This window comes from Lolium perenne, chromosome 2 (genome assembly GCF_019359855.2).
Source record: "Lolium perenne isolate Kyuss_39 chromosome 2, Kyuss_2.0, whole genome shotgun sequence".
NCBI classification, from domain to species: domain Eukaryota; kingdom Viridiplantae; phylum Streptophyta; class Magnoliopsida; order Poales; family Poaceae; genus Lolium; species Lolium perenne.
In genome coordinates, this window is record NC_067245.2 from 5,715,723 (window position 1) to 5,859,901 (window position 144,179).

The following is a 144,179-nucleotide window of genomic DNA, read 5'->3' on the forward strand; positions in this document are numbered from 1 at the left end:
CTTCCTGGGCTTCAGTGGCATTCATGCGGTAGTAACGACCGTTGCGGTTGTTCGGGTTCCTTCCCGTGGAGACACGGCATTGCTGCTGAGCAGGTGCAGTGGTATTGGGGGCAGTCTTGGCGAGCTTCTTGGGGCACTCATTGGAGTAGTGACTGATACGTCCCCGACGTATCCATAATTTCTGTCGTTCCATGCTTGTTTTATGACAATACTTACATGTTTTGCTTGCACTTTATAATGTTTTTATGCGTTTTCCGGAACTAACCTATTAACAAGATGCCACAGTGCCAGTTCCTGTTTTCTGCTGTTTTTGGTTCCAGAAAGGCTGTTCGGGCAATATTCTCGGAATTGGACGAAATCAACGCCAAACCTCCTATTTTTCCCGGAAGGCTCCAGAACACCGAAGAAGAGTCGGAGAGGGGCCAGAGGGCCACCAGACCATAAGGCGGCGCGGCCTGGCCTGGGCCCGTGCCACCCTATGGTGTGGAGCCCCCAGGCACCCCCCTGCGCCGCCTCTTCGCCTATAAAATCCCTTTCGACCTAAAAACGCAGTACCGATTGACGAAACTCCAGAAAGACTCCAGGGGCGCCGCCGCCATCGCGAAACTCCAATTCGGGGGACAGAAGTCTCTGTTCCGGCATCCTGCCGGGACGGGGAAGTGCCCCCGGAAGCCATCTCCATCAACGCCACCGCCTCCACCATGCTCCGTGAGTAGTTCCCCCATGGACTACGGGTTCTAGCAGTAGCTATGTCGGTATACTCTCCCCCATGTACTTCAATACAATGGTCTCATGAGCTGCCTTACATGATTGAGATTCATCTGATGTAATCGGTGTTGTGCTTGTTGGGATCCGATGGATGATACATTATGATTAGTCTATCTATAAAGTTTGTGAAGTTATTGTTGCTGCAATCTTGTTATGCTTAATGCTTGTCACTAGGGCCCGAGTGGCATGATCTTAGATTTGAGCTCTATAATTATTGCTTAGATTGTATCTACAAGTTGTATGCACATGTCACTGTCCGGAACCAAAGGCCCCGAAGTGACAAGAATCGGGACAACCGGAGGGGATGGTAGTGATGTGAGGATCACATGTTTTCACGGTGTGTTAATGCTTTGCTCCGGTGCTCTATTAAAAGGAGTACCTTAATATCCAGTAGTTTCCCTTGAGGCCCGGCTGCCACCGGCTGGTATGACAAAAGATGTTGTGCAAGTTTCTCATTGCGAGCACGTACGACTATATACGGAAAACATGCCTACATAATTAATAATCTTGATGTTCTATCTTAATGCTTTGATTCCTATCAATTGCCCAACTGTAATTTGTTCACCCAACACTTGTCACTTATTGGAGAGTTACCACTAGTGTAGATCGGTGGGAACCCCGGTCCATCTCTCATCATAATATACTTGTTCTCTATGTCATTGGAAGTAGTATCAACTATTTTCCGGTGCCATTGCTCTCATATTGCTATTACTGCTGCTGTGTTACTGTTACTACTGCTCTCATATTACTGTTACTTTCACATCACCCCTGTTGCTAGTGCTTTTCCAGGTGCAGCTGAATTGACAACTCAGTTGTTAAGGCTTATAAGTATTCTTTATCTCCCCTTGTGTCGAATCAATAAATTTGGGTTTTACTTCCCTCGAAGACTGTTGCGATCCCCTATACTTGTGGGTCATCAAGACTATTTTCTGGCGCCGTTGCCGGGGAGGCATAGCTCTACTCATAAGTTCACCTGGGGAGTACACTCTACCTCTCTCTCTGTTTTATTTTATTTTGTTTTGCTTAGTTTACTTTTGTCTAGTTTATTTATGCTTAGTTTATTTCTGTCTAGTATTAGTTTGCGTAGTTTACTTTTGCTTAGTTTATTTTTGTCTTGTTTTACTTTTCCTATATACCCAAAAATCCATAAAAATTTGAAAAACCGAAAAATTAAAGCTTCTGTTATGGGAGAACCAACAACCTACTTGGAGCTTATGGAATGTTATAATTGTTATAGAGAATCAAGAACTGGTAAAATAATGAGTGCTATGATAGAAAAATTGAATACAATTGCTAGAATCTTGCTTAGACGCCATGATATAAACTGTTGCTCTCAACAGGATACTAAACATCTTAAATTTCAATGTGGCTTTAGTGAGGAATATTTTATTAAGAGCTATAATCGGAATTGCTATATTCATTATGGGTTCGAAGAGGTAGAGCAATTTGTCTTATTTATGGGAGCCTCTGAGATAGAATCCTTCATGGTTGAGAATTATGAAACTTGTGCTATTTGTAAGGACCTTAAAGATTATGTCTCTACTATCCTTAATTCTTGCATAGAATGTTACGGTAGGAATCCTTATATCCTTGATTATAAAGAGAGACACATTAATGCACAAGAATGCACTCACAATTTGCAGGAACCGGTGGAAGAAGAAATTGATGAACCTGAAAGCTCATTGGATGAAAAAGAGGAGGAAATTGATGAACCTGAAAGCTCATTGGATGAAAAAGAAGAGGAGAGCGACGAACAAAAGGGGGAAGAATGGATTAGCTACCCATGCCAACCTTCTAATGAGAGTAACTCTTTATCTCTTACACTATTTGATTGTCCTCCATGCTTACCGAAAGAGGTTGAATGTTATGTTCCTGTGGATTCTCTTGAAATATTCCCTATGAGTAAAACTTGTGAGAATAATTATGCTACTGTTATTTATGATAATCCATGCTACTTTGATAAATCTTATGATAATGCTTTGTTTGTGCCTGATGTCGAAATGCATGGTACTAAAGAATTTTGCTTGGCAAATGTTTATGATAAAGCTCTAGATGATGGTCCTATGTTACTTGATAATATTAATTGTACTACTAATGAAAATGGGATTGGAGAGTTCTTGACTTATTCTATGAGTCCCATATCTCTTGAGATTGATCAACTACCTTGTTATATTATTAATAAAAGTAAGTTTGAAAGTTTTAATTCCACTATTCTTGAACTTGATAAAAATTATGTGTTTGGAAATCATGAAAAGTATGCTGCATGTGATAGTTATATTGTTGAGTTTGTTCATGAAGCTACTGAAAATTATTATGAGAGAGGAAAATATGGTTGTAGAAATTTGCATGGTACTAAAACACCTCTCTATATGCTTAAAATCTCGAAGTTATTCCTGTTTTATCTTCTTATGCTTGTCACTTTGTTCTTCATGAATTTATTTGTGTACAAGATTCCTATGCATAGGAAGCATGTTAGGCTTAAATGTGTTTTGGATTTGCCTCTTGATGCTCTCTTTTGCTTCAAATACTATTTCTTGCGAGTGCATCATTAAAACTGCTGAGCCCATCTTAATGGCTACAAAGAAAGAACTTCTTGGGAGATAACCCATGTGTTATTTTGCTACAGTAATTTGTTTTATATTTGTGTCTTGGAAGTTGTTTACTACTATAGCAACCTCTCCTTATCTTAGTTTTGTGTTTTGTTGTGCCAAGTGAAGCCTCTAATCGAAGGTTGATACTAGATTTGGATTTCTGCGCAGAAACAGATTTCTATCTGTCACGAATCTGGGTCTAATTCTCTGTAGGAAACTCAGAAAAGTATGCCAATTTATGTGCGTGTTCCTCAGATATGTACGCAACTTTCATTAGTTTTGAGTTTTCTGATTTGAGCAACGGAAGTATTTTATTAAAATTCGTCTTTACTGGCTGTTCTGTTTTGGCAGATTCTGTCTCTGTTTTTTGCATTGTCTCTTGTGGACTTTAAGCGAGGTTTTCTAGACGTAGAGGGCTGTAGCTAATGTTTTATTAAGTTCTTGCAATGTGCCACTACAGGACCAAGGTGGATTCAAATTTTTTTGAGTACTAACCCCTCTAATGAAGTTTATGAGAAGTTTGGTGTGAAGGAAGTTTTCAAGGGTCAAGAGAGGAGGATGATATATGATCAAGAAGAGTGAAAAGTCTAAGCTTGGGGATGCCCCCGTGGTTCATCCCTGCATATTTCAAGAAGACTCAAGCGTCTAAGCTTGGGGATGCCTTGGGCATCCCCTTCTTCATCAACTTATCAGGTTCCTCCCCTGAAACTATATTTTTATTCGGTCACACCATATGTGCTTTACTTGGAGCGTCTGTGTGTTTATTTTCTTTTTTTTTTGTTTGAATAAGATCGGATCCTAGCTATCCTTGTTTGGGAGAGAGACACGCTCCGCTTTTTCATATGAACACTTGTTCTTCGTTTTACTTTTAATGTTCAATGATAAAAGTTGGAAGCTACAATACTTATTGGTTATTTGGTTAGAAAAGGAAAATGCCTCATATGTCTTGGATAATTTGACACTTGGCAATTGTTTTGAGCTCTCAAGTAGATCATAAGTTTTTGCATGTAGTTTAAACCTATTAGTGGAGAACTACCGTAAAGCTTGTTAAAATTGGTTTGCATAATTGATCTCTCTTAAGGTCTAGATATTTTCTGGTAAAAGTGTTTGAGCAACAAGGCAGACAGTGTAGAGTATTATAATGCTTGCAATATGTTTTTATGTAAGTTTTGTTGTACCGGTTCATACTTGTGTTTGCTTCAAACAACCTTGCTAGCCTAAGCCTTGTATCGAGAGGGAATACTTCTCATGCATCCAAAATCCTTGAGCCAACCACTATGCCATTTGTGTCCACCATACCTACCTACTATGTGGTATTTCCTGCCATTCCAAAGTAAATTGCTTGAGTGCTACCTTTAAACAATTCAAAATTTATTACCTCTGATTTGTGTCAATGTTTTATAGCTCATGAGGAAGTATGTGGTGTTTATCTTTCAATCTTGTTGGGCAACTTTCACCAATGGACTAGTGGCTTCATCCGCTTATCCAATAATTTTGCAAAAAGAGCTGGCAATGGGATTCCCAGTCCCAAATTAATTAACAAAAATAGACACTCCTCCATGGTATGTGATTGTTGGACGGCACCCGAAGGATTCGGTTAGCCATGGCTTGTGTAAGCAAAGGTTGGGGGGAGTGTCATCATAATAAAACTAAAATAAAAAGGCACTCCTTCATGGTATGAGATTGTTGGCAGGCACCCGAGGATTCGGTTAGCCATGGTTTGTGAAAGAAAGGTTGGAAGGAGTGCCACCCAAAAATAAAATAAAATGGGAGCCGCTCTTTGAAGGTTTGTCTGGCAAGGGGGTTAGTGACAAGGTATCAACTTGTCAATGCCTATGGATTGTAGGCAGGGTTTAGTTGGAAGTAGAGGGTAAGTAGATCTCGAAGGTTTCAGCCGAAAAGTACTCGACGATTATGAAAACTAGGGTTTACAGACAATGATTCGATTGATCCGTCGTCCCTCGACTCCCCCTTTATATAGGAGGTGGAGCCGAGGGATTCGTGCTATACAAGTTTACAGAGTCCGGAACGGTTTATAACTCATCCCGCCAGATTACAAATAACACTTCCTATTACAACTCTATCTTTCCTTAATAGATCTTGGTCTCCCGAATCTTCTTATTCTTCGGGTATTGGGCCTCCAGTAAACCCCGGGTATTATATTCGGCAGGCCCATTTGGGATGCCTATGTCAGTAGCCCCCGAGATTTTGCTTGAATCGTAGAGTCAGGGAAAATCTCCACTGTTTATTTTTACTCGAAAGCTTTAACTTTTTTATATTTCTTCACATAAAATTCTATATTGTACAGGGATACTGGTAGTTGGGGCTAGTTCATCTGACGGATCAGGTACTAGTTAACTGCTCTAGTGGTAATCCGCAAAAACCTACTTCAAAATCACGTCCCTGGACATGATCTCGGGATACTGGTGTAAACTTCGACAGGTGCCGCTTAAGGTCTTACCATTCTGTCGAGTCCCAGTCAAATTTATCGGGTACCTAACGCGTCCGTTAGGATTTTTCTTCGTATCTGTTGATACGGATAAAAGTAGCAGAGCGCAGTCTTTGGCGATGCCACGCCCAGCAGAACGGATCTGGGGTCTTATCTTCGCAAATTTGCGGCATTCAGAAATTGATCGCAACTTCGGCGTTCTGAGAATATATTGTCGAGTGCTTTTCCGGCTGTTGGAATGGCACATTTTATCGAGTCAAATATGACTTATATTGCTCTCCCGATGGGAGTATATGTAGAGTTAATTATAACTCGAAATATACTCTCTTACTTTTCTATTTTTCATTTGATAATTTCATCGGGCACGCGAACAGCGTTCCCGATGGGAGTAGCCCCCGAGGCTACAACCAAGAACTTGTGCTTGGTTGTAGGCTCAACGTTGTAGTCCATCTTGTCGCTATATTGTCAATATTTCCCAATATGATCTCTTTCTTTCTTCTCTTCTCTTCTTTTTTTTTATCTCTCGGGTGCGCGAACAGCGCTCCCGATGGGAGTAGCCCCCGAGGCTACAGCCAAGGACTTGTGCTTGGTTGTAGGCTCCCGCAATTTCTATATTGCCATACTCGAAATTTTACTTTCTATCAAAGTAGCCCCCGAGCATTTGGGCAAAAACTTGTTTTTGATCAAAGGCTCCCGAAGTATTGAATAATTCTTCCTGTCGCCAATCTTCTTTTATTTTTCTTGTCGACATGCTTCCCTTAATCAAATTTACTTCATCCTTCTCGAATAGTCGTGATTTTTCTGCCCTGTGGGTCCATTGCTTCCACCACGTTGACACTTCGTGCAAGTGGGGGACACACGTCCTCCGCTTTTTACGCTCGTACGGTAACGCCTATCGCGATAAAAATACCTTTTTGCCCTTGTATCTAGAAGATCTATTCTCACCACACGATTTCTTCATCCAACGGCACACTGCTTCACCCGATTCTTATATAAACCTTTCTTCAACCTCCGTTCATCCCCTCGCTTGCGCCGCTCACCTGTTCCTCTTCGCAAAACTTCCCCTGCGCCCAACTTTCTCTGATCTTCCGCACGCTCATACATTGCTTTGCCCATTGCCGTTGATGCCACCGCGCGCGCGTCTGACTCGCCACAGCACTCCGGAATCCAAGATGGCCGCCGAGGATCTTGAGTGGGAGAGATCCAAAATCTCCAACCAAGACACCAACATGCTGAAGAGGCTTGGCCTCATGAAGAAGGAGGACGCCATCCGCTTTCCCAGCGAAGAAAGCTACCCCAAGCCTCCAATGGAGTACCGGGTTAGTTTTGTTGATCACCTAATCCGCGGCCTTTCGACCCCAATTCACGATTTCCTCCGTGGCCTTCTTTTCGTTTATGGGATTCAACTGCACCAGTTGACCCCCAATTCCATCCTTCACATTTCTATTTTCATCACACTTTGCGAATGCTTCCTCGGAATCCCTCCCAATTGGGCTCGTGGAAGCGCATTTTCTGCCTCCGCCGCAATGGCTCCCACAACGTCTCTTATAACATAGGTGGCGTTGTTATACGTGTTCGCACCGATGTCGACTATTTCGACGTCAAATTTCACGATTCTGTCCAAGGATGGCGCAAAAAGTGGCTCTACATTCACGAAGAAAGCGCCAACTCCGTTGAGCACAACATAATTCCTTTCGACGGAAGTGCCGGAATTCAGCGCCGCCGCTCTGGGATGCCGAAGCTTCCGAGGAAGAAAAAGGCGACAGAGGCACGATGTCTCGTATTCACCGACTTCAAAACACTCGAGGCAAAGAGGCTGTCTGGTGTTCAAATCACTGCCTACTTCCTTAGGATTAGAGTGCAGCCTCTTCAGGCTCGCAAAAATCCCCTTTGGACGTATTCTGGTAAAAATGACGCCAACAGAATCTCCGGTGATCTTTCCACCAAGGACTTGGAGAAGTTGGTTCGAAGACTTTCTCGCACGGGCAAGGACCCGATTCCTTCCTCTTGTCGCGTGGAACCGTACAGCTCCGCCAATCCACTCCCGAGGTATTTTGTCTTCCGAGTTTTTATCTTGTTCCGCACTTTCTCTGCATCTCATTGTATTGTCATCTCTTTAATTTTCCTTTGGTCACTATTTTTTACAGAACCATCCTACTATGACTTCCCTTCCTCCTCTTAGGAGGGTGGAGAAGTCGAAGAACAGGCCATCGTCGCCGAAGATACTCAAGGTTCTTCTATTCCTGAAAGTGAAGTCGCGGGTTCTCACAAATCTGCGGCTTCTCATGAAAAAGAAGTTGAGTCTGAAGCCAGTGAGTCGACGCAATCCCTTCCTCCTGCTGTTTCTCCAAAGAACAAAAGGAAAAGGACTGATGCCGAGGATTCTGTCGCCTCTAAGGCTGAAGAAGTTGTTCCTTCTCATCCGAAGGCAGCTTACGATCCTTATGTTGAATCCCTCGTCAGCTCGTAAGTCGTCTTTATTTCTCCCTATTTTTGTACTCGAAATATTTATCTGTCTTGCTTTTTATGCTGCCGATTTTTTACCAACGGTGATGACGAGGAAGAAGTACCAGTGCGACGTGGCTCCTCGGACAAGCACGTCACGTCATCGTACTTGCCTCAGACACGCTAGTTGAGGGAGAAGAAACCTCGCCTCCTCAACAAAACGTCGTCACCACTACTCCACCATCAAGCCCCCTTGCTCCTTCACCAAAAAGGACAAGGGTTGAAAAGATTGTTGAACCTGCCCCTCAGTTGGGCAGTTCGTCGACTCTGCTCTTAGATGATGTAAGCTTGTCGACATCTATATTTTCCTTATTTTGTTTTTTCACACCTTTTCTCTTTTTCATGCCGATGTTTCTCTTGTTGTGTTCACCTTGAACAGCCTATGATCAAAGATCTTCTCCGCATTGGTTCCCAATTTATTGGGTACCGTGAATATGCTAATAGAGCCGAAGGTAACGACTTTTACACTTGCTGTTTTTCCTTGATTTTTTACTCCTGTTGCTTGTCGCGATTTTTGATCTTTCTTCTCTCTCTTTTCCATATCTCGACAGAGAAACTTGCAGAGGCCAACGAACGCACCGACGCACTTGCTCGAAAACTTGAGCAAAGTGAGGCGGCTCGCAAGAAAGCCGAACTCGCTGCTAGCAAAGCCAAGGCCGAAGCTGATGAAGCCAAGGCGAAAGCTGCTGGTGTCGAGGAACTGCAGAAAAAACTTGAGGATGCTACAGCTGCCTTAGATGAGCACAAAGCTGCGCAAGCTTCTCGTGAAGAAGGAATCCTCAAGCGCCTGAAAACTCAAAGTCGCCGCACTTTCGGTAATGTTGCTGATCCCTTCTATCTTTATGAGAATCGTTGTTTCTTGTCTTTTCACTAATGCTTTGTTTCCTTGACAGTCCAAACAAACCAGGAGTTTGATCTGACGAATCCTGTCGATGACCCGCTCCTTGACGCGCTTTCCTATCTGGAGCTTCATGGGTCCGAGATTCGTGAAGGTGTGTCGAATGCTAACGCAGTATTGTCGGCGTTGTTCCCCTACTTCTTCCCGAAGAAAGAGGAGCCCGCGACTTTTCTCAACCTTGCCAAGATGTTCAATACGCCGGAAGACCTGACATAGGCATCCCAAATGGGCCTGCCGAATATAGTACCCGGGGTTTACTGGAGGCCCAATACCCGAAGAATAAGAAGATTCGGGAGACCAAGATCTATTAAGGAAAGATAGAGTTGTAATAGGAAGTGTTATTTGTAATCTGGCGGGATGAGTTATAAACCGTTCCGGACTCTGTAAACTTGTATAGCACGAATCCCTCGGCTCCACCTCCTATATAAAGGGGGAGTCGAGGGACGATGGATCAATCGAATCATTGTCTGTAAACCCTAGTTTTCATAATCGTCGAGTACTTTTCGGCTGAAACCTTCGAGATCTACTTACCCTCTACTTCCAACTAAACCCTAGCCTACAATCCATAGGCATTGACAAGTTGATACCTTGTCAATTGGCGCCGACCGTGGGGATTAGAGGCGTAAGGATCTGATCTCGATGGCACGCTCAAAATCTTCGACATCGTCAACCGCAAGCAACACAATGGATCGAGGTAAACAGATCGCCGCTGGTCTTGTCGATTTTGTTCCTCACCCACCCTCCCGTTTGGATGCATATGCGTATCTGGCGGAGCCCATGGAGATGACGTTCGGAAGGTTTCACTTTCGCGTCGAGAAGGAAGGATCGTATCGTGTCGAGATTCCGATTTCGTCGGGATCGTCGGTGGTCGATTCCGATTTTTCAAGCTATGCATCGTCTATCGAGTCAGGAGAAGAAGAAACCTCGGCGACACGCTACGTCAGCACCAGAGCAAGAGAGAAACTCGCCAAGATCTTCAACGACATGTCGTTTGAGTCATCTGCGGACTCATATATAAGCGATGGCTCAAGCGATGTCGACAGTTACGACTTCATCGACAAATCTCTCACAGTGGGCAAGGTCTTCATCAATCTCAATGATGATGTCACCAAACCCAACGTAGATCTGAGTACAAAGTATCATCAGATTTACGCCATTGAAGATCAAGAGGAGACATCTGAGGCTTTCGACAGTTTGGGAAATCCATACGTCGATCCCTCCAATCTGCGCCAAGGCCTGGGCAACAAATACGTCGGGCCAGAGCCGCGAGATAGAGTTCAACTTTCACAAGCAGCGTGGGACAGAGCCGCGAGAGCTATGAACGGCACAGAACCAATGGCTACCACAGCCACACCAGAGGAATTGCAAGCATATCAATATAGGCTCGCACGAGCTGCCGGGGAATTGGAAAAACAGAGACTGAGTTGAACGGGAGAAAGGAGGCAGCACGCATCCAGCGGGAGAAGGGCAGATCTAAGTCGACAATCTAGAACTACGGGTGATAGCCACGGGGAGGCGCGGAACAGAGCAAGATCAAGGCTGCAACACATACCGAAGCGAGAAAGAGAGCACTTGGTCCAAAACCTCGACATGTCTTTTATGTCGATAGATACAAGAGGAAACATCATCCCTAAGACACCGGAGGCTGGGTATATGGCGACACATGCTTTTATCCTTGCATCTAAACCACCTCCGAGGTGATCCAAGGGAAACAACTGTACAATATGGCGGTAGCAGGAGTTGGAGCTATGGGGACGGCGTTTGTATCAACGCCTCCCGAAGGAGCGGCAAGGCAAAATAGTCCACGACTGCGGCAGCAACGGCGGCAGCACCTGAAGGGCCAAGTGGAGCAAGAGACACGACAGCACAAGCAAGAGTCGACGGAGCGCGGCGAGCAGAAGGGATCATCGGCAATCTCCGGAGCTGACCGACGAAGATATGTGTGGCTTGCCATGCTTTACAAGGAGAGTCCGGAAAACTCGAGTCCCCTCAGGATTCAAGTTACCCGATAATTTCAAGAAGTTCGACGGCCTTCAAGATCCGGAGGATTGGCTAGTCGACTATCCGGAGACGGTGAAGGCGACGGGAGGAACTAGGGCAACAGCCATGCAAAGCATCCAGGTGCATTTGAGTGGAGCTGCACGATCTTGGATAAAGAAACTCGCTCCAGGATCCATCGACAGCTGGGAAAGTTTCGAGGATGTGTTCGTCAAGAACTTCAGATCCACGTGCAAAAAACTCGCGTCGTTAGAGGAGTTGAGAGCGTGTCGACAAAAGCCAGATGAGCCAATGAGAAAGTACATCCAGAGGTGGAATATCATCAAAAACTCGGCAGAAAATATATCTGACGAGAGAGCAATAGATGCGTTTGTTGCAGGAGTCAGGCGTGGAGATTTTGTCGAGGACTTGGGACGGACCAATCCAAAGACAGTATCCGCGTTAATGGAGATAGCAAATAAATGGGCAGATGGAGAAGACGCCGTCCATAACAAACGGCACAGGTCGCCAGAGGAGGACCGTGGTCGAAACTATCAACCGAGGCGACGATTTCCTCGGTCGTATTTCGTAACTATGATGCTCCAGGACAAATTTCGGCAGGTTTTCGGACAAATACAGGAGGAAGCAACAGAGATGATTACCAGAGAGGCAATGAACAGCGAGGTGATAACAGGGATGATTCACGCAACAGGCAAAGTAGCGGGCCTAGGTTCTCAAAACCTTTCGTGTCCCCTGAAGAGATGATGAATGGACCGTGCCAGATGCATTTTTTCCTCGACAGCAACGGTAAAAGACAGTCAGGGCACCTGCAGAAAGACTGTCGAAATTTTCAGGCAATGTTGCGGTATGCAGAGAACACTAATGCGCGGGCAGCACAGAGAAATCCCCGAGAACCCAGAAGCGAGATTCACTTGCCGCCTCCTCCCGCGATTACAGAAGACAATCGGCATCAGCTCAGAATAGCGGCAGCACCTGCACCACCACCTTATGTTGAGCCTAACTCCAATGGAGCAGTGTCGATGATTCAGAAGGGAAGGCCGTCCAATAGAGCTCAGAAAGTAATCTCACGACAGGTGTTTATGTCAGAGAAAATGCCTCCACCAACAGTTGAGTATCTTAATTGGTCAGGACAAGATATCGGCTTCACAATAGCAGATCATCCGCAGCAAGTTCCTCGACCAGGGCAGTCAGCACTTATTTTGCCAGCAGTTATAGCGGGATTTGATGTCTCTCGAGTGTTCATAGACGGCGGCAGCAGCTTAAACCTTATGTATGCAGATACATTAAGGAAGATGAACATATCCTTAGCAAACTTGAAACCAACAGACACAAGGTTCCACGGCATCACACCAGAGAAACCAAGTTATCCATTGGGAAAGATCAATCTCGACGTTCAGTTTGGGACCCGAGAAAATTATAGAATCGAGAGGCTCGAGTTTGAAGTCGTGGATTTTCTGTCGCAATATCACGCTCTGTTGGGACGACCAGCATATGCTAGATTTATGGCGGTACCACACTATACATACCTGTTGTGGAGGATGCCTGGACCAAAGGGACCAATCACAGTCAAAGGAAGCTTTGCCTTAGCCGATAAGTGCGACAAGGATTTCCACCGGTTGTCAGAAACTTTCGGGATGCAAGCTGAGTACTTGGCATCAAAAAGCATGACTGACTACGACGTACTGCCAGACGTTGGAAGGCCAAACAAAGAATCAACTTTCAGTACCGAGAAAAACTCAAAAGAGGTGCAGATTCACCCGACAGACCCAAAAAAGAAGACATCTATCGCAAACGACATGGATATCGCATAGGAAAGCGCGCTCGTCGAGTTCCTCCGTGAGCACTGGAAAATCTTCGCATGGTGTCCAGCTGACATGCCAGGAGTACCCAGGGAACTTGCCGAGCACCACCTAAACTTGGATCCACTAGCGAGACCAATCAAACAACCTTTGCGGCGTTTTTCGGAACCAAACCGCAAAGCCATGCTATCAGAAATCAATCGACTACAAGAAGCTGGATTTATCAAAGAGATATTCACAGAAGCCACATGGGTAGCAAATCTGTCGGTGCCGAAGAAAAACACTAAGGTCCTTCGCATGTGCGTCGACTTTACGTGTCTCAATAAACATTGTCCAAAGGATCACTTTCCCCTCCCAAGGATCGATCAAATTATCGACTCCACGGCTGGATGTGAACGTCTTTCCTTCCTGGATGCATACTCTGGTTACAACCAGATCAGATTGAAAGAAGAAGATGAAGTAAAGACTGCGTTTATTACACCTTACGGCGTGTGTTGCTACAGAACAATGCCCTTTGGTCTAAAAAATGCGGGAGCAACATATCAGAGGATGATGCAGAAGTGTTTGGCGACACAGATTGGGAAGAACGTGCAAGTATACATTGATGATGTCGTCATAACATCAAAAAAGGGGGCAACGCTGATCGAGGATCTCAAGGAAACCTTCGACAACCTTGATAAGTTCTGCCTCAAACTGAACCCGACGAAGTGTTCTTTCGGCGTCCCAGCAGGAGAACTTCTGGGGTTCCTAGTCTCAGCAAGAGGGATTGAAGCAAATCCCGATAAAATACAAGCTATCGTAACAATGAGGAAGCCAACAAAGTTGAAAGAAATACAACAGCTAACTGGGCGAGTTGCTGCTTTGAGCAGATTCGTCGCGAGGTTGGGAGAAAAAGCGCTGCCGTTCTACGCTTTGATAAAACAAGGAGATAAATTCCAGTGGAACGAAGAAGCCGACAGAGCTTTCGAAGATTTGAAGCGTACAATCTCGACACCACCAATCTTGGTGGCGCCAAAAGAAAGGGAACCTCTCCTGCTGTATATCGCAGCCACGCCCCAAGTGGTGAGCACGGTGCTAGTTGTCGAAAGGGAAGAAGAAGGAAAGCTCCACAGCGTGCAGAGGCCAGTATACTTCGTTAGCGAAGTTTTATCGCCCTCAAAACAAAGGTATCCGCAGTACCAAAAGATAGCATATGGAGTGTTCACGACAGCACGAAAATTGCGCCACTATTTTTTGGCACATCCGATCATAGTGGTCAATGAAGCTCCTTTGTCAAATATATTGAACAACCCAGAAGCTACGGGTCGTGTCTCCCTTTGGGGAATAGAACTTTCCCCTCGGGACATCACGTATGAAAAAAGAAAAGCAATAAAGTCGCAAGTTCTGCCGGACTTCATCGCAGAGTGGATGGAATTGCAAAACACAGGACCCCCAGACTTATCGAGAACCTGGACCATGAACATTGATGGGTCCAAGAGACTAGAAGGGGCTGGCGCAGGAGTAGTACTCATATCACCTGAAGGCGACAAATTGAAGTACATCCTTCGGATGACGTTCCCTAACGCATCTAACAATGAAGCAGAATATGAGGCTCTCATACACGTGATGAAGATGGCGAAAGCCTGCGGTGCAACTCGACTAAAAATCTTTGACGACTCACAGTTGGTGGCACAGCAAGTTATGAACCAATGTGACGCAGTCAATGATAGCATGATGGCATACAAGGAGGTGTACAACGAGCTCGAGAAGTTGTTCGATGGATGCGAAGTAAATCATATTAGCAGATTGAGCAACGACGAAGCCGACGTTCTTGCAAACATCGGGTCGCAATGCCTTGCAGTCCCGCCAGGTGTATTTTGGGAAGAGATAACAGAGAGATCCACTAAGTCTACAAAACCAAAAAAGAAGGAGAAGAAACCCTCGGGGGCTACCAAGGAAAAGCAAGAGGACGAAGAAGAAGATCAGGACCTGGTCATGGTGATACAGATACCGTGGATGCAGCCGTACATATCATACATCCTAAGGAAAGAAATACCCGACGATCCAGTTGACGCAAGGCGAGTAATTCGACGCTCCAAAGCTTTCACGGTGGTCAAGGGAGAATTGTATAAGCGAAGTATTTCAGGCGTCTTGCAAAGGTGCGTCACACCCGAAGAAGGAAGAATAATTCTGAAGGATGTACACGAAGGAATATGTGGCCACCACGCAAGTAGTCGAGCTATCGCAGCCAAGGTTTTTCGGGCAGGATTCTACTGGTTGACAGCAATCGAGGACGCCAAGGACATAGTAAGAACTTGCGACGCGTGTCAAAGGTTTGCCGCAAAACCTCACTCTCCAGCAGCAGAGCTAGCACCAATACCATTGTCATGGCCCTTTGCTCAATGGGGACTTGATATGGTGGGTAAGTTACACAAATCCTGGCCAGGAGGAAAGGAGTACATGCTAGTAGCTGTCGATAAGTTTACAAAGTGGATAGAAGCGAAGCCGATAAATTCACCAGATGGAGCATCCGCAGTAAAATTCGTAAAAGGCCTCGTCTTCAGATTTGGAGTGCCCCACAGCATCGTCACAGACAACGGCAGTAACTTCACATCCCATGAATTCAAAGATTATTGCGAAGAGGTGGGTATCAAGCTGAACTTTGCGTCAGTTGCACATCCTCAAACCAATGGGCAAGTCGAGAAAGCCAATGGCATCATCTGCAATGGCATCAAGAAGCGCTTGTTAGGACCACTGGAAAAAGCTCGACATACCTGGCCAGAAGAACTACCAAGCGTGTTGTGGAGCATCCGAACAACACCAAACACAGCAACGCAGGAAACTCCGTTTTTCCTGGTTCACGGAGCAGAGGCAGTACTACCAATCGAGATAGAGCACAACTCTCCACGTGTCGCTGAATATGATGAAGAAACGTCGAGAAGAGCGCTAGAAGATGACGTCGACGCACTTGATGAAGCTCGAGATGAAGTATTATCTCGGGTAACCAAATATCAACAGGACTTGAAGAATTACCACAGTCGACGTTTGCGGCCAAGATCTTTTCAGGTGGGAGACCTAGTTCTTCGGCTCACGCAAAAAAGTCATGAAAAACTCGAGTCACCATGGCTTGGCCCTTACATTGTTACGGAAGTAATCGGAGGAGGAGCATACAGGATAAAGGACAAGAAGACAGGGGTGGAGGAGCCAAACCCCTGGAACGTGGCGCAACTTAGGCGATTCTACGCCTAGAGTCGAAATATAGTCCTTGTAAAACTTCAATGTACTGAAACGCCCGCGAGTTTTCAGACGCACTCTTTTCCTTTTTCGGGGCACCGAGTGGGGCCGGAGAAGGTTTTTAATGAGGCGGGCTCGCGGTGCTGCAATATAATAAAGATAATGACAATATAACTTTCCTTCTTTATCGACATGATCAAAGTCTTTGCTCCGACGAATTTCAAAGCCTTGCCTTGGTATTCAAATACCTTGTGAGTCAATAAAAATACAAAATAGTACTCAATAAAAAGCTCGGGGGCTCGTATTCGCCATAAATATATAAATGCCTTGGTTCAAAACCTCGCAAATATACAAATACAGTAAAGAGTCACCGAAACACTCGGGGGCTAGACAAACAGAAAAATATAATGATTGCTTTACAATATAGTCATGGATTACAAAGAAGAAATATCTACAAGAAGAAAATAACTAGTCTTGATTCAATATGTCATCAAGAGTAACTCTGTTTTCTTCAGGAGCAGCACCAAGAAAATCGGCATAATGACCATCGGCAAAAAAGTCGGCGTCCATCCGAAGAAGGTCCTCAATCATTTCTTTGGCTATAGGCGTAACCTTCGTGTTAATCCTGTCAACACCAACTCTCCGACGTTTTACCTTTTGGTGAACCTTCGCGACAACTTGGGTAAGGTCAAGATTCGAGTGGCAGATCTGGAGCATGATAAGAGCAAATCTGGCGCCAGCTACTAGTTGAGCTTTGACAAAATCATGGATACTGCGAGCATCCTTGAACCTTTCCATCAATTCAGGAAGAGTTTTTGGTTGGACGTTCCGAGGAAACATGGAGTTGTAAACCATGGACAAGGTCTTGGTACAGAAGTCAAGGAAGTCGCGAGTTTGAGAGGTGCGATCTTGAAATCTGACAATTTGGCGGGTCCTCTCTGGGGTAGCCCAAAACAAAGAACCATGGTCCAGGGAAAGATTAACAAGGAGGTTTGTCCTAGCATTTACCCTCTCTTCCTCGGCAGCAGCATCAGTAAAGGCACCTATCAAAACAAAGAAGTGGAAACCTTTAAGAGACAATAGCATGAAGATGAAAGATATCAGAGGATGAAACAGGCATACCCGACATATCTGCACTGGCTTCATTCATTAATTCGAGCATGAAATTTTCTCGAGTAGTCGCCTTTTCAGCCTCGGAAGCAGCAATTTCCTTAGCAGCCACGGCCTCGCGAGCTTGCTGGAGAGCAACTTTTTCGGCTTCAGATGACTTACGAGATTGCTCCATCATCACAAGTGTTTGCTTCTTCGTATACTGAAGTTGTTGTCGAAGTTCGTCCAGTTCTTGCGACAAGGTATCGTCGACAGGTGCAGTATCAGCAAAAGCTCTCCTCGCGCGAGAAGAAGAAGGCGAAGCATTGGAAGGAGCGGAAGTTGGAGTATAGTTATCAAATATCAACTGAAATTTAAACAGGACAACATCAAACGACAAGCAAAGATAGAGTTTTTCATTAATCTCTCGGAATAATTACAAGGGCATTACAGTGGAGCTAAGGAAATACGTGTCGCCAAATGATTACTTTGGCGACAAGAGCAAAAGAAACAGAAAGAAAAACAGAGGCATGCAACTAGACCTCCGGCCTTGACGAGCTAGGAGTCGACGCTGGCTTAATCCCGAGATAGGCCAAGATCTTCTTCGTGTCGGGCTTGGCTGCCTTGATCAGCGACTTCCACCTTGATTGCTCTATTTGCTCGGTGTCGCCAACTTTCATCCAGTCAATAGTCTGTCGACTTTCAGCAACCAAAGCGACAGTGTTTTCAACGGCAACCTTCATATTCTCTTGGCGCATCTTCAGTCCAAGGTCTTCCGGCGTATTGAACATCTTGGCAAGGTTGAGAAAAGTCGCGGGCTCCTCTTTCTTCGGGAAGAAGTAGGGGAACAACGCCGACAATACTGCGTTAGCATTCGACACACCTTCACGAATCTCGGACCCATGAAGCTCCAGATAGGAAAGCGCGTCAAGGAGCGGGTCATCGACAGGATTCGTCAGATCAAACTCCTGGTTTGTTTGGACTGTCAAGGAAACAAAGCATTAGTGAAAAGACAAGAAACAACGATTCTCATAAAGATAGAAGGGATCAGCAACATTACCGAAAGTGCGGCGACTTTGAGTTTTCAGGCGCTTGAGGATTCCTTCTTCACGAGAAGCTTGCGCAGCTTTGTGCTCATCTAAGGCAGCTGTAGCATCCTCAAGTTTTTTCTGCAGTTCCTCGACACCAGCAGCTTTCGCCTTGGCTTCATCAGCTTCGGCCTTGGCTTTGCTAGCAGCGAGTTCGGCTTTCTTGCGAGCCGCCTCACTTTGCTCAAGTTTTCGAGCAAGTGCGTCGGCGCGTTCGTTGGCCTCTGCAAGTTTCTCTGTCGAGATATGGAAAAGAGAGAGAAGAAAGATCAAAAATCGCGACAAGCAACAGGAGTAAAAAATCAAGGAAAAACAGCAAGTGTAAAAGTCGTTACCTTCGGCTCTATTAGCATATTCACGGTACCCAATAAATTGGGAACCAATGCGGAGAAGATCTTTGATCATAGGCTGTTCAAGGTGAACACAACAAGAGAAACATCGGCATGAAAAAGAGAAAAGGTGTGAAAAAACAAAATAAGGAAAATATAGATGTCGACAAGCTTACATCATCTAAGAGCAGAGTCGACGAACTGCCCAACTGAGGGGCAGGTTCAACAATCTTTTCAACCCTTGTCCTTTTTGGTGAAGGAGCAAGGGGGCTTGATGGTGGAGTAGTGGTGACGACGTTTTGTTGAGGAGGCGAGGTTTCTTCTCCCTCAACTAGCGTGTCTGAGGCAAGTACAGTACGTGACGTGCTTGTCCGAGGAGCCACGTCAGTAATTGGTAAGTCTTCCTCGTCATCACTGTTGGTAAAAAAAATCGGCAGCATAAAAAGCAAGACAGGATAAATATTTCGAGTACAAAAATAGGGAGAAATAAAGACGACTTACGAGCTGACGAGGGATTCAACATAAGGATCGTAAGCTGCCTTCGGATGAGAAGGAACAACTTCTTCAGCCTTAGAGGCGACAGAATCCTCGGCATCAGTCCTTTTCCTTTTGTTCTTTGGAGAAACAGCAGGAGGAAGGGATTGCGTCGACTCACTAGCTTCAGACTCAACTTCTTTTTCATGAGAAGCCGCAGATTTGTGAGAACCCGCGACTTCACTTTCAGGAATAGAAGAACCTTGAGTATCTTCGGCGACGATGGCCTGTTCTTCGACTTCTCCACCCTCCGGAAGAGGAGGAAGGGAAGTCATAGTAGGATGGTTCTGTAAAAAATAGTGACCAAAGGAAAATTAAAGAGATGACAATACAATGAGATGCAGAGAAAGTGCGGAACAAGATAAAAACTCGGGAAGACAAAATACCTCGGGGAGTGGATTAGCGGAGCTGTACGGTTCCACGCGACAAGAGGAAGGAACTGGGTCCTTGCCCAGGCGAAAGTCTTCGAACCAACTTCTCCAAGTCCTTGGTGGAAAGATCACCGGAGATTCTGTTGGCGTCATTTTTACCAGAATACGTCCAAAGGGGATTTTTGCGAGCCTGAAGAGGCTGCACTCTAATCCTAAGGAAGTAGGCAGTGATTTGAACACCAGACAGCTCTTTGCCTCGAGTGTTTTGAAGCTGGTGAATACGAGACATCAGTGCCTCTGTCGCCTTTTTCTCTTCCTCGGAAGCTTCGGCATCCCAGGAGCGGCGGCGCTGAATTCTGGCACTTCCGTCGAAAGAAATTATGTTGTGCTCAACGGAGTTGGCGCTTTCTTCGTGAATGTAGAGCCACTTTTTGCGCCATCCTTGGACAGAATCAGGAAATTTGACGTCGAAATAGTCGACATCAGTGCGAACACAGATAACAACGCCACCTATGTTATAAGAGACGTTGTGGGAGCCATTGCGGCGGAGGCAGAAAATGCGCTTCCACAGAGCCCAATTGGGAGGGATTCCGAGGAAGCATTCGCAAAGTGTGATGAAAATAGAAATGTGAAGGATGGAATTGGGGGTCAACTGGTGCAGTTGAATCCCATAAACGAAAAGAAGGCCACGGAGGAAATCGTGAATTGGGGTCGAAAGGCCGCGGATTAGGTGATCAACAAAACTAACCCGGTACTCCATTGGAGGCTTGGGGTAGCTTTCTTCGCTGGGAAAGCGGATGGCGTCCTCCTTCTTCATGAGGCCAAGCCTCTTGACATGTTGGTGTCTTGGTTGGAGATTTTGGATCTCTCCCACTCAAGATCCTCGGCGGCCATCTTGGATTCCGGAGTCTTGTGGCGAGTCGGACGCGCGCGGTGGCATCAACGGCAATGGGCAAAGCAATGTATGAGCGTGCGGAAGATCAGAGAAAGTTGGGCGCAGGGGAAGTTTTGCGAAGAGGAACAGGTGAGCGGCGCAAGCGAGGGGATGAACGGAGGTTGAAGAAAGGTTTATATAAGAATCGGGTGAAGCAGTGTGCCGTTGGATGAAGAAATCGTGTGGTGAGAATAGATCTTCTAGATGCAAGGGCAAAAAGGTATTTTTACTGCGATAGGCGTTACCGTACGAGCGCCAGAAAAAGCGGAGGACGTGTGTCCCCCACTTGCACGAAGTGTCAACGTGGTGGAAGCAATGGACCCACAGGGCAGAAAAATCACGACTATTCGAGAAGGATGAAGTAAATTTGATTAAGGGAAGCATGTCGACAAGAAAAATAAAAGAAGATTGGCGACAGGAAGAATTATTCAATACTTCGGGAGCCTTTGATCAAAAACAAGTTTTTGCCCAAATGCTCGGGGGCTACTTCGATAGAAAGTAAAATTTCGAGTATGGCAATATAGAAATTGCGGGAGCCTACAACCAAGCACAAGTCCTTGGCTGTAGCCTCGGGGGCTACTCCCATCGGGAGCGCTGTTCGCGCACCCGAGAGATAAAAAAAAAGAAGAGAAGAGAAGAAAGAAAGAGATCATATTGGGAAATATTGACAATATAGCGACAAGATGGACTACAACGTTGAGCCTACAACCAAGCACAAGTTCTTGGTTGTAGCCTCGAAACTACTCCCATCGGAACGCTGTTCGCGTGCCCGATGAAATTATCAAATGAAAAATAGAAAAGTAAGAGAGTATATTTCGAGTTATAATTAACTCTACATATACTCCCATCGAGAGAAACAATATAAGTCATATTTGACTCGATAAAATGTGCCATTCCAACAGCCGGAAAAGCACTCGACAATATATTCTCAGAACGCCGAAGTTGCGATCAATTTCTGAATGCCGCAAATTTGCGAAGATAAGACCCCAGATCCGTTCTGTGGGCGTGGCATCGCCAAAGATGCGCTCTGCTACTTTTATCCGTATCAACAGATACGAAGAAAAATCCTAACGGACGCGTTAGGTACCCGATAAATTTGTAGGACTCGACGAGAATGGTAAGACCTTAAGCGGCACCTGTCGAAGTTTACACCAGTATCCCGAGATCATGTCTAGGGACGTGATTTTGAAGTAGGTTTTTGCGGATTGCCACTAGAGCAGTTAACTAGTACCTGATCCGTCAGATGAACTAGCCCCAACTACCAGTATCCCTGTACAATATAGAATTTTATGTGAAGAAATATAAAAAAGTTAAAGCTTTCGAGTAAAAATAAACAGTGGAGATTTTCCCTGACTCTACGATTCAAGCAAAATCTCGGGGGCTACTGACATAGGCATCCCAAATGGGCCTGCCGAATATAGTACCCGGGGTTTACTGGAGGCCCAATACCCGAAGAATAAGAAGATTCGGGAGACCAAGATCTATTAAGGAAAGATAGAGTTGTAATAGGAAGTGTTATTTGTAATCTGGCGGGATGAGTTATAAACCGTTCCGGACTCTGTAAACTTGTATAGCACGAATCCCTCGGCTCCACCTCCTATATAAAGGGGGAGTCGAGGGACGACGGATCAATCGAATCATTGTCTGTAAACCCTAGTTTTCATAATCGTCGAGTACTTTTCGGCTGAAACCTTCGAGATCTACTTACCCTCTACTTCCAACTAAACCCTAGCCTACAATCCATAGGCATTGACAAGTTGATACCTTGTCAGTTAGAGTGCCCACTACCATTCGTTGACAACAACAAGCACCTCTCAAAATTTTACTTTTTATGCTCTCTTTATGTTTTCAAAACCAAAGCTCTAGCACAAACATAGCAATCAATGCTTCCCTCTGCAAAGGGCCATTCTTTTACTTTTATGTTGAGTCAGTTTACCTACTTCCTTCCATCTTAGAAGCAAACACTTGTGTGAACCGTGCATTGATTCTTACATACTTGCATATTTGCATTCATCATATTACTTTGTGTTGACAATTATCTATGAGATATGCATGTTGAAAGTTGAAAGCAACCGCTGAAACTTATATCTTCCTTTGTGTTGCTTCGATGCCTTTACTTTGAATTTATTGCTTTATGAGTTAACTCTTGTGCAAGACTTTTGATGCTTGTCTTGAAAGTACTCTTTATGAAAAGTTTTGCTATATGTTATCTACTTGTTAGCAACTATAGATCATTGCCTTGAGTCACTTCATTCATTTCATATGCTTTGTAATAGTATGATCAAGGTTATGTAAGTAGCATGTCACTACAGAAATTATTCTTTTTATCGTTTACCTGCTCGGGACGAGCAGGAACTAAGCTTGGGGATGCTGATACGTCCCCGACGTATCCATAATTTCTGTCGTTCCATGCTTGTTTTATGACAATACTTACATGTTTTGCTTGCACTTTATAATGTTTTTATGCGTTTTCCGGAACTAACCTATTAACAAGATGCCACAGTGCCAGTTCCTGTTTTCTGCTGTTTTTGGTTCCAGAAAGGCTGTTCGGGCAATATTCTCGGAATTGGACGAAATCAACGCCAAACCTCCTATTTTTCCCGGAAGGCTCCAGAACACCGAAGAAGAGTCGGAGAGGGGCCAGAGGGCCACCAGACCATAAGGCGGCGCGGCCTAGCCTGGGCCCGCGCCACCCTATGGTGTGGAGCCCCCAGGCACCCCCCTGCGCCGCCTCTTCGCCTATAAAATCCCTTTCGACCTAAAAACGCAGTACCGATTGACGAAACTCCAGAAAGACTCCAGGGGCGCCGCCACCATCCCGAAACTCCAATTCGGGGGACAGAAGTCTCTGTTTCGGCATCCTGCCGGGACGGGGAAGTGCCCCCGGAAGCCATCTCCATCAACGCCACCGCCTCCACCATGCTCCGTGAGTAGTTCCCCCATGGACTACGGGTTCTAGCAGTAGCTATGTCGGTATACTCTCCCCCATGTACTTCAATACAATGGTCTCATGAGCTGCCTTACATGATTGAGATTCATCTGATGTAATCGGTGTTGTGTTTGTTGGGATCCGATGGATGATACATTATGATTAGTCTATCTATAAAGTTTGTGAAGTTATTGTTGCTGCAATCTTGTTATGCTTAATGCTTGTCACTAGGGCCCGAGTGGCATGATCTTAGATTTGAGCTCTATAATTATTGCTTAGATTGTATCTACAAGTTGTATGCACATGTCACTGTCCGGAACCAAAGGCCCCGAAGTGACAAGAATCGGGACAACCAGAGGGGATGCTAGTGATGTGAGGATCACATGTTTTCACGGTGTGTTAATGCTTTGCTCCGGTGCTCTATTAAAAGGAGTACCTTAATATCCAGTAGTTTCCCTTGAGGCCCGGCTGCCACCGGCTGGTAGGACAAAAGATGTTGTGCAAGTTTCTCATTGCGAGCACATACGACTATATACGGAAAACATGCCTACATAATTAATAATCTTGATGTTCTATCTTAATGCTTTGATTCCTATCAATTGCCCAACTGTAATTTGTTCACCCAACACTTGTCACTTATTGGAGAGTTACCACTAGTGTAGATCGCTGGGAACCCCGGTCCATCTCTCATCATAATATACTTGTTCTCTATGTCATTGGAAGTAGTATCAACTATTTTCCGGTGCCATTGCTCTCATATTGCTATTACTGCTGCTGTATTCTTTGTTACTACTGCTCTCATATTACTGTTACTTTCACATCACCCCTGTTGCTAGTGCTTTTCCAGGTGCAGCTGAATTGACAACTCAGTTGTTAAGGCTTATAAGTATTCTTTACCTCCCCTTGTGTCGAATCAATAAATTTGGGTTTTACTTCCCTCGAAGACTGTTGCGATCCCCTATACTTGTGGGTCATCAGTGACCCACAACTCCACATTCATAGCAGTTCACAGTTGACTTGTTTTTTGGGGCAATGGGTAGAGCATTGCTCCCAGTCCTTGGGGCAGTGTTGGTGTTGTTGTTGTTACCATTCTGGTTGTTGTTGTTGTTGTTGTTGCCTCCGGGCTTCGGGGGTCCTCCATTGTTGTTGGTGTAGTTTGGGCGGTACGTCTGAGCAGGTGGCTTGTTGTGTCTTGGGGCAAATCCTTGAGATGAATTGTTGCGGTACTTCTGTGCATTGCTGGGTCCATTCTGGTTCATCATTCTGCGCTTGCGGTTCTCGTTGGCTTGGTGCAGCTTTCCTTCCATCTGGATGGCTGAGTCCACAAGGGCTTCCAGGTCAGCAAACAGGATGTTCACTAACACCGTCTGCATCTCATCGTGCAGTCCATTCAGAAATATTTCCTTCCTCTTCTCGTTGGTGTCGGTCTCATCCGGGGCGTACCTAGACAGAGTGAGGAATCTGTCACGGTATTCCACCACGGACATCCTTCCTTGTTTGAGTTCTCGGAACTCGTCCCTCATCTTCTTAATCAAACCCTGGGGCACATGGTACTTGCTGAACTTGAGCTTGAAGTCTTCCCAGGTCATCATTTGTCATGCATTCATTGCACGGGCACTGGTCCACCAGGGTCTGGCAGGTCCTGACAGGTAGTGGGTGGCAAACAGTACTTTTTCTGCGGCTTCTACTGTAGGGATTCGTTGCATAGAAAACAAAAAATTTCCTACCGCGAGAACGCAATCCAAGCCAAGATGCAATCTAGAAGACGGTAGCAACGAGGGGATGGTCAAGACTCACCCTTGAAGATTTCCAAAGCCTACAAGATGAGGCTCTTGTTGCTGCGGTAGACATTCACTTGCCGCTTGCAAAAGCGCGTAGAAGATCTTGATCACGGCGCCACGAACGGGCAGCACCTCCGTACTCGGTCACACGTTCGGTTGTTGATGAAGACGACGTCCACCTCCCCGTTCCAGCGGGCAGCGGAAGTAGTAGCTCCTCTTGAATCCGACAGCACGACGGCGTGGTGTCGGTGGCGGTGGAGAATCCCGGCGGAGCTTCGCTAAGCGTGCGGGGAAGAAGGAGGAGTGGGGCGGCTAGGGTTTGGGGAGAGGGGGGCGCCGGCCATCTAGGTGGTGCGGCCACCTTGTTGTATTGGGGTGGCCGGCCCCCTCCCCTTGGCCCTCATTATATAGGTGGAACACCCAAGAGTTGGTCTACAAGTCTTCGAATAAGACCCCAAACCAAAACCTTCCATATGACATGAAACCTACCCAAGCTAGGACTCCCACTAGAGGTGGGATTCCCACCTTCCCTTGGGAGGGGGTGGCCGGCCACCTTAGGTGGAGTCCACCTGGGACTCCACCCCTTAGGGTTGGCCGGCCATGATGGTGGAGTCCCTTCGGGACTCCGCCTTCCAAAGTGACTTTCTTTCAGAATATTCTAGAACCTTCTAGAACCTTCCATAAATGCACCGGATCATTTTCAAACACATAAAATGACTTCCTATATATGAATCTTATTCTCCGGACCATTCCGGAACTCCTCGTGATGCCCGGGATCCAATCCGAGACTTCGAACAATACTTCGAACTCCATTCCATATTCAAGTTCTACTATTACAACATCAAACCTTAAGTGTGTCACCCTACGGTTCGCGAACTATGTAGACATGGTTGAGAACTCTCTCCGACCAATAACCAATAGCGGGATCTGGAGATCCATAATGGCTCCCACATATTCAACGATGAATTTAGTGATCGAATGAACCATTCACATACGATACCAATTCCCTTTGTCATGCGATATTTTACTTGTCCGAGGTTTGATCATCGGTATCACTCTATACCTTGTTCAACCTCGTCTCCTGACAAGTACTCTTTACTCGTACCGTGGTATGTGGTCTCTTATGAACTTATTCATATGCTTGCAAGACATTAGACGACATTCCACCGAGAGGGCCCAGAGTATATCTATCCGTCATCGGGATGGACAAATCCCACTGTTGATCCATATGCCTCAACTCATACTTTCCGGATACTTAATCCCACCTTTATAACCACCCATTTACGCAGTGGCGTTTGATGTAATCAAAGTACCTTTCCAGTATAAGTGATTTACATGATCTCATGGTCATAAGGACTAGGTAACTATGTATCGAAAAGCTTATAGCAAATAACTTAATGACGTGATCTTATGCTACGCTTAATTGGGTGTGTCCATTACATCATTCACATAATGACATAACCTTGTTATTAATAACATCCAATGTTCATGATCATGAAACTATGATCATCTATTAATCAACAAGCTAGTTATACAAGAGGCTTACTAGGGACTCCTTGTTGTTCACATAACACACATGTATCAATGTTTCAGTTAATACAATTATAGCATGGTATGTAAACATTATCATAAACACAAAGATATATTATAATAACCATTTTATTATTGCCTCTTGGGCATATATCCAACAGTCTCCCACTTGCACTAGAGTCAATAATCTAGTTTACATTTGTAAAGATATAACACCTTGGCCTTCCGGTGCTTTATCATGTTTTGCTCACGGGAGAGGTTTTAGTCAACGATTCTGACACACTCAGAAACGTATGTATTTTGCAATTCATTAGCGTCTTCACGCATCACTCATTTTCCAAATGAGTCGGCATTAAATATGTTTGGTCTTCTGGTGGAACCTTAATTCCGCGGTCTGAAATATGTCACTAATATTGTCATACACAATATAGCTTCAAAGTTCTGACACTATCGGAACTACACCAAGTTCTCAAAGAACCTCTTGACTTAACATCCTCAGTCATTGTCAAAACAATGACATATTCTGCATTCGTTTGTAGAATCCGTCACAATATTTTAGAACTCTTCTAAATCTAGCATTGTGCTACCTTTTAATCGACACTTAGCCTAATTGAGATTGAAATTTATATTTTTATATGTGACAAAACCAATATCGGTGCAACACCTTAAAACGATTTGTTTGTCATTTCTCCATACAAAAACATATATATATCCTTGGCTCTTCTAAAGTACTCAAGGATATTCTTACTGTCGTCCAATGATCATCACATGAATCATTCCGGTATATGCTCATAACACTTTAGAGCATAGGACATCTGATTGTGTACATATTAATTGTGATCTAAATCACTCATGTGTTTTTACTCATTGAGTGTCAGATACACTCAAGTTTTGTTAAAACTTCACATGACAAGAACATTTTCTTAATATTTCTATATTGAACTACTTCAATATCCTTTCTATGTACTTTGACTTAAACTTATTATGTGTTTCAATCTATCTTCATAGATCTTGACACTAAATATGTTTCAGTCCATATCCTTTCATTGAAGTTAATTCTCAATGAAACCTTTTATAATCAAGTATATAATTACATCATTTATAACCAACTATATGTATATACATAAAGTATTATAAATATGTCTCAGCGCTCCCACTTAATTTCTTGCAAATGCAAGCCTCTTCATCGTTTCTGATGAAATCAAAAACTTTTTGACTATTTCATCCGGTGAAGATTCCAACTCCGTGATACTCACTTCATCCAATTGAAGTTCGTTTACCTATCTAGTATTCCACGGACTAGCAAAACAATTGGTTGTATCTTGTATACACCTTTAATACACACTTCTGTTAAGTAATGTATTTTGCCATCCTACTATCATATCTCATGAAAGAAATATGTAGCGATTACTAGAATAATCCACATAGACTATAAGCATTGCTACGGAAGATCTAATCTTATCGCAGTCAACTCTTTGAACTTTGTCGTAAACAACTTTTCGACAAGTCGAGCTTATTCAAGGATATTCTATCCAAGTCCATCAATTTTATAGATCCGTTTACTTTCAAAAAGTATTCATCTATCTTGGATTTCATGACGTATAACCATTTTAACGGAGTCAGGGCCCATCATAACTTCTTTGTATGTAGTAGGTTTATCATTGTTCAAAAACAATCCTTTGTTTCACAAATCATTTATTTGATCACAAAGTAAACCATACCTACAAGGTTCAATAAGTACTTCGATCTCCATGACTATAACATTTTGTAGACATGGGAGCCATGATCGTCGTGGCCGCTTCCGGAACCAATTCCGATGCTGCGCTACTCTGATCATTATGCTCAGGTTCATAAACCTTATCAAGTTTTATTGTCCTCCCACTCAAATACTTCGCTAAAAACAATTTCTTGGAAATAAGTAAGAAACATCGACAAACACTTTTGTCTTTGTCTCCATAGTGGAAAGAATTCCCAATCAATTCTGTGGGATAACCATCAAAGACATTCATCCGATTTTGGTTGTAAACTTATTTACTTTATGCTATGCATTCCAAAATTTAAGAAAGGACTATTAGGGTTCATACCCATGCCATAACTCGTATGGTGTCATTTCAACGGATCATGATGATGCTCTATTTAGTGTAAAAGCGGTAGTCACTAAAGCATAATCCACAAAAATATAATAGCATCAATATTTTATCTCATCATTGACCCAACAAGGTTTGGATACATCTCTCGGATACTCCATCATCACTATGATACTCCAAGAAACGTGAGTTGTAGAACAATTTCATAACTCTCTTAGATGTTCGCTAAAACTCGTAATTCAAATATTTCCACTATGATCCAATCATAGATATTTGACTTTTCTATTACGATTATTTCCACCTCATGCTGAAATTTATTTGAATCCATTCAAATGTTTCAAACTTCTTCCTTATCGAATATATCCACATATATATACTCAATTCATTGTTGGAAGTTTTCATGAAGTAGAAGAATCTCCCGCACAACCTATGCCCAGTGAACCACATACATCATCATGTATTTTTCCACTAAGTTAGTTTCCCGTTCAACTCTTGGCCTATGAACGGTATTTCAGTCATTCTCTTTAGAAAAGATTTGCAAGCGTCAAATGATTCAAAAATCGAATGACTCCAAAAATCCATTTGCATGGAGTTCCTTCATGCGTTCCTTTCTAATATGACCTAAATTGCGGTTCCACAAATAAGTGGAATTCAAATCATTTGCCTTATGGCATTTTAGCGTCAGTATTATGTATGTGTGTTTCACCATTAAGATTTATAATAACTTATCCATCGTACATGGAGTAATGTCATAATTTGAACAACTCATTGTTTTCATTTGACCAGAGCAAAATAACAATTATTAAGTTCTTTATTATAAATTCTAAGGACTAGATAGGATGCCAACGACGAACATAATAACACTTTATTTTTGTTCCAGAAGTGCATTCCTATCATATTCCTTGTCAGTCACTTAGGCCATTGTATTCTTTTATTGCGTTGTTTTGTATGACATTTCATACCAACCAATATGGTACTAATACCCAAGAATTTCATTGTGTGACCAAACTAGGAATACAACCATAACATGTATATCATGTATATACACCTGAGCTAGACTTTCTAGTCTTCTCTTTTCTTTCTGCCAAAATATCTTTTGTAGTTTCTCTTTTAACTTTCCTCATTATTCAGAAAATACTTCACCTTCAATAACTTCTAGGTTTGTTGGTCAAATACCAATAACCTTGAGGTTCTTACTTTGAAGTTGATCATCATATGACAAGTGTTTCAGATTTCACTATTAGTAACTTTGTAATATTATGAACAATTTCACTCATAATTTTATCCATCATATCATGACGACTTTTACGAGACCATGTCTGTACATGCTAGGCTTGTAAAGTTTAACCTCAGTATTCGCATGTGCAAATCTGGCTTGCACCCGTTGTATGCACACGTAGAATCTATAACACCCGATCATCACGAGATGCTTCGAAACGACGAGTCTTAGCAACGGTGCATACTAAGGATGATCACTTCATGGATATGCGAATATCGTTAGTGCCCCAAAAGTTGGAGAATTGGGACGCCTGGCATCTTCAACCTTCATACATTCCCATAAAACTTATGAGTTTATGTAGTCTCACCAAATTATATTCTATCATCTTGCAATAAGGTCTTAGATATCACATATATCTCATACCTTGATTATTTCTGAAAATTAAATTTTCAGCTCCTTACTTTTCAAACAGATTTGAACTTCAAGTTTTACGGAGACAAGATGAATTTAGGTACTAATTGAAACCATAGTTCTTTGAATCAACAATGTGAGGTTTACTAAAAGTTTGCAATAGGACTTAATCATTTCTTGATTCTTTAACAATACGGTACCAGTCCGTAAAGTTTCTTGTCAGATTTTAACAGTATTTCTATCTCAATTACAAGACTAGCGCTTGGTAGAAAACGGATGCCAATACTACAAATTAATTCAAAATACTACTCAGACTATGTTTATGATAATTAGTTCATGTTTTAATCTAATTAATAATGAACTCCCACTTAATACAACATCCCTCATAGTTGTTAAGTGGTACACGATCCAAATCCACTACATCAAAACCGATCATCGCGTGAGATGATGTAGCTTCAATGGTGAACATCAACATGTTGATCATATCATCCATATGACTCGTGTTCAACCTTTCGGTTTCCGTTGTCCCGAGGCCATGTCTGTACATGCTAGGCTCGTCAAGCAAACCCAAGTATTCCGCATGTGCAACATGGCTTACACCCGTTGTATGTGAACGTTGAGTCTATCACATCCGATCATCACGAGATGCTTCGAAACGACGAACTCTAGCAACGGTGCATACGAGGGGAGAACACTTTATTATCTTGATATTAATGTGAGGGATCATCTTATAATGCTACCGTCGCGTTCTAAGCAAAATAAGATGCATAAAGGATTAACATCACATGCAATTCATATGTGATATGATATGGCCCTTTAGTCTTTGTGCCTTCGATCTTCATCTCCAAAGCACGGACATGATCTCCATCATCAACGGGCATGATCTCCATCATCGTCGGCGTAGCGTCAAGGTCCATGTCGCCGTCTTCATGGTTGTTCACCTCATGTAGCAACTATTACAACTACTTTGAAATACTACTCAACATGAAATTTAAAGACAACCATAAGGCTCCTGTCGGTTGCCACAATACAATAATGATCATCTCATACATATTCATCATCACATCATGGCCATATCACATCACCAAACCCTGCAAAAACAAGTTAGACGCCTCTAATTTGGTTTGCATATTTTACGTGGTTTAGGGTTTTCGAGTGAGATCTAATCTACCTACGAACATGAACCACAACGGTGATACTAGTGTTGTCAATAGAAGAGTAAATTGAATCTTCACTATAGTAGGAGAGACAAACACCCGCAAAGCCACTTATGCAATACAAGTTGCATGTCGAGCGTGGAGCAAATCTCATGAACGCGGTCATGTAAAGTTAGCCCGAGCCGCTTCATCCCACTATGCCACAAAGATGCAAAGTACTCAAACTAAAGACAACATAAGCATCAACGCCCACAAAACAATTGTGTTCTACTCGTGCAACCATCTATGCATAGACACGGCTCTGATACCACTGTAGGGATTCGTTGCATAGAAAACAAAAAATTTCCTACCGCGAGAACGCAATCCAAGCCAAGATGCAATCTAGAAGACGGTAGCAACGAGGGGATGGTCGAGACTCACCCTTGAAGATTTCCAAAGCCTACAAGATGAGGCTCTTGTTGCTGCGGTAGACGTTCACTTGCCGCTTGCAAAAGCGCGTAGAAGATCTTGGTCACGGCGCCACGAACGGGCAGCACCTCCGTACTCGGTCACACGTTCGGTTGTTGATGAAGACGACGTCCACCTCCCCGTTCCAGCGGGCAGCAGAAGTAGTAGCTCCTCTTGAATCTGACAGCACGACGGCGTGGTGTCGGTGGCGGTGGAGAATCCCGGCGGAGCTTCGCTAAGCGTGCGGGGAAGAAGGAGGAGTGGGGCGGCTAGGGTTTGGGGAGAGGGGGGCGCCGGCCATCTAGGTGGTGCGGCCACCTTGTTGTATTGGGGTGGCCGGCCCCCTCCCCTTGGCCCTCATTATATAGGTGGAACACCCAAGAGTTGGTCTACAAGTCTTCGAATAAGACCCCAAACCAAAACCTTCCATATGACATGAAACCTACCCAAGCTAGGACTCCCACTAGAGGTGGGATTCCCACCTTCCCTTGGGAGGGGGTGGCCGGCCACCTTAGGTGGAGTCCACCTGGGACTCCACCCCTTAGGGTTGGCCGGCCATGATGGTGGAGTCCCTTCGGGACTCCGCCTTCCAAAGTGACTTTCTTCCGGAATATTCTAGAACCTTCTAGAACCTTCCATAAATGCACCGTATCATTTTCAAACACATAAAATGACTTCCTATATATGAATCTTATTCTCCGGACCATTCCGGAACTCCTCGTGATGTTCGGGATCCCATCCGAGACTTCGAACAATACTTCGAACTCCATTCCATATTCAAGTTCTACTATTACAACATCAAACCTTAAGTGTGTCACCCTACGGTTCGCGAACTATGTAGACATGGTTGAGAACTCTCTCCGACCAATAACCAATAGCGGGATCTGGAGATCCATAATGGCTCCCACATATTCAACGATGACTTTAGTGATCAAATGAACCATTCACATACGATACCAATTCCCTTTGTCACGCGATATTTTACTTGTCCGAGGTTTGATCATCGGTATCACTCTATACCTTGTTCAACCTCGTCTCCTGACAAGTACTCTTTACTCGTACCGTGGTATGTGGTCTCTTATGAACTTATTCATATGCTTGCAAGACATTAGACGACATTCCACCGAGAGGGCCCAGAGTATATCTATCCGTCATCGGGATGGACAAATCCCACTGTTGATCCATATGCCTCAACTCATACTTTCCGGATACTTAATCCCACCTTTATAACCACCCATTTACGCAGTGGCATTTGATGTAATCAAAGTACCTTTCTAGTATAAGTGATTTACATGATCTCATGGTCATAAGGACTAGGTAACTATGTATCGAAAAGCTTATAGCAAATAACTTAATGACGTGATCTTATGCTACGCTTAATTGGGTGTGTCCATTACATCATTCACATAATGACATAATCTTGTTATTAATAACATCCAATGTTCATGATCATGAAACTATGATCATCTATTAATCAACAAGCTAGTTATACAAGAGGCTTACTAGGGACTCCTTGTTGTTCACATAACACACATGTATCAATGTTTCAGTTAATACAATTATAGCATGGTATGTAAACATTATCATAAACACAAAGATATATTATAATAACCATTTTATTATTGCCTCTTGGGCATATATCCAACATCTACTCCCGCAACTTCCAGGTTGTTCTCCATTGTTTGGAGCCAGTACGTCATCAGCATTTAGTGGCTCTTCAGTCTTGCTGAACATTGGAGGGTTGGTGTTCTGGAAATTCTTCAGTTTGGGTCCAGGATGATCCTGATCTCCATGTCCTTGGTTGTTCTGGGCTAGCTGTTGCAGTACGACAAGGTTGGCTTGTCGCTCAGCTCTTTCTACTTCTCTATCTGCCATCATCATCTGTATCATCTGCAGCATTGCATCTTGGTTGGTGCTGCGGGTTGGAGGGGCCATCTGAACATTGAGGTAGATCATAAGATAAGAGGGAAATTTCTATGGTTTGTTGGGTTAAAGTTCAAAAAGTTTCAAAACTTGAGTAGTGTTGAGGGGGTAAAAACCAACAACACTTTTTCATTCATACCAAACATCACACATTACAAAACTAACACATCAATGGTTTTAAGAACCATTTCTCCATGTTACGATACAAGGGACCCTGATACAAACTCACACCTACGCAAGTGCTCTAGTGATACTGCTCTTCATCCGGAATGGTGGTTTCTTCGTCTTCATGGGTAATGTGCTTGGCGAAAGGCGCGGGGGTTGTCCAACTCCTTGCGGGTCTTGTACAACATGAAGTCCAGGTATGCAACATAGTGGTTCATCTCTGGGTGTGATGGCATGGTTATTGGTCTTCCCATGGGGTCATGTCTTGGGTAGGAAACAAAGCGAGTGTTCTTGATCTTGTTCACATTCTGTCCACATAGACGGGCAATTGCTTCTTGCATGGCTTTGGCTATTCCTTCCTTCCAAGTGTTTCCCCTTACAGAAAACCATATGGTTTCCCGAATCGGGGCTCCCAGCTTTCCTCTCAGATCTGCAGTAACTTCCCATTGAGGTTGTCTTCCCGACTGATTATTGAGTGGTATTCCAAAGAACTCAGGATACGAGCATCCTAAATATTCAACTAGTTGCTCCAAATCCTTCTCGAACAATAGGTTTCCTCCGTGGCCAAGCTGATAGGACTCATAGTGGTACTCCATCTGTGAGCAATTAGGATGAGCAAGTTAGAGAAGTGATCATGTGTGCAAAATTTTATGTAGAATTACCAGGAAGAGTAGAGCATGGATTTCTCATTTTGAAAAAGATCTCAAGGATAAGAGTGAGAATAAGTTTTCATAAATATTCACTTCCTTTGTTTTGAAACTAGATTTTTCAGACGTCCATTCTAACTAGGGTCTCCTAAGGTCAAACAATGGCTCTGATACCAACTTGTCAACACCCGGATTTTTAAGTCCAGATGCCTATTATGCCATACATCGCAATCCCAGGAATATTATTTTTGCGAGACATAATAGATTGATATCACAGAACATCATTCATTACAACTCATAATGGTCTTACATCAAAGGATCACATGATCCAGCCTTAATACAACAATTGATCTAAGGATCAATTAAAAAACACACACAGCGGAAGAAACGTAGTAGCGGTCCATCTGTTCCACAGGCAACGCTTGACGTCAGGAGTAGTTCTAGTTATCATAGACGTCCTGCTGTCCATCCTCCTGGTACTGGTTCTCCTCTTCATAGTCTGGCCATTTGAATAGCCAGGGACAAAGCCATGAGTACTTTAAAGTACTCACAAACTAATACTAGTGTAAGCACTATCAACTATAGTAAGAAGGTTCTAAGCTCTAGGTTTATTTGCATGAAGCCAGTTTTATTTCATAACACTTAGTAATAAAAGACTCTTTATTTTCCTAACTAACTCAAGTGGGAACATTAGTGTCATTCCCACAACTCTGTTGTGATTCAAGTCAAATTCACCTTTCAAGTTCAAGTAATAAGTCACCAGTCACATGTAACATTTTTTAAAAGTTCTGATGACGGAACAGTATGGCATTTCCAACTGTCCATGACCGCGGACGCGGCTATTCGAGTAGTTTTACATTCTGCAGAGGTCGCACACTTTTGCCACAACAGTTGCAATAATCCATCAGGAGTAACTGGCCCTGATTTATCACACTCAGTGTGCGGACTACCAACCATAACCTTTCACTTTCATACCCTAGTATAGGCACCTCTCCCCATGAGCTTGGCCTCCCAGCCATGGCAACCCGCCATCCTGGGAACTGCACAGGGCTTGGGTAGGACATTCACCTCATTTCACGTCACTTCACTTTCAACGGAGGCAGCCTCGGCATAACCCCTATGACGCTTGTTCAGAGGGAACCCATACTAAAATACATAAGTTTTCAGTTAAGCCCTACCCAGATTCAGGTATTGTGGGGGTACTTCAAAATTGGAATGGAATCGCATTCGAACCCAACCATCAGTTTTTGTAAAGTTCACCATGTCATTCACAAGTCATATTCACCTTCAAAATCTTTCAATAGAATGACTCATCATTCCATGGTTTTCAAAGTCATTTGATTTCACATGTTCCCATCTAGAGTAGTCAATTTTAGTTTTAGCACTAGCACTAGTCATGAGGGGTGCTACCTAACTTGTAACTCTCTAGGCTAAATTTTATGCTCTTGTGGTACTCTATATTTAGACCAAAGTTAACTATAAAAGTAAGCTTTGATAAACAAAGTAAAAGGTTGCAAGGATAAAAACTTGGAATTGGATCATTAAACATAAAGGAATGGTGTAATGGTGCCTTGCTCTAGTAGAGCTTTGCATTAGGGTAGCTTGCAAGAATATAGCTTGCCTTGATTGGTACAGTGATCAAAGTTTTCTTCTTCCTCCTCGTAGAAGACCTCCTCCTCTTCGAAGCCTTCGGTACTAGCGTCTATAAATGGATACGAGGATACAATCACCAAGCAATACTTAAGTACCAGACTTAACACACAAATGGTTCACACAAGATAATTTAGCATCACATCATTATTAACATGGTGGTTGACTTTGTTTTCTTTGTAAGAAAAATAATTTCCTCTCATTGAAATATTTCTTAGGGTTTCTATTTATTTTCTTTGAGAAATAATTTCCTCTCATTGAATCTTGTTAAGATTTAATCTCCTCCAATAATAAAGTATGAACTCATGTTGACCAAGGTCAACACTTCATATTTATCATTTGGGAAAAATGGTTCAAATGAGGTATTACACCTCATGCAATTTAAACACTACTATGGAACAATTTAGTATCATCAAGTAATTAAATAGGAGGTTCTTTATACCAAAGTTATTTCCTCATATTAAATTACTTGAGACAATGATTTAAATGAGAGGAAACCTCTCATACTAATTCATAAATTAATTGAGGTCATTTAAATGGACTAGATATGGCCACATAGCCATTATTTTGCTCTAGCCCATGATCATTTAAACAACTATGCTATGTTTTTACATATTCATGTAGAGTATGTGAAATGTGAATTATGAGAGTTGGAATCAACTCAAAATCATTTATGGTTGATTTTTAATAATTGTTTGAATTTGAAAAAGGTACCGATTTGTTCTTTTTGCTACACAAATTCTACAACAGATCTAGGGTTGAGACCAGTGTAGTTGGTTAGATATTTTCACAAGCTTTCCAAAAATATCAAATTCATAAAATTTGGCTAAGTAGATTTTGTGCTATCTAATTTTGAAGAGGGCACCAGTATTGAATTCAAACTTAAACGAAATAAATCAAATTTGAATCGTGAGCTCGCGCGGGAAAACTAGTTGGGCCAGGGGAGAAAAAGAAATAGGCTGGCCCACTGCACGTCTCGCACGAGCAGGCCACCTGACAGTGGGCTCCACTAGTCAGTGAGTTATAAACGCCGAAGCGGTATGGATCAAAGAGGGACGCACTAATACGGTGAGTCCTAGCCAATCCACCTAAGTTGATGCCCGATCTTTCACAGCGAGAACCTGGGGTAGTAATTCCTCCCAACAACGCGATGAACGCAGCCTGGAGAAGAGGGAAGGCAGGCAGTGGACAAGTGCGTAGTTCCTATTAAGAAGGTTGCTCCACTACCAACAGTCACCGAGGACAAGGTGATATCTTCTGAGGAGAGGAAACCTGGCTCTGATACCAAGAGCACTACTGTGACTGTTGACGAAGATGTACCATTGAGCGGGCTGAATATGCAACTCAAGAGGGTACAAGGTGATGCTTGCAAGACAGTTGACAAGGGTCAGCGGTGGAGTTTGTTTCAGACTCGGTGCTTTATCAAGGGCAAGGCTTGCAAGTTGATGGTTGATGGTGGAAGTTGTACTAATGGCATTAGCAAGGCGATGGTGGCAGCGTTGGGGTTGTCTACATGGCGTCTTCCTGAACCTAAACGTCTTGAGTGGTTGAATAGTTGTGGTATGCTGAAGATTACTCACAAGGTGCGTGTGCCATTTACAGTTGATGATTATGTTGATGAGATCGATTGCGATGTGTTGCCATTGGAGGTGTGCGGATTGCTACTTGGGCGTCCTTGGCAGTATGATCGCAATGTGACACATGCTGGGCGAGCAAATACATATTCTTTTATGCATGGTGGCAAACAGCGGACTTTGAAGCCTATGGGTGATGATCATATCAAGTCCGATGTGGAGTTAGTGGTGCGTAAGGAGAAGTTGCACAAGCCTAATGTGCAGCATAAGGTGCATGATGTTCCGAGCATTGATGTTGGTGATGTTTCAGCCAAGCCTGTAGATGACAAGCCAGTTCTTGTTGGTGACAAGCCGGATGAAGCTACACTTGTTGTTGATGTGGATGTTGCAGCATGTGCTACAGTTCCAGTTTGTGTTGATGCTAGTATACAGACTGATGATGTTTGTGCTGATGATGTTCCAGTACATATGGCGCAGATGCGCGTGGGAGGAGTGGGAGGCAAGAAGGATAGCGAAGCCAGTGCTGATGGTGTTTCAGCCCGGCCACGGGGCCGGTCCAACCGGACCAGGCGTCGGGTGAGCCCGGTTCAGACCGGCTTATGCGCTGATGCCGACCGGAGCGTGTTTTGTGAGACGTCGCGACGTCCCGGTCAGGATCCGGTCCCAGATCTGGTCATAACCGGACCGACCGGTCGCATACCCGGTCAACCGGCGTCTAGACCGGCTGTGGCGGAGCGCGTCAGTGGAGATGGTGGGCAGCGGCACTACCGTGCTATGAGTACTGTCCAGTTTTCCGCGACACCGCAGATGCATCGAGGCAAGGATGGACGTGTGAGACATCTATGTGGCCCAGGAATTACACATCTTGTGCAGGGTCATGTGCAGCGACACAAGGGTCCATCAAAACCTCGCAAGAAGAAGGAATTGGCGTCGAAGTCCAAGCTCATGTGGAGAAGAAAGGAGGCGCCAAGTGTTGTATCAAGTCAAGAAGGCCGCGAGGGAGGATGTGTTGTGGAAGGCAAGCAAGACTTGAGGACGGCGAGGACGTGTCATGTTCATATCACGTCACCTTTTTCCAGAAGACCCTCACGCGTTGGGGACAACGCTTCTTGAAGAAGGGGAGAGATGATATGGATATCCGGGCCTGGTACTCTAGGACAGCCATTGATATGATATTTGGGTCTAAGGTTGTACCAGTAGTTTATTATAATCTTGTTATTAGGAGATAATAATGTAGCCAGGTAATGTTGTGGGCCATCTAGGGTTTTAATAGAGTCTGTTTGACTTGGGCCTGTCCAAGTCGAACTAGGTTAGGCCCAATAAGGGGGCCGGCCGGCCAGCTCTCCCTCTCATATAAGGAGATGGCACGGCTAGGGTTTAGGGTAGTTCAAGTTTAGTCTAAAAGATTAGGGTTTCCCTATTGCGTGTGATCACGTGTATCATCCCTCCGGGGGTACGGCGCTGCCGTTATCTATTATATCCGCTGCGAAGGTTCTTGTGTTCATCAAGGATTGTCTAGCTCTTGGTTTGAGGCGTATCGTTCATCGATCCGTTGCTTGCTGGATTCGTTCCCTCTTCTCCAGGCTGCGTTCATCGCGTTGTTGGGAGGAATTACTACCCCAGGTTCTCGCTGTGAAAGATCGGGCATCAACTTAGGTGGATTGGCTAGGACTCACCGTATCACGCACGATTAGAAACCGATCCAACGGTGCACATGCATCGTCGTCTCCGGCGAGAGGGGGTACTGGCCGCGGCGAGGGTAGGGGGTCGGCGACTCACCTGAGCTCCGGCGAGGGTCGGCGACGAAGCAGGGCAATGTTGCGGATGATGGGGAAGCTAACGGTGGTCGCGGCGGCTCCGGGGGTGGACGGAATCGTCGTCGTCGTCTTGCTACTGCCGCGGCGGTCTCCGGCAAAATTTTGGCGGCTGGGTGGGCAATGTGGAGTGGCGAGGGGTCGAGGAGCTTCTGTGAGGAGTGGGGAGGGCGATGGTGTGAAGAAAAAGCAAGGGGGATGCCCCTTTTATAGCGGGCGAGAGGGTGCTGCGGGGTAGGCTCGGGTCGTCCATGGCGACGACGTTCTGGGCAGCGAAGGGGCGAGGTAAGGACGGGGAACTGTGCACTAGGTCAGGGCGGGCACGACACGCGTGATGGCGTTGAAAATGATGGACGAGGGCGTGCAGGCGACGTCATCGTCTCCGCAGTACCATGGCGGAGGTTGGTGATGATGGCGATGGCATCGGAGCACGGGCGAGGGAATGGAGGTGTCTGGCGTCTTCCTGGTGTCGTGGCGAGTGCGCGTGCTGGAGGAGAGAGCGAGGGGAGGGCGGACGTGATGGCGCGAAGTCGTGCACTGGCGCGTCCAGAGCGTGTCCACGCGCGCTCTGGCGTGTTCTGGGCGTCCTAGACGCGTCTAGGCACGTCATGTTCTGGGTTGGGCAGAGCTTCTCTTGGCCAATGGCGGGTACAGGCGTGTTCTGGAGAGTGAGGGACGTCTCCCAGACATGGTGAGGGGGGATGGAGAGGAGTGGACATGATGATGGCATGGGAGTGGCATGGAGGGGTCGGCATGGACATGTCCTGATCAAAATCATCATGGTACTATGGTACCAATGCTTGGCATTATTTACTGGGTGCAAGAGGAATTCAATGATGACATAAGGCATGAGGGTTTAGTCTAAAACATGATGGATATTAGAGTGTAGGCTCAATGTCAATCTGTGCACATAAGGTGTTTGATAGAATGGACGAAAGAAACTTATTTTTGAATTTTGCCAAACTTTTTGGTGGAAGTGATTCAAATATTATTTGGCACATATTGGTGGTGGTGGTGTGAAAAATGGTGTTGATTTGGAAAAATCCAAATGGGACATGATCTTGAATCTGATTGGATGTTGCATCTTGGCTTGATTAAATTAAGCAATAGAAAAGGAACTAGTCAAAGTGGTCAACATCAAAAGTGTTCAACTTTATGAGGTATTGGATGAGGTGCAAAGAGTTGGGAGAGTTTGGTTTAGAAATCTCTTAGTACAGAGGCTCAAAGTGGGTACCCTGATGTAAATGTCAAAATTGACCATTATCATATGTGAGTGAATTTTGCTATTTCTTTTGATTTGATTTTGTTTCCTTCATCCAAAAGGTGTTATTATTGGTTTAGTAATGTTATCCAACCATTGGCACAAAGTAAAAAGGCCTAGGTTAAAGATTTACAAAAATGGCCATAGCCTCATATGTGAATTTCATGTATTTATTTTCTTTTCTTTTTCTTTGACCAAAGGTCACCAATTTGGGTTCATTGGGTGTTAGGTTAAGTTTAATAATAGTTTCAAACCATTTAGATAAACTAAATAGGCATAGTTCATTATTTGCAAAAATGGCTATTTGCTCTCATATGCCTTTTTCTTTTATTTTACTTTTCTTGGGCTTTGTTTCTTTTTGACTCAAAGCAGCAAGGTTTAGGGTTTAGGAGCATTGTTAATCAACTTCAAACAATCATCATAGCAGGATCACAACATACATGCATGAGCACTATGCACCTAACTTAATGTAATTAAAGTTTTTGTTGGCTCCAAAATTTGGAAAAAGGAAATTTGTATTTCTTCTTTGTTTTAAAATTTAGGATGTTACAAGCGCGGAGGAGCGGTACCACCCCGACAACTATGACGCCTGGAACGAGTCCTTACGTCTACGGCACGAACGAGAACTCGCAGCGTACGACGGTTTTCCCCTCCTCCACCGCGTAGCAACGCCGCTGGCCGCCGCCGCTGGTGGGGTGCGCCGGGCCGTACGCTCGCCAGTGTGCTCGCGCACATCCAGGCTGGCAACTCCCCCATCCTGGGGATGCCGCCGTCGGTGCTGGCGCCGTTTCGGCACGCCGTTTTTTAATTTTAGTTTATGTTTCCATCTGGCCGAATTCAAATATATGTACGAATTCGGCCTATATCTTTAAATTTTGCTTATGTTTGAACGAATTTCATCTTGTTTTGTCTGAATTCGCCGTTATTTGTCAAAAAAATTCATCCATCCTGGACTCGCCGCTGGGAAAATGGGCCTCCCGAGGCAAAAGAATTATATTCATCCGGCGCTAGCCTGGAGAGCCCCAACGGCTGGAGATGCTCTAAAGGGATCGGCTAGTTCTAAGGTTGTGGTTTGTGTTCAGTTAAGTCCTACAGTATATACCATTTAATCGCATCGTGATTTGTATATATTAATTGTCAGTTGGTTGCAACTAGAAGTTTTTCAGTTGCAAACGGAGTTGCAGCAAGTGAAGATGGAATTAAGAAAAAATATTCGAACTGTTAGATTTGCTTCGTGATTTATGCTGGTCATAAATTGCTAATTAAAATTTGATGACATCATCTAACTAAGAATGAAGTTATTTCTCAGCCGACTAAAAAATAATCACACCCAAAATGTATCTCAAATAAACCTTGAGAGCCTTCACATGCTCTGCTCTACACCGTCCGTTCCCATGCCTACTGAATTTTGAATCCTAGTTTTTGGATTGGTTTGACTATTTTTTCGATAGTACGACTCAAGGCGTACCTTATCTTTATAGAATGCAGAATTTTAAATACATGAAATCTACAACTTGCTGCAAACAACAAGCGCATTACGAAGTCCACTCGGGCTAGTCTGAAGACAGCCACCACCGAAATTACAACTCCGACACAAGAGAGCCTATCCTAAGAAGAACAACGAGCCACGTCTCGCTATACACTGGTCACCTCCGAAGACGAAACCTCCAACATAACTCTCCTTGTTAACGCACCATCAAAGAAGAAGATGGCAGGATTTGGTCGGTCCCGACAAAGGCGTCGTCTTGTACTCTCCAACGACATCGTGCATAGTGGCCCGAACGATCCATCTTGGAAAGCGACGAGCATCAGAAGATCGTGCATAGTGGCCCGAACGATCCATCTTGTACTCTCCACGACTCCTTGTTAACGCACCATCAAAGGAGAACGATCCGCAGTTGTCAATATTCCCAAGTCATGCAAGTTGTGGAGCTTACACAATTAATACCAGTTTTGACATGTCAGTTTCTCCAGATTTAGAAGAAATACTAGTTACTACAAGTTTAGTGCATCAATAGCAAAACGAATTAAAGCACTGGGATCGGTGCTTAATTTTGTTACAAGTGAAGATCAATCAGTCTGAATGAGAAGAGGATAACTAAGAAGGAACTGATCAGAACAATGCATGCATGTGACAGAGTATGTATGTACTGAGTCTGGACTGTGGACAGATCGAGCAAGTCTGAGATGAGAAGCGTCAATTCAGAGTTTTAAAACTCCAATCCGCGATCCATCACTTGCTCACACTGCCTTTCTGGCTCTCAAAAGCTGGCTAGCTTACCATATCTGATGAGCAACAACCTGTTAATTACAGATTCAGAGAGATTTTCAAGTTGATTAGTTAGGGGGACCGTATTATTGAATAGCATCGTAAAGTGGCCATGTAGCCCAAAGCGCATCATTTGATCAAAGTGTACTTTCTGAAGTTGATGCTGATCCATGATGAATCTTCCTAAGATCGACTGCCTGTCTGTCCTTGATGTGGTGTCATCATCATATTCATATATGTTTTCTATTTGTGATGTCCAGCCTCCACCGCGGTTCACCTTTTCTTTCAAATTTTGAATTAGTCCTGAAACTTACTCGAATCCTGGACTTCCTGATGCCGGCCGCACTAAAACTTCAGTAAAATTTCAGGGAACAATTTCTCTTTAACTTATTGTGTTTGTGTAGTCAACAATTCACCAGCACAGCATGCCTTTCATCTTGGAGGCCAAGAAAACCACGCGGAAGCCGACCAAAAGGCCGCAAATAACACATGGCAGATAACTACCATTCAAATTCTTGGATCCTCAGAAAAGCCCGGGAAACCATTCAAACCATGTCCTATTTTTGGCTTCCTCACTGTCCCCAGCTCGTTGATGTCCACCTAATTTTCCCAGTGCTCTACAAATAGCCCCTTCCTCCTCAGCAGTCGTAACCTCCAAACCATTCTTCCCCCCTTTCGCTGCCGAGGCACCAACGCACCGGTTGGTGCTGGCAGCGATTGACAGCCGGGGCAATTAATAATACGCAATGGGTGCATGTGCCAGTCGCCCAAAAGGTTTCCCTGAAGGGGAGAAACCTGTGGAAACTGACACGATGGTCGTCCCAAGGGTCACTGCACCCGTTGAATCCGATGCTCCGGTTGTCGTGGACAAGCACGAGGTCATCGAAGCGCCATTGGTTGACCTCTCGACACCGAAAGCTGGGGATGTTTGCAAGGTGAACGAAGAGCTTGCCCCTGGGATCAGCGAGCTGTTGCTGCCGATGGTTGAGGAGGCCGACAAGGATACCGATGTCGTCATTGTCGAGAAGATGATTGTGGCTGCAGAGAAGCAGAACTGACTGTCAGCTAGCTCAGTGCTTTGAGGCGCAGACTAACATTTTTCTTACAATTGTTGTAATGTATGTTCATGTATTAATATATGGGAATGGGGGGATGGCCAAAATACAACTGACCTGGCTTGGTAATCCATATTGCATTGCAAACTTCACGCCATAATTTTCAGAACAAGCACACGTTGCCAGTAATATCTGAGTCTGAACAATCCCCAAAATGTTTGATATCTATAATGGAGATGATGAACACATTCAGATACACAAATTAACTTCATCACATAATTATACACCATTAGCAGGTGAGCGTGCTGCATCATAATACAGTTAATTACATGTAAACAGAGCAAACGACCAAAGCAAGACACAGCAAGAAGGTACAACACGGCTAGCAGCCCGGAAAAAGGAACAGGACCAACACAAAGTACACCTGGAACCTAGGTCTCCTTCTGCTTCGGTTCAGGGATGGCCTTCCTGAACCAGGGGATCAAAACAGATGTCCTCTTCTGGTACAGCTTGTAGGCCTCTGCTCGGTGCTCCTGCTTCAGCATGCGCCGCTCAACGAGCACAGTGACGTAGCCAAGGCACATGCTGTTGACAAGTGCCCCAATAAACATCCACTGCTGCCCCAGGTTCCAGGCGAACAGGTACAGCCCCCACCACCACAGCTGCTCGCCGAAGTAGTTAGGGTGGCGCGAGTAACCCCACAGGCCATCTTCGAGGGTGGGGACCGTCGGTTCACCCACCTGCTTCAGTTTTTCATTGCTGGTGACAAACTCATGCAGCTGGGTATCAGCAAAGTAAGCGATGACAACTCCGGCGATGCAGGCAACTGTCGCCATAAGGTCCCAGATGCCCAATGGCTGGTCGCTGGAGTGAATGGCGTATATTGGCAAGCATATACCAATCAGAAATATCTGCATCCCACAATCCACTTTGTCGATCAGGAATTCAGGACTCAGGAATAGTAAAGCATATACAATCATTAATTTTACCAATGCTGATTATACAAAAAAAAAATTGCCGCAAGGCGTTCCTTCAAACACATTGCATTCAAATCAAAAGGTGTGAAAACAAGCAAAGCATTCTATTGATTGTCCGAATCGCCTGAATTACCTGCTGGGAGACGTAGACGGCGAAGAATGACATCCACCACCAAGTCTTGCCGTACTGTTTGCGCAAATCGGAGAACCTCCAGTCCTCCCGCTTGCCCAACACCCACCCTTCCCTCCTCAAGTAGTTGTGCGTCAGCCTGGCGCTCCAGACCCAAGTCAGCGCCACGACCATCGCCGATCTCACCACGTTCGCCACGGCAGCCGGGTGGTCACGGAAGTAGTGCAGCAGCATCACCGGGATGACGGTCCAGTACAGGTCGATGAGCTGCAGGCGACACAGGAACGGGATAGGCATTTCGTCAAACAGGTTCCGGGCAAGAACGGGTGACCCACCCCACAGGGCCAATCATTGGTTGGAGAGAGCATGTCGTATCTGAGATGGGATCGCGGGCTTACCCAGTTGTTGTTGAGGAGGAGCCCGATGAGCCAGAAGAGGACGTTGACGTTGAGGAGGAAGAGGAAGTTGGCGAGGAGGAGCGGGTGCGCGGCGCACCAGGAGGTCACCGGGCTTGGGCTGCCGCTCTGGTCGTCTTGCGAGCGGACGAAGGTGAGGTAGAAGAAGATGGACGGGAGCGGGACGAGGAAGGCGATGACCATGTTCTTCAGGTTGCCGCCGCGACCACCATCGCTGCCGGCGCCCATGGTGCTGATCGCGCAGCGAGTGTCTCGGTGGCGAGTGCGTGGGTGTTCGAAGTGTGGCTGAGTGCCAACTAACTTCGGCGCCGGTCTTTATAGCTCTGGATTCAATCGAACTTCAAATTTTTAATTCATCTCCTTATGCTGCTGTTGTTTGTAGCTTTTGGTGTTAAGAGTATCTCCAGGCGCGTCCCCAAACCGTTCTCCCAAAGCGCGCCGGATTGAGCGTTTGCGGGACGTATTTCGTTGGTGTCGCGTTTGGGGGACGTCGCTCCCCAGTCGCGTCCTCCAAACGCCGCCCCCAAACATTAAAAATAATTTAAATAGATAGAATAAAACTCTTTACTAATATTCAAATCGGTTCAACATAAACAAAATACATATAAAATTTCGAAAAAATATAATTAAATTACATATAAATTATTTTAAACTACTACTTCTTCTTCGATGATGGCCCCGCCTCGTCGTTGTCATCACGGTGGCGCTTCCTGCTCGTCACCTCTTCCGAAGAGGCGGTGTCGGTCGACGCGTCGGAGTCCTCCTCGTTGTCGCCGGTGCTCGCCGGCTCCGCCTTGGCCTTGGCCTTGGCCTTGGCGGTATTGGCCGTCGCGCCCGCCTCCGCCTTCGCACGGGCCACCGCCGCCTCCTCTGACCCTTCTTCCTCCGCGTCCTCCTCCGCGCTGTCAACTGGCGGGAGGGAATCGTCGCCGCTACTGGGCGTCCGAGCTTTCTCCCACCAATGGCGCCATCCTGCAGGCTTTCCCTCGCTGGAGGTGTCGGATGGGAGCTCGGAGATGTAGCTCATCGTCGCTGGAGGTGTCGGATGCGGCCGGTGAAAATCCAAAAGGGCCGATGTATGGGTCTTATTGAGCGCGGATGAACGGTGGCGCAGAAGTCGAAAAGAGCAGCGGTTGCTCTTCCGAGGAGTCCCGACTCCATTCCGGCGGTTGCCGCGTCGTCGACGCGGTTGCCAATGCGACGGTTCCGCTTCCCGGCAACTGCACCGTCGCTACGTAGGCGGCGGCTGAGCTTCCGAGCCGCTGACGCGTCGGGCCCGCGTGGTTCGCCTCGCTTTTCGTTGTGTCCGGCGTGCCTGAAGCGTCCCCTGTGGGACGGGGACGGGCTCGGGGCGCCGGACACCGTATCGGGCCGCGCCGGACAAAAACGGGCTTTGGGGGACGCGGCTGGAACGCATTTTTTGTCCGGCGTGCCACAAATTTCTTTGGGAGACGCTTTGGGGGACGCGGCTGGAGATGCTCTAAAATTCCTGCAAGTATCTTGTTCTCAACATGGCTAATGACAATAGACTATCTGTATTTTGTTCACAACATTTACACTATATATATTTGCATTGTCACGGATTTTTGACACTAAATTCGATCCACAAGTTGAAGAATTGAAAACATTAATATTATTATGAATAGTAAACGAGAACAACTACTGCAACAAGTTTGAGCCTCATTTGTACCATGGGGTCTCCTTTTGATGACGTGGAAACTAGTGGCTAAAAGACAAGATCTCCGATCTCTCGGCTTTGGAGATGGTGATTGGCAATATCCACTCTATTCATGTTGTCGTTAGGGATGAACCGGAGTAGCTCCATTTCATGCTACATGTTATTTGTTCTCGTTTTATGTTTGGCCTTTTCATGTACATGATAAATGCTACTTATCACTGTGTTGTGTGTGGTGTCGTTTGTAATAGTTGCTATCGTGTTATGCCGGTTTGCGGTCCTATTAATTTAAAGTTTGGCTTTTCTCGAGCCTGTCGTCTAAAAAAGTCCACCTGGTCGCCTTTTCATTTCTCAGTATGTGGATTGATTAGATTCTTTCGCCGTCATAACATATATATGGTGTCAATGTTATGAAAATTCTTATTTTTCATAATTATTAGCATGCTAATTAGGTTTCTAGTGCACTAGTGTATAATACATGTCCCTAGAGAAAACACACGTCAACAATGGTTTGTTGTTTTCTTAACATATAACATGATAATGGATCTACGTACGTGATATAAAAATAGGTCTTCTCGACAACACAATGTTAAGAGCTTGTAAAGACCATGAGGGTGAACATAGACGAATCATACCCAAAAAAGGATAGAAAACCAATTGGTTGTTTGCAACCAGAGCATTAACACTCAAAGTAGCGATCTTCAACTTGGTTCCCCACCTTTGGCAATGTTTGTACTACTAGATTAGTTTTCTAATTGTTAGAAGCGGACCGCGTTGCAACATAGCTCGTCGAGGATGAAGAAGAGGCATTGGTATTTCTTTTAGCAGCAAGATCCTTTTGTGATTCGATGATGGCATTTTCCACATATGTGCATGGCAAACGCCGTGGCACATTGCTACCATGTAGACAATACCACGAACCACTCTAGCACAAGCACAATCATTGTCTATATATATCTAGGATAGTTCATCAAGCAAATGATTCAAACTTGAGGCAATGAATAGAGGGATGGACGAAGAAAAAATATCACAAGAACATATCAGAGTGAAGTCAAGAAATTAAACTTTTTTTTTTGAACAAAGATGTGGATCATATATTAGCAAAGCACACGGCAGGTACATTTTCCATACAGGCCCTTTACGTCGCTCGTCCTAAAGAACCGAGAATTTGAAGATAAGGCATGTACTTTTGCAAGAAATACCCTAGCAAGAAAATTAAAAAAGCAATCAAGCCCATGGGATTCTCTACCATCAGCCGCCGGCGTCCTCAAGGCGTTGCCGCCGAGGAGCAGGGCGAGAGCACTCGAGCGCCCCTTTCCGGCGAGAGACCGTCGTCGCAGGCTACCTTGAAGCTTCCGGGGATGAACCACTTGGCAGCGCCTAGGCGTCGAGCTCCAGCAGATGACGGCGAGTAGCCTCCGATTGGAGGTTGTAGATTGGCCTCCATGGCCAAGGATAGCCGTGGCAAGATTGCCACCGGCTTGGAAGCATACGTCGATGAAGATCCACGAACTAAGATGCGGAGACGAAGAGCAGTTGCACCATCCACCTTGAATAGCACAAGGATCCTCATATCCTCCTAGAAGACGCCAATGTGCAGCATGCTGCTGCTCCCCTTCTCCCCCCGCCACCATGGCCGGTCAAAGAACGGCGAGGCTCGCAGAGGCATCTATCCTTCTCCTCCCGCCGCCACGGCCGACCAGAGAAGATCCAGATGCTTGCTCCAGCAAGCTGTGCACATCAGGAACGACTTTATTGACGGAGACGGTGGTTCCCGCCGATTGATTCACCTCCGACCGCCGGAGCTGAAGAAATCGAGCAGAGCACCCTAGACAATCACTGATCTGGCCGAACAGATCGGAGATCTTGCTCCAAACTACAGGCATACAACCCAGATCTAACCTAACTACTAAGCTATACAGGGGCCGGTCTCCATCCCTCCATCCCCTCCGGCCGGTGAGGCCGCCGGAGAAGGTGGAGGAAGGAGTCGGGGGCGATTTGGTGTCTCTCAAGGGGAGGAGAGGAGGAGAGCGGTGCGGGGTGGGGGAGGTGTTGTGCTACCTTCCTCGGAGGATGGACCTTTGCAATAGGATCCACGCGAGCAGTGGGCAGAGCTGTGCTGGGGCTGGCAGAAGAAGGCGGGGATCTGTACAAGAAATTAAACTAAATAGAATGAAATCCTAAGACTATCTTATTCGAGCAGAAATAGGTGCCATGGCACTGAATTCACACAAGCTGCGACCACCCGAGCGCAGAGAAGGATTTGTGTAGTAATTAAGCATCACCCCATCTCAGTTGTGAGTAAACGGAATCATTGGGTGTTCTTCTTCTCCAAATTCTGGGCGGTAGGAATTTGGACTCAACGACAAGATCGAGATAATTCCCACTTCGTGGTCGAGTTCCTTTTCTTTTCCGAATACATAGAGCTCGTATCCCTAATTAATGTACCGAGGGGAAGGAGTAATAAACAAGTTTCGCATGTGTTTTTCTTTTTTTCCTTTAGTTCTCCAATATGATTTTCTCTAATCTTTTCTTTAATTTTGGAGGCTATTTCACATAAGGTCGAGTTTTTTTCCATTTAGAAGTCCTCAATAATTATATTTTGCTCCACAACTTTGAACATGGTTTTACCCCATTTTAACGTCTTGCTTATTTTTGTTAGATAGCACCAGCATGTTACGACGATGTGGTGCGGAAAAATATGTAAATATTGGAAGATGTTATTGAAAATTATGTTTAGACTTCTCTTGTCCATTTGTTCCATTTCTCATCGTCATTCTTATATTTTTGAACCCCGGTCATCAACTCACCCCTTGCCATGTGGACAAACATAAAAAAAGAGGAGCCGAAGCCGATTAAAAGGGATAATTTAGATAAATTTACACTCAACTGGATAATTAGTGTCACTAATACATAACTAGGGGATAAAAGGTGGAATTCACTCTTTCATTTACTTATTTGTTTATTTCATATTTTTGGGAAGGAGAGGTGAATGGGCTGCCACCTGACACAATCCTACAATGCTTTCGCACCGTACTCTGCTCCACTTCTTTCTGAAAAGAAATTCTCCAACGGCCGCTGCCAGGCACAGGTGCCGTGTGATGATCAAGGTAGCTTAATTAAGCTAGGTTTCGGCGTGGATGTAATGATGGGTTAGCACCCTTTAGTTACCTAGGACCACATTGACAGGCTCATCGCTGCAGGTGTACGCCTAAGTACCTTCAGTTTGCTCTCCCAAAAGAAAAGGATCTTCAGCTTTTTTTTTAGATTGTATCTTCAGTTCTTCACTGTAGATTATATCTTCAGCAGTGCGCACCCACGCTACGCTCTAGCACGCCGCATGCATGCGGTCCCGGGATTGTTAGCATCAGATCGAGCTATGTAATTTTACTTTGAATTTTTTGCTTACTTTAACAAGATCATGTATGCATGTGTGAACAACTTTCAGGTTGATCCACCCATCCATTTCTCCCTTTCACATGTGTATACTTATACAGTGTGGTGCAAGCAATGATCAGGGTGAACTAGGAACCAATTAACAGACGATGATTGCTCTCGACGGCGCCGGCCGGGGATCCGAGTGGCCGAACTGATGGTGCAAACAATAGTCATCACCATGTTAGGTTTTTTTTCTGTTTATGTGGTCATGATTGTTTTTCTGGTATAAATTAGAGAGATTTAGGGATCAGCTAGTTAAAGGTGCAATCGATCGGCGCTGGCTTAGGCTAACATAATTATGCAAAGGGGGGCACCATTCAGATGGACCCTTTGTTTTGTACTAGTACAAATGCCCGTGCGTTGCCACGGGTCTTCAAATTTCATTTCTCGATGCACATATATAACTCACAATTCACTACAAAACTTCAAAACAAATCAGAAATTTCATAACGTACTGTAACGTGATAATAACGAACACAATAACAAGACATACCATGACTACTGCAATGACGAGGCTTAGATAACCCGGCCTGCTAATAGGTCCTTATATCCATCAAATATAATAGATCCTTATATCCAGCAAAAATGAGATGATGTTTGAGATTGAAGTACAACGAATGCGTGCACAAGGTCCTAGAATGTGTGGATAAAGAAATGAACTCTAGTTTGTTTATCACACAACTAAAATGATGTAATACTATCCAACTCAAATCTTGTACATACGTCGAGTAACAACAAATAAGAGGTGACTACATATTATGCCTGGTTGAGAAGATCTAAGAAACAACCCGGTCTATCAAAGCAATCGTAAAATAATCTTCAGAATAAATATGGAATGAAATAAAATAAAAACGTCCCATCGATTATAGGCATGTTGCATGCATCTTGCCTCAGCGCTGGCAGGTGTAGAAAAATCTAGTATTGAGCAGCCGGAGAAGTCAGAGAGAGATAAATAAAGGGTCGACGAGATTCACTGGCTCTCTTTGCCTCAACGCACACATGCCTATGGAGCGCCACCGGATCGCCATCTCCTACTGCCAATGACACCGAATGGCCTCCACCGCCGCCTAATTTCCCCTGCCTCCCGCTCCTCTCTTCCCAGCATCTCGCCCACACCCCAAGCCGCATGTCCTCGCCAACGACAAACTTGTCCCACTCCTCATGTCCCTCACATGAAGCCTCGCGACGCTCCTCTTCACCATCACTACGTGTATGACATGTGTCCGTCCCCTTCACCTCTCCCTGGCGATCATCCCTTTTACTCCATCAGGGCATCTTCAACGGCGCGACGCAAACGGACGCTGAGTGACCGTTTTCGTCCGCCTTGACCAGAAATGCGTCTGGGGCCTGTTCCAGCGGGGCGACGCAAAGTGACCGGGCCGTCCGCGGAGACGCAAACCTGGCCCAAATATGCGCCTCGGATGCGTCTCCGCGGACGTCCGAAAACGTCCGCTCGTGTCTGGCGGACGTTTCGGCTGGCCCGCCTGGCAGCGACCCTGCGTCGATGCGTCTTCTCAAACGCGCCACCGACTGCAAAGCTGCGTCGCTTCGGCACTCTGCGCCATGTTAATGGCGACGATGCCTCGGCTGCCGAGCGGCCGCCCACCTCCGCCAACCACGTTAATGGCGACGCCACGCGTCCCGCGGCCACCGCATGCCGCCGGCCTATATAAAGGGGGCGCGCCTTCTTCTTTCGCATCCAGACCTCCAAAGAAACCCTAGCCGCCACAAAGCTCGAGCGTAGCGCCGCCTAGGTGTTCCTGCGACGCAGCCAAGCCCGCGAGGAAGTCCATGGCCGGTCCTGGTGGCCGGCGAGGCGGTCGAGGCTGCGGCCCTGGGCGCCCCCGTGGCCGGGACAGGGGCCGCCGTGGTGGAGCAGCTACGGCCCCACGCTCGCCGTCGCCTGCGCCCTCCTCGTCCTCGCAGGAGGAGCGCTGCTTCGAGTTCCTCCTCCGCATCGACGACGACCCACTCGCCATCAAGCGGCTACCGGACAAGTTCGCCGAGTTCGTCGATGGCGTCGAGCCGGCGCACTTGCAGCTACGGGAGGCCAGCTACCAGCCGCATTTGGACCGTGGAGGTCCTGTTCGACGGGCAGGGCAAGATGTACCTGCACACGGGGTGGGACAAGTTCGCCCGCGACCTCACGCTCGAGCCCGGCTGCCAGCTCACCTTCCTCTACGAGGGGAACGGCGAGATGATCGTCAAGGTGTTCGACGACACAGCCTGTCGCAGGCACTACCACACCGACGACTCCGGCTCCAACACCGATAGTTAGAACGTCGAGTGTTCTTTCTTTGCAGCGAACATACAGAAATCAACACAACTGACTTCTATTTTTAAATTTTTTATATTTGTGTCGATCATGGTTCAAACTATGTGTTAGTTTGTGTAAACCATGTTCCTAACTATGTGTTAGTTTGTGTAAAATCATGTTTTAAAATGTAATGTAATATTTTGAAACTATGTTTAATTGAGAAAAGGGAAAAAAAAGAAGAAAAAATGCGTCGCCCCGCTAGAGCAGACCCCAGACGCAAACGGACGCGCAGACAAAAACGGTCATTTTAGCGTCCGCAGCGCGACGCAAACGGACGATCGCGGACATTAAAATGCGTCGCGCCGCTGGAGATGCCCTCAGTGAACTGTGCAGGAGTCAAAGACAAATGAAAGAGTCATAAAGCTAATGAGAGATAAATTCATGGCCACCATATGATGTAGAATCATATGCTAATACTATTCTGGTTGGTTCCAATTGTGCTATAACTCTTTATCGGATGGCAATCATAGCGTTGACACAAATTGCAGTCTACATAAGAAAATTTTATATCATACTAACATTGTATGTACAAGGAATGAAGGTGTTTTCTTTTTACAACTAACGAAGGTGTGTTTTCTCTTGCAAGTTGAATCCAGTACAGTTCAACTGCGAGCGGAATATAAGCTACTTAATAATTTGCATTATGGTCAGTCATTGTGTTAGGCATATGTTGATGCACATGTTTGAGATGTCACAGTAATCCCATCTTGCCAGCAAAAGGAAAACAAACATGTAATGGCTATATGTTTTAAATTGTAGGTGAGAAATCAAACTTGCAAAATATTTTGACATTGTGTCGAGCCAAAAGAAGCCCATTGTTGTCGTTATTTGTTGCCAAATTATGTGGAGCCAAAACATGTCCCTTTAGCTGATGTTTACCTCTTTTGTAATGATTCTACAATGTGCACACATATATTGCTTGCAAATATTTTGATACTTTTGTAACACTTATGAAAGTATTACGTTCTCAAATATTTGTAGAATTTACATCATATTGGAATATATTTGCAAATGTTTGAGCGATCAGAATTTACATCATATTGGAATTTTGTAACCCTTCTAGTATTTCTTTATAAACGCCCACCCGTAGGCAGTAGGATACCATTATGTAGCAATGTATCTCTATTTTTTCAACACAAGAGATTAAATCAATTGATATTTCAATGTAGTACCTGAACTGCAGCATGAAGTTTAAACAATGGTCCAGCTGAAAATAACATCAGTTATCACTCAATCTACTCTCAATAAAAATTGTGAGAACCTATCTTTCCAGGCTAAAAGCCTGACAATAGTTCATCAAATAGCTCTTTTGTACCAAAAAAAATGCATTGGATATTGATTTGATTAAAATTCTGCCTGCAAGTTTCTCATGGTCATATCGAGATGGCTGTCCAGAATTTTGTATATCCTAGATGATCCATCAGCTTTCTAAACAAATGACTCGCAAAGACAAGAAAACACTCACTTCCAAATGGGAATCAGACGGAAACATGTTGGTTGTGAGTGGACTCACCAGAGTGGCAGTGCAAGAACTCGACTCATTCTGAAAATCATTATGCAGTTCTCACATGGAAAAAGTACAAAAAAGGATAACCAATATTTGTTTCCATTCAAATCCTCTATGGTGTTGCAACGGACTGCTATTGAACTCGCCTGCAAATAGCCATATGATGTTGTGAACAGAATAGTGCGACTTTGGAGGGTTTCGGGATGCTTCAAAAGAATAAAAGCTAATGAGATATGCACATTTACCTATGATATTGCACAATTTGGCTTCTGGAAATTTTACTCCGCCGAGATGTGTGGCCTCTGAAATTAAGCTGGTTTGATGCACTTAGAGAGAAGAAACCCAAATAACAGGTGGTTCTCAACTACCTATACTTCGAGAGAAGCGCAGGTTTTAATTGTGCTGGCCCACGTGGACGACGAAGCACGACGACGATGCGACCAAAGGAAAGCCGAAAGGCTTGACGTAGTGTGAGAATAGGGAATAACGTGCTTGATGTACGTCAAGTTCCATGAAAATAAAAATAAAAATGAATAGGGGGAATACTACTGGTTTGCACATATAATAATACAAACTTACTTGAGTTACATGTATTTTATAAATGACAACGTTCATAGTATAGATACTTTATCTCATACCATAAATTCTAGACCATGCGCACGATAAGATATGTCATCCTCATAAAGTTCCAACACTCTATAGTCCCTGCAGAATGCAAGCCCCGGTAGATCAAGAATAACATGTTGAGATATCTAAACCAAAATCAAAATGATGAATATAACTCTGTTAAGTAGAATTGAATATTTCATTGGAGTCACAAAAAAGTGAAGGTATCCAAATCTGAAGGTTTACTTGTTCATCATGGCGATGGAAAAGAAAAGACAGAACTCTCCTCAGTAATGAAGGTAAATATATTATGGCTCTTGTCTACGACCTAAGTTTTGAGGGATAGTCCAGTTTAAGTAGAAGCAAATAAAATGGGAAAGTAACTAAATACCAATGCAATTTATGTTGGATGAAGTTCATTTTCTAAAAATAAATACATTGCCATCTAAAAATAAATATCAATTTCCAGGTAAGGTCAAGAATCAAGCTGGTAATGATGAATATACACCCATCAAGTTATCAACATTTCAATAGAATGTAATTAGGCATTGAGTTAGAAACAACAAAATACAACAAAAGACACATTGTGTAAATCAATGGTAAAGTTTTCTCTGGAAAACCCGTTTTCACTCCGCAGCAAAGTTTAGCTGCCCTGAACTGGTATAATTTTATTACAAATAAGATAATGAACTTTTGATGACCCCAAGTTGCTGTTTTTTTATCACTTGTTATTACTTGCCTGTGACAACTTTTCTTGGATATCATGTCTATAAAAATATTGCAGAGAAGAAAAGAAACGTAGCCAATCTTAATTACCAATAGCCCAAAATTACATAAATCCATCCAATCAAAGCCAATTGGAGATCTAGGCATAATACCAGGTGGCGCTTTTCTCTACTGCTTGTAGACCAACACACTGTTTATGCTTGTAGACCAACACATTGTTTATAGTACTAACTTTCCAACTCACCTTGTGGCACTGATCGGTCTGTGGACACTATTATTATAACCATGAGATCACACACTCTGATCCACTAATGGAAATCCCAGTAAACATAATTGTCAGCCTTTCTAAGTTCCTAGAAAATAAATTGGTCTGTAGTGGTATGGAGGAAATTTGTTTAAGAGGGAGTTCTAATTTCCAACAGTACCAAATGATTGGAAATGGGGTTATAACCACACAGCCTCAGCCAGAGATTTTGATGTCAACTGCATCAAAAATATTGGCAATGAAATTCTAACCATGTAGAATGGATAGTTCTAACTTCCAACAACTCCGCAAATGAAGTAGGTCGCAACACCTTCGATGAATTTTCACTAATAAGAACAAATCAACTATTTGGTCAACTCAATAATTGCCCGTGTTTTTCAAACTGACATCACAACGATTTCAAAATATACACCCGTACACGGCAAGATATCTTTCTCACCTTGTGGTCACTCTGGTTCTTTCCATCCATTTTATCCATATGCAACTCTTGCTCATCCCCGGATTGCAGGATCAGGTCTCTACTCCACCTAGCTGATGAAGTATCAGAGTGCTGCAAAATGCAGTGCAGCCTTGAAAGGAAGTATAGGTAAAATAAATAAAAAATCAGCAACAATGAGAAGTGACCACACGTATATGCGTGCAGATTGCACTACACATTCTCTCTGTCTCTTTCTCTCTCTTGTATGTTGACTTTCCCTTTCTTTCCTTGTTATAATGAATCACCTATTATCGCTAAGAGTTCTTCGATCCCCGAAATGCTAGCGGAAAAAATTAAATTGGACAATAAATCTGGTGCTACCAACATGCCTAAATGAACAAGAGCAAATCATATAGGTTGGTGTACCACTAAAACATCATCATATATAAATCCCTGAGGAAAATCTCCGGAGCACTATAAATTTTAAGACTAAAGAAAATCCGCAAATCTCCTGAGCAGTATAAATTTTAATACCAAAGAAAAGCCGCACCTTGAAATTGTCATGGCTATGGCTGTGGCCCGGCTAATTCTCCACCAACGATTCATCGAGCGGCAATGGCCTCGCCCTCTCCCCTTCCTCCCTTCCATCTGCGGCCGTGTCTGCCAATTGACGCTTGGCGTGCTCCGGCTCCCCTAGGCGCTGGGTTATCGATCAGTACGGGCAGTATCATCAAAGCAGCTCTATGTTGGCGCTGCAAAATAGAGATACAATGATATTATATAACAGCAGATATAGCTGCTAACTATTCTTTTGAAAAAAGTATTTATTAAAATTCAGTTTGGATATTTGTAATTGATATAACATGACAAAAGAATATTTTGCTGTTGCTGCATAGAAAATAGTCATAGCTGAATCAAAATTAAATACTCAAAAAGATGCATGTGGGGAATGGGATGGAATAGATGATCACAGACCTATTTAGACAACAGTGGCTAAGGTAGATGATGGATTCTCCAGATTCTTGATGCCCAGCTATCGGGTACATAGATACCAAAGTCTGCCAAAAATTAAAATACAGATAGATCTGACGTTTTAGTTGCAGATCAAATGAATCACTTTGTGAAGCATGAAAGAAATAGCACATGAACAAATAATGGGATCGAGAAGTACATATAATAATTCGAGAAATATGTAGCCAGTGAGATCGATGGAAGTCCGGTGCTAAAGAAAATACAAGAGGAAAACTTACCAAACCAACTTTGTCCACCCCTTCGGCAGTATGACTGCTGTGCGTGTGAGGACATAGAAAAATAGAAAGTCGTCTCTCCTCCTTGATCTCTTCTTAAATATATATCTTGGGTGCTGAGAAACAATGGAGGCCAACGATTCATTTGAATCAAGAAACAATGGAGGCCAACGATTACCGCCGAGGATTTGCTCACCGTCTTCCCTGACTTCCAGATCTCACTGGCTTGGTATGGGGCGGATGTGCTTGTACGGCATCGTGGTGGTGCGATTGCGAGGACCAGGGCTGGCGGCACGATTGGGAGAGGCATCTGGCTCCAACAGCTCATCTATGGGTGACGGTAGGGGAGAACTTGCGAGGTGGATGTTCTTGTAGAGAATGGCGGCGGCGGGATTGGGATGTTCTTGTAGAGAATGGCTGGCGGCGCGATTCGGGGAGGAAGAAACTGGAGATGAGATCCATCGATGGTCTGGTCTTGTTTTTTTTTTTTTTTTTTGCTGAGGCTTGGCCCATTTGGAGGCGTGAAGGGGCGAGTGCGGCCCAGGCGGGTCCGTGCGGGGCGTCGACGAAACCGTTGGTCGTAGTGAGAGGTAGACAGAATAGGGAACATGTTCCTCCTTTTTAAGTAGTATATAGAAGTAGTGTAGATTGAAATGAACCTTGGTTTATGCTTATCTGCCGCCAAATTTATGGAAATTCAAGTTTCTTCAATGTTTACTTGTACATATGTAAATCAAGGTTACCAAGTCTAGTTAGAACATATCATAACAAAAAAAAACATTTGTTTATGTTTTGTGTGTAATAGTATTGTCCGCAGATGGAGAACACAGAGGAAAAATAGGTTGAATAAAACCCAAAATGTATAGTGATTAACGAGACAAAATTAGATTGATGGACCTTAGCGTGAATGTGCATTGTTTTTCATCTTCTGATATGTTTGTGCCATGAAAATTGTGTGTAAACATTTTTTTGTAAATCTCAATGGTTTAACTTTCTTACATCATATTGTGAGGGCCCCTTTGCCCATAAATGGGTTTGTTGTTAATGACAAGAGATTTAGGGACTAATTGGTATACAAGTTTATGAACGGAAAGTCCCCAATGATGACATGAAAAAAGGTTGACGACCCATACACAAGAATGTTAACAGAATTCCCCGTTAAAAAAAGAATGTTAAAAGAATAAGTTGTTTTATATTCCATATTTATTTTTTTCCATCCTTGAGTCGTATGAAAGTCAGGCCACTAAGAGAGGTTCAATAGTTGACAAGGATTAGAAATCAGTGCCATAAACATAGGTTTGTGCTTGTTTCATTTCATTTTGCCCTCGAGGCTCTAGACCTTAGTCGGTGAGCTTGGGGATGGTCTATGAAGCTCCTAGACTGGTCAAGTATAGGATCTAGTTCCACAGCAGATTCTGACCCAATCCACAAGTTCATGGCCTATGCAGAATATTTTATAAGAGAGAAAAATTGTGAGGGTATGAATAGGGTGTCTTCTATCCCAAAAAGACCCACACTTCCGATCTGAGATTTTCTCATGGTGTTGACATTGAAAAGCTTAATTTTTTCATCTCCCTCTCACTAATCCTGCATCCGAGCGAGGGAAAAGAAAGAGAAGACCTAGATCTAGTATTCAACGGAGAAAAAAAATGATCGCACCTTCGAGTTTTTAGCTTGCAATTTCTTCTTAGTTTTGTCTGGAACCCTAGACTTTGGACTCCACTGGTTTTTTCATAGTTTTAAATTGTCTCCAATGAAGTTCGATGAGAATAGCTTCAAAATTTCCTCTTACTGGAGGAGCTTGTCCTTTGTTTGGCAAGCTCAAAGGAGAACAAGACTGGATCCACGTGATCATGTGGGCTTAATTTGTTTGTCGCTGCCTCTCCACCGGAGATAAGAAGGCCCAAGGACTTGAACTTCGAGATACAACACTCCATAGTTGGGCCACTTATATTATCTCTATTATTGTTATAATGTTTCTTAGTGTTGCTTCTATCTTGTTTACCTTGTGTATCTCTATAGGATTGTATCACATAGGTGTATTCTAGTGGTAATTTAACTCCAAGTTTCTCCAAAATCAATAAAAGATAAAGTTGTAGCCATCTATTCACCACCCCTCTAGTAGACATCGTTGATCCTTCATGTACCCGTTCACATAAATGTTTTGAATTTTCTATGTAAATTTAAAATTGTCATTAAAAAATACTTTTAAAATGGTACAAACTGTGACCAAGCATAGCAAATACCACGAAATAGTAGTGGTGATCTAAGTTGTCAGCCGCTAGACTGGAGACCACAAAAGAAGTGAGCCTAGCTCATTCGGTTAGGGAAGTGGATGTACAACCCAGCCACCCAGGTTCAAGTCCTCACAGACACAGAATTAGGTTCTTATTATTTAAAAAAAATCACTGTAGGGGCTTTCCTTACCGTATTCCTTTAAAAAAAAACTGCATACCACAATTTTTTATTCATCTTGTGATAAGTTTGCAAAAGTTTGAGTTGGACGTTTACTGAACTGGAACGAAAATCTCTAAATTTTGTTCTAAGTACCCCCCCAAAAAAAATAGGTGTAAATTCTCCAAACTCGGTTGAAAATTGTTTAATTTGAGTTGAAAGCTCTAAGCATATAACTAAAAGCTCTGCCTACTTTACATACAAACTCTAATTAATTAGCTAAAAGCAATGAATGTTTACGTGGAGGCCATTTTCTATCATTTGATTCAACTTTGTCTTCCAACTGCAGATCTGCAGCTAGTCGGTGAGGGCAAGCAGACCAAAACAAAGAGGTTGAATGAAGGTTAAGAAACAATGAAAAAAAAAGGAATGGATTGGAAGCCCTTGGTTTCGAGAGTTCATGTCAATATAAACTCATGTTGTCCTTCAACAGTAGATACAACCATCCATAAACAGACCATCTCCGTGGTTGACGCATTCGTAACTATTTGCTTTGCTCACTTTTGCCCCCAAAAACTTGTAGACTCACTTAACCCCCTAAACAATCATGTCATGAGCATTTTTCCCCACGTCGGTTTTTGTAATGGAAATTTTGCTTTAGGAAAGTTTTGATGTTATTAGGACATATCATGTACATGTATTGTGGTGTAAAGTTTGTCCAAGTAACTTTCGAATAAAATTATGACTAATTACAAACTTATTGAGTTTTATTTCTGCACTGATCATAATGGTTATAGTTTGTAACCAAAATTTATATGTGGATACTTCATCATGTAATTTATATGTACGAATCTTTTCAGTTTCTTATGAAGTTCTAGGCACGATTTTGCCCTTTCAGAAACTAGACACGTGGTTAAACTGCTCATAGATAAGTAAGTAGTGCAAGAAACATACGGAGAAAATAGTGAGACTGAAACACATTGCTTCCAGCACACTGCAGAATCCAAATGGAGCAGGAAGCAAAGTTACAATACAAATATGTTTGTATAGTATAGTATGACACTAGGACGTGTATATGAACGAAATTAAACCATAAACATGCTTATAGGCATGATCAAACGCTTACAATATAACTACTCCAAACGACGACAGAGCAGCGACAGATATGGACCAAATTGACTACAAGCAGGACGTACGTGCACACGAGCTCCTGTAACTCACCACCATCCTCCATCGATTCATAGTCACCTTGCACCTGCACCACTTCACTTCTCCACCTCCTCCCCGTCCTCGAAGATCTCGCAGTCGCGGATGTAGTCGACGTGCTCGACGATGACGACGTGCACGCCGGGGTCCCTGACGGCGCAGCTGCCGGCGACAAGCACCGAGTTGTTCACCGCCTGATAGTTGCTGTTGGTGTAGGCGCTCACCTCCACCTCCTCATCCTCACCGTCGTCGTCCCCGTCGTGGTCGCCACCGCCCGCCTCAACGACCACGAGGTCCTCCGCGTCCGCCTCCATTGCGGCGCCGTTGTTCTCCCCTGCCAGCGTGATGATGGTGTTGGTCTTCCCGCTGGCCTCGTCGCCGGAGAAGGCGGTGGCGAGGTGGTCGTTGAGGTTGGTGACGGCGCTGTTCACCTCGGAGGCCACGTTGTTGGAAGCCATGGAAGCTAGCTTGAGATGATTAAGCTCGGTGGAAAGAGCAATGGAGTAGCTGGCAATGGCGATGGATGGGTGAACTGATGGGAGTAGCATGTCCATGGTGGGAGTATATATAGGGGAGTTGCCATGGAAGAAGCGAAGGTAGCTTGCGTGCGTGAGGGGAGGAAGAATGGCATGACATGGGTGGCAATTGATTCGAGGCTTGAGGGTGCGGGCAAAGGATCGATCAGTTGAGTTCGAGCGGACAATTCTGAGGGGAAAGTGACTTCGTCTGAAAGCAAAGGATCGTTCTGTCTGCTTCTGCAACTGTTCCCAGGACTCACTTGAGCCCGGCCAACTTAATTGGTACGGACATTCGATCGACCTGTACAGGTGGGTAATCTCAGGACATTCGTTCGAACTTCGAACTGTACACGTGAGTCAAAAATACTGGCTCCGTTTCAAAACCAAGAAAATACAGGCAAATACAATACTTCAGGTGTGCAGAAATAATGTTCAGCAGAAAGTAAAAGATATGCTAAGCAGAACATTTTATTTACTATTTTCAGTACAACTGCAATTTACATTCTCCTGTCGCATTCAGAAATGCCGAACATACATTCTACTTATTGCCACATGATACTGAATAGTTCCTCCCATAATGTAAAATAAATTTTACAAAATTGGGCATGAAAACTTCCGGTCTTCTTTGCTCTACTAATATACAGCAAGGTCCAAACTCTCAACCTGAATAACTTCAAACGGTAGATAAGCTTCCAACTGCAAATGGTTCAACGGCAGGATTCTCAAAGCCACCAGTTTCGCTGTCAATCTTTTGCAGCTGACTAGATACCAGAGAATGAGGGGCCGCTGAGGTTCAATAGTTGGCAGGAAATATAATTAGTCAGCTCCACAATGAAATGTAAAGGAGAAATAAAAGTAGAGCAAGGTGGTAGAACAAACTGACCAGACCTCTACCAGCATCTTTTACTCACCAAACATACCCCAGGCAGATAATAACTGAGACAACAATAAGAAACAAACAGAAGGGTGAAATGTTAAAATCAATGATCCCAATGGTTAACTTGGTGTGGTTGAATAGAAGATCCGTGAGACTGAGGTTCGAGGAGGCTAGAGAACTAAAAAACCCTCACCAAATCAGCATATAGATCTTTGCTAAACCTGGATCACTTGCTTAAGCCCAGTATGTACAGAATGCGCTGAGATGGTGGGCAACTAGTAAACGTAAGTTTTAGTTGAGGCTTACTTAGCGCATACCCTATATGCATCTAATTTCAAGGACCTAATATTTCTGGTTTATTTTCAGCATTAAAATCATTTTTTGGTAACATTCTACAATGAAGAATTTTGACATGTTTTTAAAACAGAAGAGAAAAAACTAAGCCCAATTATTTCAGTATCAAAGCAGGGGGGATGATCAGTTTCAGTTCAGTATTTGGGCCATCATATCGGCCAGTCAAACCAATAGGGAAATTAATCTCATTCATCATCTCATCTCCATCAACTGAACTAAAAAAATAATCATCTATTGAATAAATGAAATTATTCTACAAAGAACAAGGCTGAAATAAGAATGACGGACAGGACAGGAGCACAAAACCATAGGTTTTATGGAAAAAAGAAGATAGCAGGTTCTTTACCCCAAAATACTATACAGAATAAAACACAGTATAAGAAAACAATGGCATCCTCATCTTCACAAACGAATCAAAAAAAAATGAAAGAAAGGAAGTAAGGAAAAAAAAATATTGTTGCAGATGCATCAGATCTCCAAGGTGATAAGAGTGTGACATCACAGAGATGCCTCAGATGCAAATTACCCATAAACTTGTGTCTCCTCATCTGCATCAACAATGTTCCTCCAAAAAAACAGCAACAAAAATGAGGAAGAATATAATTTGGTAAAGATGAGAAATCAAACATTTTGAGGAAATGAAAGGGATGATCAGTTTCGGTTCAGTATTTAGGCCATCATATCAGGATGCATCAGATCTCCAAGGTGAAAAGAGTGTGACATCACAGAGACGCCTCAGATGCAAATTACCCATAAACTTGTGTCTCCTCATCTGCATCAACAATGCTCCTCGAAAAAACAGCAACAAGAATGAGGAAGAATATAGTTTGGCAAAGACAAGACAAATCAAACATTTTGAGGAAATGAGAGGATGATCAGTTTCGGTTCAGTATTTAGGCCATCATATCAGCCAATCAAACCAATAGGGAAATTAATCTCATTCATCATCTCATCTCTCGCCCATTAAAATCCAAAACAAAAGATTTTAGAAAAGAAAGTCCTAAGAACACAACAGGCATCATCAAGGGTAAGGCCAAGGGGGGACGCATCAGATTTCCAAGGTGAAAAAGAGAGACAAAACAGAAAAGTCTCAGATGCAAATTACCCATAAATTTCTGCTTCCTCATCTCCATCAATAACACACCTTTCAACAAAGAAAGGAATCAGCAATTGGAGAAAAGAAGATTAATCATCAATTTTCCATCCAAAATATAAAATAAAACACAAGTAGGGATATGATCAGATAGAGCTAATACATGATTCATTGGACATCATAGCATCCATCAACAATATAATGTCATCCTCATTTCGCCCACAGGAATCAAAAGGAAAAAAAAAAAAGTAATAACTCAAACAAGCAGAAGAGAACATTATTGCAGATGCATCAGATCTCCAAGGTGAAAAGAGTGTGACATCACAGAGACGCCTCAGATGCAAATTACCCATAAAACTTGTGCCTCCTCATCTGCACCAACAATGTTCATAAAAAACAGCAACAAGGAAGAATATAGATTGGTGAAGACAAGACAGGAAGGCAAGCAAAAGAAAACATGTTTTTTCATGAAAACAAGAGAATGATCAGACTCGGTTCAGAATTTAGGCCATCATATCGGCCAATCAAACCAATAGGGAAATTAATCTCATTCATCATCTCATCTCTCATCAATTAACACAAAAAACAAAATAATTTTGTACGGTAAGTACTGAAAACGCAACAGCATCATCAAGGGGAATGAATCAGTTCTTCAAGGTGAAAAGAGTGACATCATTGAAATAAATCAGACGCAAAATAACCAAAAACTGGTGTCCCCTCATCTGCATCACAGCAGGCCCATTTCAACAAAGAAACAAACCAGCAAATTCAACACAAGATAAACCAACAGGTTTTTTCCTCAGAAATATAGCATAACAAGCACTGTGGGACATAATTAGATAGAGCTAATACATGATTCACTGGACAGCATACTAGTCCATCAACAAATATTGGCATCATCATCTCACGTAAACAAATAAAAAAAGAAGACAAAAGGGGAGAACATTATAACGGATGCATCAGATCTCCAAGGTGATAGAGTGTGACATCACAGAGATGCCTCAGACGCAAATTACCCATAAACTTCTGTCTCCTCATCTGCATCAATAACGCTCATCCAAGAAACAGCAAAAACAATGAAGAATAGAGATAGGCAAAGAACTATGAACTTTTGTAAATGGCTCTCTCTCACTAGTTGGCAAAGATGCAGGCCAACCTATTGTCGAGAGCTGTCGGGAGAAGAAACAGACAGCTAAACTCCAGATGAAGGTTCTACTAGACTCCCTCCAAACATAAATAATTTCAGCACATAGCTTGCTAATTGTCTATTGTCCGGGTAAAGTCCAGTTCATGCCATCATATGTACAGTACATATGATCTAGGGAACAATAAATGGATGACATATCAACATAATCCACAAAATAGCAGCTCAGAACAACAATTGGAGCACATCCTAGAAAGCATGCATTATTTTTTGAAATAAAATACGAGTACTAAATTGGTGTACAACAAAAAAAAAAACAGAACCAAGCGCAAATTAGGTACCAACTTTACTATGGCAAGACTACCAATGTTATTAGATAACAGGTACAATCAATCAAATCTTTGATAAATCTACAGAAATGCAAAATCAACATGACGTGTATATCACCATCAGCTAGTAAACAACAACAGGAGCAGCTCATATTTGCAGAACAACCACAGTAAAGCTAAACACTATGTCATCTACTCAACACTGAAACACATCGGCAATGAGATGCGCACGGTCATCAGATTTTCCGATCAAATGCTTAAAAGCTAAACACTATGTCATACAGTTGGCACAACCTATGGCCCGTTGGTGGCCGGGCAGAGCGCAGCGCCGCGTGGAGGTGGGTACGGGTGGTGCGGCAGAGCCGGTGGAGGAGGCGGCAAGGCTCCGGCGAGGGTTGGCGGCGGTGGTCTCTGCTCGGGTATGTCTGCTCGGTGGATGAGTAAGCGGTTGCGCTAGGGTTTGGACTATATAGACCCGGTACGGTGAGGTTTTTTCCCGCTGTGGGCTGTGGTGCTCCTATACATCGCTTTAAGCGATGCAAGGGACCGAATCGCTTAAGGACCCACGACCTGGGCCGGCCCATTTGGGTCCGCTGTCGCTAGATCTCTGGTCGTTCGGGATTCAAATCCGTGAACGCTATCGTTATGGTGTTCCGTGGTTTTTTTAATATTCAAAATTTAAATAAATGTTCAAATTTAGAAATAGTTCAGACTTTGAAAATGTTCAAACTAGAAAATTGTTCAGATTTGAAAATTGTTTAGATTTGAAAATTGTTTAGATTTGAAAATTGTTCAGACTTTGAAAATGTTCAAACTAGAAAATTGTTCAGATTTGAAAACTAAGAATTTTAAATTAAAGAAAATTCATATTTGAACAAATTTGAACAAATTTCGAATTTAAACAAAATTATAATATGAAAATTTTAAAATCAGAACAGAAAACAAATCTGAAAATTGTTCAAACGCAAAAAATGTTCATATCTAAAAGTGTTAAAAATAAAAATTGTTTAAACTTAAAAATTGTTCAAATTTTAAAAAGTTCAAATCTAAAAATATTCAAACTTAAAGAACGTTCAAATTCGAAAAAGTTCAAAATTTGGAAAGTTCACAAAAAACCAGTCAGCAAAACAAAAAACTGGAGGAAAAAAACCAGCAGAACCAAATGAAAAACAAGTAATAAAAAATGAGAAAACTGAAGAAAAAGGCGAAGGAAAACCAATTCCGTCGCTAATGGGCCGGCCCAACTTGATCCCGCTCTGAGCGGAGCGACTGCTCGCTCCCGCGTTGAGCGGAGAATAGGGATCCGCGCTGTGGGCTGCTTCGTCATAGGATTGTCCAGTGGCTTTTGGGCCGAATTATTTGGAGGAATGGTTAGAAAATTCAACTCACTCCGTTTCATAAATCTTTGGCGTGGTTTTAGTTTAGATTTAGAGTGATCAGAGACGATGGCAAGCAGTTGAAGTGATTGTTTTATACTACTATGGTGTGTCTCTCATCTAAAACAAAGAAAGTTTTCGAATGATTTTCGATCAAACTGGTTTCTGAACAAAATGCATTTTCAAACCTGAGTCCAGTTGTTAGGATATGATATTGCTAATATAATACGGTATAGGATAATCTGATTGTTCTAGCTGGATTATCTGACCATTCAAATATGGTTATCTAGTTTATTGATAACTTTGTAACTATTTACTTGCAATACTTTATTGAAAAAATTAACTTGTAATTCGGTGATTTACGTTTGTTACGAGATGGTGCATATGTGTGTTAATATTTCATTTTGTACTTTTACTATCTTGGGAGTGTTTTATGTGTGCTTGATGTGTATAAATATTAATATTTGCTCGTTCTCTGTGTATATTTCATTGGAATATTATCGTTTCTGATCCAAGTCTTCTCAATTATTGTAGCATGTCATAATATATCCAATATAATTCATTACTTGTATCTGCATTCTGCTGTGTATAGCTTCCGCTTTCGAATAAAAAAAGGATGCAATGTAAACGCTATATAGCCAATCTTCTCTGATTCACCTACTGTCGTCGTGGTAATTCAACAGATGCCATAGGGTGGCTTAAGTTGGGACCGATGTGTACCGAGAAAACCGAAGGAGGGGAGAATGGAGACGAGACTCACTCAAATACACACACAAACAAGGCGATGTACCTAGGTTCAGGACCCTCGTGAGGAGGTAAAGTCCCTACTTCTGCATGCTTCTACTATATGATCTCAACAAGGAGCTACATGGTGTTTCACTTAGCCTTCTGGTTGGAGGTAGAGGAAGAACTAGCGTACGGCTTAAAACTAGGAACTCGGTTCTCTGTACAAGGGAAGTGTCCATCTCCTTATATAGGGGAGAGGAGGCTTACAAGGGAAGGACCCCTCGGAATAAATGCCTACCTAAACTAACTTTATAGAGCTTCTATGGCTCAGGCCATGACGTTCCCTTCTGCACCCTTTGTCTGGTGACCTTCCTTGGTCGGCCTACGGATGCTTTGTTCGTCATCAAGCTGCTTTGGCTCCAAGGCTTCGTTAAAGCTTATCTTGCTTACCTCCTCGATGTCCTTTGGCTACAAGAGGAAATCTTTGACTAGGGTGCCGACATATAGCGGTTGAGGCTATGCTAGACCTACGACGGTTTAACAGGAGTAAACCGGACCCCTGTCTTTCTCTCCTTCCAGACCTTGATCTCTTGGAAGTGTTTCCGGCTTAGCTATCGCCGGTTCCTCTCGCTCCGGCATACCCTTTCCAGTATACCGGACCGTACCAGCCAGGTGACCTTTTAATCTGGTCTCTCCTATCCGGATTATCCTTTGATCCGGTTTATAAGTATCTTACTTTGGCATATTTTCCATACTCTTGACCTACCGGGGGTCATCCCCCCGACACCTACCCGCAATAAAAAAACTTCTCTAATTCACCCATGCTTCTATTTCTGTCACTGGGTCCCATGAAGAAATTATTTGCCAAATTATGCATATACATTTGTTTTGATATTATGCATCTGGAGTGACAATAAGAAGCAACAAAATTGTAGAAGATATGCTAAGCAAAACATTTTATTTACTAGTTTCATTCCCAACGAGATTAACAAGCTCTGTTCCAAAACAAGAACAGAGAACACAACGATGATTTTTCGATAAGGGACGCTTTATTACTCAAAAAAATTTAAGCATTACACCCAGCCTCTGCATAACCAGGATGCACACAGCCGTTTAGAAGTCTAGGATCCATCGACATGCGATACAATAAATGATAAAAAAGACCAACTACTATGACGCTCTGTTGGCTTCAATCCTCCGACTATGCAGCCACCCATGTTGGGAAATAAACTCTGTGGTCGTGTTCTCCAATCGTGTAGACACCTCCATAAAGAGATCGCGATCCTCCAAACGCTGAAGTGGCGACCATGAACGGAGCAAAGCCATACACCGGTAGATGACCTGCATAAGAGAAGAATTTTTGTCATTAAAAACCTTGTCGTTCCTACATAGCCAAAGCGACCATGCAACATCAATCTATCCCACTCTGATAATCTTTTTGTACCTAGAATTCACCCCATTTAGCCATTCCCAAAAATGTTTGCAATGCTACGGGGAGGGTATAAGGTAGAAACTATCTGAATGATTGACCATATAGATCTAGCAACTCGACAGTTGAAGAAAATGTGTTTAATTATCTCTTCCTCGTGACAGAACACACATTTCGTACAACCTTACCAGTTGCGCTTTACAAGGTTATCTTTAGTAAGAATCACACCTCGACGAAGATACCATGCAAAGACCTTTGTTTTGAGAGGTATCTTCATCTTCCAGATGGATTTATTATTTAGAACCGGTTGTGCAGATAGGCATAATGCTTTGTACATGGAGCTAACCAAAAATATGCCATTTTTGGTGAGACTCAAACGGAATTCATCCGTCCCCTGAACCAGCTGGATTGAACCTAACCGCTGAAGCAGTTCATTCCAAGAAGCTAGCCGATGACCGACAAGATCACGCCTGAACATCATAGAGGGGGGAGAAGATTCCATCACCTTCTGCAAAGTATCCCCTTTATGACGAACAATACTGTACAAGGCCGGATACTGTTCACGAAGAGTGGTTGTTCCCAACCAGCGATCCTCCCAGAACCTTATCTCCGCCCCATTCTTAATGGGGAAAGAACCAAATGGGAAAAAATGCTTCTTAGTTGCCATGATACTAGCCCAAAAATGTGAATCATCTGGTTTTTCAAGAACCTGAGAGATCGCCTTTGAGCAAACATACTTTTTTCGCAAAAGTTGTTGCCATACCACATCCTCCGTTAACAACCTGACTAGCCATTTACCAAGCAAAGCCCTGTTCTTAACTTCAAGATCATGAACACCAAGTCCACCTTGATCTTTCGTACGGCATACAACACTCCATTTAGTTAACCGGTATTTTTTCTTCTCACTACCCCCTTGCCAAAAGAATCTAGATTGGAAATAGCCCAATCTATGCAAGACTCCTTTTTGGTAACTGGAAGAAAGAATTCATATAGAGTACCATATTTGTGAGTACCGAATTAATGAGAACTAATCTTCCACAAAGGGATAGTAATTTTCCTTTCCAACTAGTAAGACGTTTTTGAAGTCTTTCTTCAATAATTTTCCATTCAGCCAAAGTGAGTCTCCGATAGTGTATCGGAATACCCAGGTAGCTAATTGGAAAATAACCAATCCCACAGCTAAATAATTCAGCATATGAGAAACACAACTATGATGCCTGCAGAAATGCCTTGACATACTTTGTACACCATGACATATGGTACTGAATCTGCTACATAGTTCCTCACATGCTGCCAAAATGAAAGAAAAAAAACAGAAAACTCAAAATGAGATTTTGCATGCTGGCCAATGAAAACTTCCAGACCTCTTTGCCCTACTATTATACAGTAACCTCCCAAACCCTCAACTCTCAACTAACTACAAACATTACATAAAGCTTAGAGATGCAAATGGTTTATTCTTGAGGGACGACGGGATTCTCGACGTCACTGCTAGCAGCATTACGCTGCCCCTCCTGAGCGGCTGATGGCTGGCCTGTAGGTTGACTAGATGCCGGAGTTTGCTGCTGCTGTTGTGCCACGCGTGGCCTGCGAGCACGGCGTTGTTGAGCCGGAGCGATTGCCCTCCACCTCAGTATTTCGACGATGATGGAGTTGCCAATCATTCCCACACCGAAACCAGCAAAGGTGGCCAGGATGATGGATATCACAGCTTGCAAATGGAGCTGCAACAGTTCTCAAACATCAATATTTGCACAACGAATTGCTTAATTAACCCCAAGTGGATGTAAGTGAGGCAGGAGCTGTGCTTACATATCTGTAGAACAGATGAGTGAAAAATACAACGAAGAGGAACTGGATAGCACCGTAGATCCAAACGTACCTTCTTGCCACTGCAGAGTTTCAGGCACACAGGTTAAAAAATATGTCTAGTTGCCATGCTGTGTGCTAATTGCTGTGTAAGATGATTAGTGTCATACCCATGCTGCTTGTTGTCAATGATGAGAATAGACCTAGGATACATGAGAAGGGCAGTGATATCGCCAAGGCAGCAAAACCATTATGGCCAACCTATCAGATGAAATAAAAAAAATATGATCAATATATCAATGTAACCGAGTGCAAGGAATTTGTAATAAGAAGATAACAAGAGAGAGATGGTTACCAGCAACTGCTCCAAGAAGCAGAAGTAGGCAAGAATGCTTACGATCACAAGGATTGGTGTTCCATGCCACAATCTGTGTAACCAGATGTCAAAAGGAATCACACGTCAGGTTGTATAAACCTAAGACCGTAGTAGTAGGTATGACTAGTATACAATTAGCACACATCATTCTATTTCTAGAGGAAATTTGTATGGTGATCTGGCATTACAAAAACAATCACCCTTCAGGTTGTATAAATCTATGACAGTAGCAGGTAGGTATGACTATTATACTATTAGCACACATCATTCTATTTCTAGAAGAAATTTGCATCTTGATCTGTCACGACAATGCATCAGATTGGCCTTCTCAAAGTAGGTAGTCAAGCTATCCACATAATATTACCAGGTGGTGGCACAGGTGTTATCAGACTCCAGATGAGTAACACAAACGTTTCAAGTAACACCAGCCATTGTTTAGTTAAACAATTTAACTTGCCTGTACCGAGCGTGTCGAGACCCGTTGGCACCACCGTTACCGACACGGCTCGCCTCGCCACGCACGCTCTGAACACGTAGAAGGGTGACCGGGAGGTTCTGGACCTCCACCTTGCACACCTCGCAGGTCCTGGTGCCCTTGATGCTGAACCACTTGAGGGCACAGTCCTTGTGGGCTAGTGCGAGCTCACCCTTGCAGGCGCACTCCAGCTTCATGGTGCCGCTCCCTTCGGACAGCTCCACCATGCAGATCCGGCACACCGCCTCTTCCTCTGCTATGTCCTCTCCATCCTCCTCTCCAGCCCCTGTATGAAACAGCTAGATGACATTAACGATTAGCACCGTGCACTATCAGAATTCAGGAATGTCAGGAACTCTGCATGGCTGATAATACAGTAACATCAGAATTCAAACTGAAGCTGTAAACAGGGTGATATGTATGTTGGACAGTAGAATCCACCCACCTGATTCGGTGGGTTCTATGTCCGGAACGACATTGCTCGGTGTGGCGGGGTTTCGTGGCGTGGAAGGGACCACGCGGTACACCCCGCCGAGCGAGTTCATCCTTTTGATGCTTTTCACCGAGTTGAACTTCTTCATGTTCATGGGGAGGGACTGCGAACGGTGCATGCCTGCTTTATCCTAGACACCAACAGAACCAAACTAACATAGCTTGAGCAACAAAGTTACAATTCAGATAACAAAAAGTTGCAAGCGAAATTAGAGATAAAAAACGCTTACAACGGCAGGATCGTTCGGGGTCTTGTCGGCTCCGTGCAGCGAGAGAAAGTTCGACCCCGAGACGACACTGTTATCATCGTCGTTCACGGGGAGCGACGACGTCCTCGCGATCCTGGCACTGAAGAGCCTGGAGAAGGAGGCCTCGTACCCTCTGACCGACGACTTGAAGCTGCCTCCTCCGGGAAGCAGGCTCCTCACCGTCTGCCGCAGCTTGAACGACGGCGTTCGCTGCGGCGCCGGCGGCGGCTTGCAAGAACCGGGTGTTCTGCTGCTGCTGTTGGAGCCGGGCGTCGCTGGTGTGGTATCTGCTTCTGCTGTTGCAGCCGAGTGTTCTGCTGATGCTGCTGTCGGTGTGATGACGGGGTGGCGAGGCACGGCCGTGCTGCTCGCCGTCGGGATGTCGATCGAGAGGTGCGGCCTCTTCGGCTGCTGAGGGTGCTGATCAGCAGGGGCAGGGCCTCCTCCTAGCATTGGATTTGCTCCACTCGTAGGAGTACTGCTGCTGCTGCTCTCCTACAAATCCAAAGAGGAAGAACAAGAAGCAGAGTGAAAAAAAGAGGCTTTCAGTTCAACTCATAGAGCAGAAGTTTAAAATTGTCACGCGGGGACAAGATAAATATCTGGGCACACGGCCATGCCGCTACTGACTGGAATTAAACAACCACATGCTCTTGCTCTGACTCCACTCACTGAACCCCGGCTATTAATGAGACGGGACGGGACGAACTCAGCTGGGAAGGAAGAAATTGATTTCTACCTATTGACCAAGAACATACCTGCTCCTTTTTTGGAGAATCCATGGCGTGCTGCAAGTTGCTCAAGAACAACTCCTCTGGCTCTTCCTCTTCTTGGCTGGATGGAAAATGGGAGGTGTCCGTCCAAACGGGGCGATGACGATGGGTTTTTCTTGCTAGTGGCAGAAGAGCCGATTCTGGTAGGCGGTAGTGGGCGATGATTAGATGTGACCGGCGGCCATAAATAGGGGAGGGGGAGGGGGAGGTGGGTGCGGTTGCGGTGGCGGCGAGTGGAGAAGAAGGGCCAGGGAGGTGGCGCAGCGGCGGAAGGCAGAGACGCGATAGGCAGATGAAAAAGGGAGCTCTTTTTGGGATCTCCATGAACGTCCCAGTAGTGGCGACGCGTATAGGAGCTCAGTACATGAGCTCACAAAGGCACCACGAACACTGAGACTTCTCGGTGACTACGAGCCTACGACGAGTATAGGACTATAGGGGATTGTGACTTTGTGTCACTTACAAGTGGGGCCATGTGGGGTCCACATAATGAAGGGTTCCACTTGACCCCACTTGTAAGTGACACAAAGTCAGTGACTTTGTGGGCTGACAAAGTCACTGAAGCACAATCCGACTATAGGAGTACTTGCTCTTTCCCCAACCAGTGGATTTCGAAAGGTCAGAGAGAAAAAGGCTTCCAAAACTTGTCCATTCAAAAGAAAAAAAAACTTCATAAGATCATCTCCAATCGCGTTCTCCAAAGCGTCCCCTAAACGGCGCGCTGATCGACGTTTGAGAGACATCCCTCCCTAGCCATATCCCCCAAACGTCGCCCCCAATTTTTTTTTATAGAATTTTCGAAAACTCAACCATTTATTAAACATAGCATACAAATAAATATGTTTGTCCAAATTATTTTAAAATTAAAATACAACAAACAATAAAACAACTAAACAAATGTAATAAATGGGGCTAGATCTAGGCGTTGCAGCATTTGCTGATAATCCTTTGATCCTCCACATATGCTCAACGAGATCATTTTGAAGTTGCTCGTGAAAATTGATGTGACGGATCTCTGCGTGCATGGCGAGAAAATCAGCAAAAATATGCAGGCAACTCATGATCAACCTCCGCAAGAGGACCCTGAACGCTCTCATTTTCCCCCTCCCCACCTCTCAGCTCGCTACAGTACCTGAGCTTATTCTCGCTCTCACCGGGCCGCTCCTACTCCCTCTCCACCAGGCTAGCCGGCCGGAGTTGGAGAGGAGATGGCGCCGGAGTACATAGCAGTAGTAGTAGAGTTAGGCTATGGTCCCTAGTGACGTATGGAGTGCATGCCGGGAGAGAGGTGGCGGATCCCATCGGCTGGATCTGGCGCCGCATCGTCTTCTTCCTCGACCTCATTGAGCTCCAGCGGTCGGAGCCAGAGGTGTGGCGGCGGAGGGAGATGAGGATCTCCGTAAATAAAGCCGTCCCCCGCGGATCTGGTATCTGGCGATGCTGCGGTGGCCTCCTCCTCTCTGTTCATCACGGTGGTGAAAGAGAAGAGGGTTGCCCACCTGCTCGTCGCTGGCTACTGCATCCGCAGCAGGGAAGCTCGTTGGCTTCTACTAGGAGGCTCTTCACGGTGACGCTGTCGCCGTATCCTATGGCTGGAAGGCAGCCCCTCCATCGGAGGATTTCCACGGCGCCACTATCGCCGTACTTCATGGCCGAAGGGCGGCCCCTCCTCCCTCGTGTGACGGCGACCGGCCGTCCTCAGGGCAACAGCAACCTCCGTCAAGCGTTCATGCCGACTCGGAGGATCTCCAGTTTCGTCGGAGTTAGCTCCCACCTTTGCACCCAAAGTGGTTCCGTCCCCGGCGGCGTAGATGTTTACTCCGGCGAGATTCGTCGCGGTGAAGAAGGAGCTGGACCTGATCGCGTTTTTTGCATTTTACTCTAGGGTCCTCAGTGCAATTTGTAAGGGCTAGGTTGTAATTTGCTTGTTTTCTTTAGGCCTTCCTGTAAAATGTACTGCACCGCATAATGAATGAAGCCCTAGGTCCTTCGGGACCTTTCCTGTTCAAAAAAAAGACACTCATAGGGACCAACACGTCTCCTGATCTGATTCTTGTGGTCATCCTTGATGATCATGTTCTGCATGATCACACAAGCATGCATCACCTCCCACATTTGGTCGTGAGATCAGCTTAGAGCAGGGTACCGGACAATTGCAAATTGAGCTTGAAGCACACCAAATGCCCGCTCGACATCCTTCCTGCAAGCCTCCTATCGCGAAACAAAATGGTAATTCTTCTGGCCCGATGGAGGCCGGGATTGTTTTGACAAAAGTGCCCATTTTGGATGTATAACATCGGCTAGATAATATCCTTTGGTATATTGGTATCCATTGATCTCATAGTTGCATGGTGGAGCATGACCTTCCACTAGTTTGCTGAACATCGGAGACCGCTGCAACACGTTAATGTCATTGTGTGATCCCGCCATGCCAAAGAAAGAATGACAAATCCACATGTCATAATCTACCACACCTTTAAGCACCACACTGCAATATCCATGATGCCCTTTGTATATACCTTGCCAAGCAAACCGGTAGTTCTTTCAGGACCAGTGCATGCAATCGATGTTGAATCCACTCGCATCATTTTGTGTCATGATCCTTGTAGTCTCTTTTTCAGTTGGCCCTCTCAAGTAGTATTTGTCAAACTTTCCCACCACAGCTCGGTAAAACTTGTACATGCACTCAATGGTAGTAGACTCACTCAGGCGAAGGTAGTCGTCCTGTGTGCACTTCTGAATCGACGAGAACCCGACAACGCCTACAACGTTGTGCTTCAGCTTGAAGTAGGGATCGAACTCTCGAACACCGTGGATGATATTCATGAACAAACCCTTGCTCATCCTATAACAGCACCGAAAATTGTCGGCCTGTGTTTCGTCATCTGTGAAGTAGTCGTTGTGCAGTATGGTATGCCCCTCGTCCTCTGCCGGGGCTTCAACTTATTTCTCCCCGGCCTTGATCCTCCGCAGCGTGGCCTCTTCCGCTTCTCCGCCTCGGCGTCAAGCATGTTTTGGAGGGATGCGATGATCAGCAAATGCTCCTGGATGTCGTCGTCGAAGGTTTGCTCGTCCTCCAGCAGTCGGACAAGCATCTCATCATCGCTATCCATGTCTGAAGCAAAATTAATGGTTCAAATTCAGCCGCGGCAGACGAGGCAGCGAACAGCGATCTGTCGCGCCTACCTGACAAGGCGTCGAACACCTTATGTGCGCGAAGGTGGAGCGGATTTGACGCCGCGTTCTGGGATGTGCTGGCGAAGCGGCGGCGGTGAAAAGGCGGGCGAGAGAGCCAGACGCGACGACGGTGCCCCACTCAGAAGAGATCTGCCATAGAAACGGCCGGCAAATCGAGTGGCAGCGGAGGGGTGGGAGGCGCGGGAGGGAAGGTGCGACGAGAAATAAAAGGCGTGAACCAACCGTAATGGAAGTGGTCACCGACAGGTGGGAGCTCGCCTCGCTTTTCGTTGTGTACGGCGTGCCCAGAGCGTCCCCTATTTTGCGGGGACGGGCTCGGGGCGCCGAACACCGTATTGGGCCGCGCCGGATGGAAGGAGACTTTGGGGCGCGCGGCTGAGAACGAAATTTTATCCGGCGCGCCTCAAATCCATTTAGGAGAACGGGACGCTTTGGGGGACGCGGCTGGAGATACTCTAAGGTTGTCAGGTTGACGTGTTCATGTCAAGGTTCTTCCAAATTTACTATGGAAAATGTTGCTATGGAATCATATGTGCTATGTTTTATACGAATTCTAACATTTCCACTCAAACATCTTTGATGAATCCTTTGTTTTTGGTGTGATAATAAAGCAAACTTTAGTGCGTATCATGTCAGAAAAATAACTTTGGTGCGCACGAAAATCATGCTGTAATCCCCCCCCCCCCCCCCCCCCTCCCACACACACACTTCAGAATTGTGTAAATTTACCATTTTAAAGAAAATTTGTAGGACCTTTACAACCTTATTTCAATAATTCAAATGCCCTTTATGCTAGGAAAATTCTACAGTAGAACCATATGTTTGTTTGATTGGTTGGCTAGCGTGGTATCATACGGAAGATCAAAGATCATATTGAATACCATGAGTGTTTGCCTATGATAGTCAATATTCTTTTGATGCTACTCCGTTCGATCCATAATACGTTCGTAGTTTTAGTTCAAGAACTAAACCGCGACACTTACTATGGATCAAATAGAGCACAAATTGGATAACGCGTTATATATTCCTACGGAATCATCAACTTGCGACTTCTGTTCCAAAGGGAACGGTAGAAAATACGAATCTGTTTGACAGAGATGTGCACTACTAACTATGATTCGAGGTCAGTATTTGCAACGCGGGATTTAATGCAAAGTTGTGTCAGATTATGACGTGCATGATAGGGAGCATCAGTTGTATGCTTCGTACGGACAATTAAAACTGCAGCTTGCACGCCAAGTAATTAATCGACGCGTCCATGTGCCAGGCTTAGCAAATCGTTTTGTATGAAAGTAAACTACAAGAAATTTTGCGAAACTAAAAGCCATCGTCGTCACTTGCGTAGTTCTTAGCTCGATAAAGTTGATAAATAGATAAATTTCGATAAAAGACGATAACTATATAGGAGAAGGAATGATCAAAAACCGCAAATGGAGGCCGAGCTACATGTAACCTTTTATTTTTAAAAATTTGAAAATTAAAGTTTTAAGTTTCAAAAAAAATCTGACAAAATTCTAGATGTAGACAATGATGAAATCTACATACATGCAAAAATCTCAATGTAAAATTCTTTGTATTGTGGATTACATAAAAATGATAAAATCTGACAGGTTTTATAGATTTTAAATATGCATTATTCACTATTCTCAAATCCACACATTTTTATTTTTGTGTAGCCTAAAGTACTAAGAATTTCACATTGAGATTTTGTTATCGCCAGATTTTGGCCAAATCAGGAGATGGGCCGTAATTGAGATGGGCTTGAAGAAGATGCACGTGGAGAATATCTGAAGCGGCCTCGCACGAGAGTTTGGGCTAAATTGCCCGTGTATCTGTATATTATTAGATCGTATTTATAATTAGAAGACAGAGTCTAGCTCGTACACGGTTGGGTTTATGCCCACGTTAGACAGTCTACGGACTATAAATATGTATCTAGGGTTATTGAGAAAGGAGGACAATCACGTTCACAACAAACACAAACCAAGCGCATCGCCACCCCTTATTTCGAGGGTTTCTTCCGGGTAAGCATCATGCTGCCTAGATCGCATCTTGCGATCTAGGCAGTATACGTTTATTCATCACCTTGTGTTACTCGTGCTGAAGCGTTGTTGATGGCGAGTAGCACTATTTATCGTAGATGTTTTGGGGCTTGCATTGATGCTTTTCTTATGCATATTTGCTTAGCAATGCCGTCCCTCGATATCTAGCTGTCCTTACACCTATCTGGCAGCACCTTGCTTGTTCGTTACTTAGTAGATCTGATCTGTTATAGTTGCTCCTTGTTCCAAGGATTAGTTTAATATCTGCATGATTAGGCCTTATGCTGGGGTTGGATGATCCGGTAGTGCGTGAAGTGTTGTTTCACCGTTCCTATAAGGGATGTTCCGGGAATTGACTTAACGTTGGTTTTTAGGCCTCTTTTAGGGATAGTTTTCATCATCTTTCGTATCTGCTAGGCCCAACTACGCGTAGGATGTTCCGATTATGCGGTGAAAACCCTAAACTGTCGTAGATTGGTTTAGCTTTGTTTTGATCAAGCAGGATCCCCATGTCAGCGTAAATCCAACGTGAACCATGGGGCGATCGGCTCTTTGAGCCGATCCACAGGGCAACCTGAGAGCCGATCGGGCTCGTATTTAATGTTTACGTGACTACCATGCAGGAGACTAGTTGAAGCAATCCAACACCTTCCTGATCAGGTATAGGTCAGGTGGCACGCCCTTGCAACCGCCAGGACGTGTGCTGGAACTTTGCGGGACGACGCGAGGCACCAGGGCCCACTTAGCAGTCTTGGGAGTCTCCCGGCTCTTCGTGTTGGTTAACCACTGCTCGCCGGTGGGTTTTGGCAGGCAACACATTCTGGCACGCCCGGTGGGACACTTTCTACAACAACCACGTCAACATCGGCAGCCAAGATGTCGGACGAACTGATCAAGTACGAGGATCTACCTGCAGAGCATAAGAAGAAATACGATGAGCTCAAGGCCATCTTTGAAGCCGATCTCATCGGCTCTTTTGAGAAGACCTGTTCGCACGGCATCAGATTCAAAGGATTCACACCCGAAGGCGCGTTCGAGGGATTCGATCTGTCTCTCCCTTCGGAGGAACGTACCAGAGCCCTGCGCCAAGAAATTAACTATGCTGTGGCTCATTCTCTACATCGGCATTCTGAGAGCCTGGTGAATACACTTGAGCGAGTTGCGCTTCGTGTGGTGCAAGAAATCATGAAACATCAGTATTCTCCGTCAGGACCCGCTTTAGGGACTCATCAGGGAGAGATACCATTCCTCACCAGGCCACCACTGCCATTCGCGATGGCAGCTCCACAGCAACAAGGTTCACCGGCATACGTCGTCTACAAGGTTGGAGGTGATCCTGGCGACTACCAATTCTTGTATGAGCCGCCCAAGGAGATCCCACATGGATACGTGTGCACATACGTGCCGGACTGCAACAACTGGACGCACGCGATCCAAACTTCAGCAGGAGGAATTGCCAGAGCAGGAGCTATTGTTACGACAGGAGGGATTGCTGGAGCAGCGGGGAGTTACGGAGCAGATCTTTGAGAAACAAGCGTGGCTAACTAAATATGCCACTGCAACGAGTCATGAAAGCTCAACCCCTACAGCCCCTACTGTGGATCAGATCAGCGCAATCTTGAGAGATCAGTTCGGCATCCTGCCAAAGAAGAGAACAATCGGATATTCCAAGCCGTACCCCAATGAGTATGACCTAATCCCGCTGCCACCTAAGTATCGGCTCCCTGACTTCACAAAATTCAGTGGATCAGAAGGGTCTAGCTCCATCGAGCACGTGAGCCGATACTTGGCACAGCTGGGCATGGTTTCAGCATCAGAACCCCTACGTGTGAGGTTCTTTGCCCAATCTCTCACGGGTCCAGCCTTTGGGTGGTACACCTCGCTACCCCCAAATTCAGTTCGGACATGGAAGCAGCTGGAAGAGCAGTTTCACATACAATATCATTCAGAAGCTACCGAAGCGGGCATTGCCGATCTGACGCAGGTTCGGCAAAGGCGAGGAGAGACGGTGTCTGAATACATTCAACGTTTCAGAACTGTCAAGAACCGATGTTATTCGGTTCATTTATCTGAGAAAGAAGCAGTCGAGCTTGCCGTGGCAGGCCTCACAGCGCCACTCAAGGATCTGACGTTCCAAGTGGAGTACAATTCGTTGGCGCACATGGTCCAGAGACTAACTTCGTATGAACAGCATCACCCAGAATTGTACCAAGACAAGTTCAAGCGCACGATAGGCCTGGTCGACGCTGAGGAAGATGAAGACCTTGCGGAAGATCAGGAAGTCGCCGTGGCTGAATGGACTCGGACGGCAGTTCCCGTGTCCTGCAAATGGGTGAAACAACCAGGGCCTCCAAAAGGGTTTGACTTTGATTTAAGCAAAACTGAGAAGATTTTTGATTTGCTGCTGAAGGAGAAACAGCTGAAGTTACCCGAAGGCCACAAAATTCCTACGTCACAAGAGATGAACGGTAGGCCATACTGCAAATGGCATCACACGTTCACCCACGCCACCAACGACTACAAAGTGTTGCGCGCACAGATTCAAATGGCGATAGAGTCAGGCCGAGTAATCTTCGGACAATTTGCCATGAAAGTAGACACACATCCGTTTCCTGGCGTCAACATGGTGGATCTCAGTCACTCCGTAAGTTGTGAGCCAGGTTTCTCTTTTGATGTCAACATGGCAGGGCTTGGTAACCGCCATGACAAGGATAAAGCAGAAAGCAGTCACTCCCGTGGCAAGGAGAAAAAGGAGGCCGATCCACGCGACCGGCCCCAACATGATAACAGACGGTACCTGACAGAAGGAGAAGTGAGAAGCGTGCGGTATCAACGACCACTCTCCGCGCACCTCCTTAACAAATATGAGCAGCAGTATGACCGACGTCGGCGCTACGACGTGGATGACGAAAGATATCGTCGGTCTGATGCAGATAACAGGAGGTATCGTCGATATGATAGAGACGATGAAGGGTACGAGCGTCACGCTAGAGGGAAGTCAAGAGAGCAAGAAGACTTGGATAGGCATTGGAACTGTCCTTTCTTTAAACACTGCTGGGACTCAGGAATGAGCCGATTGCCTACAATCGAGAACTGCCCAGAATGTAGACAGCAGAGGAAGGGAACAAATGAAGTTTCAGTGTTCAAGCGTCTAGGGCCTCTCCCACCTCAGAACAAACGAGCTGAGTCATCTCAAGATGAAGACTTTGAGGAGTCAGATGAAGAAGAAGATAGGTACCACCGGCCAAGGTGGTGCCCTGATGGACTCAGCCATTCTCAGAAGCGTAGGGTGCAACGGCTACGAAACCTGGAGGAAGCCGAGGCTCAGTACCTGTACACGTTGAGGAAGGCACGGCCCGACCTGGCCGTGAAAATTCAGCAAACGCTGGAGATGGAGACGCGCCCGCCAAAGAAAATGTGGCACCCCAAACAGTCAAAGGCCGATGCAGAGGCATCGGCTGATACAAACATGGTGTTCATACTCCCGTCAGAGTTTTGTGCTCCAAAGGATGAGGAAGTATCGGTGGCTCAATTCGACTGTGGTCCACGGCCAGTGATCTTTGAGAAGCCACGAGAGAGGAGCTACAGGCATTTGAAAGCTCTATACCTAAAAGGTTATATCGATGGGCAGCCTGTCAGCAAGATGTTGGTTGACACGGGGGCGGCAGTCAACATAATGCCGTATTCCATGCTTCGACGTTTGGGACGCTCCAATGACGATTTGATCAAGACCAACGTCACGTTAAGCGATTTCAACGGCCAAGCATCAGAAGCAAAAGGTGTTCTAAATGTAGACCTGACCGTAGGCCGAAAAACCATACCTACCTCGTTCTTCATTGTCGACAGCAAAAGCAATTACGTTGTCCTGTTAGGAAGGGATTGGATTCACGCTAATTGTTGCATCCCATCCACAATGCACCAATGCATCATACAGTGGGATGGAGATGAAGTGGAGGTTGTTCAGGCGGATGACTCAATCGAGATCTCACTAGCTGCCATGAATATTTGGGATGCGAACGACCAGGAGCCGCTCTCTGGAATCAGTTTGGATGGTTGTGAACGCATCGAAGCTTCAAAAAACGGGGTGAGGCTGGTCTTATCCACCGGCCTGACAGAGTAGCAAGATCTAAATCAGTAGGTGTACGTGGCAAGGCAGATCCATGCGATCGGCCCCAAAAAATGAAAAGTAGTAATCTTATCTCAAGCGCGTCACGTAGCCATACTGAAGCACCAAGAAGTTGTAGACCCTCATTGGGCATTGCGATGAAAAAGGAGGCCGATTCTAGCAATCGGCCAAAATTATCCTCAACATACACCTTGCCTGTGTTCAGCATTGATCTAGCAGGCGATGGAAAGCTGGGTATGGGTTTACATCAGCTGATAAGCTGGAAGAGATTGACATTGGTCCTAGGGATAAGCCACGACCAACATTTATCAGCAAAAAGTTAGATCCACATCTCAGGGGCCTGATGATAGCCTTGTTAAAAGAGTACCCAGATTGTTTTGCATGGGATTATACGGAGATGCCTGGGTTAGACAGGAGCATCATTGAGCATCGGCTCCCCCTGAAGAAAGGATTTCGGCCGTTCCAGCAGCGAGCACGACAGATGAAGGCCGAAATCTTGGTGGAAGTCAAGAAGGAGATCCAGAAGATGTTGGACGCCGGGTTCATCAGGACATGCAGGTACGCTGAATGGATTTCCAATGTCGTACCTGTGGAGAAAAAGGATGGCCGATGGCGTGTCGCCATAGATTTTCGGAACCTCAACAGTGCCACTCCAAAGGATGAATATCCAATGCCAGTAGCGGAGACATTGATCAATGTAGCTGCTGGTCATAAAATTTTAAGTTTCATGGATGGCAATGCCGGCTACAACCAAATTTTTATGGCTCCAGAAGATATACACAAGACTGCATTCAGAGTGCCAGGCTCGGTGGGCTTGTTTGAATATGTAGTCATGACTTTTGGATTGAAGAATGCTGGCGCAACATACCAAAGAGCCATGAATTACATCTTTCATGATTTAATCGGCAAACTGGTGGAAATTTACATCGATGACGTGGTGGTCAAGTCTGTTTCGATGGATGGACACTTGGAAGATTTGCGACACGTCCTGGACCGAACTAGGAAGTTCGGACTAAGAATGAATCCAAAGAAGTGTGCCTTTGGTGTGACGGCCGGTCAGTTCTTGGGTTTCTTGGTTCATGAACGTGGAATTGAGATCGGCCTGAAAAGTCAAGAGGCAGTGCGAACGATGAAGCCACCCACCACGAAGAAGGAGCTCCAATGTCTCATCGGCAAAATTAATTTCGTCAGAAGGTTTATCTCCAACTTGTCAGGACGAATCGAGCCGTTCATGGGATTGGTTAAAATCAAGTCTGATGAGGAGTTTCGCTGGGGGGCAGAGCAACAACAGGCATTTGACGATATTAAGGAGTACCTAACGAAGCCACCTGTGTTAGTTCCGCCGCAGCAAGACAGGCCGTTCTGCATTTACTTATCAGTGGCTGACACCTCCATCGCATCAGTGGTGGTGCAGGTTTATGATGGTCTGGAAAAAGTGGTTTTCTACCTCAGCAGAAGGATGTTGGATGCAGAAACAAGGTACCCTGAAATTGAGAAGTTGTGCCTCTGTCTATTTTTTACCTGCACCAAGATCTAGCATATCTTGCTGTCAGCAGAAATCATCGTCATATGCAAATCGGATGTCATCAAGCACATGCTGTCGGCTCCTGTACTGAAAGGCCGACTCGGCAAATGGATGTTTGCGTTATCGGAATTTGATATCCGGTATCAACCTGCGAAAGCAGTCAAGGGACAAGCGTTGGCCGATCTCATCGCTGAACGAATAAACACGGACGTAGCCGCACTATCTGTGCGTGCATGGGCCATGTTCTTCGATGGATCGGTCTGTGAGGATGGTTGCGGCATCGGCGTGCTACTCGTGTCGCCTCGGGGGGCAACATTTTCCTTCTCCATCAGGATAGCTATCCCTTGCACCAACAATGTTGCTGAGTATGAAGCGATGTGTAAGGGAATGGAGTTGCTATTGGACGCTGGGGCGGAAGCAGTTGAGATCTTTGGAGACTCCAAGTTGGTGATTTCTCAACTCACGGAAGAGTACAAGTGTGAGAGCGAGTCGCTCTTTCCATTATGGATGCAATGCCGTGAGCTGATGACACGGTTCAGATATATAAACTTCCATTGGATCCCAAGGTCGCAAAATACCGAGGCGAACGATCTCGCACAAACGGCGTCAGGATACAAGGATGTAGCCGATGGAGCCGATTTTCAGGTGCAGTTCATGGAACCAGATGATTAGAGAGCCGATATCTTCAATTATTTGAAAGATTCGGCTCGGGGGGCACCTAAACGGATAAGATATAGGGCCATGAAGTACGTACTGATTGGCGATGACATGTTCTACAGGACATTGGAAGGATTACTTCTCAAATGTTTGGGACCAGCCGAGTCCAATCAGCTCTTGCATGAGGTGCATGAAGGTGCCTGTGGAACTCACCAATCGGCTCATAAGATGAAGTGGCTGATCAGGCGATCGGGATTTTATTGGCCCACCATGCTTGAAGATTGTTTCCAGTATTATAAAGGGTGTCAAGCATGTCAGAAGTTTGGGAGCATTCAGATGGTACCCGCATCAGCAATGAATCCTATCATCAAACCTTTGCCATTCCGAGGTTGGGGCATGGATATGATCGGCAAAATTCATCCTGCATCGAGCAAAGGCCATGAATGGGTTCTGGCCATTACAGATTACTTCACTAAATGGGTGGAGGCCGTCCCTATGAAGTCAGTAGCATCGAAAGATGTTACCAGTTTCGTGTTGGAACATGTTATTCATAGATTCGGGATTCCCCAGACTATCACAACAGATGGAGGTTCGATCTTCGTTTCTAAGGAGTTTAGAAAATTTTGCGAGGATATGGGAATCAAGCTGATCCGATCGTCTCCATACTATGCTCAAGCAAATGGACAGGCTGAAGCATCCAACAAAAGTCTGATCAAGCTGATTAAGAGGAAAATCGACGAGCATCCTAGACGTTGGCACGAGGTATTGTCAGAAGCACTGTGGGCTTATCGCATGTCGTGTCACGGAGCAATAAAAACCTCGCCATATCAGCTGGTCTATGGACAAGAAGCTGTGTTACCTTGGGAAATCAAGGCTGGGTCAAGGCGGATTACATTTCAGAATGATTTAACTGCTGAAGAATATGCAGCCCTAATGAGCGACAGCATTGAGGATGCAACGGAACTCAGACTATGGTCACTTGAGAAAATCAAGGAGAATAAAGCTAAGGTGGCTCGCGCATATAATAAGAAGGTGAAGCCAAAGGAGTTCCAGGTTGGTGATCTGGTATGGGAAGCTGTATTGCCGTTGGGGACTAAGGACAAAGTGTATGGTAAATGGTCTCCAAATTGGCACGGTCCTTACAAAGTCATCCAGGTTTTGAAGGGCAATGCCTACATGCTTGAACAGTTGGATGGTGTGAAGTTCCCAGTGGCCGTCAATGGCCAGCATCTCAAGAGGTATTTCCCAAGCATGTGGGATGATGGGCAGTGAGGTATGGGGGCCGATTTTAAATCGGCCAGTAAAAAAACCGTCAATGGCCAGCATCTCAAGAGGTATTCCCAAGCATGTGGGATGATGGGCAGTGAGGTATGGGGGCCGATTTTAAATCGGCCAGTAAAAAAATTATGTGTACATACAAATCACAGCCGATGCACAGACATCGACTTGAGAAAATATGCGAAGACAACAGTATACTAGTACAGCCGATGCACGGACATCGACTTCAGAATAATAAAAGCCGATGCATTGCTATCGACTCTAGAGGAACAAGCTCAATTGAGCAGGTTAACAGATCAGTTTCAGACCAGAGATCATGATAGCTGAGGATTTGAATCTGCGCATTTAAGGTTGGAGGATAGTTTGGACATGGACTGGACCTGTTTGACCGTGTGAATAGGCAACTATTTGGCCTCAAATCGCGTTTGTAGTGCAGGCCGATGCCTTGCCATCGGCTCTTTGTACAGCGACTTCGTTTGACAATCGGCAAAATTGACAGGAAAGCGAAATTAATTGGGGAATATTTTCTTCATTAATAATAGGATTTTTACAAAAAGAGAGCCGATTGCTCAAGGGAGGAAGAACAAAAGGAGGACAGATTGCTACCACTAGTCCTATGCTAAATGGTCCCTACTCTAAGGACCGTCGCTGTCCTCGTCATCGCCGCTGTAGCCGCCGCCGGTGCTGCTGCTGGCGAGCTCCTCGTCGCTACTGTCGTAGCCCTCAATGGGGGCTTCTTCCTCCTCATCATCGTCGTCTTCGTCGTCATCCGACCAGGCCCAGCCGCGGAAGCGCTTCACTGGCGGCTCGTCGGAGGAGGTGTCGCCATCCTCTTCCTCCTCGTTGGAAGAGGCGTCATCCTCCTCCTCCTCTTCTTCTTTGTCTTCGTTGGAGGGGGCGAAGCTACCCCAGGAGAGGAGGTCATCCTCGCTCTCCGCCACCAGTTCCCCGTCGATGAGGAGTTGGAGGTCGTCCTCCCCATCGGTCAGGGGCAGGTCGCCATCTGACCCGATGAGGGCCTCGGGTGGGCCATCTGGCACATGGTCGAAGTCCCACTCCGGCTCATCCCATTGGTCGGGCCCTGGCATCGGCTCATCTGAGGAGGAAGATTGGAAGGAGAGAGCCGATGCAGCGGAGGAGGAGGATGAGTCCATTGTGGAGGAGGGTTTTTTGCAGATGGCAAGTACGGAGCAAGGGAATGAAGAGATGAACTGCTCGATGCGGTTAAATAGAAGGGGACATAGTGGAGATTTAATGCTTGAGCAGTTTTCGAGGATGTGGTGCCAAAACTGTCAAACGTGCAGAAGTTGAGAAGACAGGGTATCATGATGGAAGGATACTGAAGCGGTTCTGCTCTGCCACAACATGACCCTACGAAGGAGGAACAGAGTGGTTTTGAAATTATCATTACCAAAACCAGGGGAACATGTGTTATCGCCAGATTTTGGCCAAATCAGGAGATGGGCCGTAATTGAGATGGGCTTGAAGAAGATGCACGTGGAGAATATCTGAAGCGGCCTCGCACGAGAGTTTGGGCTAAATTGCCCGTGTATCTGTATATTATTAGATCGTATTTAGAATTAGAAGACATAGTGTAGCTCGTACACGGTTGGGTTTATGCCCACGTTAGACAGTCTACGGACTATAAATATGTATCTAGGGTTATTGAGAAAGGAGGACAATCACGTTCACAACAAACACAAACCAGGCGCATCGCCACCCCTTATTTCGAGGGTTTCTTCCGGGTAAGCATCATGCTGCCTAGATCGCATCTTGCGATCTAGGCAGTATACGTTTATTCGTCACCTTGTGTTACTCGTACTGAAGCGTTGTTGATGGCGAGTAGCACTATTTATCGTAGATGTTTTGGGGCTTGCATTGATGCTTTTCTTATGCATATTTGCTTAGGAATGCCGTCCCTCGATATCTAGCTGTCCTTACACCTATCTAGGTGTAAGGGCAGCACCTTGCTTGTTCGTTACTTAGTAGATCTGATCTGTTATAGTTGCTCCTTGTTCCAAGGATTAGTTTAATATCTGCATGATTAGGCCTTATGCTGGGGTTGGACGATCCGGTAGTGCGTGAGGTGTTGTTTCACCGTTCCTATAAGGGATGTTCCGGGAATTGACTTAACGTTGGTTTTTAGGCCTCTTTTAGGGATAGTTTTCATCATCTTTCGTATCTGCTAGGCCCAACTACGCGTAGGATGTTCCGATTATGCGGTGAAAACCCTAAACTGTCGTAGATTGGTTTAGCTTTGTTTTGATCAAGCAGGATCCCCATGTCAGCGTAAATCCAACGTGAACCATGGGGCGATCGGCTCTTTGAGCCGATCCACAGGGCAACCTGAGAGCCGATCGGGCTCGTATTTAATGTTTACGTGACTACCATACAGGAGACTAGTTGAAGCAATCCAACACCTTCCTGATCAGGTATAGGTCAGGTGGCACGCCCTTGCAACCGCCAGGACGTGTGCTGGAACTTTGCGGGACGACGCGAGGCACCAGGGCCCACTTAGCAGTCTTGGGAGTCTCCCGGCTCTTCGTGTTGCTTAACCACTGCTCGCCGGTGGGTTTTGGTAGGCAACAGATTTTGCATGTTTGTAGATTTCATCATTGGCCAGATCAAGGATTTTTTCTAGAATTTTAGAAACTTAAAAATATAATTTCTAAATTTTAAAATAAAAAGCTACATGTAGCTCGGCCTCCATTTGTCCATACACGTACAACGAAGGGAAGCTAAAATGAGACACCATGGTGCCCGGGCAGCATATACCGAATGCATATGTTTTGCTATAAATTATGCATGTCCAAGGGTATACATATCTAAGTTATCCGGATCTGAATAAACACTAGCCGCCTTTAATTCAGTCTCCCCCATAGATCGGTGTCCCCTTCTTCGGACAGTTTCATCGGCGTGGGGAGCAGTGGGGAACCCGGTCTACGTGTGGAGTTTTCAGTAGATTATATTAGGGTTTTGATAGTTTTAGTGTTAGTTTTTCCACAGTGGAGATGGCATCGTCTACAATAAGTGATCTTCGGTCTTTCGTTCGATGACGATATCTCCTTCCCGACGTCAATGGTGGTGTTGAAAGATTACATTTTGTAGATATGGGCCTTTAGATCTTACTTCACCAGATCGATTTTGCATCTTTTCTCATGGTTGTCGCGAGGAAGATTATCGTCACAGTTTTTGTCCCTGCTCTCGCCCTCCAGCGACATCGACAATGCTGGTCGGCTGTTATTCCCTAACATACTGGTGTTGATATTCTTGCAGATGTTGATTGCATGCTTTAATAGTTATACGCGTGCACGCAGCCTTGGCATTGCAGCTTGAATTAAAATTATGGGAGTATCTTCATTGGTAGTTACATGTCTATGGTTTGTTATCTATCTTTGGATACTATTTGTTACTATAATTGTCATAAAATTATCTATACCTATATATACATAAGGTATGCATTCCCAAGTTACATATACCCGATTTACACTTACCCAACATATACATACTTAGATATACTATCTGACAAGGTATCGACTTGTCAATGCCTACAAGTTGTAGACTAGGGTTTTGTTGGAACTAGAGGGCAAGTAGATCTCGAGGGTTTCAGCCGGAAAAGTACTCGACTGCTTATGAAAACTAGGGTTGCATGAACAATGATTTGATCCTCTCTTTGTCCCTCGACTCCCCCTTATATAGGAGGTGGAGCCGAGGGTTTCGTATTACACAACTTTACAGATTCCGGGAGACTCTCTGAGTCCAACCCGTAAAGTTACAAATCTCTTTATTCCTAATACAACTATATCTTTCCTTAACAATTAATTGGGCTTCCGATCTTCATATTCTTCGACTCCATGGGCCTTCAGTAAATCCCGGGTACCATCTTCGGCAGGCCCATTGGGGATGCCTATGTCAGTAGCCCCCGAGATTTTGCTTGAATCGAAGAATCAGGGAAAATCTCCAACTTTACAATTACCATATAACTTCTTTGAGTTAACACATATCTTTAATAGAACAATCATATTTTGTACATGGATAACGGTAATTGGGGCTAATTCATCTGACAGATCAGGTACTAGTTAACTGCTCTTGTGGCAATCCGCAAAAACCTACTTCAAGATCACGTCCCTGGACATGATCTCGGGATACTGGCGTAACTCGACATGTGCCGCTTAAGGTCTTACCAGATGCCGAGTTCCAGTCATGTTTTATGGGGTACCTAATTTATTCGAGTCAACGGATGACTTGTATATTTTTTATCTTGTTCTCCCGATGGGAGTATATGAAGAGTTACTTGTAGAACTCGAAATATACTCATCATGTTGTTTCTAAATTCATCGGGCACGCGAACAGCGTTCCCGATGGGAGTAGCCCCCGAGGCTACAGCCAAGTGCTTGTACTTGGTTGTAGGCTCACCGTTGTAACATCTTTGTCACTATATTGTCTTCTTCTCGAATTCTTCCATCTTTATCGGGTGCGCGACCAGCGCTCCCGATGGGAGTAGCCCCCGAGGCTACAGTCGAGTATTTATACTTGGCTGTAGGCTCAACTTGTATTACTGAAAAACTCTATATTTTTATTGTCCATGTTTATCTTTTATCAGAAGTATAAACAATGCTTCTAATAAGAGTAGCCCCCGAGCATATGAACAAATGCTTGCATTTGATCATAGGCTCTCGCCTATTCTTTCTTGCCATACTCGAGATTTTTTTTTTCAAAGTAGCCCCTGAGCATTTTGATCAAAAACTTGGGTTTGGTCAAAAAGCTCTCGAAATTACCATTATGCCATTGTTGTCGCCAATCTTCATATACCACACCCAAAAATTTTCCATTATAAAGTGACGTCATTGCTGACGATAGCCACGACCACTGTATTGGGCAAACACGAGTTCTGTCTTGTCACTGACCCGCGGGCCCAAATCTGCGCCACTTTGACATGTTACGCAAGTGGGGGACACATGTCCTCTGCTTTTCCTGGCACGCGCGCTGTAGCGCCTGTCCAGTTCCATCACGGTGAAAATACTTTTTTACCCCTTTGGCCACGTGGTAAGCATCTAGTCCATTCTCATACCATCCAACGGCTCGACGTTTGGGCTTAACCTTCTATAAATAGTCATCGTCTTCCTCCGTCAATCCCCTTCGTTGCGCCGCGCTCACATCTCCTCTGCAAAAATCTCTCTGCAACCACAAAGCCCAGTGCTCACGCCCTGTTCTACCTCCTCCAATCGCCATTGTTGATGCCTCCGCGCCCAAGACTCACAAGGCATAGCACTCCCGAAGCTAATATGGCGGCGCAAGATCTGGGAACTTCGGAGTGGGAAAGATCCAAGATCTCAGGCTAAGATGTGAATCTGATGAAGAAGCTTGGCCTGACGAAGAAGAAGGATGCAGTACGCTTCCCCAGCGAGGAGAGCTATCCGACGCCTCCCATGGAATATCGGGTTAGCTTTGTTGACCATTGATGACCCACAAGTATAGGGGGTGTATCGTAGTATCTTCGATAAGTAAGAATGTCGATCCCAACGAGGAGCAGAAGGTGTTGACAAGCAGTTTCGATGAAGGATTCACTGTAAATGCTCACAGACAAGTATTCAGGGGGTTTTGATGTAACAGTTGAATTAAGTACGAGTAAGTAAAGTGCGAGAGTAACAATTGCAGCAAGTGGCCCAATCCTTTTTAGCACAAAGGACAAGCCGGCTTGTTTACTTATAATGACCAAACATTCTCGAGGACACACGGGATTTTAGTCTAGTGCTTTCGCTACATACGGCTAAATAATCTTCATTGTTGTGATAAGTGTTGTGTGGGTGAACCTATGCTAATGTACCGCCCTTCCTAGGACTAATACATACTTGTGATTATACCCCTTGCAAGCATCCGCAACTACAAGAAAGTAATTAAGAATAAATCTAACCACAGCCTTAAACTCTGAGATCCTGCGATCCCTCCTGCATCGATATACCAGCGGGGGTTTAGGTTTCTGTCACTCCGGCAACCCCGCAATTGGCAAACGAGTACAAGATGCATTCCCCTAGGCCCATAAATGGTGAAGTGTCATGTAGTCGACGTTCACATGACACCACTAGAAGAATAACACCACAACTTAAATATCACACCATTGAATATTACTCAACCATAGTTCACTACTAACATTTAGACTTCACCCATGTCCTCAAGAACTAAACGAACTACTCACAAGACATCATACGGAACATGATCAGAGGTGATATGATGATGAATAACAATCTGAACATAAACTTGGTTCAATGGTTTCACTCAATAGCATCAACAACAAGTAGAAATCGATACCGGGAGAGTTTCCCCTATCAAACAATCAAGATCAAACCCAAATTGCTACGGCGGTGGCGGTGTCCAGCGGTGATGACGGCGGTGATGATGGTGGAGATGATGATGATGGTGATGGCGATGATGTCCAGCTCGATGACGGTGTCGATGGCGTCGATTTCCCCCTCCCGGAGGGAATTTCCCCGGCGGATTCCTGCCCGCCGGAGAGCTCTTTTCTCTCTGGTGTTCTCCGCCCCGCAGAGGCGGCTGTAACTCTTCGCGAGGTACCCTCTGTGGCTTAGGTCCTCGGGACGAAGGGTTTGGCGAAGAAAAGGAGGCGAAAGGGGTCGTGGGCCCTCCACACCACAGGCCGGCGCGGCCAGGGCCTGGGCCGCGCCGCCCTAGGGTGTGGGCCCACCCTGGCTGCTCCTGGCTCCTCCTTCTGGTTCCTTCGTCATCTTGAAAAATAGGATTTTTGGTATAATTTCCTTCCAGAGTTGATCTTCCGAAATATTGCATTCTGACGGTGCTTTTTCCAGCAGAATCTCGGCTCCGTGTTCGATCCTCCAATAATGATGAAACATGCAAAATAGATGAAATAACATAAGTATTGTGTCCCAATATGAAATATATCAATGAATAACAGCAAATTATGATATAAAATAGTGATGCAAATTGGACGTATCAACTCCCCCCAAGCTTAGACTTCGCTTGTCCCCAAGCGAAACTGAGCTCGATAGACATGACCACATGTTTATGGAGTGAAGAGTCGATGAATAAGAAGCATCATATTCATTCACACAGGACATTATAGTAAACAACCTCTTATAACTCATATTGAAACAAGTATAAGGTAATCACAAGTAAAGGTGCATGAGAAATCATGATTGGTGATGGCAAACTTCGTTCTTGGTCAGAGAACAATTAACAGATTATATTTATCTCATTGAGCAGCGCTCTCATGTTAAAGTTTATAAGGCACAACTTGCATACTCAATCGTAATGGTCTTCTCATAATCATTGATAACTTGCAAAGCTATATTCATTCAGATAAAACTTGTACTAAACAAAGAAGAATAAAAGACATGATGTAGCAAATCACAATATAATGGTTTGATCACAACTATTCAAATGCTTGCTTGAGATGGAGGGAAATAGGTTTACTGACTCAACATAAAGTAAAAGACAGGCCCTTCGCAGAGGGAAACAGGGATTAAATCATGTGCTAGAGCTTTTTCAGTTTTGCAATCATATAAAGAGAATAAAAGTAACATTTTGAGAGGTGTTTGTTGTTGTCAACGACTGGTAGCGGGTACTCTAACCCCCTTGCCAGACAACCTCCTAAGAGCGGCTCCCATATTATTTTCATTTTGTGTGGCACTCCTTCCAACCTTTCTTTCACAAACCATGGCTAACCGAATCCTCGGGTGCCTGCCAACAATCTCATACCATGAAGGAATGCCTTTTTATTTTAGCTTTATTATGATGATGACACTCCCCCCAACCTTTGCTTACACAAGCCATGGCTAACCGAATCCTTCGGGTGCCGTCCATCAATCACATACCATGGAGGAGTGTCTATTTAGTTTAATCAATTTGGGATTGGGAATCCCATTGCCAGCTCTTTTTTGCAAAATTATTGGATAAGCGGGTGAAGCCACTAGTCCATTGGTGGAAGTTGCCCAACAAGATTGAAAGATAAAACACCACATACTTCCTCATGAGCTATGAAACATTGACACAAATAAGAGATACTAAGTTTTGAATTGTTTAAAGGTAGCACATGAAGTATTTACTTGGAATGGCAGAAAATACCATGTAGTAGGTAGGTATGGTGGACACAAATGGCATAGGTTTGGGTTAAGGTTTGGATGCACGAGAAGTATTCCCTCTCAGTACAGGTCTTTGGCTAGCAAGGTTAATTAGCAAGCATAAGAGTCGAGGGAAACAAACAAATATACATGTGATAGAAACAATCATGCATCTTCCTTGTAAGTACAAACAATTTTAACTTCAGAATAATAAGCTATGAGCTAACAAGAAAGACAATGAAACATCTACATGTATTTCTCTTTTCTATTTAAACCTCAAAGTGTTGTTGCTACTGACCAATGCTAAGTTTGCCAAAACCAAATAGATTTATTCAATGCTCCCAAAGTGATACCAATACTAACAACAAGGTGAATCATATAGTACAGATTGCAAACTAAAATAAGATGTGCAATATGTAAATGATAAGACTTCTCATTAATATTCCATAACGATAACTCACACCAAGGGATACATAGATAACCAAATAAAGGAGAGATACTTCCAAACGCAACCCATCTTATATGATAACTTCCCTACTCATGATATGATACTACTTGACAATAAAAGTAAAAGGTAGTGATAATGTGATACCGCGGCACTCCCCCAAGCTTGGAACAAACCAAGGGGATGCCAATACCGATGATGAATTACTCCTTCGGTGATGGTGGTGATGAATTCCTGACAAGCTTCTCAATAAGCTCCTGAAGCTCGTCAATCCTGTATATGAGATTGCGAATCATCTCTGAATTGTGCTCGACGCGGTTAAAGAGTCTGTCTGATGGCGAGTCCCAGCTCTTGGAGTTATTTCCCCACTCTTCAGCCTCAGGCTCCTTCTCTCCTGCAGTGTTAGAGCGATCTATATCCCATTGGCTAGGCAATGCTGCCTTGGGAGTCCCTTCAATTTGATTATTGAAAATTAGATTGTGGAAGGGGTGATGAGTGCCTGATTGACATAGGCATCCCAAATGGGCCTGCCGAAGATGGTACCCGGGGTTTACTGGAGGCCCAATACCCGAAGAATAAGAAGATTCGGGAGCCCAAGATTTACTAAGGAAAGATAGAGTTGTAATAGGAAGTGTTGTTTGTAATCTGGCGGGATGAGTTAGAAACCGTCCCGGACTCTGTAAAATTGTATAGCACGAATCCCTCGGCTCCACCTCCTATATAAAGGGGGAGTCGAGGGACGAAGAATCAATCGAATCATTGTCTGCAAACCTCAGTTTTCATAATCGTCGAGTACTTTTCGGCTGAAACCTTCGAGATCTACTTACCCTCTACTTCCAACTAAACCCTAGCCTACAATCCATAGGCATTGACAAGTTGATACCTTGTCAATTGGCGCCGTCTGTGGGAACTAGAGGCGTAAGGAGCTGATCTCGATGGCACGCTCAAGATCTTCGACATCGTCAACCGCAAGCAACACAATGGATCGAGGTAAACAGATCGCTGCTGGTCTTGTCGATTTTGTTCCTCACCCACCCTCCCGTTTGGATGCATATGCGTATCTGGCGGAGCCCATGGAGATGACGTTCGGAAGGTTTCACTTTCGCGTCGAGAAGGAAGGATCGTATCGTGTCGAGATTCCGATTTCGTCGGGATCGTCGGTGGTCGATTCAGATTTTTCAAGCTATGCATCGTCAACCGAGTCAGGAGAAGAAGAAACCTCGGCGACACGTTACGTCAGCACCAGAACAAGAGAGAAACTCGCCAAGATCTTCAACGACATGTCGTTTGAGTCATCTGCGGACTCATATATAAGCGATGGCTCAAGCGATGTCGACAGTTACGACTTTATCGACAAATCTCTCACAGTGGGCAAGGTCTTCATCAATCTCAACGATGATGTCACCAAACCCAACGTAGATCTGAGTACAAAGTATCATCAGATTTACGCCATTGAAGATCAAGAGGAGACATCCGAGGCTTTCGACGATGCGGGAAATCCATACGTCGATCCCTCCAATCTGCGGCAAGGCCTGGGCAACAAATACGTCGGGCGAGCCGCGAGATAGAGTTCAACTTTCACAAGCAGCGTGGGACAGAGCCGCGAGAGCTATGAACGGCACCAGAACCAATAGCTACCACAGCCACACCGGAAGAATTGCAAGCATATCAATATAGGCTCGCACGAGCTGCCGAGGAATTGGAAAAAGCAGACGGCTGAATTGAACGGGAGGAAGGAGGCAGCTTCGCATCCAGCGAGGAGAAGGGCAGATCTAAGTCGACAATCTAGAACTACGGGTGATAGCCACCGGGAGGCGCGGAACGAGCAAGATCAAGGCTGCAACATATACCCGAAGCGAGAAAGAGAGCACTTGGTCCAAAACCTCGACATGTCCTTTATGTAGATAGATACAAGAGGAAATATCATCCCTAAGACACCGAGAGGCTGGGTATATGGCGACACATGCTTTTATCCTTGCATCTAAACCACCTCCAGGTGATCCAAGGGAAACACTATACAATATGGCGGTAGCAGGAGTTGGAGCTATGGGGACAGCGTTTGTATCAACGCCTCCCGAAGGAGCGGCAAGACAAAATAGTCCACGACCCGCGGCGGCAACGGCGGCGGCACTGAAGGACCAAGTGGAGCAAGAGACACGGCGGCACAAGCAAGAGTCGACGGAGCGCGCGGCGAGCAGAAGGGATCATCGGCAATCTCCGGAGCTGACCGACGAAGATATGTGTGGCTTGCCATGCTTCACGAGGAGAGTCGGAAAACTCGAGTCCCCTCGGGATTCAAGTTACCCGATAATTTCAAGAAGTTCGACGGCCTTCAAGATCCGGAGGACTGGCTAGTCGACTATCTAGAGACGGTGAAGGCGACGGGAGGAACTAGGGCAACAGCCATGCAAAGCATCCAGGTGCATTTGAGTGGAGCCGCACGATCTTGGATAAAGAAACTTCGCTCCGGGATCCATCGACAGTTTGGGAAAGTTTCGAGGATGTGTTCGTCAAGAACTTCAGGTCCACGATGCAAAAAACCCGCGTCGTTAGAGGAGTTGAGAGCGTGTCGACAAAAGCCGAGATGAGCCAATGAGGAAGTACATCCAGAGGTGGAATATCATCAAAAATTCGGCAGAAAATATATCTGACGAGAGAGCAATAGATGCGTTTGTCGCAGGAGTCAGGCGTGGAGATTTTGTCGAGGACTTGGGAAGGACCAATCCAAAGACAGTATCCGCGTTAATGGAGATAGCAAATAAATGGGCAGATGGAGAAGACGCTGTCCACAACAAACGACACGGGTCGCGAGAGGAGGACCGCGGTCGAAACTATCAACCGAGGCGAAGATTTCCTCGGCGGTACCAGAATTACGACGCTCCAGGACAAATTTCGGCGGGTTTTCGGACAAACACAGGAGGAAGCAACAGAGATGATTACCAAAGAAGCGATGAACAGCGAGGTGATAACGGGGATGATTCACGCAACAGGCAAAATAGCGGGCCTAGGTTCCCAAGACCTTTTGTCTCCCACGAGGAGATGATGAATGGACCGTGCCGGATGCATTTTCCTCGACGACAACGGTAAAAGACAGTCGGGGCACTTGCGGAAAGATTGTCGAAATTTTCAAGCAATGTTGCGGTATGCAGAGAATGCTAATGCGCGGGCAGCACAAAGAAATCCTCGAGAACCCAGAAGCGAGATTCACTTGCCGCCTCCTCCCGCGATTACAGACGACAATCGGCATCAGCTCAGAATAGCGGCAGCACCTCCACCACCACCTTATGTTGATCCTAACTCCAAGGGAGCAGTGTCGATGATTCAGAAAGGAAGGCCGTCTAATAGAGCTCAGAAAGTAATCTCACGACAGGTGTTTATGGCAGAGAAAATGCCTCCACCAACAGTTGAGTACCTTAATTGGTCAGGACAAGATATCGGCTTCACAATAGCAGATCATCCGCAGCAAGTTCCTCGACAGGGGGTCGGCACTTATTCTCGCCGGCGATTATCGCGGGATTTGATGTCTCTCGAGTGTTCATAGACGGCGGCAGCAGCTTAAACCTTATGTATGCAGATACATTGAGGAAGATGAACATATCCTTAGCAAACTTGAAACCAACAGACACAAGGTTCCACGGCATCACACCGGAGAAACCAAGTTATCCATTGGGAAAGATCAATCTTGACGTTCAGTTTGGGACCCGAGAAAATTATAGAATCGAGAGGCTCGAGTTTGAAGTCGTGGATTTTCCGTCGCAATATCACGCTCTGTTGGGACGACCAGCATATGCTAGATTTATGGCAGTGCCACACTATACATACTTATTGTGGAGGTTGCCTGAACCAAAGGGACCAATCACAGTTAAAGGAAGCTTTGCCTTAGCCGATAAATGCGACAAGGATTTCCACCGGTTGTCAGAAACTTTCGGGATGCAAGCTGAGTACTTGGCGTCAAAAAGCATGACTGATTACGACGTACTGCCAGACGTTGGAAGGCCAAACAAAGAATCAACTTTAGATCGAGAAAAATTCAAAAGAGGTGCAGATTCATCCGACAGATCCAAAAAGACGACATCTATCGCAAACGACATGGATATCGCATAGGAAAGCGCGCTCGTCGAGTTCCTCCGTGAGCCCGGAAAATCTTCGCATGGTGTCCAGCCGACATGCCAGGAGTACCAGGGAACTTGCCGAGCACCACCTAAACTTGGATCCACTAAGCGAGACCAATCAAACAACCTTTGCGGCGTTTTTCGGAACCAAACCGCAAAGCCATGCTTTATCGAGAAATCAATCGACTACAAGAAGCTGGTTTTATCAAAGAGATATTCACAGAAGCCACATGGGTAGCAAATCCTGTGCTGGTGCCGAAGAAAAACACTAAGGTCCTTCGCATGTGCGTCGACTTTACGTGTCTCAATAAACATTGTCCAAAGGATCACTTTCCCCTCCCGAGGATCGATCAAATTATCGACTCCACGGCTGGATGTGAACGTCTTTCCTTCCTGGATGCATATTCTGGTTATAACCAGATCAGATTGAAAGAAGAAGATGAAGTAAAGACCGCGTTTATTACACCTTACGGCGTGTTTTGCTCTGAGAACAATGCCCTTTGGTCTAAAAAATGCGGGAGCAACATATCAAAGGATGATGCAGAAGTGTTTGGCGACACAGATTGGAAAGAACGTGCAAGTATACATTGATGATGTCGTCATAACATCAAAAAAGGGGGCAACGCTGATCGAGGATCTCAAGGAAACCTTCGACAACCTTGATAAGTTCTGCCTCAAACTGAACCCGACGAAGTGTTCCTTTGGCGTCCCAGCAGGAGAACTTTTGGGGTTTCTAGTCTCAGCAAGAGAGATTGAAGCAAATCCCGACAAAATACAGGCTATCGTAACAATGAGGAAGCCAACAAAGTTGAAGGAGATACAACAGCTAACGGGGCGAGTCGCAGCTCTGAGCAGATTCGTCGCTAGGTTGGGAGAAAAGCACTGCCGTTCTACGCTTTGATAAAACAAGGAGATAAATTCCAGTGGAACGAAGAAGCCGACAGAGCTTTCGAGGATTTGAAGCGCACAATTTCGACACCGCCAATTCTGGTGGCACCAAAAGAAAGGGAACCTCTCCTGCTATATATCACAGCCACGCCCCAAGTGGTGAGCACGGTGCTAGTTGTCGAAAGGGAAGAAGAAGGAAAACTCCACGGCGTGCGAGAGGCCGATATACTTCGTCAGCGAAGTTTTATCGCCATCAAAACAAAGGTATCCGCAGTACCAAAAGATAGCATATGGAGTGTTCACGACAGCACGAAAATTGCGCCACTATTTTTCGGCACATCCAATCATAGTGGTCAATGAAGCTCCCTTGTCAAATATACTGAACAACCCAGAAGCTACGGGTCGTGTCTCCCTTTGGGGAATAGAACTTTCCCCTCGGGACATCACGTATGAAAAAAGAAAAGCAATAAAATCGCAAATACTGCCGGACTTCATCGCAGAGTGGATGGAGTTGCAAAATACAGGACCTCCAGACTTATCGAGAACCTGGACCATGAACTTTGATGGGTCCAAGAGACTAGAAGGGGCTGGCGCAGGAGTAGTACTCATATCACCTGAAGGCGACAAGTTGAAGTACATCCTTCGGATGACGTTCCCTAACGCATCTAACAATGAAGCAGAATATGAGGCTCTCATACACGGGATGAAGATGGCGAAAGCCTGCGGTGCAACTCGACTAAAAATCTTTGGCGACTCACAGCTGGTGGCACAGCAAGTTATGAACCAATGTGACGCAGTCAATGATAGCATGATGGCATACAAGGAGGTATACAACGAACTCGAGAAGTTGTTCGATGGATGCGAAGTAAACCATATTAGCAGATTGAGCAACGACGAAGCCGATGCTCTTGCAAACATCGGGTCGCAATGCCTTGCAGTCCCGCAGGTGTATTACGGGAAGAAATAACGAGAGAGATCCACTAAGTCGACAAAATCAAAAAAGAAGGAGAAGAAACCCTCGGGGCTACCAAGGAAAAGCAAGAGGACGAAGAAGAAGATCGGGACCTGGTCATGGTGATACAGATACCGTGGATGCAGCCGTACATATCATACATCTGAGGAAAGAAATACCCGACGATCCAGTTGAGGCAAGGCGAGTAATTCGACGCTCCAAAGCTTTTACGGTGGTCAAGGGAGAACTGTATAAGCGAAGTATTTCAGGCGTCTTGCAAAGATGCGTCACACCCGAAGAAGGAAGAATAATTCTGAAGGATGTACACGAAGGAATATGTGGCCACCACGCAAGTAGTCGAGCTATCGCAGCCAAGGTTTTTCGGGCAGGATTCTACTGGTTGACAGCAATCGAGGACGCTAAGGACATAGTAAGAACTTGCGACGCATGTCAAAGATTTGCCGCAAAACCTCACTCTCCAGCAGCAGAGCTAGCACCAATACCATTGTCATGGCCCTTTGCTCAATGGGGACTTGATATGGTGGGTAAGTTACACAAATCCTGGCCAGGAGGAAAGGAGTACATGCTAGTAGCTGTCGATAAGTTTACAAAGTGGATAGAAGCGAAGCCGATAAATTCACCAGATGGAGCATCCGCAGTAAAATTTGTAAAAGGCCTCGTCTTCAGATTTGGAGTGCCCCATAGCATCGTCACAGACAACGGCAGTAACTTCACATCCCATGAATTCAAAGATTATTGCGAAGAGGTGGGTATCAAGCTGAACTTTGCGTCAGTAGCACATCCTCAAACCAATGGGCAAGTCGAGAAAGCCAATGGTATCATCTGCAATGGCATCAAGAAGCGCTTGTTAGGACCACTGGAAAAAGCTCGACATACCTGGCCAGAAGAACTACCAAGCGTGTTGTGGAGCATCCGAACAACACCAAACACAGCAACGCAGGAAACTCCATTTTTTCTGGTTCATGGAGCAGAAGCAGTACTACCAATCGAGATAGAGCACAATTCCCCACGTGTCGCTGAATATGATGAAGAAACATCGAGAAGAGCGCTAGAGGACGACGTCGATGCACTTGATGAAGCTCGAGATGAAGTATTATCTCGGGTAACCAAATATCAACAGGACTTGAAGAATTACCACAGTCGACGTTTGCGGCCAAGATCTTTTCAGGTGGGCGACTTAGTTCTTCGGCTCACGCAAAAAAGTCATGAAAAACTCGAGTCACCGTGGCTTGGCCCTTACATCGTCACGGAAGTAATCGGAGGAGGAGCATACAGGATAAAGGACAAGAAGACAGGGGTGGAGGAGCCAAACCCCTGGAACGTGGCGCAACTTAGGCGGTTCTACGCCTAGAGTCGAAATATAGTCCTTGTAAAACTTCAATGTACTGAAACGCCCGCGAGTTTTCAGACGCACTCTTTTCCTTTTTCGGGGCACCGAGTGGGGCCGGAGAAGGTTTTTAATGAGGCGGGCTCGCGGTGCTGCAATATAATAAAGATAGTGACAATATAACTTTTCTTCTTTATCGACATGACCAAAGTCTTTGCTCCGACGAATTTCAATATAGTTCATCGACAAAAGAAAAACCTTGCCTTGGTATTCAAATACCTCGTGAGTCAATAAAAATACAAAATAGTACTCAATAAAAAGCTCGGGGGCTCATATTCGCCTTAAATATATAAATGCCTTGGTTCAAAACCTCGCAAATATACAAATATAGTAAAGAGTCACCGAAACACTCGGGGGCTAGACAAACAGAGAAATATAATGATTGCTTTACAATATAGTCATGGATTACAAAGAAGAAATATCTACAAGAAGAAAATAACTAGTCTTGATTCAGTATGTCATCAAGAGTAACTCTGTTTTCCTCAGGAGCAGCACCAAGAAAATCGGCATAATGGCCATCGGCAAAAAAGTCGGCATCCATCCGAAGCAGGTCCTCAATCATTTCTTCGGCTATGGGCGTAACCTTCGTGTTAATCCTGTCAACACCAACTCTCCGACGTTTTACCTTTTGGTGAACCTTCTCGACAACCTGGGTAAGGTCAAGCTTCGAGTGGCGGATCCGGAGCATGATAAGAGCAAATGCGCGCCAGCTACTAGTTGAGCTTTGACAAAATCATGGATACTGCGAGCATCCTTGAACCTTTCCATCAATTCAGGAAGAGTTTTTGGTTGGACGTTCCGAGGAAACATGGAGTTGTAAACCATGGACAAGGTCTTGGTACAGAAGTCAAGGAAATCGCGAGTTTGAGAGGCGCGATCTTGAAATCTGACAATTTCGCGGGTCCTCTCTGGGGTAGCCCAAAACAAAGAACCATGGTCCAGGGAAAGATTAACAAGGAGGCTTGTCCTGGCATTTACCCTCTCTTCCTCGGCAGCAGCATCAGTAAAGGCACCTATCAAAACAAAGAAGTGGAAACCTTTAAGAAACAATAGCATGAAGATGAAAGATATCAGTGGATGAAACAGGCATACCCGACATATCTGCACTGGCTTCATTCATTAATTCGAGCATGAAATTTTCTCGAGTAGTTGCCTTTTCAGCCTCGGAAGCGGCAATTTCCTTAGCAGCCACGGCCTCGTGAGCTTGCTGAAGAGCAATTTTTTCAGCTTCAGATGACTTACGAGATTGCTCCATCATCAAAAGTGTTTGTTTCTTCGCATACTGAAGTTGCTGCCGAAGTTCATCCAGCTCTTGCGACAAGGTATCGTCGACAGGAGCGGTATCAGCAAAAGCTCTCCTCGCACGGGAAGAAGAAGGCGAAACATTGGAAGGAGCGGAAGATGGAGTATAGTTATCAAATATCAACTGAAATTTAAACAAGACAACATCAAACAACAAGCAAAGATAGAAGTTTTCATTAATCTCTTGGAATAATTACAAGGGCATTACAGTGGAGCTAAGGAAGTACGTGTCGCCAAATGACTACTTTGGCGACAGGAGCAAAAGAAACAGAAAGAAAAACAGAGGCATGCAACTAGACCTCCGGCCTTGACGAGCTAGGAGTCGACGATGGCTTAATCCCGAGATACGCCAAGATCTTCTTTGTGTTGGGCTTGGCCGCCTTAATCAGCGACTTCCACCTTGACTGCTCTATTTGCTCGGTGTCGCCAACTTTCATCCGGTCAATAGTCCTGTCATTGTCGGCAACCAACGCGACAGTGTTCTCAATGGCGACCTTCATATTTTCTTGGCGCATCTTCAGTCCAAGGTCTTCCGGTGTATTGAACATCTTGGCAAGGTTGAGGAAAGTCGCAGGCTCCTCCTTCTTCGGGAAGAAGTAGGGGAACAATGCCGACAATACTGCGTTAGCGTTCGATACACCTTCACGAATCTCGGACCCATGAAGCTCCAGATAGGAAAGTGCGTCAAGGACCGGATCATCGACAGGATTCGTCAGATCAAATTCCTGGTTTGTTTGGACTGTCAAGGAAACAAAGTATTAGTGAAAAGACAAGAAACAAAGATTCTCATAAAAATAGAAGGGAGCAGTAAAATTACCGAAAGTGCGGCGACTCTGAGTCTTCAGGCGCTTGAGGATTCCTTCTTCACGAGAAGCTTGTGCAGCTTTATGCTCATCTAAAGCAGCTGTAGCATCCTTAAGCTTTTTCTGCAGTTCCTCGACACCAGCAGCTTTCGCCTTGGCTTCATCAGCTTCGGCCTTGGCTTTGCTAGCAGCGAGGTCCGCTTTCTTGCGAGCCGCCTCACTTTGCTCAAGTTTTCGAGAAAGTGCGTCGGCGCGTTCGTTAGCCTCTGCAAGTTTCTCTATCGAGATATGAAAAAAAAGAGAGAAGAAAGATCAAAAATCGCGACAAGCAACAGGAGTAAAAAATCAAGGAAAAACAGCAATAACAAAAGTCGTTACCTTCGGCTCTATTAGCATATTCACGGTACCCAATAAATTGGGCACCGATGCGGAGAAGATCCTTGATCATAGGCTGTTCAACGTGAACACAGAAAGAAAAACATCGGCATGAAAAAGAGAAAAGGTGTGAAAAAACAAAATAAGGAAAATATAGATGTCGACAAGCTTACATCATCTAGGAGCAGAGTCGACGAACTGCCCAACTGAGGGGCAGGTTCAACAATCTTTTCAACCCTTGCCCTTTTTGGTGAAGGAGCAAGGGGGCTTGATGGCGGAGTAGTGGTGACGACGTTTTGTTGAGGAGGCGACGTTTCTTCTCCTTCAACTAGCGTGTCTGAGACAAGTACAGTACGTGACGTGCTTGTCCGAGGAGCCACGTCAGTAGTTGGAACTTCTTCCTCGTCATCACTATTAATCAAAAAATCGGCAGCATAAAAAGCAAGACAAGATAAATACTTCGAGTACAAAAATAGAGAGAAATAAAGACGACTTACGAGCTGACGAGGGATTCAACATAAGGATCGTAAGCTGCCTTCGGATGAGAAGGAACAACTTCTTCAGCCTTAGAGGTGCCAGAATCTTCAACATCAGTCCTTTTCCTTTTGTTCTTTGGAGAAACAGCAGGAGGAAGGGATTGCGTCGATTCACTGGCTTCAGACTCAACTTCTTTTTCATGAGAAGCCGTAGATTTGTGAGAACCCGCGACTTCACTTTCACGAATAGAAGAACCTTGAGTATCTTCGGCAACGATGGCCTGTTCCTCGACTTCTCCACCCTCCGGAAGAGGAGGAAGGGAAGTCATAGTAGGATGGTTCTGTAAAAAATAGTGACCAGAAGGAAAATTAAAAGAGATGACAATATAATGAGATGCAGAGAAAATGCAAAACAAGGTAAAAACTCGGCAAGACAAAATACCTCGGGAGTGGATTGGCGGCGCTGTACGGTTCCACGCGACAAGAGGAAGGAATTGGGTCTTTACCCAGGCGAGAAAGTCTTCGAATCAACTTCTCCAAGTCCTTGGGGGAAAGATCACCGGAGATTCTGTTGGCGTCATTTTTACCACAATACGTCCAAAGGGGATTTTTGCGAGCCTGAAGAGGCTGCACTCTAATCCTAAGGAAGTAGGCAGTGATTTGAACACCAGACAGCTCTTTGCCTCGAGTGTTTTGAAGCTGGCGAATACGAGACATGAGTGCCTCTGTCGCTTTTTTCTCTTCCTCGGAAGCTTCGGCATCCCAGGAGCGGCGGCGCTGAATTCTGGCACTTCCGTCGAAAGGAACTATGTTGTGCTCAACGGAGTTGGCGCTTTCTTCGTGAATGTAGAGCCACTTTTTGCGCCATCCTTGGACAGAATCAGGAAATTTGACGTCGAAATAGTCGACATCAGTACGAACACAGATAACAACGCCACCTATGTTATAAGTGACGTTGTGGGAGCCATTGCGGCGGAGGCAGAAAATGCGTTTCCACAGAGCCCAATTGGGAGGGATTCCGAGGAAGCATTCGCAAAGTGTGATGAAGATAGAAATGTGAAGGATGGAATTGGGGGTCAATTGGTGCAGTTGAATCCCATAAACAAAAAGAAGACCGCGGAGGAAATCGTGGATTGGGGTCGAGAGGCCGCGGATGAGATGATCAACAAAACTAACCCGATACTCCATTGGAGGCTTGGGGTAGCTTTCTTCGCTAGGAAAGCGGATGGCGTCCTCCTTCTTCATGAGGCCAAGCCTCTTCAGCATGTTGGTGTCTTGGTTGGAGATTTTGGATCTCTCCCACTCAAGATCCTCGGCGGCCATCTTGGATTCCGGAGTGCTGTGGCGAGTCAGACGCGCGCGCGGTGGCATCAACGGCAATGGCAGAGCAATGTGTGTGAGTGCGGAAGATCAGAGAAAGATTGGGCGCAGGAGAAGTTTTTGCGAAGAGGAACAGGTGAGCGGCGCAAGCGAGGGGATGAACGGAGGTTGAAGAAAGGTTTATATAAGAATTGGGTGAAGCAGTGTGCCGTTGGATGAAGAAATCGTGTGGTGAGAATAGACCCTCTAGATACAAGGGTAAAAAGGTATTTTTACTGAGATAGGCGTTACCGTACGTGCGCCAGAAAAAGCGGAGGACGTGTGTCCCCCACTTGCACGACGTGTCAACGTGGTGGAAGCAACGGACCCACAGGGCAGAAAAATCACGACTATTCGAGAAGGATGAAGTAGATTTGATTAAGGGAAGCATGTCGACAAGAAAAATAAAAGAAGATTGGCGACAGGAAGAATTATTCAATACTTCGGGAGCCTTTGATCAAAAACAAGTTTTTCCCCAAATGCTCGGGGGCTACTTCGACAAAAAGTAAAATTTCGACTATGGCAATATAGAAATTGCGGGAGCCTACAACCAAGCACAAGTTCTTGGTTGTAGCCTCGGGGGCTACTCCCATCGGGAACGCTGTTCGCGTGCCCGATGAAATTAACAAAGGAAAAATAGAAAAGCAAGAGAGTATATTTCGAGTTATAGTTAACTCTACATATACTCCCATCGGGAGAGCAATATAAGTCATATTTGACTCGATAAAATGTGCCATTCCAACAGCCGGAAAAGCACTCGACAATATATTCTCAGAACGCCGAAGTTGCGATCAATTTCTGAATGCCGCAAAATTGCGAAGGTAAGACCCCAGATCCGTTCTGCTGGGCGTGGCATCGCCAAAGACTGCGCTCTGCTACTTTTATCCGTATCAACAGATACGAAGAAAAATCCTAACGGACGCGTTAGGTACCCGATAAATTCGACTGGGACTCGACAGAATGGTAAGACCTTAAGCGGCACCTGTCGAAGTTTACACCAGTATCCCGAGATCATGTCCAGGGACGTGATTTTGAAGTAGGTTTTTGCGGATTGCCACTAGAGCAGTTAACTAGTACCTGATCCGTCAGATGAACTAGCCCCAACTACCATTATCCCTGTACAATATAGAATTTTATGTGAAGAAGTATAAAAAAGTTAAAGCTTCCGAATAAAAATAAATAGTGGAGATTTTCCCTGACTCTACGATTCAAGCAAAATCTCGGGGGCTACTGACATAGGCATCCCAAATGGGCCTGCCGAAGATGGTACCCGGGGTTTACTGGAGGCCCAATACCCGAAGAATAAGAAGATTCGGGAGCCCAAGATTTACTAAGGAAAGATAGAGTTGTAATAGGAAGTGTTGTTTGTAATCTGGCGGGATGAGTTAGAAACCGTCCCGGACTCTGTAAACTTGTATAGCACGAATCCCTCGGCTCCACCTCCTATATAAAGGGGGAGTCGAGGGACGAAGAATCAATCGAATCATTGTCTGCAAACCTCAGTTTTCATAATCGTCGAGTACTTTTCGGCTGAAACCTTCGAGATCTACTTACCCTCTACTTCCAACTAAACCCTAGCCTACAATCCATAGGCATTGACAAGTTGATACCTTGTCACTGATGGAGATGTTTTCGGAGCTAGGTAATGACGTGGGACTGCTCCTCCAGTGCGAATTCTTGCGCTCTTGTTTGCACAAAAAGGGTTGTCCACCACCTTGATGCTTGCGATGGTAGCACGCGGGCATGCGCGCGAGTCTTCCTCCACCTCTTCTTCATCTTCTTCCTTGACGTCCTTGTCTTCCTCTTTCCACCCGAGATCTCGATCATCTTCATCCGGAAACTCCTTGCCCTTGTTCTTGGAGACCATGGTGCTTCTAAACCAAAAACAGATCCTGGCAGAAACAGCTCGAAACAAAACACGTCGAGAAAACGATATACGGACCTCCAGGGGTCCGGGGGATTATATAGCAAAAATTTTCACGACAAACGGAAAGCACCAGATCGAACCAGAGTCGGAAAGGGGCGACGAGGCGGCCAAACCATAGGCCGGCGCGGGCCCAGGTCAGGCCGCGCCGCCCTATGGTGGCACCCCCTCGTGCGTCCTTTCCACTCCGTTTCGAACTCGTAATTTCTCATATTTTCCAAAAACAGCAAAAATATAGTTCGGAAAGTAAATTGCGTACTTTTCATTACCAGTACTGTTACCTATTCGAAGTCGAGTTAAGCGGACTGTCAATTTGCCCTTTGATGTAGGCCTCCGGTGTTTCCACTTGAATAATATCAACATCAACATTATAAGAATCACCCGAGATATAATGCTTGAGTCTTTGTCCATTCACCACTTGCGTAGCATTGCCTTGGAGAGAGCTAATTTTGATTGCTCCTGAACGATACACCTCCTCGACAACATATGGTCCTTCCCATTTCAAGAGTAATTTCCCTGCAAAGAATCTGAGACGAGACCGATACAATAGGACTTTATCCCCAATATTAAATTCTCTTTTGATAATCCTCCTATCATGCCATTTTTTAACTTTCTCTTTAAAGAGTTTAGCATTTTCATATGCTTCACTTCTCCATTCATCTAGAGAACTCAATTGCAACAACCTCTTATCACCGGCAAGTTTAGGATCTTTATTTAATTCTCTAACAGCCCAATAAGCTTTGTGCTCTAGTTCTAGAGGTAAATGACAAGCTTTCCCATAAACCATTTTATAAGGTGACATTCCCATGGGATTTTTATAAGCAGTTCTATAAGCCCAAAGTGCATCCTTCAATTTACTAGCCCAATTCTTTCTAGTTTTATTAACGGTCTTTCCCAAAATAGATTTAATCTCTCTATTTGATAACTCTACTTGACCACTAGTTTGAGGATGATAAGCAGAAGCAATTCTATGATTAATACCATACCTAGCAAGAGTTTTTCTAAAACCTCCATGAATAAAATGAGAACCTCCATCAGTCATAATATATCTAGGTACTCCAAATCTAGGAAAAATAATATCTAAGAGCATTCTTAAAGAGGTCTCACCATCAGCACTTTTTGTAGGTATAGCCTCCACCCATTTAGTAACATAATCAACAGCAACAAGTATATGAGTGTTACCTTATGAAGACGGAAAAGGTCCCATGAAGTCAAATCCCCAACAATCAAACGGTTCAATAACAAGAGTATAATTCATAGGCATTTCATTGCGTCTGGAGATATTACCAACCCTTTGGCATTCATCACAAGATAAAATAAACTTTCTCGCATCTTTGAAGAGAGTTGGCCAATAAAAACCTGATTGTAGAACCTTTTGCGCGGTTCTTTCTCCGGCGTGATGTCCTCCATAAGCACTACCATGACATTTACTCAATATCTCCTGTTGTTCATATTCAGGGATACATCTTCGCATAATACCATCCACTCCTTCTTTATATAAGTGTGGGTCATCCCAGAAATAATGCCTCAAATCATAAAAGAATTTCCTCCTTTGTTGAGCTGAAAAGGTTGGAGGCAAGTACTTGGAAACAATAAAGTTAGCATAATCAGCATACCAAGGACTGTCTCGCGAGCTCACCTTTATTACAGCCAATTGTTCATTTGGAAAACTATCATTAACAGGAACAGGATCATAAGCAATATTTTCCAATCTAGACAAATTATCAGCAACAGGATTATCAGCACCTTTCCTATCTACAATATGTAAGTCAAATTCTTGCAACAGAAGTACCCATCTAATAAGCCTCGGCTTAGCATCTTTCTTTGTCATAAGGTATCTAATTGCAGCATGATCAGTATGAATAGTAACTTTTGAATCAACAATATAAGATCTAAATTTATCACAAGCAAAGACTACAGCTAATAATTCCTTTTCAGTTGTAGCATAATTTCTTTGAGCAGCATCAAGAGTTTTACTAGCATAATGAATAACATTCAGTTTTTTATCTACTGTTGTCCAAGAACAGCGCCTACAATAAAATCACTAGCATCACACATAATTTCAAATGGTAAGTTCCAATCAGGGGGTTCAACTATAGGAGCAGTTGTTAAGGCTTTCTTAAGAGTTTCAAAAGCTTCCTTACAATCATCATCAAAAACAAATGGTACATCTTTTTGAAGAAGATTAGTAAGAGGCTTTGAAATCTTGGAGAAATCTTTAATAAATCTCCTATAAAACCCAGCATGACCAAGAACACTACGAATACCTTTAACATCCCTCGGATAGGGCATCTTCTCAATTGCTTCAACTTTAGCTCTATCAACTTCAATACCTCTCTCAGAAATTTTATGTCCCAATACAATTCCTTCATTAACCATAAAGTGGCATTTCTCCCAATTAAGAACAAGGTTAGTTTCTTCACATCTCTGCAAAACTTTATCAAGGTTTCGCAAGCAGCTATCAAAAGAATTCCCATAGACGGAAAAATCATCCATGAATACCTCTACAATACTTTCACAAAAACCATGAAAAATAGCAGACATGCATCTTTGAAAAGTAGCAGGAGCATTACATAAACCAAAAGGCATGCGTCTATAAGCATAAGTTCCATAAGGACAAGTAAAGGTGGTTTTCTCTTGATCTTTAGCTTTAACAGCAATTTGTGAAAACCAGAATAACCATCAAGAAAGCAAAAATGAGTATTTTTAGACAATCTTTCTAGCATTTGATCAATAAATGGTAAAGGGTAATGATCTTTCTTAGTAACTTTATTAACTTTTCGAAAATCAATGCACATTCTATACCCTACAACTACTCTTTGAGGAATGAGCTCATCATTATCATTAGGCACAACGGATCATACCTCCTTTCTTGGGAACGCAATGCAGGACTAACCCATCTACTATCGGCAATAGGATATATAATACCAGCTTCAAGAAGTCGTAATACCTCATTCCTTACCACTTCCTTCATCTTCGGAATTAGACGACGCTGAGGTTCAACAACAGGCTTTGCATCATCTTCCATATTAATAGCATGTTGGCATATAGACGGAGAAATCCCCTTCAAATCATCAAGAGTGTAGCCAATAGCGCCTCGATGCTTCTTCAATATTTCCAATAACCTTTCTTCCTCAATCTCTGAAAGCTTAGAACTAATAATAACAGGATATATTTTCTTATCATCAATATGAGCATATTTAAGATTATCAGGTAAAGGCTTTAAATCAAAAACAGGATCTTCCTTTGGTGGCGGTGTTGTACCCAAATCTTCCACCGGTAAATCATGCTTGAGAATAGGTTGGCGAAGAAAAATTTCCTCAAGCTCATCTCTTTCTTTCCTAAAAATTTCGCTCTCGCTATCCTCCAAATGTTGCTGCAAAGGATTATTAGGAACAAGAACAATAGATGCACATTGCTCCATTTTAAAATCATTACAAGGCAAATCAGCTTTATAAGGAGTTTTAGTAAATTTAGAGAAGTTAAACTCATAAGATTCACCAGCGAATTTAGTCAAAATTTTCTCTTTCTTGCAATCTATAATAGCTCCACAAGTATTTAGAAAAGGTCTACCAAAAATAATAGGACAATAATCACTAGCAGCAGAACCAAGTACCAAAAAGTCAGCAGGATATTTAATCTTACCGCATAAAACTTCCACATCTCGAACAATACCAATTGGAGAAATAGTTTCTCTATTAGCCAGCTGAATAACCACATCAATATCTTCAAGTTCACAAGAATCAATTTTGTGCATAATCTCCGTGTAAAGCTCATACGGAATAGCACTAACACTTGCACCAATATCACATAATCCATAATAACAATGATCACCAATTTTAACAGATAGCATAGGAACACTAGCTTGTTTGGGTTTATTAGGATGTGAGACAATATTAGAAGCATCTTCACAGAAAATAATATGACCATCCTCCACGTTTTCAGTCACAAGATCTTTAACTATTGCAACAGCAGGTTCAACTTTTATTTGTTCTTCAGGTTCTACAGGTTTCTTTTCACTTTTATGAACCGCACTATTTATAACAGAGTACTCTTTCATTTTAGCAGGGAAAGGAGTTTTTTCAATATAAGCTTCGGGAGTAACACGATCGGCGGTTTCAACTACAACGCATTTATTAATAGATGAATCAATTTTATCTTTATACGGTTCATGATACTTATCAAAATTCTTCTTTGGCAATTCATAATGAGAGGCAAAAGCTTTAAAAAGATTTACAGCAACTTGAGAATCAAGACCATATGTAGCACTCATATTACGAAATTTATCAGTATCCATAAAAGCTTCAATGCATTTATAATCATAAATTATACCTGATTCTCGATCCTTGTCGTTCTCCCATCCTTCAGTATTTTCTTGGATTCGATCAAGAAGGTCCCTTTTAAACTCTTCTTTGTTGCGTGTAAATGATCCAGAACAAGAAGTATCCAGCAAGGTCTTGTCTTGAAAAGAAAGTCTTGCATAGAAATTATCAATAATAACATTACCAGGAAGCTCATGAATGGGGCATTTGAGCATTAAAGACTTCAATCTCCCCCAAGCTTGGGCAATACTCTCTCCATCATGAGGCCAAAAATTATATATGCGATTCCGATCCTTATGAATTTCACTTGGAGGATAGAACTTAGAATAAAACCGGGGCACAATATCATTCCATTCAAGAGAATCCCCATTATCCAGTAATTTATACCAATGCGCCGCCTTATCGGACAGCGACAAAGAGAATAGTTTCTTCCTCACTTCATCCATAGCAATACCTGCACATTTGAATAACCCGCATAATTCATGCAAAAACAGTAAATGATCACCGGGATGGACAGTTCCATCCCCTTCATAGCGGTTATCCATAACACGTTCAATAATTTTCATAGGTATTTTATATGGTATCACTTCCTCACCTGGCGCCTCATCCACTACCGTTGCAGTAGTAGTAGATTTCCCAAATAGAAATTGAAGAGAAGATCTCTCCATAATGACTTATAGCAGCAGGCAGAAATAAAATCAGCACAACAGTAAAGGTTTTCCTTACCAATTCCACTTACCAATAGCGCTTCACTCCCCGGCAACGGCGCCAGAAAATAGTCTTGATGACCCACAAGTATAGGGGGTGTATCGTAGTATCTTCGATAAGTAAGAATGTCGATCCCAACGAGGAGCAGAAGGTGTTGACAAGCAGTTTCGATGAAGGATTCACTGTAAATGCTCACAGACAAGTATTCAGGGGGTTTTGATGTAACAGTTGAATTAAGTACGAGTAAGTAAAGTGCGAGAGTAACAATTGCAGCAAGTGGCCCAATCCTTTTTAGCACAAAGGACAAGCCGGTTAGTTTACTTATAATGACCAAACGTTCTCGAGGACACACGGGATTTTAGTCTAGTGCTTTCGCTACATACGGCTAAATAATCTTCATTGTTGTGATAAGTGTTGTGTGGGTGAACCTATGCTAATGTACCGCCCTTCCTAGGACTAATACATACTTGTGATTATACCCCTTGCAAGCATCCGCAACTACAAGAAAGTAATTAAGAATAAATCTAACCACAGCCTTAAACTCGAGATCTGCGATCCCTCCTGCATCGATATACCGGCGGGGTTTAGGTTTTCATCACTCCGGCAACCCCGCAATTGGCAAACGAGTACAAGATGCATTCCCCTAGGCCCATAAATGGTGAAGTGTCATGTAGTCGACGTTCACATGACACCACTAGAAGAATAACACCACAACTTAAATATCACACCATTGAATATTACTCAACCATAGTTCACTACTAACATTTAGACTTCACCCATGTCCTCAAGAACTAAACGAACTACTCACAAGACATCATACGGAACATGATCAGAGGTGATATGATGATGAATAACAATCTGAACATAAACTTGGTTCAATGGTTTCACTCAATAGCATCAACAACAAGTAGAAATCGATACCGGGAGAGTTTCCCCTATCAAACAATCAAGATCAAACCCAAATTGCTATGGCGGTGGCGGTGTCCAGCGGTGATGACGGCGGTGATGATGGTGGAGATGATGATGATGGTGATGGCGATGATATCCAGCTCGATGACGGTGTCGATGGCGTCGATTTCCCCCTCCCGGAGGGAATTTCCCCGGCGGATTCCTGCCCGCCGGAGAGCTCTTTTCTCTCTGGTGTTCTCCGCCCCGCAGAGGCGGCTGTAACTCTTCACGAGGTACCCTCTGTGGCTTAGGTCCTCGGGACGAAGGGTTTGGCGAAGAAAAGGAGGCGAAAGGGGTCGTGGGCCCTCCACACCACAGGCCGGCGCGGCCAGGGCCTGGGCCGCGCCGCCCTAGGGTGTGGGCCCACCCTGGCTGCTCCTGGCTCCTCCTTCTGGATACCTTAGTCACCTTGAAAAATAGTATTTTTGGTATAATTTCCTTCCGAGTTGATCTTCCGAAATATTGCATTACGACGGTGCTTTTTCCGGCAGAATCCACGGCTCCGGTGTTCGATCCTCCAATAATGATGAAACATGCAAAATAGATGAAATAACATAAGTATTGTGTCCCAATATGAAATATATCAATGAATAACAGCAAATTATGATATAAAATAGTGATGCAAATTGGACGTATCAACCATCTTATTCGCGGCCTCTCTGCTCCTATCCACGATTTTCTCCGTGGACTTCTTTTCGTGTACGGGTTGCAGCTCCATCACCTTACTCCCAACTCTATCCTCCACGTTTCTATTTTCATTACCCTTTGCGAGTGCTTCCTTGGAGTCCAACCTAATTGGGCTCTGTGGAAGCGCATCTTCTACCTCCGCCGTAATGGCTCCCACAACATTGCCTATAATATAGGTGGTGTTGTTATTTGCGTTCGCCCTGATGTCGAGTATTTTGACGTCAAATTTCCTGACTCAGTCCAAGGGTGGCGCAAAAGATGGTTGTATGTCCGCGAGGAATGCGCCGACTCGCTGGAATACAACATCCCTCCTTTTGACGGTAGCACATCTATTCTTCGTCGCCGATCCTGGGACGCAGAAGCTACCGAAGAAGAAAAACGGCGACAGAAGCACTGATGACCCGTATCCATGAGCTCCAGAATACCCGCGGCAAAGAACTGTCGGGTATCCAAATTACAGCATACTTCCTTAGGATCAGGGTGCAGCCTCTGCAGGCCCGCAAGAATCCTCTCTGGATGTATGCTGGCGACGAAGACATGAATCGCCTCTCGAAGGATCTCTCAGTGAAGGATCTGGAAAGGCTTGTCCGGAAAATTTCCTCGCTGAGAAAAAAGGACGCCATTCCAACCTCATGTCGCGTGAAGCCGTATAGCGGCACCAACGCTCTCCCCAAGGTGAACTATTTTTGTCCTTACGAAGTTTAGCCTTTGTCGACTACTATTTTGTGCTGAATTCCTTATCGTCGATATATCTTTTTGTCTTGCAGAAACACCAATTTCTATCTTCTCTTCCTCCGCTACCTGAAGGCGGGGAAGTCGAGGAACGGACCATCGTTGACGTGGGCATTACCCTTCGGGTAACCGACATTGCCCTATCCCGTATTTTTTAGTTGGAGGCCCATGAAGGCACTTGGACGGCGCACCATAAGATTCCTTGACGAGCAAGACAAAGAAGCGGCTGAACAAGGAAAGATTAGATTTAAAACTACTGTAAACCTAGTCGTACTCGGTTAGACCTCTTGAGAACTGGCCTCCTATATAAAGGCCAGGAGAGGGGCTGCCGAGGGACACAATCAATCTTAGCAATCTTAGCCACCAAAAAGTCCAGAGCTAGGTCGCAACAGCACTTAGCATCTCGACGAGATCTCAGCCGAACTATTCGGCACCCCATTGTAACCCAATATCTTCATAATCAAGATCAGACAGGCAGGACGTAAGGGTTTTACCTCATCGAGGGCCCCGAACCTGGGTAAATTGCTCTCCCCGCTTGTCTGTGAACCGATGTCTCGTGTCAGCTTGCAGGATTCCATCAACCCTAAGCCCCAATCGGAGGGCATTGCCGAGGAGTACCCTCGACAATTGGCGCCGTCTGTGGGAACCCTGTCAGCACAAGGCAGGTCATCAGCGATACCAGTCACATCTGCGGCGTTCGTACTCGAGTCACCAACGCCACCATATCAAAAAGACCCGATCCGCTGCGGATCCTTTGAGTTCGTACCACGTCTCGAGCCGCCGCACTCGATCCCTGCAGAATCGTGCGACGGCATGACCGCAACCTTCGGAGGTGTCCACTTCATCATCGACTCCGGAGGCTTTCTTCGCCTCCCTAGGACAAGTACATCTGGCTCGAGGACCTCAGTCTCAGCAGGTGACGCTCCGGCAGCAACCTTGGAAGTCCCATCCAGAAACATGCAAGGAGACAGTCGAGGAATACACCGATTCACCCTCGCCAGTCCGAACGAGGACAGCAGGACATGCAACCGATCCATGGCCGCACCCATTCACCGTATCTATCGGCTACAGAGCAACTCGAGGCACCATGCTACCTCCACTCTTACATTGATCCGAAGGATGGTCGAGAGAAATCCAGTCATCTGCTAAGGAACTGCCGACACTTCCTGGAGATTTGACAGTTCTGTGATGATCTCAGAGCCGAAGCTATGTCAAGAGTTCACGCAATGGAGAGAAGGGCGGGGTCCTACAGTTATCCACCAGAACCATATGTACCGGAACCGTACGTACCGGCAGGAGGAAGCGAGCATGTACCAACAGAGGTGTTTCCGGAACCATGCGGGCAAGTCAGCATGATCCATAAAACCAGCTTTTCAAAGAGAGAAATCAAAAAGTTCTCCCGGGAAGTAAAATATGCGGAAGTTGCCATGGTCGATACACCCGATTTCATCGACTGGTCAGATCAGAGTATCTCCTTCAGCAGGGCGGATCACCCGAAAGCTGTTCCGAGGCCTGGCCACGCGGCCCTCGTTCTCGAAGCACAGATTGGAGGGTACAATATGAGCAAAGTATTCATGGATGGAGGAAGTGGCTTGAACCTACTATTTGCCAGCACAATGAGAGCAATGGGTTTAACAGTCGATATGCTAAGAGAATCTGACACAGGGTTCCACGGCATTATACCGACTCGACCCGCTTATTCTCTTGGTAAAACATCATTGGATGTAGTCTTCAGCACGCCCAACAATTTCAGGAAAGAGAAGATCGAGTTCGAAGTAGTCGACTGGGAGTCTCAGTATCACGCTATCCTCGGCAGGCCCGCGTTTGCCAAATTCATGGCCGTACCTCATTATGCGTACCTAAAACTGAAGATGCCAGGCAACAACGGGACCCCAATAACCGTTCATGGGAGCTTTGCTCGATCGGACAACTGCGACAGGGAGTTCCAGAGGATCGCCTCGAAGTTCGGAGCCAAGGAAGAACTCAACGCAATCGACACTATCACAGATCACACGCAACCACCAGCCAACAATCGAAACGTAAGATCCGACGAGTTTGACGCTGCAAAGGAAGCCAAGAAGCTGCAGGTGCACCCCACTGACCCGAAGAAAATGGTCAATACGTCGGCTGACCTTTCTGGCGCATAGGAAGGCGCGCTCATCGAGTTCCTCCGTGAGCGCTGGGAGATATTTGCATGGGAACCATCCGACATGCCAGGTATCCCCAGGGAACTCGTTGAGCACGCCCTTAATGTTGACCCGACAGCCAAACCAGTGCATCAGTCAATGCGCCGATTTTCCGAACCAAAGAGGAGAGCAATTGGCGAAGAAATCAGTCGACTCCGTAAAGCAGGATTCATTCGGGAGCTCAAGGAAGCTGAGTGGGTGGCCAACCCTGTCATCGTGCCAAAAAAGGACACCACCGCTCTGCGCATGTGTATCGATTACACCAGCCTTAACAAACATTGTCCGAAAGACCACTTCCCGCTGCCTCGTATTGATCAGATAGTCGACTCCACAGCCGGATGCGATCGTCTCTCCTTCCTTGATGCATACTCCGGGTATAATCAGATCAAGCTGAAGAAAGAAGACCAGGAGCTAACCGCGTTCATCACCCCACACGGCGTTTTCTGTTACAACGTCATGACCTTCGGGTTGAAAAACGCAGGAGCAACTTATCAACGTTGCATCCAAGCTTGCCTCGGAGAGCAGATTGGGAGGAACATCGAAGTCTACATCGACGATATCGTGGTGAAGACGAAGCACGCCGCCACTCTCATCGATGATTTGCGGGAAACTTTCGACAACCTAGACAAGTATAAAATCAAGCTGAATCCCAAAAAAATGTTTCTTCGGAGTTCCAGGGGGACAAGTACTCGGGTACTTCATCTCAGCCAGAGGGATTGAAGCCAACCCTTTTAAGATCAAAGCTATTCTCGACATGGAGCCGCCAAAGAATCTGCACCAAGTGCAGCAGTTGGCAGGACGATTAGCAGCGCTCAGTAGATTCATCGCCAAGCTAGGAGAGAAAGCTTTGCCCTTCTACAACTTGATGAAAAAGTCAGAAAAGTTCGAGTGGACAAAGGAGGCGCAGGAGTCCTTCGACAACCTGAAGAAAATCTTGTCGACGTCCCCAGTCCTTGTAACCCCGCGCGAGAAAGAGACGTTGCTTGTGTACATAGCCGCAACATCACAAGTCTTCAACAGCGTTTTGGTTGTTGAGCGAGAAGAAGCAGGAAAAGTCCACGGTGTTCAGAGGCCCGTTTATTACCTCAGTGAAGTACTCACACCCGCAAAGCAGAGATACCCTCATCATCAGAAGCTGGCATACGCAATATGGAAATCGGCTCACAAGCTGCGACATTATTTTACGGAGCATCCGATTGTCGTCGTAAGTGAAGCGCCATTGGAGAACATAATGACTAATCCAGAAGCCACGGGTCGAGTGTCCCAATGGGCCATCGAAATAGCGCCACACGACATAACTTACGTTAATCGAACGGCGATAAAATACCAAGTCCTCCCAGATTTCGTGGCAGATTGGATCCAGTCACAGACACCAGCAGCACCCGACATGTCGGGATCATGGACAATGTATTTCGACGGGTCGAAACGGAGCACGGGCGCAGGAGCAGGAGTGATATTGATATCACCACAGGGAGATAAGATGAAGTACATACTACGTATGAATTTCTCACTGCCGACGAACAATGAAGCAGAATACAAAGCGCTGCTGCACGGAATGAAGATGGCGAAGGCGTGCGGGGCAACTCGCCTAGAAATCTATGGAGACTCAAACCTGGTGGTACAGCAGTCGATGAACTTATGTGACGCGGTCAGTGATAACATGATCGCCTATCGACAGCTGTATCAAAATATGGAAGCCAAATTTGAAGGATGTGAGCTCAAACATATCGGCAGAGCCAGCAACAAGGAAGCCGACACTCTGGCAAATATCGGGTCCATGTGCTCCCCCATCCCAGATGGAGTGTTCTACGAAGTCATTACTCAACGATCGATAAAAGAGAAAGCTTCGGCACCCTTGAAACTGTCGACTGAAGAATCAGAGGCAAGCCAACAACAAACTGTTGAAGAACCTTCGCCTCCATCAGCGGAGCAAGTCCTCCTCCTCGAGCCATTATGGACCAAACCATTCCTAGCATACCTGACGAAGCAGGAGTTGCCGGAAGATTCTGTGGAAGCAAGGCGAATCGTCAGACGGTCAAAAGCCTTCACTGTGGTAAATGGCGAGCTTTACAAGCGTAGCATCTCAGGTATCTTCCAAAGGTGTATCGCCATTGATGATGGAAAAGCACTGTTGCGCGAGATACACGAGGGAACTTGCGGACACCATGCAGGAAGCAGGGCCCTTGTAGCAAAAGCCTTCAGGGCAGGATTTTACTGGCCAACGGCGGCGTCGGATGCTCGAGATCTAGTTATGAGATGTGACCCCTGTCAGCGTTTTTCTCCAAAACCGCACGCCCCTGCGACAGACCTAATGACAATACCTCTGGCATGGCCCTTTGCTCAGTGGGGACTCGACCAAGTTGGACCACTGCCGAGGTCGTCGCCTGGAGGGCACACGTACTTACTGGTCGCAGTCGACAAGTTCACCAAGTGGATCGAGGCAGTACCCGTTCGAAACCAGAAAGCAGAAACAGCAGTTCAATTTTTCAGAGGAATAACTTGTCGATTCGGTATGCCCCATAGTATCTTCACAGACAACGGATCTAACTTTGATTCCAAGGAGTTTAGAAAATTTTGTGATGACGGAGGAATCAAACTGAAGTTTGCATCAGTGGCCCACCCACAGACCAACGACCAGGTGGAAAGGATCAACGGTCTAATAGGGGATGGCCTCAAGAAACGCCTTACAGGTGCAGCTGGAGCCTGGGTCGAGGAGTTACCATCCGTACTCTGGAGTTTGCGTACTACACCTAACAGGTCGACTCAGTACACCCCATTCTTCTTGGTGCATGGAGCCGAAGCAGTTCTACCAGCCGACGTTCGGTTTGAAGCTCCTCGGGTGCAGCATACACAGAATCCTCTTCCAATATCACGCTGCAGGATGCTGTGGACCTGCTCGACGAGGCACGAGATATTGCCTTGGCAAGAACGACGGTATACCAGCAGGCGTTGAGAAATTATCACAGCCGACGAATACGCAGTCGAAGCTTTAATGTCGGGGATATGGTACTTCGGCTGAAGCAAGAAAGACCCTTGAAACTTGAATCCCCATGGGAAGGACCATACATCGTCACTGAAGTGATACCAGGAGGAGCATATCGGCTCAAAATCCCAGCTTCAGGAAAAGACGTTGAGAATCCATGGAACATCGCACAGTTGCGACGGTTCTATACATAGGATGCAATTGTATTGAATTACTCGACAACCCTTAAGGTTGCTTTTGCACTATGAATAAAGTTCTAATCAGGTTTTCTACCTTTTTTCTTAATCCAGGCCTTATCACCCGAACATACCGTTTGGGGCCCCTACCATTGGCTCTTACTCCCATCGGGAGCGCTGGCCTAAAAAATGCGCTTACACAGTGTCATTAATTAAATACTCTCAACGGGAGCTAAGATTAATGACACACAAAAACAACCAATCCAAGCCTCGAGAAAATACGCGAGTGCTGCAGTCGATGGTTACATTATCACAAAATAAGGCTCAAACCGGTGCACCGCGTGACGAAGCCAAGCGTCTAATTCCATCGACTAAGTCGATGGGTCTCGCTCTTACAAAATTTACATATCGACTTCGCAATAACATTGCAAAAAATTCAACGAAGTCGTCGAGAGAGCAGGCTGAACTGATCACTCAGCCGCCCTCGATAATAAAATATCAATCAAACTAACATAGCGTGCAACGCACGCAGTAAATTTGTACAAAACAATCTTATGCAGATACAAGGTTATTACATTCATGACTGGGCTCCCTGGTTCCCTTGGGTCCTCAGATCCCTCTCGAGGCATGACTCCATCCGAGAAATAATGGTATATGCAGGACCTCTAGCAATATCATAATATTGGCCTAAACTCCTTTCAGTGTTTGCTACGGCTCTCAAGTCTAAAGATGGATGGCATGCCAATACCGAAGCAAAGGCAAGTTCAGCACCAGCCAGAAGTTCTTTCCGCACCAACTGTCGAATCCTTTCGGGAGACTTGAATTGGGTGAACAGGGCAGATAAAGTTTTGGGTGCTTGGTCCACAGGAAACAAAGTCTTCCAAACCATCATGAGATGAGCGTGGAACTTATCAAAGTATTAATGCGCCTTCTCCACCCGGTGCTCAAACTTCGCCATGATAACAGCCTTCGGACGATGCAGCCATAAATCGTGCTTCGGGTGAGCAACGTCAGTCATCGCCTCGACCTTTTCATGGATCTTCTTGTTCTCCTCAGATTTATCTGAAGATACGACTGAAAAAGAACGAATACTAGTTAAAAGAATATCCAAGCTACGTTAGGGATCAGAAGATGGGTTAACACTTACAGACCAAACTTTCGCTAACAACATGAAGACCATCAAGAGCATATTGCTCAATAGCAGTTGCTATTTCGCCCTTTTTCTTCACCAACGCTGCCATGGCCCGGAGAGAAGTAATGTCTTTATTTAAACAAGACACTTGGTCACGTAAGCGGCGAACAAGGTCAGATTCATCGTTAGTCGAAGAATTTGGAAAAAGCTCGGCACGAGAAGAAGATGAAGGAATCTGCAGTACAATCTTCGATTCAGAACGACATTAACATAAAACTCCCATCGGGAGCGCTTGGCATATATGTTACATTCGAAAGATTGTTCGAAATTGGCAACAGAGCCAAAATAAAACAGGACTAAGTCATATTACGATTGGTCTTATTTACAATTAATGAAGCAAAGTTCAAGGAGGTGCTGATGATGAGCCAGGGGCAGCTTCAGGAGTAGCCTTGGCCTGTGCTTCATCTACCAACTTCAGGAGTTGATTGGCACAAGTTACTGCCGATCTTTTGAAGGGTTCAAGGTCGACTAAATGGTTGTCATCATCCACAGGCAATGCCTTAGATAAAGTCAGACCTCATCCCATGACCCATTAGCAGCTGGAAAGTAAGAACTGCCCCAAACAAGCAGGAACGACGTTTCAATACCTCCACAGGCTCGGAAGAATCAACAAGGAAAGCATCCGCCATCTCGCCAAGAGTCTTGTCCTGCTTCATCTTCGGGAAGATCATCGAGTATAGCCTCGACAATGCTCCTTTAGTCTTTTGCAGAAGTCCAAGGACTTGGACATTAGACTCAGCGGCAAGCGACAGGGCATCGGATGTAGAGTTCTCCCGAAGCTGATGGCGTCGAGTGATAGTTATATTGGCGGCCTCTGAAAGAAAGACAGATCAGTAGTCAGTGAGGAAATACCAAGAAATAAACTGTGTGCCATGAATCTTACCCAATAAATCCTTGATGGATTCGCGGAGGACGCCTTCCTTCTTGTCGGTTGCAACCGCTGCCGCATGCCTGGCGTCCTGTTCATCCTTCATCTACCGCTTCAGCTTCTTCAACTCCTCCTTCAACAAGGCATTTTCATTCTTGGCGTCGGTGGCAAGCCTGTTGGCTTCTAGCGCCTGATCAGCCGAAGATTTGACAGTCTTTCGAAGCTGGGTGTTTTCAGCCTCTAGTCGGGTAAACTGCTCGGCGAAATCTACCACAGCATCGACTGTGGCGTAAATCGGCTGCAGCAAGAGAAATCAAGAAGACTCAGTTGATAAAAGAAACTCAGCAAAACAAGGTAGATTAAATACTTACGTGGTCACGACCAGCCGACGAAGTAGGAGCATCGCCAGGAGGAATAACCTTCGACACTGGAATTTTTTCCACGACCGTCCTTGTGAGAGGCGTCAACTTGGCGGGAGAAGGATTCGGCTCCTTAGCTGATGCCGTTTTCTCAACAGATAATTTAGCCCTCTTCGCAAGAGGAACATCATCATCATCATCAGAGCTACTTAAGAAGAATGAACAATTAGCATATGAAGTAGTAAAGAATACGTCAGAGAAGGGCTAAAAATGCTCGTAGGTCCAGGTCATCTTCAGCAGAGAAAAAACCTGTCGAACTTTCCTGGATAGGAGAAGGCGAAGCAGTCCCAACGGCATCATTATCCTGTCCGCTAGGACTTGATTCAGCTGTTGTAATAAAATCGTCGTTTACCTGCTTGCGTCGCCTGCTCCTAATGAAGGCATCATCCTCAGCAGCTTCTTCCTCTTGGACATCGCTGTCCTCAAGGGCGTGTTGGACGTCCTCGGTCTCCTTGGAGTCGTCATCGTCATCCTCTGGCTCCACGCCACTTTCGGACGGAGGAGGATAGCATTGAGCAACGGTGGGGGCCTGTCGGGAGAAGAAAGCTTGTAAAGCGCAATGAAGGAAGAAACAACAACAACAACAAACAAGAAACGGTGAAGAATTACCTTAGTCGGAAGATGGTGTAAATCATAAGGGGGACGAGCCGACGTCAAGACAATGTTGTCCTTCATACTGAGGCATGTCAAACGGCGGACTTCGTCTCGGAGTTCCTCAGCCGAAAGGTCGGCAGAGCTGACTCTAGACTTGTCGCCTTTGCCAGTGTAAAGCCACAATTGGTGGGGTCGAGACATTAGTGGCTGCACTCGACGTTGCAGGAACACTGAGACTACCTCAGTGCCGCACATCGTCAAGCCCCCCGTATTCTTCAGGACGACGACCTGGTCGAACAGCCTGTCGGCTGTCACCCTCTCTTTGGGAGAAAGGGCGTTTCGCCAGGATTTCTTCGGCTTAGCTATCAGTTTGTCTTCGAAAGGAGGGAGATTCGAGCGCCGCCCAGGCACCACAGGGTCTCGTAGATAAAACCATTTGTTGCGCCAGCCTTGGACGGATTCTTTCATCGGGTAGTCAAGATAGTCGACTTCTTTTTTGACAACAAAGCCAACGCCACCTACGACGGGGGGCCATTGCTGTCGTTGTGACGCTTAACATAGAAGATCTTCCTCCAAAGACCCCAGTGGGGGTCAATGCCAAGGAAGGCTTCACAAACAGTGATAAAGATAGAAAGATGGAGAATGGAATTAGGGGTCAGCTGCCAGAGCTGAATCCCGTAGAAGAAAAGAAGGGAACGGAGAAACTCGTGGGCAGGAAGAAAAAGACCACGGAATAAGAAAGCAGTGAACATAATAGTGAAGCCCTTCGGAGGCCTTGGGCAAGAAACGGCACCTGGAAGACGGATGTCATCTTCAGATGAGGAGATAAGGCCGAGAGCTTGCAGCTTGTTGATGTCGCGATTGGAAATGGCGGAGGCGCTCCAGTCACGGCTGACTTTTGCCGCATCCGAGGTGCTGGCGCCCTTCTTCTTGCCCATGGCGCGTGAAGCTCTTGAGGGAAGAACAGGGGTGACAGGAAAGGACGAGCGAGAAGATGAGCAGTGGGAGGTGTAAAAAGTAAAAGCAGGGAGGCCCCCTATTTATGCCGTAAAAATTGAAGCAAGATCGTGGCCATAACTTCACGGGCATCGTGGGAAGTGGGTCAGATCTGGCTGTACACGTGGCATCAAAGAGGAGAACGGAACCGGCGGCCCATTATTCCCACGACGCGCGAAAATCGAGGAGACGCCTCGGTCGGTGCGCGTGCGCTGGTCGCTCCCTAAAAACTGCTCGCGCAGAACTAGGATGGGCCCGTCAGGTCAAGTCTTGTCAGTCACACCACAGCAGCAATACGTCATCAATGACATCATGGACGCTGTCAAGGGCAGTCGAAGGAAAATAAAGAATCATCGGATGTTTGGACTTGAGTCTGCACCCGATCACAAGTGCTCGTGTCCAGACTCGGGGGCTACTCCCATCGGGAGCGCTGGACGCGCACCCGATGAAATAAGGACTCGAAGATATTCCTGTGAAGAAATATTTGGAGAAAAGGATGGAATGCCCAGCTCGAGTCTGCACCCGGTTACAAGCACCCGCGTCCAGACTTGGGGGCTACTCCCATCGGGAGCGCTGGACGCGCACCCGATAGAACTTTTTTGCACTCCAGGATCATGTCCGGGGACTTGATTCTGTGTAGGGTAACGTTGTTTTGCCATCGGCAGTTAACCAGCAAAAGTTGGGCACGTTACTCATTATCCCTTGCATGCGGAAAATATATTGGATGACCTATGAAGGCTTGCAGAAAAACTTCGGCAGAGCAAAATGTTCGAGTGGTACAACTTGAGTCTACGCACGGATTGCAAGCATCCGTACCTAGACTCGGGGGCTACTCCCATCGGGAGCGCTGACGCGCACCCGACAGAAGAAGATGATGCTGGTTAAAAATGAACAAGGACAATCAAGGAGAAGAATATCAGAAGAAGACATGCTTCAGTCTCTACCCGAACTATGTTCGGCTAGACACTCGGGGGCTACTGACGTGGGCATTACCCTTCGGGTAACCGACATTGCCCTATCCCGTATTGTTTAGTTGGAGGCCCATGAAGGCACTTGGACGGCGCACCAGAAGATTCCTTGACGAGCAAGACAAAGAAGCGGCCGAACAAGGAAAGATTAGATTTAAAACTATTGTAAACCTAGTCGTACTCGGTTAGACCTCTTGAGACCTGGCCTCCTATATAAAGGCCAGGAGAGGGGCTGCCGAGGGACATAATCAATCTTAGCCACCAAAAAGTCCAGAGCTAGGTCGCAACAGCACTTAGCATCTCGACGAGATCTCATCCGAACTATTCGGCACCCCATTGTAACCCAATATCTTCATAATCAAGATCAGACAGGCAGGACGTAAGAGTTTTACCTCATCGAGGGCCCCGAACCTGGGTAAATTGCTCTCCCCGCTTGTCTGTGAACCGATGTCTCGTGTCAGCTTGCAGGATTCCATCAACCCTAAGCCCCAATCGGAGGGCATTGTCGAGGAGTACCCTCGACAATCGTCACTGACGACAATCAGGGTACTTCTCGCCCTGAGAGTGAAGTTGCGGGTTCTCACAAATCCGCGGCTTCCTCTGAAAAAGAAGTTGAAACCGAGGCTTCCGAGTCTTCGCGTTTGCTCCCTTCAGCTGCTTCCCCGAAGAATAAGAGGAAAAGGGAGGAGCTCCAAGATTCCTGCACCTCCAAAGCGGGGAAATCTCCTGTCGAGGAGACTTCCCCCGAAAAAGAGGGGAAAGCCTTCAACCCTTACGACGATGCTCTTGTTAGCTCGTAAGTTCACGTCGCCTTTTGTATTTTTTGCTATATTGCTTTTTCTGCATATCCTTGATACGTCTCCAACGTATCTATAATTTCTTATGTTCCATGCTAGTTTTATGACAATACCTACATGTTTTATTCATACTTTATATCATTTTGATGTATTTTCCGGAACTAACCTATTAACAAGATGCCGAAGTGCCAGTTCCTATTTTCTGCTGTTTTTGGTTTCGGAAATCCTACAAAGGAAATATTCTCGGAATTGGACGAAATCAAAACCCACGATCTTATATTTCACAGAAGCTTCCAGAGAGCCAGAGAAGGACCAGAGGGGAGCCCTGGGGGCCCCACCCCATATGGTGGCGTGGCCAAAGGGGGGGCGCGCCAGCCTATGGGGGGGCCACCCCCTGGCTCCTCTGAGGCTGCCCTTCCGCCTATATATTCTCTCCGCCTCGAAAACCCTAAAAAGATAAGCCACGGGACAAGAAAAGTTACGCAACCGCCGCCATCGCGAAGCCAAGTTCGGGGGACAGAAGTCTCTGTTCCGGCACGCCGCCGGGATGGGGAATTGCCTCCGGAAGGCATCTCCCTCGACACCACCTCCATCTTCATCGCCATTGCTGTCTCCCATGATGAGGAGGGAGTAGTTCTCCCTCGAGGCTAAGGGCTCTACCGGTAGCTATGTGGTTAATCTCTCTCTCATGTACCTCAATACAATGATCTCATGAGCTGCCTTACATGATTGAGATCCATATGATGAGCTTTGTATCACTATTAATCTATGTGCTACTCTAGTGATGTTATTAAAGTAGTCTATTCCTCCTTCATGATGTAATGTGGACAGTTGTGCATCATGTAGTACTTGGCGTAGGTTATGATTGTAATCTCTTGTAGATTATGAAGTTAACTATTACTATGATAGTATTGATGTGATCTATTCCCCCTTTCATAGCTTATTGGTGACGGTGTGTATGCTATGTTAGTACTCGGTCTAATTTTTTTTTCGAATGGTCACCGGGGGGGAGCGAATCCCCACCTGAATTTTTTCATTCATAGTTGCCTATGAGGCTTTGCAGCCTCTACAAGATAGGGGTCCAAATGAACCGGAGTTTACAGGGGGTACAGGAGGAGATAAAAGAGAAAACACACACACACACCAACAAACTACAACAACTAGAAAAAGGAGGTCACCCCGAGAATCCTCGGAGACAATTGATTGATGAGAAAAAACTCATCCCGACCCAAGTACAGCAATCACAAAGGAAGAGTTCGCAGGACATGACAGCGGGGACACAGCCGCGACACTGCATCGTCGACGTAATCGAAGGGCAACGCGCATCCGAGGACACACAGCGCGCCGACACCACTGTGCCGTGGGTGTGGCCGAAAGGTTGCGCGCAGCCGAGACGACGCCACGACGCCTGTGCGCCACGGGCTGAAGTCAGAGGGCATCACACCCTCACCGCACGCGGGGGTCGCCGCTGTAGTCGAAAGGCATAGCACCGCCGAGGGCAACCCCAACCCCGATGGGTTCGATATACCCGAAGGGTGGGCTAGCCGAGAGCACACACGAAGACCACCCGCGCGGTCACACCAAAGAGCTCCGACGAGGATCCGACGCATGAGCCTAGCAACCGGCAAGAAGATACCACCACCCCCACTGCCACGGCTCGCTTCAGATCGGAGAGGAGACCGCACCCATGGCCGCCATCTGCAAACCATGGGGCACACCAGTACAGGGGAGCAGCGCCCACTGACACCGATGGCGAGACAGAGGGGGCTCAACGCCCAGCAACTCGGTCTAAATTGCAACTGTCTATTATGCTCTAGAGGTTACTTAAATATGAACTCCGAATGTTGTGGAGCTTGTTTACTCCGGCTTGAGGGAGGTCTTGTAGCCCTACACAATGAATGGTGTTTGTTATCAAACAAGAGAGTGTATGTAGCACAAGTGAGGAGAAGTTATTTATTTGTTATGTGATCAATGTTGAGAGTGTCCACTAGTGAAAGTATGATCCCTAGGCCTTGTTTCCAAATACTGCAAACATCGCTTGTTTACTGTTTCACTGCATCTTTACTTCCTGCAATATTACCACCATCTATACCACCTGTGTTTTACTATCTCTTCGCCGAACTAGTGCACCTATACATCTGACAAGTGTATTAGGTGTGTTGGGGACACAAGAGACTTCTTGTATCTTAATTGCAGGGTTGCTTGAGAGGACTATCTCTGACCTCTACCTCCCTGAGTTCGATAAACCTTGGGTGATTCACTTAAGGGAAACTTGCTGCTGTTCTACAAACCTCTGCTCTTGGAGGCCCAACACTGTCTACAGGAATAGAAGCGTGCGTAGACATCAAGCTATTTTCTGGCGCCGTTGCCGGGGAGGTAAGGTAAAAGGTATTCACATCCTCCGACTACTAAGCTATTTCCTAGCACTGTTGCCGGTGTGTGAGTGCTCGAAGGTATTTCCTTTAGATCCTGCAATTATATCTTTTTGTTTCTTGTTTTCACTAGTTAGGCTTAATGGAAAACAACAACAAAATGAGAGATCTTTATGAACTTTATCTTGAATTAGGACATGATGTGTTTGAAGAGAGAATTAAAAAACCCATGGAACTTTATATGCATGCTAATGGGAATGTTATTAGTATGAATGCTTTGAACACCATTGTTGCTAATGCTATGGAAAATTCTAAGCTTGGGGAAGCTGGTTTTGATGAGCATGATATTTTTAGTCCCCCAAGTTTTGAGGAGAAAATTTTCTTTGATGATACTTTACCTCCTATTTATGATGATTATAATGATAGTGGTATTTTGGTGTCACCTACTATGGAGGATAAAGGTTATTATGATTATACCATGCCTGCAATTTATGATGATTACAATGATGGTTATGGTAGTTTTACTCCCACTATTACTAATAAAATTGATTATGCTTATGTGGAGATTAATAATTTTATGCATGTAGCTCATGATAAGAATGTTTCATGTGATAGTTATATTGTTGAGTTTGTTCATGATGCTACTGAAAGTTATTATGAGAGAGGGAAACATGGTTATATGCATCTTAATAATATTAAGTTTCCCCTCTTTATGTTGAGAATCTTGAAGTTGCGCTTGTGTTGCCTTTCTATGCTTGTCGCATTATGCTTACATGACTTGTTTATTTACAAGATTCCTTTTCATAGGAAGTGGGTTAGGCTTAAATGTGTTTTGAATTTGCTTCTTGATGCTCCTTTTGCTTCATTTTCTATTTTCACGAGAGCATCATTAAAATCACTGAGCCCATCTTAATGGCTATAAAGAAAGAACTTCTTGGGAGATAACCCATGTTTTTATTTTATTACTGTTTTGTTGCGTCTTGGAAGTTGTTACTACTGTAGCAACCTCTCCTTATCTTTATTTTATTGCATTGTTGTGCCAAGTAAAGTCTTTGATAGTAGGGTTGATACTAGATTTGGATTACTGCGCAGAAACAGATTTCTTACTGTCACGAAATTGAGCAGCCCCGTCTGTAGGTAACTCAGAAAAATCTGCCAATTTACGTGCGTGATCCTCAGATATGTACGCAACTTTCATTCAATTTGATATTTTTCATCTGAGCAAGTTAAGTGCCCCAGAAAAATTCGTCTTTACGGACTGTTCTGTTTTGACAGATTCTGCCTTTTATTTCGCATTGCCTCTTTTGCTATGTTGAATGGATTTCTTTGTTCCATTAACTTCCAGTAGCTTTGGGAAATGTCCAGAAGTGTTAAGAATGATTGTGTTACCTCTGAACATGTGAATTTTTGATTATGCACTAACCCTCTAATGAGTTTGTTTCGAGTTTGGTGTGGAGGAAGTTTTCAAGGGTCAAGAGAGGAGGATGATATACTATGATCAAGAAGAGTGAAAAGTCTAAGCTTGGGTTTGCCCCCGTGGTTCATCCCTGCATATTTCAAGAAGACTCAAGCATCTAAGCTTGGGGATGCCCAAGGCATCCCCTTCTTCATCGACAACTTATCAGGTCACCTCTAGTGAAACTATATTTTTATTCCGTCACATCTTATGTACTTTACTTGGAGCGTCTGTGTGCTTTTATTTTCGTTTTGTTATTTTCATTCTCTGAATAAATTCATGCTTGTGTGGGAGAGAGACACGCTCCGCTTTTTCATATGAACACTAGTGTTCTTCGCTTTTACTTTTAATGTTCATGGCGAAGGTTGAAACTGCTTCGTTAAATGCTATTTGGTTGGAAACATAAAATGCTTCATGTGGTAAATGGTATATGGCCTTGAATAATTTGATACTTGGCAATTGTTTTGAGCTCTCTTAGATCATGTTTAAGCTCTTGCATCATGTACTTTGCACCTATTAATGAAGAACTACCATAGAGCTTGTTGAAATTTGGTTTGCATGATTGGTCTCTCTAAGGTCTAGATATTTTCTGGTAAAAGTGTTTGAACAACAAGGAAGACAGTGTAGAGTCTTATAATGCTTGCAATATGTTCTTATGTAAGTTTTGCTGTACCGGTTCATACTTGTGTTTGCTTCAAACAACCTTGCTAGCCAAAGCCTTGTACTGAGAGGGAATGCTTCTCGTGCATCCAAAACCTTGAGCCAAAACCTATGCCAGTTGTGTCCACCATATCTACCTACTATGTGGTATTTTTTGCCATTCCAAGTAAATACTTCATGTGCTACCTTTAAACAATTCAAAAGCTATTATCTCTTATTTGTGTCAATGTTTTATAGCTCATGAGGAAGTATGTGGTGTTTATCTTTCAACCTTGTCATTTACTTCTGACAGACTTTCACCAATGGACTAGTTGCATATACATCCGCTTATCCAATAATTTTGCAAAAAGAGCTGGCAACGGGGTGCCCAGCCCCAATTAATTAACTTGCATTAATAATTCTCATCACATGCTTTGCCCTGATCTATCAGTAAGCAACTTAATTTTGCAAATAGACACTCCTCCATGGTATGTGAATGTTGGAAGGCACCCGAGGATTCGGTTAGCCATGGCTTGTGTAAGCAAAAGGTTGGGAGGAGTGTCATCAATAATGAAACTAAAATACATGTGTAAACAAAAGAGAAGAGGGATGATCTACCTTGCTGGTAGAGATAACGTCCTTCATGGGAGCCGCTCTTGAAAGTCTGGTTGATAAGGTAGTTAGAGTACCCGCTACCATTCGTTGACAACAACAAACACCTCTCAAAACTTTACTTTTATGCTCTCTATATGATTTTAAAACTTGAAAAGCTCTAGCACATGATTTAATCCCTGCTTCCCTCTGCGAAGGGCCATTCTTTTACTTTATGTTGAGTCAGTTTACCTAATTCTTTCTATCTTAGAAGCAAACACTTGTGTCAACTGTGTACATTGATTCCTACATGTTTACCTATTGCACTTGTTATATTGCTTTATGTTGACAACTATCCATGAGATATACATGTTACAAGTTGAAAGCAATTGCTAAAACTTAATCATCCTTTGTGTTGCTTCAATGCCTTCTACTTTGAATCTATTGCTTTATGAGTTAACTCTTATGCAAGACTTGATGCTTGTCTTGAAAGTACTATTCATGAAAAGTCTTTGCTATATGATTCAGTTGTTTAGTCATTATCTTTACCATTGCTTTGAATCACTTTATTCATCTCATATGCTTTACAATAGTATTGATCAAGATCATGTTGGTAGCATGTCACTTAAGAAATTATCCTTGTTATCGTTTACCTACTCGAGGGCGAGTAGGAACTAAGCTTGGGGATGCTTGATACGTCTCCAACGTATCTATAATTTCTTATGTTCCATGCTAGTTTTATGACAATACCTACATGTTTTATTCATACTTTATATCGTTTTGATGCATTTTCTGGAACTAACCTATTAACAAGATGCCGAAGTGCCAGTTCCTCTTTTCTGCTATTTTTGGTTTCAGAAATCCTACAAAGGAAATATTCTCGGAATTGGACGAAATCAACGCCCACGATCTTATATTTCACGGAAGCTTCCAGAGAGCCAGAGAAGGACCAGAGGGGAGCCCTGGGGGCCCCACCCCATATGGCGGCGCGGCCAAAGGGGGGCGCCAGCCTATGGGGGGGCACACCCTGGCTCCTCCGAGGCCGCCCTTCCGCCTATATATTCTCTCCGCCTCGAAAACCCTAAAAAGATAAGCCACGGGACGAGAAAAGTTACGCAGCCGCCGCCATCACGAAGCCAAGTTCGGGGGACAGAAGTCTCTGTTCCGGCACGCCGCCGGGATGGGGAATTGCCCCCGGAAGGCATCTCCATAGACACCACCGCCATCTTCATCGCCATTGCTGTCTCCCATGATGAGGAGGGAGTAGTTCTCCCTCGAGGCTAAGGGCTCTACCGGTAGCTATGTGGTTAATCTGTCTCTCATGTACCTCAATACAATGATCTCATGAGCTGCCTTACATGATTGAGATCCATATGATGAGCTTTGTATCACTATTAATCTATGTGCTACTCTAGTGATGTTATTAAAGTAGTCTATTCCTCCTTCATGATGTAATGTGGACAATGTGTGCATCATGTAGTACTTGGCGTAGGTTATGATTGTAATCTCTTGTAGATTATGAAGTTAACTATTACTATGATAGTATTGATGTGATCTATTCCCCCTTTCATAGCTTATTGGTGACGGTGTGTATGCTATGTTAGTACTCGGTCTAAATTGCAACGGTCTATTATGCTCTAGAGGTTACTTAAATATGAACTCCGAATGTTGTGGAGCTTGTTTACTCCGGCTTGAGGGAGCTCTTGTAGCCCTACACAATGAATGGTGTTTGTTATCAAACAAGAGAGTGTATGTAGCACAAGTGAGGAGAAGTTATTTATTTGTTATGTGATCAATGTTGAGAGTGTCCACTAGTGAAAGTATGATCCCTAGGCCTTGTTTCCAAATACTGCAAACATCGCTTGTTTACTGTTTCACTGCATCTTTACTTTCTGCAATATTACCACCATCTATACCACCTGTGTTTTACTATCTCTTCGCCGAACTAGTGCACCTATACATCTGACAAGTGTATTAGGTGTGTTGGGGACACAAGAGACTTCTTGTATCTTAATTGCAGGGTTGCTTGAGAGGACTATCTCTGACCTCTACCTCCCTGAGTTCGATAAACCTTGGGTGATTCACTTAAGGGAAACTTGCTGCTGTTCTACAAACCTCTGCTCTTGGAGGCCCAACACTGTCTACAGGAATAGAAGCGTGCGTAGACATCAATCCTCACACTATCTTTTGATACATAGTGGCGACGAAGAAGAGGACCCCATTGTTAATGTGACTACTCACATGAGCACGTCACATACCTTGGTGCTATCCGAGACTCGCCCTGCTACCGAAGAAACGTCGCCTCCTCAGCGGGATATAGGGAACTTGACTCCTCCCGGCAGCCCCCGTGCCCCTTCACCGAAGAAGGCGAGGATTGAACCTGCCGAAGGATTGATACGTCTCAAACGTATCTATAATTTGTTATGTTCCATGCTAGTTTTATGACAATACTCACATGTTTTGCTCACACTTTATAATGATTTTATGCATTTTCCGGAACTAACCTATTAACAAGATGCCAAGGTGCCAGTTCCTGTTTTCTGCTGTTTTTGGTTCCAGAAAGGCTGTTCGGGCAATATTCTCGAAATTCGACGAAACAAAAGCCAAACATCTTATTTCACCGAGACGGACCAGAACACCGAAGGGGAGCCGGAGAGGAGGCCCAGGGCCCCCACACCACACTGGGCCGCGGCCTAGGAGGGGGGCGCGCCGCCCTATGGGGTGGCCCCCCAGGCACCACCTTACGCCGCCTCTTCGCCTATATAATCTCTCGTGACGTGAAAACCCTACAACAATTGACGAAACTCCAGAAAGACTCCAGGGACGCCGCCGCCATCGCGAAACTCCATTTCGGGGGACAGAAGTCTCTGTTCCGGCACGCCGCCGGGACGGGGAATTGCCCCCGGAGTCATCTCCATTGACATCACCGCCATCTTCATCGCCGTTGCTGTCTCCCATGATGAGGAGGGAGTAGTTCTCCCCCGAGGCTAAGGGCTCTACCGGTAGCTATGTGGTTCATCTCTGTCTCCCATGATGTGATCTTTATGAATATGTAGATGTTACTCTTGTCTATTATGCACTCTAGATGTTACTTTAAATATGAACTCCGGATGTTGTGGAGCTTGTTTACTCCGGCTTGAGGGAGCTCTTGTATCCCTACACAATGAATGGTGTTTGTTATCCAATAAGAGAGTGTTTGAGAGTAGCACTTATTTGTTCATCTATGTGATCATAGGCTTTGCAATCTAGATGGCATATGCTATTCAAGTGCTTTATTATAAGAACTTTGGAGTTACTGTGACCTCGGTGTAATGGTGACAGTGTGTGCGTCGTGTGTAACTCCCTTATGAATTGTGGTGTGTTAGTACCTCCTATGAATGCTCACGGTGACAGTGTGAGGTGTTTATTAGTACTTGGGAATACGCCTTTGAGGTGTGCTTTTGCACACTAGCCCAATGAATTTGAGTTCTTTATCCAATAAGAGAGTAGTATGATGAAGTGCTTATATTTATATTCAATTATGATTGCAATGTTGAGAGTGGCCACTAGTGAAAGTAGGATCCCTAGGCCTTGTTTCCAAATACTGCAAACATCGCTTATTTACTGTTTTACTGCATCTTTACTTCCTGCAATATTTACTTCAGATCGCAATTACCGTTTACCACCATCTATACCACCTGCGTTTTAATATCTCTTCGCCGAACTAGTGCACCTATACATCTGACAAGTGTATTAGGTGTGTTGGGGACACAAGAGACTTCTTGTATCTTAATTGCAGGATTGCTTGAGAGGAATATCTCTGACCTCTACCTCCCTGAGTTCGATAAACCTTGGCTGATCCACTTAAGGGAAACTTGCTGCTGTTCTACAAACCTCTGCTCTTGGAGGCCCAACACTATCTACAGGAATAGAAGCGTGCGTAGATATCAAGCTATTTTCTGGCGCCGTTGCTGGGGAGGTAAGGTAAAAGTTATTCACATCCTCCGACTACTAAGCTATTTCCTAGCACTGTTGCCGGTGTGTGAGTGCTCGAAGGTATTTCCTTTAGATCCTGCAATTATATCTTTTTGTTTCTTGTTTTTATTTTCACTAGTTAGGCTTAATGGAAAACAACAAAAAAATTAGAGATCTTTATGAACTTTATATTGAATTAGGACATGATGTGTTTGAAGAGAGAATTAAAAAACCCATGGAACTTTGTTTGCAAAATAGTTGTAGCAATGTTATTAGCATGAACTCTTTTAATACTATTATTGCTAATGCTATGGAAGAATTTAAGCTTGGGGAAGCTGGTTGTGATATTTTTAGTCCCCCAAGTTTTGAGGAGAAAATTTTCTTTGATGATACTTTGCCTCCCATTTATGATGATTATAATGATAGTGGTATTTTGGTGCCACCTACTATGGAGGATAAAGTTTATTATGATTATACCATGCCTGCAATTTATGATACGTACAATGATGGTTGTGATAGTTTTACTCCCACTATTACTAATAAAATTGATTATGCTTATGTGGAGAGTAATGATACTTTTATGCATGTGAATAAGAATGCTTTATGTGATAGTTATATTGTTGAGTTTGTTCATGATGCTACTGAAAGTTATTATGAGAGAGGGAAACATGGTTATATGCATCTTAATAATATTAACTTTCCCCTCTTTATGTTGAGAATCTTGAAGTTGCGCTTGTGTTGCCTTTCTATGCTTGTTGCATTATGCTTACATGACTTGTTTATTTACAAGATTCTTTTTCATAGGAAGTGGGTTAGACTTAAAAGTGTTTCTTATTTGCTTTTGATGCTTTCTTTTGCTTCAACACTTATTTCTTGCGCGAGCATCATTAAAATTACTGAGCCCATCTTAATGGCTATAAAGAAAGAACTTCTTGGGAGATAACCCATGTTTTTATTTTGCTACTGTTTTGTTGCGTCTTGGAAGTTGTTACTACTGTAGCAACCTCTCCTTATCTTTATTTTATTGCATTGTTGTGCCAAGTAAAGTCTCTAATAGAAAGTTGATACTAGATTTGGATTTCTGCGCAGAAATAGATTTCTATCTCACACGAATTTGAGTAGATCTCTCTGTAGGAAACTCGTAAAATGCTGCAAATTTGCATGCGTGATCCTCAGATATGTACGCAACTTTCATTAGTTTTGAGTTTTTTCATCCGAGCCTGTTAAGTGGCTCTAAAAAATTCGTCTTTACGGACTGTTCTGTTTTGACAGATTCTGCCTTTTATTTCGCATTGCCTCTTTTACTGTGTTGAGTGGATTTCTTTGTTCCATTAACGTTCAGTAGCTTTGGGTAATGTCCAGAAGTGTTAAGAATGATTGTGTCCTTACTGAACATGTGAATTTTTGATTATGCACTAACCCTCTAATGAAGTTTATGAGAAGTTTGGTGTGGCGGAAGTTTTCAAGGGTCAAGAGAGAAGGGTGATATAATGTGATCAAGAAGAGTGAAGAGTCTAAGCTTGGGGATGCCCCCGTGGTTCATCCCTGCATATTTCAAGAAGACCCAAGCGTCTAAGCTTGGGGATGCCCAAGGCATCCCCTTCTTCATCAATAAAAATATCAGGTCCTGTTTCTGTTCACTATATTTTTATTGCTTCATATACTATGTGTTATTCTTGGAGTGTCTTTATTTTCTGTTGTGTATTTTATTTTCAATAAAGTGGCCACGATCCTATCATGCTTGTGTGGGAGAGAGACACGCTCCGCTTTTTCATATGAACACTATTGTTCTTCGCTTTTACTTTTAATGTTCAATGGCGAAAGTTGATCGCTTCACTTATTGCTATTTGGTTGGAAACAGAAAATGCTTCATATTGTCTTGAATAATTTGATACTTGGCAATTTTTTTGAGCTCTCATAGATCATGTTTAAGCTCTTGCATCATGTAGTTTAAACCTATTAGTGGAGAACTACCGTAGAGCTTGTTGAAATTTGGTTTGCATGATTTGTCTCTCTAAGGTCTAGATATTTTCTGGTGAAGTGTTTGAACAACAAGGAAGACAGTGTAGAGTCTTATAATGCTTGCAATATGTTCTTATGTAAGTTTTGCTGTACCGGTTCATACTTGTGTTTGCTTCAAACAACCTTGCTAGCCAAAGCCTTGTACTGAGAGGGAATACTTCTCGTGCATCCAAAACCTTGAGCCAAAACATATGCCATTTGTGTCCACCATACCTACCTACTATGTGGTATTTCTCTGCCATTCCAAAGTAAATTGCTTGAGTGCTACCTTTAAAATTTCATTCCTTGTCTTTGCAATATATAGCTCATGGGAAAATAGCCTTAAAAACTATTGTGGTAAAGAATATGTAGCTTACGTATCTTATTTCTTATAAGTTGCTTGTTGAGCGGTAACCATGTTTCTGGGGACGCCATCAACTGTTACACTTTTGTTGAATATCATGTGAGTTGCTATGCATGTTAGTCTTGTCTGAAGTAAGGGTGATTTATCATGATCAAATGGTTTGAGTATGCATATTGTTAGAGAAGAACATTGGGCCGCTAACCGAAGCCATGTATCATGGTGGAAGTTTTAGTTTGGACATTAATCCTCAATCTCTTATGAGAATATTATCTGTTGTTAAATGCTTATGCATTAAAGAGGAGTCCATTATCTATTTTCTATGTTGTCCCGGTATGGATGTCCTTAGTTGAGATCTATTAAAAACGAGAAATCAAATGCGATCTATCACCTTGGACCTTTGTACAGGCGGCATAGAGGTACCCCTTTGTGACACTTGGTTGAAACATATGTAATGCAATGATAATCCATGGAAATCCAAGCTAATTAGGACAAGGTGCGAGCACTATTGGTATTCTATGCATGAGGCTTGCAACTTATAGGATGTCTTATGCACAACACATATGAATTATTACTACCGTTGACAAAATTGTTTCTATATTTTAAAAATAAAAGCTCTAGCACAAAAGTAGTAATCCATGCTTCCCTCTGCGAAGGGCCTTTCTTTTACTTTATGTTGAGTCAGTTTACCTACTTCCTTCTATCTTACAAGCAAACACTTGTGTCAACTGTGTGCATTGATTGCTACATACTTGCTTATTTGCACTCATCATATTACTTTGTGTTGACAATTATCCATGAGATATACATGTTGAAGTTGAAAGCAACTGCTGAAACTTATATCTTCCTTTGTGTTGCTTCAAAACTTTCTACTAAGAATTTATTGCTTTATGAGTTAACTCCTATGCAAGTCTTATTGATGCTTGTCTTGAAAGTACTATTCATGAAAAGTCTTTGCTATATGATTCAGTTGTTTAGTCATTGTGTTTACCATTGCTTCGAATCACTTGATTCATCTCATATGCTTTACAATAGTATTGATCAAGATTACGATAGTAGCATGTCACTTCAGAAATTATCCTTGTTATCGTTTACCTACTCGAGGGCGAGTAGGAACTAAGCTTGGGGATGCTTGATACGTCTCAAACGTATCTATAATTTCTTATGTTCCATGCTAGTTTTATGACAATACTCACATGTTTTGCTCACACTTTATAATGATTTTATGCATTTTCCGGAACTAACCTATTAACAAGATGCCGAGGTGCCAGTTCCTGTTTTCTGCTGTTTTTGGTTCCAGAAAGGCTGTTCGGGCAATATTCTCGGAATTCGACGAAACAAAAGCCAAGCATCTTATTTCACCGAGACGGACCAGAACACTGAAGGGAGCCGGAGAGGAGGCCCAGGGCCCCCACACCACACTGGGGCGCGGCCTAGGAGGGGGGTGCGCCGCCTTATGGGGTGGGCCCCCCAGGCACCCCCTTGCGCCGCCTCATCGCCTATATAATCTCTCATGACGTGAAAACCCTACAACAATTGACCAAACTCCAGAAAGACTCCAGGGACGCCGCCGCCATCGCGAAACTCCGTTTCGGGGGACAGAAGTCTCTGTTCCGGCACGCCGCCGGGACGGGGAATTGCCCCCGGAGTCATCTCCATCGACATCACCGCCATCTTCATCGCCGTTGCTGTCTCCCATGTTGAGGAGGGAGTAGTTCTCCCCCGAGGCTAAGGGCTCTACCGGTAGCTATGCGGTTCATCTCTGTCTCCCATGATGTGATCTTTATGAATATGTAGATGTTACTCTTGTCTATTATGCACTCTAGAGGTTACTTTAAATACGAACTCCGGATGTTGTGGAGCTTGTTTACTCCGGCTTGAGGGAGCTCTTGTAGCCCTACACAATGAATGGTGTTTGTTATCCAACAAGAGATTGTTTGAGAGTAGCACTTATTTGTTCATCTATGTGATCATAGGCTTTGCAATCTAGATGTCATATGCTATTCAAGTGCTTTATTATATGAACTTTGGAGTTACTGTGACCTCGGTGTAATGGTGACAGTGTGTGCGCCGTGTGTAACTCCCTTATGAATTGTGGTGTGTTAGTACCTCCTATGAATGCTCACGGTGACAGTGTGGGGTGTTTATTAGTACTTGGGAATACGCCTTTGAGGTGTGCTTTTGCACACTTGCCCAATGAATTTGAGTTCTTTATCCAATAAGAGAGTAGTATGATGAAGTGCTTATATTTATATTCAATTATGATTGCAATGTTGAGAGTGGCCACTAGTGAAAGTAGGATCCCTAGGCCTTGTTTCCAAATACTGCAAACATCGCTTATTTACTGTTTTACTGCATCTTTACTTCCTGCAATATTTAATTCAGATCGCAATTACCGTTTACCACCATCTATACCACCTGCGTTTTAATATCTCTTCGCCGAACTAGTGCACCTATACATCTGACAAGTGTATTAGGTGTGTTGGGGACACAAGAGACTTCTTGTATCTTAATTGCAGGATTGCTTGAGAGGAATATCTCCGACCTCTACCTCCCTGAGTTCGATAAACCTTGGGTGATCCACTTAAGGGAAACTTGCTGCTGTTCTACAAACCTCTGCTCTTGGAGGCCCAACACTGTCTACAGGAATAGAAGCGTGCGTAGACATCAAGGATCAAACCTTCTGCCCGGGAGTTCATCAACTTCCGCTCTGGATGATGTAAGTGGCCTTACCATCTTGTTTACTGCTGTCGATGTTTACTGCCCGGGAGTTAAAAACTTGAACGAACTTCGACAGCAGCTTGAAGCGATGAAGAAACAAGTACTTATAGTAATGGAGCAATCCCGAAAATCATCCGAGAAAGAGAAACATGCACTCCATCAAGCCCAGGAAGCTTTGGCTCTGAAAGAGACCGAGTCGCCGAGGCTTCCCAAGCTGCTTCCCGAGAGAACTATATGCTCGAACTGATGACTGACGCAAGCCTGGATATGGCGGTACGCTTCTTGTCCTCGAGGTTTTGCCAATCTATTTTCTTCTTGTCTCTTATCCATGTGCTTCGGTTGAATAGGTTCTTTTTTGGATACTGCCGCCGAAGATCAACGTGTAGAGGCGAGATCCACTCATCTTACTAGGCTTGCCCAAGAACATGGTTCCAGTTTTTGGGCGACACTGGATCGTACCCAAGGAATCGTCAGATTTCAAGATCGCACAGGTCAAGTTCGCGACTTCCTTGATTTCTGTACGAGAACATTGGCTCTGGTTTACAACACTATGTTTCCTCGAAACACCCCACCGAAGACTCTTCTGATTTGATGAACAAGTTTTGGGATGCTCCCCGGATCCATGGATTTGTGAGAGCCCAATTAACTACAGGAGCCCGATTTGCTATGATCATGCTGCAGGTCGTCTATCCAAAATTGGATATGACTAAGATCGTTGAATTATGCCATGCTAAACTGAAAAGGCGAAGAAGGAATATCGAAAAGATCAACGAGATTGTCACGCCTGTAGCCGAAGAAATGATGGATGATTTGCTTCGAATGGATGCTGAGTTCTTCGTGAAGGGCAACTATGCTGAACATATGAGTGCCCCTGCTGACGATGAAAGAATTAACATAGATGACTTGCTGGGTCACGAATAGTTATTTTTACTGTCGAAATTTTCTTGTGTAAAAAGACCATGTATATTGTAAGTGCTATCTTATTGAAAGGATCGTATGCCGCACCTAGAGGGGGGGGGGGTGAATAGGTGCTAACCAATTTTTAGTTCTTTTTCAAATTAGGCTTGACACAAATGGTAAATTCTCTAGATATGCAACTAAGTGAATTTCCCTATATGACAAGGCTACCAACTAAGCAAGATATATCTAAGCAATATAGAGAGAATAGGATAGAGGTAACCGAGAGTGGAGCACGCGATGACACGGAGATGATTCCCGTAGTTCCCTTCCTTTGCAAGAAGGTACGTCTACGTTTGGAGGAGAGTGGTTGCTACGCAAGCCAAACCAACAGCCACGAAGGCTTCACTCAGATCTCCTGTGAGCAACGCCACGAAGGCCTAGCCCACTTCCACTAAGGGATTTCCTCGAGGCGGAAACCGGGCCTTTACAAAGTTCTTGGGGCACACATCCACAACCAAATTGGAGGCTCCCAAATCTGTAACAACACAACAAATCAACAAGCATACATCAACAACAACAACTAGGGATCCAAAGAGGAACACTAGCAAGGGGGCCCTCAAGCATAAGAGGGGGAAATGAAGAACGCTTCGGTGAGGATGTAGATCGGGGTCTTCTCCTTCGATTCTCCAAAGCACAAGTGATTTGGGTGGTTGAGGGAGGAGATCTGACGATTTTGGAGTTCTTGGTGGCTCAGCAATGGAGGATGAAGTTCTTAGGGTTTGAGCAACCTTCCAAGGTAAGTGAAGGGGGGTATATATACCCCACCTACTTTTCTGCCCGTTGGAGAGAAGAAACGCCGGCAGTGCCGGCCTAGGGATGCCGGCAGTGCCGGCCACCCCGGCAGTGCCGGCCTTGAGACGCCGGCAGTGCCGGCCACTTTCCTGATACGGCAGATCGACAGACAGGCCGGCAGTGCCGGGCCAAAGATGCCGGCAGTGCCGGGGAGTGCACACCGGCAGTGCCGGCCCGGAGTTGCCGGCAGTGCCGGCCACGGCCAGGTGACAGCTTCTTCCTTCTTTTCTTTTCTTCCTTTTTGAGTGGGTCGAGATTTTCCGAGGTATCTTTTCCATAACTGTAAACCACTTAGCACACGGTTAAATTGTCACCGGTGTTGTTAACAAACACACAAAACTCAGAGATCATGAAATGTTCTTTCAATCTCCCCCTTTTTGGTGTTTGATGACAATACCGGGATTATGCAAAGAGTAGAGCAAGAATATCTATATGTTTGGCAGCAGAGAGAAACTCCCCCTAGATGTGTGCATGCGAGAAATTTAGTGCAAGAATATATATATGCACACATTAGGTATAGAGCAACTTCAACTAACAACATAGTAAGCACAATGCTCATAGGGCATAAAGCATAATATGTATGGGAAAAGATAAGAGATGATAAGTTAAGATCATACCTTTTCATATTGACATCCTTAACATTTCAAGATAATAGCCTCAATAACATGGACAAGAATCCCATAATCACATCAAGTATCAAATTGAGATAGATCCATAGACAATATGAGATATAAGATGATCATACCAATCCATGATAATACTCTCAACCATATAGAATACCGAAACCATAGTAATAGTTCACCACACAAAGGACACATAAAACACAATATAAGGTTCAACGAAATATAGAAGATAAAAGGAGGACACAAGCTTTAACGGAATGATAAAAAGCAAATGCTTGTGCCCTCAAACCTCCCTAGCAAATCCCGTGCAAGTCCTACTAGACCTTCTTCTCCCCCTTTGG

General features: G+C 44.7%; 3 protein-coding genes, 2 long non-coding RNA genes and 9 other non-coding genes across 19 annotated transcripts; all 14 read right to left on the reverse strand.

The window, feature by feature from the left end:
* Positions 1–44,739: 44,739 nt before the first annotated feature.
* On the reverse strand, positions 44,740–46,327 carry LOC127331003 (uncharacterized protein C594.04c). The gene is made up of 3 exons (XM_051357094.2): positions 45,991–46,327; positions 45,596–45,859; positions 44,740–45,396 (listed from the first exon to the last, which is right to left on the reverse strand). Exons 1-3 carry the CDS (start codon positions 46,234–46,236, stop codon positions 44,917–44,919), a joined length of 990 nt encoding a protein of 329 aa, XP_051213054.1. The 5' UTR covers positions 46,237–46,327; the 3' UTR covers positions 44,740–44,916.
* Positions 46,328–54,202: 7,875 nt separating this feature from the next.
* Positions 54,203–58,680, reverse strand: LOC127331004 (uncharacterized). 6 transcript variants are annotated; one of them, XR_007869503.2, is made up of 6 exons: positions 58,211–58,650; positions 57,936–58,018; positions 57,511–57,712; positions 56,982–57,092; positions 55,572–55,650; positions 54,210–55,436 (listed from the first exon to the last, which is right to left on the reverse strand). It is a non-coding gene; the product is annotated as an uncharacterized lncRNA (long non-coding RNA). The 6 variants fall into 6 exon arrangements; XR_007869504.2 differs by having other exon boundaries at positions 55,584–55,650; positions 58,211–58,649; XR_007869499.2 differs by having other exon boundaries at positions 54,203–55,091; positions 55,191–57,092; positions 58,211–58,680.
* Positions 58,681–61,566: 2,886 nt separating this feature from the next.
* On the reverse strand, positions 61,567–62,357 carry LOC127331006 (uncharacterized). The gene has a single exon (XM_051357095.1). The coding sequence runs from the start codon at positions 62,353–62,355 to the stop codon at positions 61,867–61,869; it is 489 nt and encodes a 162-aa protein (XP_051213055.1). The 5' UTR covers positions 62,356–62,357; the 3' UTR covers positions 61,567–61,866.
* Positions 62,358–62,777: 420 nt separating this feature from the next.
* LOC127331007 (uncharacterized) lies at positions 62,778–66,546 on the reverse strand. Its single transcript, XR_007869505.1, has 2 exons — positions 63,209–66,546; positions 62,778–63,111 (listed from the first exon to the last, which is right to left on the reverse strand). It is a non-coding gene; the product is annotated as an uncharacterized lncRNA (long non-coding RNA).
* LOC127337321 (small nucleolar RNA Z102/R77) lies at positions 63,674–63,759 on the reverse strand. Its single transcript, XR_007873732.1, has one exon. It is a non-coding gene; the product is annotated as a small nucleolar RNA Z102/R77 (small nucleolar RNA).
* On the reverse strand, positions 64,017–64,113 carry LOC127337316 (small nucleolar RNA Z101). Its single transcript, XR_007873727.1, has one exon. It is a non-coding gene; the product is annotated as a small nucleolar RNA Z101 (small nucleolar RNA).
* On the reverse strand, positions 64,241–64,337 carry LOC127337317 (small nucleolar RNA Z101). Its single transcript, XR_007873728.1, has one exon. It is a non-coding gene; the product is annotated as a small nucleolar RNA Z101 (small nucleolar RNA).
* LOC127337324 (small nucleolar RNA Z102/R77) lies at positions 64,426–64,511 on the reverse strand. The gene has a single exon (XR_007873735.1). It is a non-coding gene; the product is annotated as a small nucleolar RNA Z102/R77 (small nucleolar RNA).
* Positions 64,597–64,692, reverse strand: LOC127337320 (small nucleolar RNA Z101). Its single transcript, XR_007873731.1, has one exon. It is a non-coding gene; the product is annotated as a small nucleolar RNA Z101 (small nucleolar RNA).
* LOC127337318 (small nucleolar RNA Z101) lies at positions 64,933–65,030 on the reverse strand. The gene has a single exon (XR_007873729.1). It is a non-coding gene; the product is annotated as a small nucleolar RNA Z101 (small nucleolar RNA).
* Positions 65,129–65,214, reverse strand: LOC127337322 (small nucleolar RNA Z102/R77). Its single transcript, XR_007873733.1, has one exon. It is a non-coding gene; the product is annotated as a small nucleolar RNA Z102/R77 (small nucleolar RNA).
* LOC127337319 (small nucleolar RNA Z101) lies at positions 65,286–65,380 on the reverse strand. Its single transcript, XR_007873730.1, has one exon. It is a non-coding gene; the product is annotated as a small nucleolar RNA Z101 (small nucleolar RNA).
* LOC127337315 (small nucleolar RNA Z101) lies at positions 65,601–65,696 on the reverse strand. The gene has a single exon (XR_007873726.1). It is a non-coding gene; the product is annotated as a small nucleolar RNA Z101 (small nucleolar RNA).
* Positions 66,547–70,889: 4,343 nt separating the features above from the next.
* LOC127331009 (uncharacterized) lies at positions 70,890–73,986 on the reverse strand. Its single transcript, XM_051357096.2, has 8 exons — positions 73,812–73,986; positions 73,036–73,548; positions 72,759–72,936; positions 72,296–72,599; positions 71,818–71,890; positions 71,633–71,723; positions 71,466–71,545; positions 70,890–71,377 (listed from the first exon to the last, which is right to left on the reverse strand). The coding sequence occupies exons 1-8, from the start codon at positions 73,833–73,835 to the stop codon at positions 71,108–71,110; spliced, it is 1,533 nt and encodes a 510-aa protein (XP_051213056.1). The 5' UTR covers positions 73,836–73,986; the 3' UTR covers positions 70,890–71,107.
* Between the last annotated feature and the right edge of the window lie 70,193 nt (positions 73,987–144,179).

What these genes read in the sequence shown, in the direction of transcription:
- LOC127331003 (XM_051357094.2), bottom strand. Translation starts at nt 46,236, where the DNA reads ATGGGCGCCGGCAGCGATGGTGGTCGCGGCGGCAACCTGAAGAACATG. An exon ending in TCCTCCTCAACAACAACTGG is followed by an intron (nt 45,860 to 45,990) that starts GTAAGCCCGCGA and finishes TGTCGCCTGCAG; the next exon opens with CTCATCGACCTGTACTGGAC. An exon ending in CCGTCTACGTCTCCCAGCAG is followed by an intron (nt 45,397 to 45,595) that starts GTAATTCAGGCG and finishes TGTGGGATGCAG; the next exon opens with ATATTTCTGATTGGTATATG.
- LOC127331006 (XM_051357095.1), bottom strand. Translation starts at nt 62,355, where the DNA reads ATGCTACTCCCATCAGTTCACCCATCCATCGCCATTGCCAGCTACTCC.
- LOC127331009 (XM_051357096.2), bottom strand. Translation starts at nt 73,835, where the DNA reads ATGGATTCTCCAAAAAAGGAGCAG. An exon ending in TCTCGACACGCTCGGTACAG is followed by an intron (nt 71,891 to 72,295) that starts GCAAGTTAAATT and finishes CTGGTTACACAG; the next exon opens with ATTGTGGCATGGAACACCAA. An exon ending in GCTTCTTGGAGCAGTTGCTG is followed by an intron (nt 71,724 to 71,817) that starts GTAACCATCTCT and finishes TTCATCTGATAG; the next exon opens with GTTGGCCATAATGGTTTTGC.